The sequence below is a fragment of the Scophthalmus maximus genome, chromosome 11 (genome assembly GCF_022379125.1).
Source record: "Scophthalmus maximus strain ysfricsl-2021 chromosome 11, ASM2237912v1, whole genome shotgun sequence".
Lineage (NCBI taxonomy): Eukaryota > Metazoa > Chordata > Actinopteri > Pleuronectiformes > Scophthalmidae > Scophthalmus > Scophthalmus maximus.
This window is the reverse complement of record NC_061525.1, coordinates 903,334-1,047,512: the sequence shown is the minus strand read 5'-3', so window position 1 is coordinate 1,047,512 and position 144,179 is coordinate 903,334. Positions and strand designations below refer to the sequence as shown.

General features: G+C 40.6%; 5 protein-coding genes across 12 annotated transcripts; 3 read left to right on the top strand and 2 right to left on the bottom strand.

The window, feature by feature from the left end:
* Window positions 1-9,432: 9,432 nt before the first annotated feature.
* kcnj13 (potassium inwardly rectifying channel subfamily J member 13) lies at window positions 9,433-23,427 on the top strand. Its single transcript, XM_035622841.2, has 3 exons — window positions 9,433-9,713; window positions 14,756-15,292; window positions 19,485-23,427. Exons 2-3 carry the CDS (start codon window positions 14,776-14,778, stop codon window positions 20,057-20,059), a joined length of 1,092 nt encoding a protein of 363 aa, XP_035478734.1. The 5' UTR covers window positions 9,433-9,713; window positions 14,756-14,775; the 3' UTR covers window positions 20,060-23,427.
* Window positions 23,428-25,419: 1,992 nt separating this feature from the next.
* nlrx1 (NLR family member X1) lies at window positions 25,420-63,596 on the top strand. Of its 3 annotated transcripts, XM_035622818.2 has the most exons (12): window positions 25,421-25,552; window positions 26,283-26,330; window positions 30,154-30,266; window positions 41,277-41,667; window positions 43,671-43,902; window positions 45,150-46,317; window positions 46,801-46,984; window positions 53,074-53,169; window positions 54,462-54,548; window positions 57,158-57,409; window positions 57,852-58,062; window positions 61,612-63,596. In XM_035622818.2, exons 2-12 carry the CDS (start codon window positions 26,314-26,316, stop codon window positions 61,759-61,761), a joined length of 2,901 nt encoding a protein of 966 aa, XP_035478711.1. In that variant the 5' UTR covers window positions 25,421-25,552; window positions 26,283-26,313; the 3' UTR covers window positions 61,762-63,596. The 3 variants fall into 3 exon arrangements, with proteins under 3 accessions (XP_035478713.1, XP_035478711.1, XP_035478712.1); XM_035622820.2 differs by lacking the exon at window positions 61,612-63,596 and having other exon boundaries at window positions 25,420-25,552; window positions 57,158-57,438; window positions 57,852-57,995; XM_035622819.2 differs by lacking the exon at window positions 54,462-54,548.
* Window positions 63,597-66,354: 2,758 nt separating this feature from the next.
* LOC118299258 (Na(+)/H(+) exchange regulatory cofactor NHE-RF3) lies at window positions 66,355-85,703 on the top strand. Of its 6 annotated transcripts, none has more exons than XM_035622829.2 (12): window positions 66,395-66,445; window positions 66,527-66,604; window positions 69,317-69,344; window positions 70,740-70,801; window positions 70,917-71,128; window positions 72,913-72,984; window positions 78,365-78,497; window positions 79,304-79,443; window positions 79,528-79,669; window positions 81,473-81,669; window positions 81,745-81,882; window positions 85,288-85,703. In XM_035622829.2, exons 1-12 carry the CDS (start codon window positions 66,430-66,432, stop codon window positions 85,309-85,311), a joined length of 1,242 nt encoding a protein of 413 aa, XP_035478722.1. In that variant the 5' UTR covers window positions 66,395-66,429; the 3' UTR covers window positions 85,312-85,703. The 6 variants fall into 6 exon arrangements, with proteins under 6 accessions (XP_035478726.1, XP_035478723.1, XP_035478722.1 ...); XM_035622828.2 differs by having other exon boundaries at window positions 79,528-79,735; XM_035622831.2 differs by lacking the exon at window positions 66,395-66,445 and adding an exon at window positions 66,814-66,897 and having other exon boundaries at window positions 66,452-66,604; window positions 79,528-79,735.
* A 2,964-nt stretch (window positions 85,704-88,667) lies between these two features.
* On the bottom strand, window positions 88,668-140,663 carry nlk2 (nemo-like kinase, type 2). Its single transcript, XM_035622824.2, has 11 exons — window positions 139,480-140,663; window positions 120,351-120,480; window positions 119,876-119,931; window positions 118,754-118,860; window positions 115,229-115,314; window positions 106,928-107,137; window positions 102,691-102,792; window positions 100,008-100,094; window positions 97,777-97,975; window positions 94,691-94,784; window positions 88,668-94,205 (listed from the first exon to the last, which is right to left on the bottom strand). Exons 1-11 carry the CDS (start codon window positions 139,917-139,919, stop codon window positions 94,151-94,153), a joined length of 1,566 nt encoding a protein of 521 aa, XP_035478717.1. The 5' UTR covers window positions 139,920-140,663; the 3' UTR covers window positions 88,668-94,150.
* LOC118299263 lies at window positions 127,582-133,608 on the bottom strand. The gene is made up of 8 exons (XM_035622842.2): window positions 130,617-133,608; window positions 130,279-130,507; window positions 129,900-130,167; window positions 129,566-129,743; window positions 129,120-129,196; window positions 128,817-128,996; window positions 127,950-128,454; window positions 127,582-127,867 (listed from the first exon to the last, which is right to left on the bottom strand). Exons 2-6 carry the CDS (start codon window positions 130,434-130,436, stop codon window positions 128,865-128,867), a joined length of 813 nt encoding a protein of 270 aa, XP_035478735.2. The 5' UTR covers window positions 130,437-130,507; window positions 130,617-133,608; the 3' UTR covers window positions 127,582-127,867; window positions 127,950-128,454; window positions 128,817-128,864.
* Window positions 140,664-144,179: the final 3,516 nt, after the last annotated feature.

Below are 144,179 nucleotides of genomic sequence, written 5' to 3'. Positions count from 1 at the left end.
TGAAACCAAATTTTATAAATGTGCGTGTAGAGAAACGTGACATTAATACAGTTCTGCAAACCATTCTAACCCTAGGTTAATTTATACTTCCTCACCAAATTAAGTTTCTTAACTTGTTTAATCTAGCATTCACTACCCTTAAACATCACACATAATTGGTGACAGAAAACGATTCATACTTTCTTGTTTATGATCCAATTAAAAAATAAATGACATCTACTGCTCTGAGATGAAACTTGCCTTCACCTGAAATGCTATCACATACTGTCCAGCATGAATCAGGATTGGCCTCAATCAGTTCAATAAGTATGTCCTCCTTCCACTGCCATGTGAATTTCATCAAAAAAGGTCAAGCTCAGCTGCACCAGGAAGCCCAAACTTGTTTTGGACTCAAGCAAACCAGACAAGATACATGAAGCAGGTTTAATGTTAAAATAAAAAAATAGGCCTCCAGCAAGAAGCATATTGCCCTCTAGTGACTAAAGCTGGTAACGCCAATATCAAGGCAGCTATACATTTTGTTACACAAGAAGGATACTGAACTTCATTGATGAATTTCAAATAGGTAAACGCTGATTGTAATCTCATGTACAAAGTCCTTGGTACTGTGGTATTTCACCTTCAGCAACACAGCGATATCTTGCAGAAATTGTACACTGTACAGTCGAGAAAACTCTGTTTAGCTTTAACTTAAGTACAACGAATTATTAACTGAGTAAATTTTCGGCCAAGTGGCCAAAACATTACAGTAAATTTACCATTTGAATCCTGCAAACTATCTTAATATTAATACTGAAATCAATGCTAGACACTAAGATTTCAGATCAATATCCGAGCCTGCATGTACCGCTGAAAGTATGTCTATTCAGAAGGTTAATGATTTAGCACATAGCAAAAACGAACATAACAATGCAGTTAGATGCAAATAAATTTCTCCATGTCCTCTCCGGGGTTCCATACATAGCTGATTAGATACACCCTAGTGACTGAATTTAATTCCATCAAGAGACAAGTATCATGTTCCATTTTTTGCATTTATAAGAAAGCCAATTTCAAGAAAATCAGTTCAAAAATCAAGAGAGTTACAGTTGATTTTGTGGTGAAGTCTGAGAGCTTAACCGCGCCAATATGGCAGCCGCGCAGACGCATTGCACCGGCACACAGCTGCAGTCAATTTAGAATCTACATTTCTATAACGATGAAAAAAACGTTTTTCTACCAACTATGGTTTAAACCGGAGTGTCAAACTGATCCGTGAGGGCCAGAAGAGTGCACATCTGCTACAACACATCAACTGATAGAAGGCCGATGTGCTTGTTGGCTAGCTTGCATTAAGCTACATCATGTGATTCACGTCAAAGCCCACTTGTTAACACATCTTTTTATATAGTGGCTAATGTCCTCTAGGCTTATAAGAAGATATATTTGGTTCTTACCTTTTGAAATTGTATATCCCACACACTAGGTTTTCTCTGCTCTTGTCTCTCCGTCGTCTCCCTGGGCTCAAGAAAAAAGCTCTCACCGGATGTGTAATTAACTCAGCGAGGAGTGCAGACAAAAAATGCAAAAAACAACCAAATCAACACCCATCAACTCCAAATATTTTTCACTGTAAAATTAACTGCAGGAGATTATCTCAGTATAGTGGAAGCCTGTGTGGTGCACCTGTTGTTCCTGAGTAGTTACCTACTGCGAGCATATACATTTCCATTGTATTCTAAGATGGTGCCATGGTGATTAATTTGAACGTTTTATGAACTTCAGTGTGTGTATTATTTTTTTATGAAGACCTGTAAGTGAGCTGCATGCTGCTGGTGCCATAATCTCACGTGAGCCTGATATGTGCAATTACAAAGCCAATTAGATCCCATTTCTGGCAAGTGTGCAAAGTTTGGGGGGCATACGTGTACGTTTAGGCAGTGAAAAATGAGGGCAGAGACAAATAATAATAATAATCCTTACAAATACAAGAGGGCCTTCACCAGCATCCTGCTGGTCAGCGCTCGGGCCCTAATAACGCCCCATTCTGAAATGGCAAACCTCAAATTGGTGCATTACCACCACCAACTGGTATGGAGGGTGGCTCAGCATCGCTAATGTTTACTATATACAATATGACTAACCAAACAGAACAAACAAAAATGTATAAGAAACAAACAAAACAAACAAAATCATAAAGTTGAATGACCAATAAACTCCCTATTCCTTTCTAATAGTGTTAGATCTGCTGCGGCTTGTTGAAGTATCCACGGTGGTATTGCTGGCGAAGGTACAGTTTGTCAAAAGTTGAATTTAGCTACTTCAAGTTCTGTTGCTTTCTGTGTCACTGTCCATCCAAAGCTTTTGGTTTCCCTCCTCCCCTTATCCCAACACGCTTTCAGAATATCTTGTGCTGGGTGATCCTGATTATGGCCCTTTAAATTAACCCAGTAATTCAGTGAAAGCTGTAGTCTGCACATATCTAGTTGCATTTCTCCCATTTCTACTTGTAATCCTGCTGTTGGTGTTGTTTTAAATTAACCTGTGCACAATCTCAAAGCCTGATACTGAATAGTATCTAACTTTTTGAGAGATGTGTTTGCTGCTGATCCATACACCACACAACCATAATCCAGTATTGGTCTAACTAACCCAATGTATATTGCTTTCAAAGCTGTTCTGTCTGCCCCCCCATTCGTGACCAACTAAACACCTCATTACATTTATTACTTTCTTGCATTTCTCCACTATTTTCTGAATATGAACAGCCCATTCAATTTTTTCATCCAACCACAACCCCAGAAACTTAGTGCTTTACTCTCCCCAATTCTTGATTTAATAATTTGCTCTTCCTTGTAGAAAGTCTTTAATCCACCTATATATTCGACCTTTAATACCTAATTTACACAGTCTGATTAATAACCCTTCTCCCCACATCATATCGTATGCCTTTCCTGGATTTGTGCAATCTTTCCCTGGTTTGCATATTGGAACTACAACAGCCTCGTGGTAATTTTCCACTTCCCAAAACCTTTTTATATAGATCCAATAAAATATCCTTGGATGATTCACTGAGATGGTTTATCATAATGTAACACATCTGATCTTTTCCTGGTGCGGACATCTTGGTTTTCTTAAGAGAGCGGATTAGTTCAGTCTTTGTATATGGTTTGTTAAGTAGGTCATTTGTATCTTCTTCATGCTGTAATAGTTCTTCATTCTCTGCTACTGTAGTTTCCCTTCCTCTTTTCCCTATTCAGTAATATTGTCTGAACTGTGAATTTTAACAAAATTCTTTGCCAGCATCTCTGCTTTCTGCTCATCTTTCACTACTGCTATTTCACCATCACTTAATACTGGGTACCCATACTCTCTAAATCGCATTCATTCTTTTTATCATTCTCCAAATTAGTCCAATTTCTGTCTCCCTTCCCACAATTACAAAATTTCCTCCAAAAGTCCTTCTTTGCTATTTTTATGGTTTTCCTTACATTAGCTTGCAACTTCTTGTATTTAATAAGTTTCTGAAAACTGTGATTCCTTTTTAACAATTTAAAAGGCTTATTTTTGAGATTTAATTGCTTTAGTCCATTCCTTTGTCCACCATGGTACAATCTTCCTTTTGTGCTTACCTTCCTTCTTTGGCACAGACGTCTTTGCTGCCTCCAGTATCGCCTTGCAAATAGAAACATTTAAATTATCAACGTCTTCATTAATATACATTTTTTTAAATTTCTTTATCACTTATTTACTCAAATTTCTCCCATTCAGCACTACTGAATTACCATTTCTGTAACCCCCCAGTGTGATATTCTTCTATATTCAGGCCCACCTCAATTAATATAGGATAGTGGTCACTTCCTATCGTTGTTCCTCTAACTACTTCCCATGAACAAACCCTGCCAGTGAATCTGAGACTAGTATAAGATCTATCGCCGATTAACTCTTGTACCACTTCCATCATTTAGGCACACTAGATTTGTCATTTCCATTAACTCTTCAATCACCATTCCATTATCATCATTATAATTTCCCCACAATGTGCTATGGCCATTTAAATCTCCATAACAAATCACTTTCCCTCCTAAATGCAAAGCTAGTCCCTCCATTATCTCTATTGTAAGCCACTTACATGGATTGTAAAAGTTAACAATTTTGATATTTCAAAATTTAAATTATTAAATACTCCAACTCTGTTCCGTTCTCCAACAATCTAAATTGTATCCCTTGATTTAAAATGATTTTAATTTTCTCAGTTATGTGTTTGACTTGATTGGTGCAATTGATTACATAAGCAATGAATAAGATCAGCTTATCCACTGCCAGTGCCGTACTTTCCTCTGCTTGTCTGGCCTCTTGTCTTGAAGGTTGGTTAACTTTATCAGTTTCATCCATTCCCCTTTGTCCTTGTACCTTCTTTACTGCCTCTGCATAGCTGACGTTGTCAGCTAAGTGTTTTGGTTGTGGGGTATTTTTGCTTTATTTGCTTTTGATTGTGTTCTGTGGTTGTCCTTGTGTCTAGGTTTTAGTTAAGTTACCTTACCTGTTTTTTTTTTGAAGCCGTGTTACTTGTGTCTCTGCACTTCCTGTTCCCCTGTGTGTTTGCTGTCTTTACTTTTGCACCTGTTCCTAATGTGTCTCACCTGTGTATTCAGTCTTTGTGCTCTCAGTCCTCTGTGTCAGTTCGTCTGTTGATTTCCCCCCTCAACCTGTGCAATGGCTCCTGTGTTTGCTACCTGGGGCCTATTCCAGGGGCCTGTTCCAGGAAGAAGGTTTTGCTAAAACTCTGAGTATTTTAACCCTGAAAGGAGGGAAACTTTGTAGGTCAGTTACCATGGTAACTAACGCTGTGAACCTAACCTGCTGGCAGGTTTTCTTGAAAAAAACGCAGAGTTTCTCCTTAACTCTTCCCTTTTCCTGAACCTGATCTAGCTGCCAAAACATTACGTGTCCTTTCCTCGTCAACACGATCGATATGGAAGCAGAATTAATTCAGGAGCCTCAGAGAGGATGTTCAGACCCAATGCTTTCATTCCCCGATGACTACTTAGTAGAACTTTACCGTTTCTCTCACAATCTATCACATATATGAACAATATTCTCCGACCTTATTTCAGCATTATAATATCGCAAACATGCTCCTACCAGATCAAAGTCTTTGCCTTTAGATTTTTTTCGAATGGTAGTTTTCTGTACAACAAGCTAAAATAGCCACTCATCTTTTCTTTGTGTAACATGTGGAATCTGATTAAAAACATATGCCCTTCCTATCTGCACTATATTCTTATAATTAATTTTCAGCTGCAGCCATGTTATTTTTGTACCCATGGGATTGAAACTAAATTAAAAATAATAAAATAACATTGCACACTTTTAAGACGTGAGCAACAAGATTCGAACCACGGCCCCCTGTGAAGCGGACAGCGTCACTTACTATTATACCAGCATCTTAGACAAGACATTTGTGGAGAAAATATGAGATCATTTTAAATCATTTGATTACTTTATTTAGTCTTTCATGTCGACCCGGGCAGTAACTGTATCACACACTAACTGTCTCTCCTCATCAGCTGCAGCTGTGATGCTCTGCTGTTTCAGAATATGTTTATTTTCTCCATAAGTAAAAAGTCGTATCTCCAACTCTAACGGCGTGACATTCGTAGTATCGGAGCTCCATTGATGATGGCTTTTTATATTCGGCGGGCACACACTCAATAATGACATTAGATCAAGTCAGAATTCAGGTTTAAGGTCAAAGTTTTTTGAAACCTGCTTCCTGGAATAGGCCCCTGTTCTCTTATGCCTGAGATTACCTGTTTCTGTTGCTACACCGTGGACACCCTTTGTTGGATGTTGGTTTTGCTTTGGAAATTTGTAAGTTTGTTCTCTTTTCTATTTATTAAATGATTACTTTAAATGCACCTCTGCATTTGGGTCCAGTTCCTGAATCCACCTTAACTATAATCAGAATGGGAAAATTCTCTGGGTGCAGATACAGTTTATAGAACTTGAGGAGAGGGAGGTTGTAACTGTAGTTCTGAGCTCATCATTGTTTTGCTTCTTAATGATTTCATATTGTATGTTGTCAGACATAATGAATGTTAACACCGATATTAAACAGCTTAACAAGCATATTCAGTTCCTCTTGTTTGCTTTTATGTCCTGAAATCTCTTCCCAGAGGCCTAAAGGAGTTTTGGAAACTCACCAACATATTCAGATGTAATAGCAGGCGTTTGTTATTACAAAGTTAGAAAATGCACAATTATACTTTATTTAAAGGTCCCATATTTTACACACATCTGAAATTTTATTTGACATTTTGATATCCTTGAGAAGATATATTTGTGGTTTTAAGTACCAAAAAACCTTCTCAATATAGTTTTATAGCTCCTCTTTCAGGAGCTCTGCTAAGAACAGGGTGATTTTTGCCTGTCTAATTAATATTCATGAGCATCTCTTCTGATTGGCTGCCTGTTTTCTGTGAGTGACGCACAACCAGACCAACCACAGGTAACATGTTGTTGACGACAGGAGACAACCAACCACCTCCTCAAACACGTGTTGCATGAGCGGCGTAACTCCTGTTTTGAGTCTGTGTGTAGTGGTGTGTGTCTGCGTAGTATGAGCAAGAGAGAGAGAGAAAGAAGATAATCAAAAGTGTCTGTAAACTAACAGAATTATTTTACCTTTGAAAAAATTCCTGTATAACTGGTGTCAGATCGAACTGCTGAGCGACTGGATGCCCGACAAAGCTAACGAGACGGGGATCCTCCTGCCCCGCGGACCTGCTGCCGGGACAGAGACGCCGGCTGTTCTGGACGGTGAAGGAGCTGGCGGACCGGAGCAGCGCCCAGCTGTGACTGCGGCAGCCTGTCTCCCTCTCGGCCACTTCTTGGGCATTAGTCACAGTTTCTTACATTAACCTTCTTAGGAAGCTTGTGCAATGACCAAATAATAATATATAATAATGAGGCCTATGCAATGATGTAGCTTCCTGACATCCAAGACTGAACAGCTTTTTCTGAACATTTTCTGTTGTTGATAGCTCAGCATCGGAATGACGGGTGGGCCGTGCTGGGGGAACGGCTGAAGGTGGTGACCAGAGCCCTTGAGAGAGACAGTAGCGACATCTCCGTTCACTCCAATGGACTAGTTTTTTTCCCAGCGATGGCAGATCATGGAGCCTCTCAATAGTTCCTGAAGTGAGCAGCAGCGCATTGGAGTAGCAGCAGAATGGATCAATGGACCGTCTGTGTTGCACTTATGAGGGGTGGGACGTTTAAATAACCAGATTGTATATTATCAGCGCATCTGAATCAAATCAACATGCACATTAAAGCATGTAAGTGGCATATGATTTGTGTATATGAGTATTTATGATTTATTTATGATTTAAGAAAAAGTATTGACCAACTACATAGGCATGCAGGCTGTGTTTTTACAAAGCCCCTAGACCTTATTTATCATGAAAAAAAGCTGGAAATCTCTATTTTGACAATATGGGACCTTTAAGATTATAGTAGTTCTGTAGCAGCAGCCAGGCTCCTTTACGAATTCTCCTTATGAATGAGGTTTCAGCTTCTTAGCTATTTATTCACTCACAAAAAAGAAAACGGACATGGTCAGGATTGGCCTTTCTCAACACTACAAGCATGTTTCTGCAAACTTGGCCCACTTGTTTGTCTTTTACTTTAGCAAGAAAGACATATTTGTAAGCCTTATATTATATTTATTTACTTTTATTGTAGAAAATATATTGGTAAATTACCTATATATAAAGTTCTTTTCTCATCCTATCAACCACCCAAAGCACTTTACAGTACAAGTTAAATTGTCCCATTCACACACACACAGACACACACACACAGTCAGACATATTTCTTGACTTATTAGCAGGATTAATAAGAAGATGTCTCCAGCAGTGGAGAGTAGCCTCTCTGCTGCCCTGATATATAAAATATAGGTAATGGAATCAGACATTACTTTAATAAAAACCGTTCAGAGTGAAATGTTATTTTATGAATTTCATCACTTGATACAACCTGTCACCTTGGTTTCAATTTCCGATACTCGTATTAGCCTAATTTAATTCATTTTAAAGAGAGAAAACATTTTGACTAAAAGTTGACTATATTGTAATGACTTGTCGTCGACATTTTCAGTTGTCGTCGACTAAAACTATGAAGGATAAACATGACTAAAATGTGACTTAAACAAATAAGCATTTTTGTCTGACGACTAAGACTAAGACTAAATCTAAAATAGTTGCTAAAATGAATACGATGAACTGGAGGACCCGTGGTTCGGACAATCGATGTCCGGGTTACTGGACGACCCTGTCTAACTACTGAGCCACAGCCGATCACATTCTTTGTTTATTAATTGGCTTGAGGATCTCCACCCTTCATTTTTAGCTAAACCATTTTATTTGGAGGTCAAACTAAAAGAGAGCACACCAGCAATAATCTAAAGAATTCCTTATTTTGCAGACAAGCCAGCTGTTTTAAACAAAGAGAGCAGGAGTGTCTGTCCTAACTCTAACCCTTTAAAGGGATGTTTCAGTGATTTTGAAGTGGGTCATCATCTCCATAAGGTAACATATAAACTATGCATAAGTAACTCATACAACCCCTCTTCGAAATCACTGAACTATCCCTTTAACACATGTTGCACTGTTTGCTGGAAGAAGAGGTTTGTGTGTTTTCAGTCACATAACAAACTCTGTACAAAACAAACCAACACAAATCTATACATTGAATGAATTAAAAAAGAATGGAAAAAGCATGACGATGGAATGATGACCAAAACCACAAAATAAACTGAATTATGGGAATGCTGGTGTTCAGTTGACAGAAGGCCCAGCATTACTGTCCTGCTGTTCCAGGGTCAAAAAGCAGTGTTGGCTTTTAACCTCCTGTCATTAGGCTCCACTGTTCTCTTGTCACCAGCAAAGCGGCTCTCTGTGGCTTCTTGGTAAATAAGGACACTATTCACTGATGGAGTAACAGTGACTGTTGTTCATGTAGCAAAGCACTGTTTCAAGTTTTGAATTTTCTTTAGGAGAAAAACTTTATGGAAATGTGAAAACAAAGTACCTCAATATTCCTATGAAATGTTTTATATCTGTTCATATGAGTTTCAGATGTTCTGTTTTTTAATGACTACTGCAGAAAACTCAGTTTAAGTTAAGTCATAGTAAAGATGGGGACAAAAGGTGGATGCATGCTTGCTTGTACACACACAGACACACACACACACACACATGCACACACAGATGTACCACCTTATCAGCATACCCAATATCTCACAGCAGCAGCAGCTGTGGGACACCAACCAGCAACAAGCAGCTCTTTGAAAGAACTGTGACAAGGTGTTGTTCGTTTCCCCCTCCCTCTTTTCTCTGTCTTCCGGGAACACTAATAGGCTCCACGCAGAGTAATGTGACCAAGTGAATCATCCTCGCCCCGGAGCTGGAAGCTGCAGATCAGAGGAGCAGAGGAGCAGCGAGCACTGCATTCATTCTGGATCCGACACTGAGGAAACCTTTCTGGGGCAACACTTTATCACTTTCTGAGATTCGCTGTCACCCTCTGGGATCTTACACCCTGTCCTCCCAGGAACTAGTGGCACTCTTTCCTTCTGCCTCAGCGCCTTCGCCTGCTTGGCAGACCTCAGACCAGCTCCTAGGTGAAAAGGTCAGACGGCCCCTGTGCAGACCTGACTGCAGCTCAAGGTGAGTACAAACTCCAGTGTGTGATGCTGGGCAGAGCTATGGCATTGATACCAGGACAATGAGTGAGTGATAAGTTGTGATGTGATCAGTGCCGGGATTCTCTGAAGGAGTCTTAGGTTCATGTTACTTGTTGACTCCATAATACAAAACAGAATGTGTCAGACGACATTAATCATGTGCACTTTATAGACTTTGTTAGATGCCATGAGTACAGTTAATGGAACTCTTTCTGTTTTTAGTTTTTTTATCAGCTAAAATTCTTCCCAAGCCAGAGGTGGTTAACTGACTGTGGACACAAGTGAATCTGAAATGCAGGACTACTTACATGATCATTTTTTTATTAAAACAGAACAGTTGATGGTGATGTGGTATCTTTTAAGTAGCATTTGAAGGAGATAAAAGAGGTGAACAGCTACAGTATGGGCTGAATGTTACATAAACCTCTCTGCAGCCCTTTGAGTTTGCCATAAAGGCACATTTGCTCTAAATTGCTCTGTAACTTGTACTGTACATAGCACAGATAGCTTAACGGGAAAATGGCTGACAAGGCTTTGTCACATGTATCCGTCAGTAATAGATGATTCCAGAAGTCTGAATATTCCACCAGCCCTCAAGGCTCCATGCTCCTCAGAGGAGTTACACAAAGTGTTGTTTGTTTGCATCGTCATATATCTGAACACTTCACAGGGAGGATAATTCATGTTTTACTACGGAAGTGTTCTCAAAAATATAGAAAATATACAGATGTTAAAATAAGCCAAGACACAGTAAAGGAATATTTCTCTCAAGAATTTCATGATCAACGCTTGGATTTAAGATGATGAAACCTACTTTTCTCTGAATGTACCCATTCATAAATATAGTTCAAAGTATGCGATAAAAAATACTAGCCTGATTCTGTCCAAACTAAAAAAAAAAAAACATCTGTCAACACTTGTAAAGTTAAGTCAATACTGTGTTGTATATCATTTGTATAATTCTAAGTGATTCTTGTTGAATAGCAGCTGGTTGTAGGGCCACAATATGATAAGAGATCTCAAAGGGATTGATGTAGAGTACATTTGTATTTCCATTTCCTCTGACCTTGGCAGATATTTAAATGTGGCGAAAAAGCAAAAGAAGGGTGTTGCCTAAGTTGACGTCATAAAGATGAAGTGATTCTTTGTTTGAAACCAATATATTATTCATTCCGATTTTGTCATAAAAAGTTGTTGTTTGATGTTCACTGTAAGTGTAAAATCAAAGATTTTACGTCATTGTCTGCAATCTTTAGAATTCCAGGAGACGTGACATTAAGCATGCGCAAGCGGTGAACCACTGAACGAGCTCATTCTTATTGTGTTGTCAGTACCGTGTTGTCGGCCTCAGACATACCTCGTCTTGATTCCTGAAGTCTTGTTGCCACAGCGAAGTTGACATGTCTGGCACAATCATGACTGTACCAGAAATCTAATCAAAACTATGTTTTTGTCTGTATGGACGGGGCCAGGTTGGTTGTTCTATCCTGTTTTCAGCCCTGGTTAGCTAAATGAACCATGTCCTGACACCAGACCTGACATTAATACTGTTTTATGTGGTGACTGCCTGATCCAGAGAAAAATACAGCCCCAGCCAGCAAAGGGCTCTCATGTGACAACCTTGTTGATTTCCCCAGCCTGAGCGCTAAGACAAATTTCTTACCTAAATACATAATTATTGATAATTATAATAATTATTCAATAGAACATTCACCCTGCACTTACTACACACTACAGACACACACGTACACACAAACACACACACACACACACACACACACAATAATACTGACAATATGATGTCATTAAACTTCATTCTAAAAACTCGAACATAAGACTGAATTTATGTTTCTTTAATTTCATATATCTTCCTTCTTTTTGTATGTGCAACTATGCTAACTTAAAAAAAATACTGTGATGCTGCATGTGCATAATGAATTCATGCATAAACTGCTAGTAAATGTATATTGTCACCAGTTTGTGACATTAAATCAACTTGCAGCCATAATGGTCTCATGCAGTGAACCCCCCCACACACACACACGCACACACACACACAGATGAAAGACACATTCCTGCTCTGCATGTCGCTGTGTTCCTCAGACAGATTCCCAGCTGGGATCTGCTCTAATCTCCTGGCAACAATATTGACATAGAAATAAAAACTCTGGAAAGGACAGCACTCTAGCTGTCGGACTGCATGCACATACATCTGGTGCTCAGAGTGCCTCTACATACATGTGTCCTGTTTAATTTAGATACACCTTGAGGTTTAAAGAGGAAAACAGGAAATGTAATTGTTAACAATTTGACTCAGAGTTCAATGGAAAGATGGATATCAATATTGTGTATGTGTCCAGGATCTGCTAAACTTGTCTAACAATCTTGAAGTGAGGCTAAAAGGGTAAAGTATGTCCTCCTGGTGATCGACCCTACAGCAGCAGCCACTTTGTTATTGTTTGGGATTATAAATGCAGATGTTATTTGACGAAAATAAAAAGGTTTAACTTAACACCAGTTTACACCAATGAATTTAGTCAGACATGTAATGACTATATGTCCTACTCCAATAATAAACACGTGCAGTAGATCAGCTCTTCGTAGTCCTGTCATCAGAGCTAGACTTTGATGTCAGCATCCAATCATACAGGGCAAGCAGGATGAGAAGCACAGACAGATGATACCACGGATTATCTAACACAAATGTGCAGACTGTTGTCGACAATCAGAACAAATGTAACTCACCCACTGCAATGACATTGATGAACTTTGTTAACTCTTTGTAGACATTTTGTGTCTTATGATTTCTGTGATTGCCCTTCCTTATGTGTCTCTGTTTATATAAAGTTACTTTCTTGTGATCGCTTGTCTTTTGTTCATCTTGGGTTTGGTATTTCCTGTTTTATTTTGCTTTCATTTCCTGTTGTCCTGTGTCTTATGCGGTCACTTTATGTTTTTTAGTGTTTCCCTGTGATTGTGTGCACCTGTTCCTAAAGTGTCTCACCTGTGTTCCTGTACCTCTGCCCTCTGTATATAGTCTTTGTGCCTCCCTTGGTTCTGGTTGGTTCGTCTGTTTAGTTAGGTGTCAGCTCTGCTATGTGTTGCTCTGTTCCCTGGTGTTCCCTGTTTATGTTCCTGAGTTTTCGCCTATGTTCTGTGGCCTGAAGCTGAGATAGGATTTGAGTTTTGGACAGTTGGATTTTGTTTATTTTTCCTTTAAAGACCGGAAGTCTGTTTTTTGTTTCTTTTTATTAAATTCTCCTTTTATTCCCTTACCTGCATTTGGGTTCTGCTTCAACAAATTGTAACATCAACCAGTCACAGTAAGGCAAAAAAGACAACACAAGATAATTATGAAATCATTGTTTTATTAATTATAAAGATGAAAATCGTGAACATTATCTATTAAAATGGAGGGAAAGTCTCTGCGCTTGGGGCAACCTTCTAGTGTCTATTGGGAATGAGAGGGAAACAGTCACTGTCCTACTCTGAATGGAGAAGAGGGAGGCCAGGGCCAGAGGTCACACCGCAGGTGGTTGCTCCTCAGTCCTGCGGTAACTGAAGCCACACTCCACTCAAAGACATTTCTCATTTCTAAACCACGTTGAGGACAAGGCTGGCAACACCATCAGCCTTAGTGGAGCCCAACTTTGTCTTTAGACAGCGATGTGTGGACCCTGGCCTGCACACCGTGGCCACAGTGTTGGCAGCAGTGTCATATATCAACTACAGACTTTGACACACCGGCATGCAGTCTACCACGAAATCGTAGCCATAGGCTCACAGCAATAGTGAAAACACACACACACACACACACAACTAAGAGGCCACCATGTAGTGTGGGGGTATCTCTACAAACTCTATTGTGTCTGTGTATTTACTGTACTACTCTAGTATTATTTAAAATGCAACTCGCCTGTTCAGACCTTACCCCCTGAATTTGTTATTTTTAAAAAATTTATAAAAAGAGCACTTAAAGCTGTTTTTGCCTATTTGATAAATGTTCATATACTCTATTGATTTTTGCACTTTTGGGTGAAATCTTCATGGTTGATGGTCATTTTTGGACAAAAGCATCCGCTAAATAAATGTAATGTGATGTAATGTAACTCACATTGTGGAGGACTTAAAGCTTGACCTCCTAGCAAAAACTTGACACTGACTGATTTGCATCACCTATAAAAGAGGGTGCTCAGCACATTTCATGCCAATCCTGAAGGCAAACAGATGATGGGGTTTTTACAGTGTGTAAGGTTACACACTTTTCTTCAGAGAGTGGTGGCAGATGAAAGCTAACAGTGTCAAAAATGACAATGGTTAATCATTGTCACCATCAGCATGCAGCATTCTTAGCTAGCATGCTAACATTTCCAAAAATGTTTGCATGCTAAATGTTTGCATGTTAACTAGCTAAGAATGCTGCATGCTGATGGTGCCGATTAGCCATTGTCATTTTTTTCAGAAAACACTAACACATTTCACTGAAAACCAAAAAGGCAAACAAAAAGTAGATCAATGTCGTCCAATCATGGTGAAGGAGGAAAAAGAGAAGAGAAAGCAAAAACTGACAGATTAATTTGTGCATCAGTCAATTGGTCAAAACATTCACAAAGCAACATTTATATATGATAATATACTGTTATTATTACTAATTGTAGTAATACTGTGTTGTAATACTGATATTACAACACATTTGGCAATGATAGTAATGCTGTGGGACTTTAAAAGCAGTGAATGTGGTATGGCAGCAGTGTATTTTGAGTTCTGGTATTGAGCTGGTTTTGATTGACCATTGGACTGGTTTTGTCACGTAGACCTGGCAACCCTGAACAGTTCTCACATAATCAAAAAGACTGGTTTGAGCTCGAGGCACCTTGGATCTGAACTAACAAGCTGTCAACATCTACAACAACTTTGGTGCCAATTGAAGTTTAATATGTTGATGATAACTTAAATGAACTGATAATTGTATGCCTCAAAATGCTCATGAAATATTCCTGAGTTTCTTTCATCATTTCATTTCAGGATCATCCTCACTTGTAACCATGACAACCAAATCCACCAGCAGTGTTCTGGGTGGGAAGGCTTCCTCCTCTCCTCTCTTGTCCTTTCCACCGCGCCAGCGCCTGGTCACCAAAGATGGACACTGTGCCCTTAGTCCCCCCCTGTGTCCCTCAGGCTCATGGTGCAGGGCCTCGGGCAGAGCCTGGCTGCTGGCCCTGCAGGACCTGTGGGGACTGTTGGTGGGTCTGCGCTGGAGATGGGTCCTGCTGGCCTTCTGCGCCTCCTTCCTCGCCCACTGGCTGCTGTTTGCCTGTCTGTGGTACTTGCTGGCCCACCTGAATGGAGACCTGGCTGTAAAGGACCATGATGCCCCCCCACAGGGGCATGTGGTTTGTGTGAAACACATTACCAGCTTCACTGCTGCCTTTTCCTTCTCCCTGGAGACACAGCTGACCATTGGCTATGGCACTATGTTTCCCAGTGGGGACTGTCCCAGTGCCATAGCACTGTTGGCTGTTCAGATGCTGCTGGGGCTCATGCTGGAAGCATTCATCACAGGTACACCTAACGCCTTTACACAAATCATTAACTTTGTATTGGACTTCAACCAAACCTTCACTTACCCAAATCCCAACTAGCAACAGTTGAAGAGTTACTCAGATCTGTTCCTAAAGTAAATTATCACACTGTAAATGTACTGTACTGGAAATACTACTTAAGTAAATGTATATAGGTATTAGCAACAAAATGTACTAAAGCCATTTCAGCATGTTTGATCCTAATTGAATTTTTTTTTATTGATATATTATTATAGATGCACGTAAGATGTTAATGCTGTTGCTGGTTGAGGTGGAACTGAAATATATAGTTTTTTGTATGTAGTTTGGGAGTTTATCTGTGAAGTAACTAGTATCCATAGGTGTACACTATATATTAAATATAGTGTAGCAATATTTATCGCTTAAGTAAATCTCAGGTAAATCTACTACCCCAAAACAAACAGGAAAGATCGATTGTCTGAAGAGGAACCAGAAACCAAAGTGAGCCAATTACATTACGGGTGTTGCCTTATAGTTTGTTTGTAGCCCTAAAAGTATTCAATAGTGATGGGAGAAATTGCTTTATGGAACAAATATGCTGACGCATGCAGACAAAATGTCACATTTGCTGGGTGACTTATGGTACAGTATATTTATATTGTCCCCCTATCTGCTTGTAGACAGTGTATCAGGTATGTATCAGATTGCTAGGCCTGCATGGAAGTCAGGAACTCAGGGAAGCAGAAAGAGATTTGTTGACTCCCCGATTGGAGAAATGGAAAGAGACTAGTCTCCCTGTGAGGAAAGTCAGAAAGAGAAAGTGGAGAAAGGTGATCTGGGGTTTATTAGCCTGGTGGACCTCATGGGTTCTGGTATGCCTGTCAGTCCTAGTGTGTGTGGAGCATTTATAGAGCTGTAGTTCAAATAACTGTTACAGACAGAAACATAAATAATTCTTAGAAAACCCGCGGGAAATACTGTCCATAGTGTAGTAAATTTCTACCAGTATCAGAAGTATGAATATTTGTGTATCGATCCGCACACCACTAGCAGGTAAATTGTAAAAGGTGACCTTTGTCTGTCTTTCTGTCTGTCTGTCACAGGAATTACTTAGTAATAATCCACCTTGGATTAGGGCCCAGTGTTTATTGCATGAACCCCGTTTATTGCTACAGACGGCTATAATAACACATGTTCTTCTAAAGCATTATACACCACATATGTCGACAAAATAAATATTATATGCTCATCAGGTCTCAACTCTCATAACTTAAGCTGCCTTTGTACAATTATGATTAAACCTCATGGCTACATCTTGTGATATCTGATGAAGGGCAGACAAATAATGAAACGTTGAGTGCATAATGAATTAAATGCTACAGACATTGTCATAAAGAGATAAATGTGTGATTGGTCAGAATTCAACTACCTGAAGTGTTCAGCTTCCTCAAGCCAGAAATCTGCTCATTGTTACTTGATAGCTGTTTCTTTCTGTTCAGCACAAAGAGGTTAAACCTGTTTATATGTAAATACACATATTTTACAGCATTCATAATAATAGCTACACCCCACGTGCCCACAAAATAAATATATTATGTCATTTTATAGTGACTTTATTTTTATCTTTTATGAAATTTTGCACAATAACCAGAATTGTAATTTGAGTTAAGTTTGAAAATCCTGAATAGTTAACTCACAAAAAATTAGCTAAACAACATGAGAAAGCGTGGATGATCAGGAAGGTTAAATATCAACACCAATACAACTGTATCCTCAATAAACTTTCACTTTCAATCAAAAATGGCAAATTCTAATTTGTAATAAATTACATTAAGAGATAATTGCTAGACAAAAATGTTCCAAGGCTACTGCTGTCTATCATGTACTGTAATTCAAGGCATGTTCCTCATTGTAACATACAAAAGCACATTTTTTAATCAATTAAATAAAATAAAAATTTTCTTTGTAAAGGGCTAAATCACAACATACATTATCTAGGGTAGACACCTGACAATATTATAGAGAACCAACAGTTCACACAATGAGCAAGCACTTGGCGACTATTTTCGCTAACTAAATTTATTGCACACTGGTATATCTTGAGTATAGCCTCCATGCAACATTTACTATTTATGATTGACTTAACACTGTCTAGAGTAATTTCATTGCCCGTTCATGTATTGCAGCTAGAGACTCAGACGGACAATGTAGAATAGTTAGCAGTGTTTTTATTACTGATTCTTCTTATTACTCCACATGTTTTAAGTTTAGTCAAAAACTACAACAACAAAAGTGGAAAAAGTTGTTACTACTTTGTTAAGTTGATACTACTAGCGCTTTAAAAGTTCTGCTTAAAGGCACAGCCTGGTAAAGAAAACTGCCTAGCACATCCACAGCATCAATTCTGCATCATATCCTATACTATTCACATTGGACAATAGCAGAACATGTTATCGATTATAGACATTACCTGCATTAGTATGCGTTTGTATAAAATTGTAAAATAACCTGTTATAATTAGTTAAATAGAATTACACTAAAACAAGTAGAATAAAGATTGGTGGGCATAAAAATGGTGGCCATATTGTTTCTGTATGGATTTTTGTCCTTTTTCCGCCACGTGTGGCCATTTTTGAGGCTGGTCCCATAGGCGAAAAACGCATGAAATGTGGTATACAAATATTTTAAATGCTACTCGGGGACAGAGGCTTGGCTCTGGGTGTGGGCCAGGGGCTCCATAGCAGCCCCTTATATCTTGAGTGCTGTACCTGGCTGCTTGACGGTTGATCAGATCCACTTCAACCTTGGGTAACGTATAGAAAAGGCCTAACCGATTAAATGACACACAAGGGGTTTAGTTTAATTCGATTAAATTCAATTTTATTTATATAGCACCAAATCACAACATACATCATCTCAAGGCACTTTACAAAGTGAGGTCGATTATTACAAAGACAACCCAACAGTTCACACAATGAGCAACACTTGGCGACTGTGGAGAGAAAAAACTCCCTTTCTCTAACAGAACCAGACTCTGTTGTTGGAGAAACATCTGCTGTGACCGGTTGGTGAGAGGAGAGAAGAGAGAGAACAGTCATATAACCTTTGTTTTAATCTCAACCAGACTGATAATTCTGATTACAAAAATAAAACTGACACTGTTAGATGCAATTATATTGCGTTATTATTGTTATTATTATTAATAATAATAATAATAATAATAATGACGAATTTGGATCCTGCAGCCTTGGAGTCAGAGATACACTAGGAGAAAGAGAAAACACAGAGTTAGTGACATGTAATGTAAATACATGGGGGGAGAGAGGAGTTGTATGGTAGAGATTGCTTTCATCTCTACCAGACTGATACTTAAAATTACAAAAATAATACTGGTTGGGGTGAGAGAGAGAAAAGAGGTAGGCAGAAAGAGGAGTAGCGAAGAGAGGGGGGGGGAGAAGAAAGATAGGAAGAGAGAAAAGAGGAGAGGGGAGTGGGATACACACCCTGATTCGGGTAGGGATTGGGATTTCCTGTTAGGTACGAAAAAAATCTGTCAGAGCAATGAGGACAAGTGCGTGTATGTGCGAGGCCCCGATCATCGCTGCTTGCAGCTTTAATTAGTTATTGTTCTTACTTGTGTGTAAATGACCTGTCAAAAAGTCAAACTAACATTTTTGTTTTTTATGATAAGAAAAAAATCATGATTCAGAGGATACATCATAGACATCACTTCTGACTACAATATTTATTGAATTATTCTGGGACAGATTTTATTGTATATCTTCATGTCAAAGCAATGAGTTTTTTGCATGATTGTTTCTATGATCATCTTGACAATTACACACTGTTAAAAAGTACTTGTGCATTGTCCGTTCTTAACCTGAATTTGCATTTCCTTCTGAAAAGGCAGTGTGAATGCTCATTGGCTGAAAAGCAGAGCAACTCGAAGTACAATGTGTGACGTCATTGCATTTCAACCAATCAGAAATGGCCATATTCCTTTGGCTGAAGAGCTAGAGAGGGTCATCCACTAACCAGAGGGTTAATGGTTGGAAACCCTTCCTATCGTCCACGTGCCCCAGTGTCCTGGGGAAAGACATTTAATTACCCCTGACAGCTGGGCTGGCAGTGTGTGGATGATGTGTGATAGAAAAAGCCTTGTATACAGATGTGCTGGATGATGAAATTGATGTGTCACTGTCTTTCATCAGGTGCATTTGTAGCCAAGATTGCACGTCCCCAGAAGCGAGCAGGAGCCATCCAGTTCAGCCCCCAGGCATTGGTGGGCCAACACCAGGGCCAAATTTGCCTCATGCTACGAGCCACCAACCTACTGCAGCGACCTCTGGTGGACGTAAAGGTGAGTGCTGTGCTCTACGAGGAGCATGAAGGTCAGACCCTACACCAGACTTCTATGGACTTCCTCTTGGATCATCTAGGGCAACAACCCTGTCCCTTCTTCATCTTCCCACTCACCTTTTACCACCCTCTAAATCGCCAGAGCCCTCTCTACCCTGCCCTATGTGAGGGTACGTCCAACCACTTTGAGTTGGTGGTCTTTCTGTCAGCCATGCAAGAGGGAACTGGAGACTCCTGTCAGAAGAGGACCTCCTACTTGCGCCAAGAAATCCAGTTTGACCGACGCTTTGTGCCAGCATTGGGACTGGATGCTCAGGGGAGGTACATGGTGAGCACCCAGCACTTTGACACGGCCCACTCAAAAGAGCCTTTGAACAAGGATTGTGTGGTGCAAATCAATGGAGATGGCAGCGACAGGATGGAGTAAGGATGCCTCATCTGGAGAGATACGGAGTTTGAGTGGGATTACTTTTTATGAAGGGTAATCGTGGGGCAAATATTTTTCTCACTACGTCATTGAAATTGATGGATCTGAATTTATGTTGAAACATTTTAAATTAAAATGTTTACCAGACATGGGTGACTCCCTCACTGGGAGTTCCTAATGCAACATCCAGTGTAATGATCACCCACTGGCGTCCCTCTAATCAGTACTTCCGGTTGTGTTGGATGGAATGCCTGAATACTGTTACAAAATGTGTTCTATTTTGTCATTCATTCAGTTTTATATATTAGAATAAAATTATGATGATATACTTACCACGTGAATAGCTAAGACCTCAAAACATAGCTACACTGCTTAACCTTAATCTTGAGGGACAAGCAACATGAATGGTCAGACCATCAGACTGGTTGATAACAAACTTCATTGCAAGACAAACTCATTTCAACAGTCGTAAATCCCATGAAAGTTTAAAGACCCACTTCATGTTTCAACTTTGACTTGCTGCACTACTGTAGTTGTTTGTTGTGCATAATATCACAATATCCCTGCATTCTGAGATTTCAGCAATCACTATGCTTCATAAAGTCTTATCATACCTGATGGAACCAATGTTCATAAAACACAGATTTGATTTAAATGTTATCAAAACAAATTTGACCTTCATTATTCTTAATTTTTGTGTGAGATGTGACTGGATCGTAAGGTCAGAGTAAGAACTGTATTTAAGAAATGTTTAGTTCAGTCGGGATGGCACAATCAATTTCTAATTAAGCTCCTGTTATCAACATTTTATCATAAATAATGAAACAAATGACTATATCTAACATGAGAGTAGGCATTCATAGTATTGAACTAACAGATGGCTATCACAAATTTGTTTTTTGGGGTCTAGTAGCTCATAGTTTTAGCTTGACAGCATATTTTGTGTTTGATTCAGTCTCTCTGCTATCATCAATCTTGTTTCCAGTCACAGCTGCTGATCTTATTTATTATTATTATTATTGATAATAATAATAATAATAATAATATGATCATAATAATAATAATAATAAAAGACATTAAAGACAGTGTCCAATACTTGCTTTGCAGCAAACAATCAAACAAACATTGTTACAGAGCAGCTGGTGAATAAAGTAAAGCAATTTACAGCTAAAGAGCCAATTATTTCCCCCAGGTGGTAATGGAGACCAAGACAAAGCTAAAAGTGAGTTAATACTGGACTGGATTCATTAGGTGGACAGCACTCCAGGTGTTCATCAGGTTACTTGAGTGGCATTTTAAAAAGAGAGGAAGACCTGCCATGGCAAATGGCAAATGGCAACCAGGTGGAATTGAACCAGTGGTCGCTTCAGGGGGACCCCCTTTGAATCAATCAAAGTGTTCAAATAAATTGATAAATGTAGCTTTAAGAAAACTACAAATTTCATTTTAACATCCGTGTGGGTATTTGAAAATGTCTGACATTTTTGACAATCATCTACATGTTATGCTCACTACTGTATCTATGCTTGAATGAAGACATATTTGATTGCATTTTTATTGGTTTGAAGTTTGAAGAATGAATCTGAAATGTATTCTGCCATCAGTGTGAACTGTAATTTTATCAAAAGTTTTATCAGTTCAGTTTTATGCGCAATTCATTTTCCTAATTCCACATAGAAAGTAAAGAATATGGATTTTGAAAAAAATTTATCAGGATTGTGTCGAGACCCAGGCTCCAAGACAACACTGTGCTACTCACTAAACGTTGAAGTGAACATGCTAACAAGCTCACAGTTATAATGGCTAAAGCCAATTGTTCTCTGGACTTCTACCATGTGTAGTCTTCCAGTCATCACGTCAGGCTAGGGCAGAAGATGATAAAGATTGGAAGGAAAATTAAAAGAATATTACCAATGCTAACTTAAAGATGAAAGGAGATATATTTTGCTTTTCATAGGGGGTTTTTGTGTATGTAAAAGGTATGCAAAGTTAAAAAAAAAAGCCAAAAATCCACAGTATAGCTTCTCTCCCCGACAGAAAACACTGTTCCTGACACCTCTTGTAGTCTGGTTGTAAATTCCATAATATGGTAACATCACCATATTACAGACATTCATAGCAGCTAGTCAGGCATATACCCCCAACAAAGCTGGGTAAAGCAAGAGTGAGAGAACTTCCTACACACGCTGGAAGAGGTTGGCCAATCACAACAGAGTGGGCCAGCTGGCCAATCAGAGCAGTCTGGGCTTCTTCTGGAGGGAGGCTTAAGGAGCTAAAACTGGAGCCGCAGGAAACTGATGTTTTCTGAACATAAGACATGTAAACCTTTTAGAGTAATAACCCCAATCAAAATTATGAACCTGAATATGAGCATAACATGTCTCCTTTAAGTTTATCATGGTTATCATATTAGTTTAGCATGTTAGCCTTCTAACATTTGCTTAATAGCACGAACCAGAGTGTACAGCTGAGGTTGAAGGTAGTTTCATGAGTTTAGCATGTGGTCATGAACCAAAGTGTTGTTCTTGTTATGTAGCAAGGGAACCAATTCTTGGACCGACCAAGAAATATACTGATTCAAAGATTATAGTTTTTTGTGAATGGTGTGGTTCTTAAATTAAATACATTTGACATATTTTCCATTTGATAAGATTATTTTTTTTTTAGCTCCATTAAAGCTTAAAAAACTCAATCCCAGCCTGAACATGAAAGTGAACATGAAATGGGAAGTTGTGGGAGCATAAAGAACCAGTAAGGGACAGAGTGCAGTGACTCTTAAAGGATATTCATGTTTCTGATCAAGGATATGTCCAACTGATGTTTATGGATCAGCAACAGAACTGACGGATTACGCCATAGACCAACAACATGAGCTGACAATGTCAACACAGCATCTGATGGTTCCAACTACATTGAAAACTGTATGGAATCAATACATCTATGCCTTAAAGTGGGCCACTGACCTAGCTTTGGGCTGACCTGCATAAAATGATATAGGGCTCCGTAGTGACTGATAGATTGACTGTTGATTGTTTAAGGCTTTTATTGAAAAAAAAGAAAATCCTAAATCATTACACAAAGCAAAAATGTATGTATTATGTTTAATTTGTGAAATAACAATGCCTCTAGATTTAGCAAAGATAGTTAGGATGAAGTGCAGCAGTAAATGTGTATTTGGATCTTGGGGTATTTTCACTTTTGAAAGCGAGTTACAATATTGTTTAAATACAAATCATGAAGCAACTTATGACCTAAGACAGAAACGTTCCACTAAATGTGACTGTAAAGGATGAGATCTCAGTGTATCTCACATGCTTCAGTTCCTTTGTACAGTGTACATTACATGAAATAAATATTTTCTAAACAAGCTCAGAATTGAGGACGACCTTTATTTCATAGATACCATGACGACTGCATGAAGGATATGTCCAGTTGCATCAGCAGTGCTGCCCCCTGTTGTAGGAAGGCTATGCTACACAGCTGCACTTTTATTTAAATCATGAAATGTGTCAGTAATGCCCATTTCATTAGTTTCTCAATGTGACCTGACTGGTTTAATGATTTACCTTAATAATTCGGACAAATTTGAGTAACATTCTATCTCACATTTGCAGGAAGCGCTTTGGTTTACACTTCTGTCTATCATCCGTCAACTTCCATAAACACAAAAAAATAGAAATCTTTATTGTTCACTTGGGTGGAAAATTGGCACATGGTGTGATCAAATGAGTAATAATGACCAAGGGTACATAACAAAGCAATAAAATAAAAATGCGATAAATACAATAAACAAGTGGGCTTGTCGTCAAAACATTTGAGGTAAAAGTGCTGGAATAGTAACAGTACATGCAAACAAAATTCTGTTTTGTAGGAAGGAAAACAAAGATGGAATTAGAGATGGTTTAAAATGTTTATCAAAGTTTATTCAAATTCAATAAATTAAAGCTCTTATGTTACTTGCAGATTTGTGCAGCTCAACCAACTGACTCTGGGGGTTTCTTATAATCTAGCTGCTGTGTTAAATTTCTTTGAGCTTACTCTTGCCACTAACCCCTTGGATCCTACTATTGACTGACAGGCTGCCAAATGCACACACTAATTCTAACATTTATGATTTTCTATACTTGTATACTGTAATGTTTTTATCAGCTATTTTATTCAATGAAATGTTTAGATGGGTATTTTAAAATGTATATTTAAAGAAATTTATAATTTACAACTGACTAAATGAACATGACTAATTTATCTATGTACATAAAATTACAAATGGGTTTATAAAAACCACAATACATAAATGCACAGTAATATATTATTGGTCATAAATTATTAACAAATGAGAAATGTATAATTTAAAGATAGATAAACAAATAAATAAATGAATCTGGTAAAAAAAAATGAGCCCGGAGCCCAGCCTAAAATCCCGGAAGAGCTGTGGAGCAGACGCCAGGTGCGGGAGAAAAACTGAAAGCAAAGAGGAAACATAAACCGGCCGTCCCAGCCATCATAATGGGGAATGTACGGTCTCACTCAAACTATCAGACAAAGAGTAAGTTAATTACGAAATCAAAATACCCTGGAGAAAACTATTGTTGTTGTAGTTATAAAAAACAATCGCCTGCGGTGTCACGTCGGCAAATCCAGTCATTACGTGCTTAACATGAAAAACGATCAACATCAAAAGCAAACAAGTGACCAATAATTAATGCCATGCAAAAACACAACATGTAAATATATTGATGTGTTAAAGGGAAGACTTTCTTTGTGTCATTCATTCAGTTTTCTTTTCTTTTTAGTTTTTGTACATCACACTATGTTCACTGTAACCAAGAAAGAACTCTTTGAGACTCAACCTGACCGAGCGTACCCTTCATAATGAAAAACAAAAACGCATTGCATTTCAACGAAATTCAAATAACCACTTGTCTTGTTTTTTAATACCCGCTTGTAAAAAGAAAATCCAATGACCAAAACATACACGGACCCATCCAGATGCAAAACTGCCCCCCCCCCCAAAAAAAAATCACATTTCCGTTTAGACTACACAGCCTTAAAAATAAAAGCTTATATCACACCCAACTACTACGATTTAAAATGGAATTTTATGAGATTATACAAACAACAAAACATATTTGTAATACGTACACATATGTATACTTGTATAGTATATGATCTAAACATTTCATAGTGAAAAGCATGTGGTAAAATGGGCAAACATATAAAACATAACAACATCCTTCAACATTAACATAAAAAAACACATTTCTGAAAACAGGGGTTTTCACAAAAGTCTTTGGCCCAACACAACTCAATATCTGAAACCCAAAGAGTTTCTGTCAGATGTAAAGGGAAACGTAGTCACGCAGAGGTTCCTCTCTTAATCTGAAACCGTCGCCCCGTCGTTTCCGGCTTCCGCAGCGGAACACGGGGTCCCAGGAAACCACAACACGATGACCTACAGCTGCAGCAGCGGACTCGAGACCGGCACACAGCACGGTGAGACCCGTGACCCGGCCGACACCGACACCGACACCGACACTCGCTCCATGAGCGGCCGGCAGCATCGCTGTGGCAGCGCGCGTGTGTGTGTGGGGGGGGCACAGCAGCACAGCGTGTCCTCTGACAGTTTAACCTGTTTCCTTCTCATATACCCTCAGTTCACACGAACGTATTTATGAATCGGCGCACAGTTCGCCGCTACTGTGGGGAACACCGCAGCAGGCCGCCAGGAGTGAGAGCGGAGTGAGAGATACAAGAGGAAATGACGACAGGAAATGATAACTTGAGCGACAAAGTTAGCGCAGAAGACTTCCCTTGAACTTGAACTAAATATTTTGAACATTAATGAAAATTCTTTGTAAACATTTTGTCCAAATCCAATATGAAACATAGCTTCTGAAGCTGAGAATTAACAATTCCAACATGTAGCATCCTACACTGAGAAATATAAAAGCTAAATCGCAAGTCAAGTAAACAAGTCAAACATTCAGAATAAACAGGCATCTAAATTCTAAGTGAGCATGATGGCAGGGCTCAAGATAAAAATCAAAGTTTTTAATTGAAATTATTAGAATCACCCTGTGGAATTTTCTCTAGGAATCAAGCTTCTCACCAGAACACAGTGTGTGTATCCTTGATGATCCTGTTAAAAACTCCACAGGGCACCTTGAGATCCCTTTGTACTTGTACTGTAGTTGTCTGACACTGTATTTACTGTACTTCACAGAACTCTCCCTGACAAGGAGCAGAACAGAAGGATGAGCTCACTGCGGAGGTTGGTGACAAACTCTAATTGATACTGAGGTTCAAATGCCAGTGACTGAATTTTGAAATTTCCTACTTTTATATGTAACTCTGAAGTTACTACTATTAATACAGATCTGAATGAATCATGATCCTATATTTACAATCAGCAGGTTTCCCAGTTGTTCTTAATAAACAGTCACATGTAGGGGTGCACCGATCGGTGGCGCTGATTGGCCTATATTGCCATGATCGGTGCTTGGCAAAGACTTCTCTACCAACACCGGTAATCAAAATTGAACTTGCCGAACGTCAGTTGACTTTTATTTTCAAGGATCGTAGCACATTCCAGCCCCTAAGCGTCAGTCACGTTCAGTGAGTCACATTGCCAGTGCTGCTAAGGTACTAAAGAAATTCATTAATTCATCTATGATGAATCTTCGCTATTCCAATCCTGAGTCTCTGTGACTGCGTCGCAGCCTGCACTGTGCAGGGGGCGTGGTCAGATCTCACTGCGCCGAAAGAGACACTCACCTGCTCCGTGTGAAGACAGGATGGAAGAGTGTGAAAGACTTATTGTACTTGAAAAAAATATAGGAAACCACACTCCTTGCCACAATGGAAACAAATGTTTTGCAAAAGTGGGTAACATGAGCGATCAGTGAAATATTTAGTGAGAGTGAAAGTAAACTATATATAGAGTTGTGTTACTTTTTTCCTTTGACAGGCTATATGTTATAGTCTCATCACTCAACACACAACATCATGTACTTATTAACATTAATGATTTTTTCAATATAGTGCCGTTCAGTGTTCAACAATTTACTGAGTCCAGTGCTAGAAACAAAACATTTGTCTAGTAGTAAAGTACCAGATATGCAGTATCCATAAGTAGTATCGATAAGAGTACCACCTCATAATTCCCCCCCCCCTGCATGCACCTCCACTGCTACAACTCCATCCTAGGGGAAAAACTGTAATCTGTTATTTGTTATAGACTACCTCACCTGTTACATTTCAAAAAGTAATTTTTACAAATATTTATACTAATTTGTTTTATACATGTTATGCTTTATAGTTTGGTTCAATAAAAGAGAGAAATGTTCAAGGAATGTTTTTTTATGCTGTGAACAAAGTAAGGCAACGGTGCAAAAGATGTGAGTTCACTCATCTAATGGGCATTGAAGTTGAAGTAACAACACATTTTAAGTTAAAGGTAAAGTTCTGTATGTTTTCAATCCAAATGAACACAAAGTTACCGGTTTATGAAATGTATTCATTTAAGTATTATTAACTTGGATATATCAGTAGATCTGAATGTTAATAATTAGTTTGACCAACTTAAGATGGCACTTAGAGCAAACTTCTTAATTTAATTTGACACAGCATTAGACCTTAAGTTGAGTAAACTCAAAAAGCTTTGCAGCTGGTTGCTTTACTTTTTTAAGTTGGCTCAATTCCAATCGGAATGTTGCCCACTGACCATCCAATCAGACAAAGCCAAACTGTCCAATTGGGGAAAAATGTTCCTGAACATTCTGGTTTCTCATCCTGTAGTCAACTAACATTAAAGAGCCTGAACAGACTTGTCTGAGACAACAGTGGGTTCCGACCACGTCCTTGTATTTTTTAATAATACTTTGCACCGTAGCCACTGGAATTTGAAAACATTTAGATATTGCCTTATAGCCCTTTCCTGACTTGTGAGCAGCCACAATGTGCAGCCGCATGTCCTCAGTGAGCTCCTTTGTCTTAGCCATAACTGTCCACAAACCAACTGCAGAGTGCTGCTGTTTTTCACCTGTTGAGTTGATTCAAACAGCTGTTCCCAATGAATCAGTGTAAATAAGATGCTTTAGACCAGCTTGGACTATTTGGAATGGTATAGAACTTTGGATTTTCCCATAGACTGTGATAGTTTGCAAAGGGTATGAATAATTTTGGACATGCCACTTTTGTTAAATTTTTTTTTTCCACAATGCTGCCTCTTATATCGTCTTATTATCTTCTCGGAGATGCCTGTGTCATTTCCAATCAAGAAAAAACTTGCTGGTTGAATGAAAGTAAATTTAAGTTAAAATTTGCCAGGGGTATGAATAATTTCGGGCTTGACTGTATATATATATATATATATATATATATATATATATATATATATATATATAGATAAAGGCATGGTGAAAGTAAAGCAAAGCCAAAAAACTGAACGATGAGCCATTCTTTTGAAAGGTTTATGTATGTTTTTGAACATTTTCATCATGTTTTAAAAATACCGCAATAATAATGACAACCGTGATAATTTTGGTCACTATAACCGCGAGGTTAAATTTTCATACCATTACATCTCTACCAACAAGCCTCCCTGGCTTAGTTGGCAGAAATGGTGTTACTTTTGGCCGTCGCGTGTCTATGAACTTTTCATATGTGCACTCTTCCTCCATGAAATACGGTGCTTGGGACATTTTGAAGCGACTCTGCTTGTGCAGCCGTACAAGGCCTTTTTAAGCACGCCCTCATACTCCTTTAGTTAACACGGCTGCAACAGACCAACATCTGTTCCGTTTAATTCCAAGTCAGACAACCAGGGTTTGTCAACTTCAACTTCCTTTGTTAACCCCAAGTTAAATCGGAGTAGGTTGAGCAGTAGTCATAGTACAGGCCTGTGGCGTGTGCAAGCTCTGTTCTTTCATTTATTTGTACACAAGTTGTCACCTTACTAACCATGGTCGTCAGCGCTTCTGCCTTGTAACTGATTAAAGTCATATTGAGTAACATGTAATGAGCAACTAATGATTTATACTCATGTCATTTCTTTGCATATCTCGACTGTTTGCTGTTATGGCTAATGGTGCGTTCACACCGAACGTGGCACGAGTAGATTACATACAAAGTCAATGCAAAGAAGTGACTGAACGTGAATTTTGCACCACTGACGTCGGGCTACGCCAATGGCGCGTCAGTTGCTCGAGTAGAAATATTTGAACTTGAGCAAAATATTTGCGGGACATGTTGATGAGATTTCTAATTAGTGTTGAGATCTTACCTCAATCACTCTCGTCAGACGTCCTGTCAATGTATCAGAAATTGAGGCTTGCTGTGTGTGGGCAGCCCAAACTTTTTGACACAAGTTGCTATTTGTGTCATGACTGGGTGAAGGCTTGGCAGAAAGTGAGTGAAGAAGATGGATGCTAGCTCTATCCCCAAGTTGGCATAAGCGCTTTACGGTCGACCAAAGATCTGTGGACTGTGACAAAAAAAATTTCCCTGATTGCGCCTAACATTTACCTGCCCTGTCTGTGTGTAGCGTTAAGTTTTTTTTCCCTACCAGCATACAGGGAAGAAGAATACCACTGTCTGAGCCAATCAGAGGCAGAGAAGGGGTGGGCCTTCGTCTCCAATTAGCTTTGACTCTGGCATTCTTCTTCACTGAATGTTTGGTGGGAAAAAAAAATCAGGCATAGGAATGGGAACAGAAACCTGCTATTAAACGGCTGCTATTTAAATATGAAAGCTCGTAGTAGTAGTATTGATAAGCTCCAAGGTTATAAAAAATGAAAAGATAATCCTAATCGTCCCACAATGGGGAAATTTGGGTGAAAAAGCAGCAAAGTGGATAGCAAAATATAAAAAACGCAATAGGTATGTACAAAATCTAAAATATTAATACTATATACAGAGCAGTAACAGTAATTGCACATGGAAATATATATATATATATTGCACGTTTGGTAATTGCATTCCTTTGAAATGAAATGAGTATGTTATCCTTTCCAGCTTGTTTCAGTGAATTTTTGTCATATGAAGTCTAAACAATTTTAACTGAAGCGGTCTGTGTGATGTGTTGTGTCTTCCAGACCGCTGAGTGAGCTGCTCACAGTATGGCGCTTGAGGAGGAGGGTTGATGTTTCGATCTACCCAGCTACTGGCTGTCACTTCAGGACTTTCTGCTCCACCACTTCAGAACCAGGTGCACAGCGTTTGAACCCCTTTAGCGTTTTAGTTGTTTAACAGTCACAACAACATTCTGCATTATTAAATACAAATGCAACAGTCAGAAGTTTTCTGCTATGTTTCATCCAGTGGTGTATTGATCTGCCGGGATCTGGAGCTCTTATGGGCTTGCAGAACTCTTTGAAAGAATGTTTTTTTTGTTGGGGACTTTAGCGTGTATGTTTGAAATACAAGTAGTAGCATTTATAGCAGTGGTGGAAATGTTAGTTGTTCTTAATGGTGCAATCCAGCAATTGTGTATTCCAATCCCATAAAGTCTTGGATTAAAAGAAATGGTACAGTGCAGTCAAAAAATATTTGCCCACTGCTGATTTCTTCTATTTTTGTATATTTGTCACACCAAAATATATCAGATCATCCAACTAATTTTGAAGGTGACATATTATACTCATATTCAGGTTCATACTTTTAATTTGGGTACTAATGTTCAGAAAAGGCATCAGTGATCTCATACTGCCTATTCCTGCAGCTCCTCTTTTCACCCTCTGTCTAAAACACCTGGATTTCTTTTAGCCCCTCCTCCCGATAAACCCCAGTTTGCTCTGATTGGCCAGCTGGCCCAGTCTGTTGTGATTGGTCAACCGAAGAAGGGGAGATTCTCAGATTGCAGGCGGGGTTATCCCAAAAGAGTCCAACCCTGACATCACAGTGGGAGAGAAATCTGAACCAGTTGTTCAGAGCCAGGCTGTATGGTTTTGTCAGCTAAAAAAAAACAACAGGCTGGTCATTTTTCACAGTTTGTGGGCCGGCAGGAAACAGAAACACATTTATCTGTTCAAACACTGAAAAATGGATTTTTACATAAAGTAAAAGATAATCAATCAGGAACAAAATTCTGTGTTTAAATGATGATTTCATTGATTGAAGGAAAAAGATATCCAAACCAACCTGACCCAATGTGAAAAAGTAATTGCCCTTCAGTTTTGAAATCAAACAATTAACCAAAAGTTATTGATATTAGCATTCAATGTCACTAGCCACACCCAGGCATGATTAATGCCAGATTTGTTTAGTCTTAACATCACTTAAAATTAATAATAATTATTATAATAACTTAAATTTATATAGCGCCTTTCAATGGACCCAAGGACACTTTACATTTCACACAAACATACACACATAAATAGTACCTGTCTGGCAATGTGAAGTCGGGTAAATGGTCTCAAAAAACAACACATGATGGCATGAACTAAAGAAATTCAAGAACATCTGTGAAACAAAATCATTGACATCTCTCAGTCTGGAAGTTGCGATTTGGCGCAATACAAATAAAATTGAATTTAATTGAATTGGAAAAGGTTAATAAGCCATTGCTAATTCTCTGGGACTCCAGAGAACAATGGACTAGAGCAATTATTCACAAATGGAGAAAACTTGGAACAGTAGTGAACCTTCCCAGGAGTGACCTACCAAAATTCCTGCAAGAGTGCTTCTACGCCTAATCAAGGAGGTCACAAAAGAACCCAGACCAACATCCCAAAAAACTGAAGGCCTCACTTGCCTCAGCGTCAGTGTTCATGATTTCATAGTAAAACATAAAGTGGCAGGTTTCAGTTACATCAATATAAAAGGTTAATTATAATGTACATACTGTAACTCCTGGTCATTAGGGCTGTCATGGTTATTGCATCACCGTGGTTACACCATCACGTCACGCCAACTGTCAAGTCAAATTGACTACTACACCAAAAAAACCAACTTTTTAACAGCACTTAAACAATCTATGCTTTTTATTTTACAATATTAAATACAGTTTGGTCTTTGACAGTGACTATTGAAAATAAAGAATTTATGAATATACGTAAAATCAAAAAGCTGAGGAGGATCAAAGTGGTGAGGCTCTGAAAAATCTTATCAGTGTATCACTGGTTCAAATCAACATATTGCAACCTATATGCTGCGCTATAAATGAATATATATAAAGTATAAATAAGTACATGGTGAATGAAGTCCTTACAGGTCATGTGACTGTAGGAGGAGATGGTGTCTCTCTCAAACATCCTCCATGGAGTAAGATCTTATGATACATCATGAACTCAGCTCAGCCCTGACTGCAGAAGACTGCTGTGGAGAAACATGAAACATATCAGCATTAACAATACACTGAAGCCATACAAATATACTGTTCAATATAAACAGGTAAAGCACTTATTCATAAAGCCCTAGTAATAACTTTTCCAGCACGTTGTAGTTATATGTCATGCACGCACGCACGCGTGCACACACACACACACACACACATACACACAGCATCAGTGTCTTTACAAAAATGACAGAGACAGAATGAACACCTCTTACCAGGTTGTGGTTTATTGTGGAGAATCAAATGACTCGTTTTCACTGATAAATATTTAACACGAATTAACAATGAAATCAACCATTTTAGCGATGTTATATAAACTTACTTTTCACATGAACTTCATTGTCGGTCGCTGTTGCCATCTGCATACATCCGTGGTTTCACTTTCGAATCGAGTCCCGTAGAACAGTGTTTTTCAGCCAGTCTGCCGTGGCACATTAGTGTGCCGTGAGAGATCGTCAGGTGTGCCGTGGGAAATTATCCAATTTCACCTAATTGGTCTAAAAACATTTTTTGAAAACAAATAATTAATTATCTGCAAATAATATGCCATTTTCGAGTGTCTGCGCTGTAGTAGTGACTGGCAGCGTAATCATGTAATACTCTTCCATATCACTAGATGGCAGAAGGTAGCGAATTGCATTGTACGTTGAGACAAGAGAATTAGTGATGCATGAATGTGACAGGTGGCAGTGACAGCACTTTGGCTAGTGAGACTGCGGTGACAGTGATGGATAAGTTTTTGAAGAGGAAAAATGCTAACTCCAAACTGGGCCCTGGACAAAATTCGGACCAAGATGAAAGCCCTAGTATGAGTGTAGGTCAAAAGAAAGCAAAGACGGTGAGCTCGAGGCAATACAGCGAGAGTTACCTTTCATTTGGATTTACTTTCACCGGGGATGCAACGACACCGATTCCGTTGTGCTTGGTGTGTGGTGAAAAGCTATCCAACAGTGCTATGGTACCAAGCAAGCTTAAACGCCATCTCCAAACGAAACACCCTTCGCTTCAAAACAAGAATGTGGACTATTTTGTTCGCCTGCGTGAACACACGGAGAAGCAGGCAACATTTATGAGAAAAACCACAAAGGTAAATGAGAGAGCCCTTAAAGCTAGCTACCATGTAGCTGAACTTGTAGCTAAATCAAAAAGGTCCCACACTGTGGCAGGGACGTTAATAATACCCGCCTGCAAAGCCATTGTAAATGAGATGCTCGGACCTGAAGCAGTTAATGAAATAGCCAAAGTCCCTCTCTCAGATAACACCATTTCTAGACGTATTGCTGACATGTATGCAGACATCGAAAGTGTGGTTTTGGAAAAGATCCATATCAGTGAGAAATTTGCTCTGCAACTTGATAAGTATACGGATATTAGTGGACATGCTCAAGTCTTGGCCAATGTGCGTTTTGTGGATGGAGACGCAATCAGAGAAAACTTCCTATTTTGCAAGACATTGCCAGAAAGAACGACAGGAGAGGAAATTTTTCGGGTCACATCACAATATCTTGAACAAGGAGGACTTAAGTGAGAAAACTGCATGAGTGTCTGCACTGATGGAGCCGCAGCCATGGTCGGGCGCACCAAAGGTTTCGTCAGCAGAGTGAAGGAAATAAACCCAGATGTGATTGTTACGCACTGTTTCTTACATCGTGAGGCCCTTGTGGCCAAGACTTTACCAGCAGACCTAACCCCTGTGTTGAATGATGTTGTGCACATGGTAAACTTTGTAAAGACACGTCCTGTGAAAAGCCGCATATTTGCGTCTTTGTGTGAGGAAATGGGAGCGGATCATAAGGCCCTGCTGTTCCATACGGAAGTCCGATGGTTGTCGCGCGGCATGGTGCTGGCCCGTGTGTATGAGCTGCGGGAGGAACTTAAAGTGTTTCTGACAAATGAGGGATCCGATTACGCAAAGCTGCTTGCAAGTGATGAGTGGTGTGCAAGGCTGGCATATCTGGTGGATATTTTTCATCATCTGAATGAACTGAACAGACGGATGCAAGGCCAAAACGGAAACTTACTCACAAATAAATGGCTTCCGTTCAAAGGTGCACCTCCGGCAACAACATGTGGAAAGTGGCAACCTTGAAATGTTCCCACTCACCAAGTAATGGCTACATGTTAACACTGCTGCACTGTGTGAGATAAAAGGTAAACATCTGAAAACTCTGGAGGAAAAGATGTCATTCTATTACTCTTCAGCCTCCACGGACAGTCTTGACTGGGTTAGGGACCCATACAGCTCAGCAGTTGTTGGAAAGGACATGACTTCACAGGAGCAGGAGGAACTAACTGAACTGAGACAAAATCGTGGTTTCAAGCTAAGCTTTGCTGATCTACCTTTGGACAGTTTTTGGTTGACTGCTTCCAAGGAGTTCCCCTTTCTGGCAAACAAAGCTATTTTGACATTGCTCCCATTTTCCACGACATATCTGTGTGAGGTGAGCTTCTCAAGCCTGACTGCCATAAAAACTAAAAACAGAGAGAGACTGAGAGCCATTGAGTTAGAACTTCGTGTGTGTCTTTCTTCAATTCCTGCCAGGATATCAGCTCTGTGTTCATCCAAAAAGGCACAGGTTTCACACTAAGTGAGTAAAATACACTGATTGACATTTTGTACATGCAGCTCTTCATATTTCTCAGTGTGGGACAGTAAAATCTTACCCAAATATTATTGCATCTGTCAGAATAAGCACTATGTTCCTGCTAATTGAATGCCTTTAGACAGAATTAGAATTTGCAAAACACTTTGAAGTTTTCTACTACCTTTAACACCACATTGTTGTAGCATTTATGTTCAAGCTGTATTTTTAAAGTGGTCATGTTAAGTGCACTTTTTGTTTGAAAGAAGATATATAAAAGATGATGAATTATTTTTTTCTTTGTGTTTATTTGATTCATATTCAAGACACTTTGATAAGAATGACTAAATTGTTAATATAGGCTACAGAGTATCATTTTTTAACATTTTTGTTTGGTGGTGTGCCTCGTGATTTTTTCAATGAAAAAGATGTACCTTGGCTCAAAAAAGGTTGAAAAACACTGCCGTAGAAGTCTGGATAAACATCCGTGAAGTCCGCTAGCATCAGATGTAGCGTAGCATTGCGTAGCATTCATGAACGCGTAGAGCGAGATCCAGAACGCGGTTTGCTCGTCCTCATAACCCAGAGGCACGACGGGAGACATGTTATGGCGCAGAATCTATCGGCCGCATATCCCGGAAGTAAAACTTTTTCGGCACATGCGCTGAGCAACTCCCGTTGAAATGAATGGTGCCGCCATCTTGTCTGGGTGACGTACCCTATCTAGGTATTATTAGTAAATCTATAGAGTCTACCAACAAACATGTGTGCACATGTAGCAAGAGTCAGGTTGGATTAGCTGTCCCCACGCCACCTGCCTGTGCTACCTAGTGCACACCCACACCCAGACACACACACGTCAATTAATGCTTGTGTACAGTTTATGTTTGTAGTTGTAGCTTTTCTTCTTTGTTTATCAGCTTAGAACTGAGATTAATGTTTGTTTGATTTAAGTACAATTGATTGTGAATTAATAATGCTAAAATTGAATAAACTTCTATATTTAAAGAGAGGTTTTCTGTGCTATATTGTGCACATTGTGTTGTTATAACAGCTGATTGTGAGGGTCAGGGCTCAGATTCCCACCCCTTCACTGTCCAACTTATGATTTCAATATCATAAATATCATATCATAATTCCACAGGTTTGGTTAATTACCCCCTGTTTACAGAATGATGTCCCAAATTATTAGGTCCTAGTAATATTTTTATGATAATTATTAATTGTCCTTGATGATTATTAATAACACACTAATTTCCAAATCTGCTCCTATCACTGCACACTTGAGATGTAACGGTATGAAAATTTAACGTCATGGTTAAAGTGACCAACATTTTCACAGTTATCAGTATTTTCACGGTATTTTTAAAATGTGATGAAAATGTTCAAAAAGTACTGATACATAAACCTTTCAAAAGACTGGCTCATTGTTCTTATTTTTCTTGAAAAAGATCCATCTTGAAACAAGATCCATTTGTTTCTACTTTACAACACAACCACAAGTTTTATTTCTCTGATTCAATTATCTGTCCTCACTAATGCCGCTCCTCTCTGCATTCACTGTACTCGCTAGACCACCGTCTCTCTCTCTCTTTCTTGACTTGCAGGAGGGGAAACTTATGAGAATTGGGCAGCGCATGATAGACAAATTAAAAAAAATTGCTCTTAAGCGCGGCTCGGAATCCTTCGTTCATCCTGAAGAGCTGTTCAATAGCGTTTTTTTTCTGCATGTTCTTCAGACAGGATTGCCATCTTCTATCAACTGTCCCTCAGCACTTTTGTAAATCCCAAAATATGCCCAATACTTCTGGTGCACTGTCCTGCTTAACGCCATCCTTAACAAACCCACATCACATCCGGTGCCTGCGCCAGGGAGAGCTGTACAGTATTTACTGTACTGTAATATACCGTTGTAATCAACTGCGGTTTTAATGATAATTAAAATTTGAAACAGTACATCTAACCGATGGGTAGTAGTTTACCGTGAAACCGGTAACGGTTTCATCCCTACTGCACACCAAATGGTGCCCTGTGTCAAGCTCTCCAAATACCAGCTGTAGGGAAATATTTGTGTCCAATAATCCATAACTATACATACAATAATCCATTACTTCCCAGGTGTAACATAATTTTAACAGCTGATGTTACACCTGGGAAGTAAACACCAGTCAGTTCTCTCCTTAGTTAATGGAGCAAGGGCCCGATGGCGAGGGAGTATAGCATCCCATTCAGGGAATATCCCTGCCGTACCCCCCTCTCCACAACAAAGGGTGCAGCTAGACCACCATTCATTTTTAGTATGCATCATCACGGTACAGGACCTGGGGTCTCATTTATGAAACTGTGCGTAGGATCCTTACTAAAAGTGTATGTGCGCCCAATAGCCCAAAATGGTGTATGGCAAAAAGTATTCAAGCTTTTAAAACCGTGCGTAGGCACCTGTAAGCAATTCTCCCTTAATAAATCACAGATCACCTAGAAGTGTGCGTACATGAATCAGCCTCATATCCCGCCCTGTACACGCCCATTTTTAACCATAAACATTCAATGCAAATCACCTCATGAATGCTGATCCATTTATTAATGAGCCTGGAGTGCAATTATTCTTTCGTTACGGTGAATCAAGGCGACAGGTGAGAAAAGAACAAAGAAAAGGTAATTTCTCAGACATTGAGATAGACACACCTGTAGGGGAGGTGGATGCCCGGAAAAAAACGTTATTTGGTGCCACAGCAGCGGGATCGCTTATAAAAAGAAGCAGTGAGAGTGGCGACGTGTTGCTGATGCTGTCAACCGTCAGTGGGACAGAGCGGACAGTGGTCGATCTGAAGGTGCACTACATCTTTCTACTCCTTTACCAACATCTATTTGATTTGTGTTGCTGGAGTATTTGAGGAAGTTTGACTTTGACACAAACAAACACACATGACCTGCCAAAATCTGTTCCAGCACCCCTAAAAAATAAGTTTTTTGTTTTTTTAACGCAAGTCTGTGTTTGAAAAGCTTAAAAATGGTCAAAACCATAGAGAGTATATGGTTTAAAGTTAATACTTTAACAACGAAAATACAACCGCCGCAGCGTTACTTCAGCAGAGCAGATCTCAGTCTGTCACTCAGCCTAGCCCTGCTCCTCATTTTCACAAGCGCAAATAAAAGACTGAGGGAGGCAGAGAGCTCCACTGTGTTTTTATTAACGTTACTAGTGTAGTGGCCGTTCTCGACATGTACGTTTGGCCCGCGGTTTTCTGTTTGAAACGTTAAAACATGACCTGCAGTAATTGAGCTGCGGTGACTGCTGCAGCTGACGCCACTCAAAGGCCTGACGTCCACCCCCCATAGTCTCTAAAAATCCTATGGGAAAAACTGGAATGTGTTAAAGGGCCCATATTATGCCCCCTTTTAAGTTATATTGGTTTTCAGGTGTGTGCACTACGTCTTTGCCATTCCATGTCAAAACACCTCAAGGATCAAGCCACACAGCACCCTCCTCTTTCTGTATAAACAGCCCTGTGAGACTATGGTCGATTCCAGCGCTTTCCTGCTCACTCCTCGCCCCCCTCCCTTCGTGTTCCGCAAAGCTCCGCCTCACTCCTCCCCGGGTCTGCTGCGCAACTACGGCGTTGCGCTGCCATGACAACAGTCGCATGTGACAAGGCACAAACACGACGTAGAGACCCGGGAGGCACAGCAAACACGTTCTCCATGATTACACACAGAGCACAGCTTGTGGCAGTCTGTAACAGAACTCCTGTAGGAGCCTCTGCACCTCTTTATATTTACTTGTATATAGCGATGAATAAAAACTCACAGCTCGCCTTTGTATCTGGCATGGTTGCATGAGCTCCTGCCCCGTGTCAGAGAGCAGTGCGTGGATCACTTTCCTCTGCCTGTTCTTTTTCACCAAGCTGAAGAAAAAGCTAGAGGGAGCATCCATTTCCCTGATGTTCTGGAACAGGGACCTGACTAGTGCACCCTGTACTTTATCGTCCAGCAGGTCGGCTGAAGCCATTTTTTTGACTTTGAGACTTTCAAAAGAGCCTCTATGTTCTGTGGACTCACTTAAATGTTCTAGTTCCACTATATCGGTCTCTAGATCCTTCATAGATCTGGTGATGTCTCGTGTGACATTGAGGGTGTGCTGCTGACACAACCTCTTTATCTGAGTCTTACCATGGTCCCACCACTACCTAAGACTGCTAAAATCACCCTTCCTCTGTCTAAAAACATTGGGCCATGGGAGTGGACAAGTTTCTTTAAGGCGGGCTGAGAGGCTGGATGAGGCTCTGCGTGATTGTGATCTAAAGACGCATTTTCAGTGCAGTTAAAATCCCTCCCAAGAATTTAAATGTAAATAAATATTTCACTGCTATTGTATGTACATTGTTATTTTTATCTTTTGGTTTTTTTCACACTTGCTTTGACAACATAATCTTCGTAAGTTTCCCATGCCAATAAAGCTGCTAGTATTGAACAATTTAATTGATAAAGAGAGAGAGATACAGAGAGAGTGACAGAGAAAGTGGAAGAGAAGGTAGAAGGTTGATTTATTAATACACAGCCTATGTTGAACTCAATGTTTGTGAAAGTTATTAAATGACTCTGAGCGCTGCTTTGACACGTTTTGACTCGCTCTGCCCAAACCTGTAATATCTTATAATGAGCTGACTAATAGCTACTACATTAGCAAAACACTTTGTGTAAAAATCTGTGAATATTTCCTCAAGGCCCGTTAGCTGTCCGTTCTGTGTGCCAAAAAATAAATCTAGGTATTCGGCTCAGCCCTGGCTCTGTAAATCTAAAACAAAAAAATGTTGCAGACCTCACCACACAACCCTGCTAGTGCAGTTGGTAAACATCAACCTGAGTATGCAGGTTCGTGGCCCGGCCAGAGCAGTAAAATCACAACAACAACAACAAGCTTTCTCCAAAATTGCTTACTGCCTGTTTAAATTTGTAGCAGGCAACTGCTATTACGTCCGTGGGAAATGTATTACATTTGTAGGATCATTACATTAAAAGCTGCATAACTTGTATAACTATTTGTGGTTTATCACATTGGTGGGCTGTTATGACACTGGCGGGTGTTACAAGGGTTCCCGTTTAGTTTTTATCATACATGCACAGTTTTATACATGTGATCTGCAGTGGCAGCTAAAGTTTTGTCAGAGGGTTTTTATCATGGGAGCTGGCTACAACAAGAGCAAAAAAGAGAAGTGGCAGCTTCTTAATTTTCTTTTAGGTGAAGCTAAGATGGCCATTTATGTGTCCAGGAAGAACCGGGTAGAGAACAGGGAAGGGCAGGAGGCCAGAACAGTGTGGTTTGTGAACCTCAGGGCCAGACTCTGGTTTGAGTTCAGATTTTATAAAAACATTGGGGATATAGGAACTTTAAAAAAAATTTGGTCTTACAAAAAAATTCTTTGTTATGCTGATGACGACGATTTGCAGTTTGCACAATTTTTAACTGACTGATTTGTTTTTTTTAAAAGGGAAGTATGCACTGTACTTGAACTTGTTTTATTGTGAAAACATGTAAATAAAGTGTTTTTGTAAAAATCTAAAAAAAAATCTCATTCTCTCTCTCTCTCTCTCTCTCTCTCTCTCTCTCTCTCTCTCTCTCTCTCTCTCTCTCTCTCATTCATTCTAGTTATGGCTGAATGTTTTAATCACGATCACAAGAAACAAAGAACCAGACTCAGGCACTGATATCTTCTGTGTCTGCCCTGCTCCATTTCTGTATCACCTGGGCACCGACACAGTTGTGTGTGTGCCAGTGTGGTGTCACAATGTTGGTTATAGTGTATGTGGGAGATGCAGAATGAAATTAATTAAATTCATTTTAATATAAATTTAATATTACTACTACAAATAATAACGATCATTTAATGCATTCATTGGAAAATTGGTGATCACTCTGACTATCTTCAATCACTGTGATCACTGCACAACCCTGGTTAGTATTTTGAGTGTAATTAATTTGCAAAAAATGAGATCAAAGACAAAATAAACAAAGTTAAAGATGATATTGGTAATACAAATGAATCGGCTTTTTGAACCTAAATGTGCACACGCATCAGATGGGTGAGAATATTTTAGTGGTCTAGGGCATGGCTGTGCCAAAATGACTCAATGGCGCCCCCTGCCACATTTCATTATTATTTATTATTATGATTATGCTAATTTCAGGCGATGAGCAATATTGTGAATTATTTTGGCAACTGCTGTATAATGGTCGTGTTGAACATGTGATATTCTGACAGCCCAAGTGTAAATACACCCCTTTTCTTCTCTCTCACTGTAGACCCCATCCAGATCCACAAGAGGAAGCTCTTCCTGTGGTTCAGTCACCTTCCCCAGGAGGAAAAACAGTTTGGAGGTTACATCAGCCCGGAGTCCATTCATGTGGATCCACTTATTCTGGAAAGAAAGGCTGAGGAGAGGGCAGGACCACTCAGCTCCCTTCCCCAAAGCCAGACCCCCTCCAGCCACTCTGTGACTGTGGAACAGCTGTTTGAGCCCACTGATGCCTGGAGTGATGGTCGGGGGGTCAATGTGCTGTTGTACGGGGCTGTGGGAACAGGTAAAAGTACAGTGATCCGAAAGCTGGTTCTGGACTGGTGCACTGGGACTACCCTGACCAACTTCAAGCTCCTGGTGCCTTTCTCTTGTGAGGACCTCAGCCACCTGTCAAGGCAAGATGTCTCCCTCTTTCTCTTCCTCATTTCGAATCATGTCTCACCAGTGCATCAGAGCCAATGAACACATTCTATTTTTGCTACGTGGTATGAACAAGTTTAAACCTGTCAGATTGCAATGCAGATTCTGCTCTCATTTAAGTGTGGTCGCAAGCAAACTCGATACTTTATATTTTATTTATTTAATACTAGCAGAAGCTAAATGCAATATTAACAGTAAAAAATATTTTAAATTATAAATTGAAAATGAAATTATTACAATAATTGAATGATTCCGTCCCTTTTCGCATTAGTTCTACTTACAACTTGCCTGGATTACGAGTGATTAGGTTGAAGGCGTGTACATCTATGACATTAGTTATTTTAGGTGTTATAGAAATCCAAAGAGAACAGATAACTGCTGCCCCAGTTTCACAATTACTTTTTGTGGAGTCTTGGATAAAGTGACAGGTATAGTAAGTTGCTCTGGTAACTTATTCTCTCATGCTTGTTGAGATTCTTGATCAAAGGGATGCTGTCTTGCCAGGCAGTTGAAGCGTGTGTGTCTAACTCTTTAATACTCTTTTTTTTTGCTGTCTCTGCTTGGATATCCTGTATCACACATCTACTTTAAATCACCAAGTAGAGCGGATGGGGCAAATGATGGCATGATCAAGCTTTTGTCTTTTGCAAATGGCCACAAGATTCAAACAAAGTCACTACTCCATCAGTCTATTTTCATGTGGATCCTTCCCTTTTGCTCATCTAGCAGTATCTGCTCAGTCTCTCTGGTCTTTCCATCGTGCTTTCACTTCACATTTGACCATTACACAGCTATAATGCATTAGACACAGTTGACATTTCAACAGATATATAACTAAGAATTTACATAATAATTTGTCTCATTATTATGACATGTATGATTATCCTGATGACTGTTTAACAATTTTGATTGCAGGGATGTTTTACAAATATGTCATGATATCAATTTCACATCGCTGCAAAATCTCCCATAGGTGTTAAACCACCTAGACTAGCGCATGGTCAGGAAATATTCACTTAATTTGACAAAAAGTGAACCGGATTAAAATTGTTTACTGCCCCTTTAACTCCTCCTGACGCTGCAAAAATATAGACTTCCATTTCTAGATGACTGAAAAAAGAACTTCAATCTCCGATCTCGTAAACTTCTTCCTTTTACTCTTTAATACTGTTTACTCATCCTGACATTGGGGCAGGAAGCAAAACCTTAATTGGTATTTTGGGTGTGTTAATTATGCTAATTTGCGATCCTCGTGCACGCTTGCATAAATACGCACAAAAGGTATTCATCATGTTTATGCACGTAATTCACACGCATTTTTTGCTAAAGATATAAGCATTTAATGAATCCGACGTAGCCTACGAATAAATTAAGGAGAAATTTAGGATTAAAATACGAAAATGTTCTCGCATGAGGCCCATTGATTCTTGTTTCTGGTGATGGCATCTTATTTGACAATATCTCTCTGTCTTGTTCATTTGCTTTGAATTTTGACCCAACGTTTAAGACTAAGAAACTGTATCAGCAGGGTACTTACAGTATGCTACACACCATGTTACAGTTGTGTGTGTGTGTGTGTGTGTGTGTGTGTGTGTGTGTGTGTGTGTGTGTGTGTGTGTGTGTGTGTGTGTGTGTGTGTGTGTGTGTGTGTGTGTGTGTGTGTGTGTGTGTGTGTGTGAGAGAGAAAGCTTGAACATGATCAGTCTGGCTGTGATATTGCTCACCTAAAGTACAGTGACAACTATTTAATTAATCGTGTCGAACACAATTTGTACTTGATTTGAGATGTAGATGTGAAACTATACAGTAAATAGATAAAATTGAGATAAAACACAATTATAATTGTCCAACTTTCTATAGACATAATAATGTTCTCGTGATTGGAAAAAAATGTGGCCACTATAATCTTTTGTGAAAATGTGATATCATGACAGCCTTCTGTACAGCTAATATATAAGTCATATTTCTCTGACTACAGGGTTGCTTCCTTAAGGGATCTGGTGAGCAGGAAGTACCTCCACCTAAGAAAACACCCCTTGCTGAGTGGAGAGGGAAACCAGGCCAAGGATGTGCTCTTCGTCTTCAATGGGATAGAGAAGATGAAACTGGACTTCCGAATTGGATCAACAGAGCTCTGCAGTGATCCTAATGAGGCTTTGCGTCCAGATGTAGTGGTGGTGAACCTGCTGAGGAAGTACCTCCTGCCTGAGGTCAGGGAAAGTTTTGACCCCTTTCTCTCCTGTGTCATTTGTTGTTTTGTACTGGTCATGCCGAAGTGCAAAATCTAGTCTTGAATACTACTGGTAATGTGGATTATTACTAGAAGGGCAGATTTAGATTCAGAGTGGCAATGTCATTAAACAAAAAGAAATGTTGAAGGTGAAATTGCATAACTGAAGGTTAGCAAGTAGGTTTGCCACCGCATTCTGTGCTATCTGTTTTAAACCGTGTTAAGGTACACATCTATTACATTACTTGTCCACTGGCCTCAGCATCTCTTTCACAAAGACACAAAACCTATTTGGTAAAAAGTTCTGTATCGGCAGTACAACCCCAGAGCATGCAATAAAAAACAGGAAATGGAGTCTCTACTATTGTAAAAAACACATTTCAGATTATTATGGATCTGTGTTGGAACAAGTTAGACAATGGGGGATCCCCACAGTCTAAGTATTAAATACTGCACAGTTTCAAGGGCACCGCTACAGTTAAGTTAAAGGGCTCTACAGATATTTAACCAACACATAGTTTCTTCCAAAGTATCTGGAGTAATCGGTAACACCATGAAATCACTAATATCAAGTGCTTTCTAACTGGGAATTTGGAGCCTGTCCTAAATAACATGAATCCATTCATAGTGGATAAAGCCTGGAAAGGATAAAAAAGGAAAGATTACACATCTGACCAGGTATTTGATTGCAACTTTCAACACATAGCCATTTTTATGCATGTCACATTTTGTTTGGAACTAAATTATAATGCAAATGATCAACACGCATTCCTAATTAAAATCCCAACTGTAGATTGAAAGGAATAATTGTACTACATGCTTAAGAGTGTGCAAAGATAAAGCTACTATAATACTGTGTTTTTATGCGCCTTTTAATATGTTTTTCAGAGACACGCTTGGTAAAGTAAGTTTAACCAGCCCAAGAGTTTGCAAAAGTGTCTGAAGCAGAAACAGAATAATGCCAACATGATGAGGTGTAATCTATATATTTATCTATAACTGTGATTAAATATACGATCCATTCGAGAAAAACATGATTTGGTTAACATCAAACTAATTCATGTGACTTCTACAACAGGTCTGAAGCACTCGAAATCACTTGTACGCTCGATTTAACATCTGTTTGTACGAATGGGTCTTGCACAAGGCCCAATTTTTTTTCTTTCTAAAGTGTGTTATATTTCATATTTGTGATTGCTGGTGAGGGACTTGCTGTGTGTTTTCCAGGCCAGCATCTTGGTGTCCACCAGACTGTCTGCCCTGGACAGTATCCCTCAGAAGTATGTGAGTCGCTATGCGCAGATTTGTGGCTTCAGTGACCCAGACCGTCAGCGGACGTACTTCACCAGCCGCCTACTTCAGCGGAGTAGGGAGACAACACGTGACAGTGAGGCCCAGGCTCTTGTAGAGCTGCTTTACTTCAACCTCCAGAGAGAAAGCCAGCTGGCTGCAGCCTGCTACTTGCCCTCTTACTGCTGGCTTACATGTGCTACCTTACACTTCCTCCATTTTACTGATGCCAAGGCACCCATCCGAACACTGACTGGCATATACACTAGTTTCCTAAGGCTCAACTTTGGGGGTGAGGTGCTGGGCACAAGCACAAGGACAGATGTGCCCATTCAGGACCACCACATTTCTTTGATGTTGTACGTAGTCCGTACAGTTGGTAAACTGGCATTTGATGGCGTGACATACAAACGAACGTCATTCTCAGAGAATGAACTGGAGCAGTGGATAGGAGGGAAGACCAAGACGGATGAGGAGCTACGTCAGTTGGCCATGTTCCAGACTGATGTGCTAGACTTCTTCCTGGCTCCTTGTGTAGAAAGTGGTAAGAATTTACCAGAACCTCTCAATGAGAATGGTCAAAGGCGGTATGTATTCGCTGTCCCAGCCATGCAGGAGTACCTGGCAGCTCTCTATGTGGTTTTAGGTGAGAACAAATCAGCTCTGGAGAAGCTGACCAGGCAGGTGTCTGTGGCCATTGGTCAGGCAAATGAGGATGTTAGTGCCCTCTTCAACATCCTTTCTAAATTTGTCCCCCTTCGAATATTTGCTGTGTTCAACCTCCTCAAACTTTTTCCAAAGTTCTACGAGAAAATCAGCAGCCATAACAAAGGCAGCATAGCCAGAACCATGGCAGCTGAGATGTTCCGCACTGAGGATAGCTACAACGAGGATGTCCTGGATCAGGTGGAGCACAGGCTCCTGGGAGTCCATGGCCCTCAGCCACAGCAGTACAGTGAAGGCCAGTCTTTTGAGCTTTACCCCATCTTCATGGGTGGACTTTTGCATTATGGTAACCGTGTCCTTCTCCAGCAACTTGGCTGCAACATCCAGAGCAACACTGTGGTCCAGATCACAAATGCCCTAAGGAAGCACCTTGTCAGAGGTAACATATTTGTTATTTTCACTCATTCTTATACAGTATACTTTGTCCTTATGTTTGAGAATAGATTAAATAGTTCTTTGATTGTATTTATTGTACTGTTAAGTCAAGTGCACTTTAAGCTTGAAATGACTTTAAATACCCTTGATCAAAGCTGAAAACTTAACAGGTCCATTCATACTCTGCATGTGAAATTGATTTAGTAGTTACCACTGATTGTACTGATACTGGACACATCCAGACACTGTTTCATGTGTTCCCACAGCCAAGTACAATCTGAGCTTTTCTACCCCTGCTGCAAAAATGAGTCAACAAAACATGTCCAATAAAAGTTGTTACTAGTTGTTACCCCATGACTGGATAAGAAAGCCCTCATTTGCTTGGAACCAAATCTAAAAAATAATGCGTGTCTATGTCAGGTGCACTTTTTTACATTATTTTACACAAAAGGCTAAATGGATATTTTTTTTTCCTATTTAATGGCAGAGCTCAGCAAGCCACAGCCACCAGAGGAGTTGATGGATTTGCTAGTCCTTCTGTATGAATTTCAGAACCCCAGACTGACTGCAGAAGTTCTGGCCTCAATCAGAACCATCCGCCTAGCAAACATTCGTATGACGTCACTCAAATGCTTCATACTGAGCTCTGTACTCTCATGTACCCCTGCCAGGTAATGTATTTGAAAAACTAGGTTGTAAACTGAGTCAGCTAAGTTTGGATCAGGCTGCAACCGCCACAGCAGCGTGGTGACATTCACTGTTCTGAAATTAGTGGAGTGGCAGTTTGCCAGTTGTCTAAGACATTTATGGTCTCCAGAGGATGAATCATGCTGACTTTTCATCAAACATCATTATCACCATTGATTTATGACCAAATTCTATGGTCTCAAATTAGGGTCAAACTGATTTTGGACCTGTAAATTGATGTTCACAAATAATTGTAAAGTTTGTAGTTGTAAATCAACCTTTATGAACCTTTCATTATTCAGTCAGTTCCATACGTATTTTGACAGTGACTTAAGCTTAAGCTTTAATTCAGTGGATTTAACTGAGATATTGTATCATCCATTTAGAATTTACAGCCATTTTCATGCATGGTCCCTCCATTTTCAGAGGCTCAAAAGTAATTGGACAAAATAAAATGATGTTGATTATAAGGATTGTTTTTAATTCTTGGAAGAAGGTCCTTTGCAGTCAATGACTGCCTGAAGTATAGAACCCATGGATGTAATCTAGTGCTGAGTTTCCTTCCTTGAGATGCGTTGCCAGGCCTTTTAGTGCACAAGGTGAATGAATTCAATTAGCAGTCACATCATCAAAAAACATTAGTGACCGAGTTAGACTTGCAGCATACCTGTAAATGCCCATGCCATAACACTGCCTCCACCATGTTTGACCGATGATGTGGAATGCATGGAATTATGAGTTGTTCCTTTCCTTCTCCATACTTTTCTCTTCCCATCATTCTGCTACAAGTTAACGCTTGGCTTCATCTGTACACCATCTGTGGCGGCTGTGGCTCATGAGTTAGAGCGAGTTGCCCACTAACCCACGGGTTCAATCGCCGACTCCTCCAGTCCACGTGCCTACTCTTAGTGTCCTAAGACATGAGACTGAACCCTAACTTTCCCCTGACGGCTGTGTAGACAGTGTATGAATGGTCTTTGATAGAAAAAGTTCTGTACATAGAAACATCATGTGAATTGGTGGTAGGTCCAACTCGCCGCGGTAGCTGTGAGTCAAAAAGCAGATTTGCGGATTGATACTCTGCTGGCTCGAGTTGGCGCAGTACTACATGGCTGAAGTACGCTTGAAAAAAAAAGTGCAAACTTAAATGGCTGTCTGGCAGAAAACTGATGCAGTGAAAAAAATACATCCCTTATCATGCAATTGAACGGATATATATATTTTTTGGTAACGTTTTAAAATGTGGCGAATAGATGTTTTTCAATGGTCCCCTCTGCAAAAGTGGGACTGTGACTTGCGCTACTTCCTCCATGAGGTAACATATTAACTATGCATAAGTAACTCATACAACCCCCACTTCAAAATCACTGAACTATCCCTTTAAGAATCAGAGAGTGACAGTATTTCACCTCTATTTGTTGATGGATGTAGGTTGTCCTGTGGGTTGATTTTTTTGTTTGCAGTGGCTGACATGAAACCAAAGGCTTTCCCAGCGACTTTTGACGGTGCTCAGTGTGGTGAGGAGGACCTAGAAAGGGCCACGGAACCTGCCTTGTTTCCAACTTGTGCATCAATTGTGTTTGATGAGGAGCCAGTCACCGGGAAGGAGACTGTGTAGAGGGACCTCTGCGCCCTCGGTTGGGTTGGGAGGAGCACTTTTCCTGTAATTGCAAGGCTGATAAGGCTGTAGACAAATTTGCTTAATATCTCAGCATTGTCTGTCTCAGTCCTCACAGGTGGTTGTGTTGGGGAGTGACTGTCTGACTGGCCCTATCCTGTCTGGGGCGTCGTCAAATAGGTTTTCAAAAGGAATGAGACCATGTTTACTCCTGATGCGCATCTGCATATGAAAAAGCACAAGAGGAAGAGCTTTAACCCAGGAGAGAACAGTTTTTTCACAACTATGACTAGTTTTGATTCGATGGTGCTTTTCTCACTCAACAGCCGACACTGTGGATGGTAAAAACAATGGTGACTTATGTAAAAATTAAGATAGACTCTTATTTTAAGGGCTTGATTCACAAAAGCAGGACCATTATCACTGCTGATGAGAGTTGGGATTCCCAACCTGGGAATAATTTCAGTTAGCAGTGCCTTGGCCACAGCACTTGCATTTGTTTTGCTGAGGGAAACACTTCAACCCATTTACTGAACATGTTAACAATCACAAGGCAGTATCTCTTCCCCTGGCATTACATTGCTTTAATAAAATCCATCATTAGATGGTCAAAAGTCTTATCAGGAAGTGAATTGCCTCACGACCGCACGAGTTTACCATGATGAGTGCACATTCCCCCTTTGCTAATGTGATCTCTTCCTTGCAGTGCCGGTTCTGACCTCCTTTGGGCCCTAAGCAAAATTCTGCTATGGGCCCTCCTACTTGACTCGAGAGCAATGTAAACCATTTGCCATTGCCATACAATCACACCTGACACCCCAGTGCTCCACTACAATCCCTCTTCCTTTAAACAGTTTGCTCCATCTGTCTAAGAATAAATAGATCTACAGAATAGAATAAGGTAGAAACAAACTATATTCATTGAACAGAATATTTTTCTATAGAATCCTAACAAGATTAACTTTGTAATGAACTTAGTGATGACTTTTGGTTCCCTGTACAGCCTGGGCATTGTCAACACTTTTTCTGGAATGTCTGGAAGAAATTAAGAAAGTATGTCAGTTAGTTAAGCAATCATTTGCACTTCTGCCATACAATCTTAAATGTTATTAAGTGTGTAAATATTTGAACATTTGAATTAACTCTTACCATCAAAATATTCCCTTTCTGCACTTTCTTCAGGCAAAGTCATCAATTATGTCAGCAAATTATATGTTTCCCCACGTCATGATTCATTCTCTCACGATGACCAGACCACTCGAACGTTCTTGTGACATGGAAAATCGTATATAGCTTTTGATGAGCTTTAATTTTGAAACGCTCCTCTCTGCTGATGCTACTGTTACTGGTAGGGTGACTGCGATTCTTAGAGCGATCCAAAGAGTTTTCTTACAGAGAAAGGAAAGCAGCTCAAAAGCAGTCATCTTATTTGATGGCAGATCAGGTAAATTCAGATTTGTAGTAGTATGTGTGTTTTTTAATACTGATGCCCAGCTATCTTCGTCTATCTCACATTCTATATCAATCTGCCACTGTTTTCGGATGTGATCTGTAGAATAGTTACAATTTAAAAGTTAATCGTTTCTGTATGGGCTGTCTGAGAATTTCTTCCAAGAAACATACATTTGGAGCATGTAAGGTTTTTGGTATAAATCTTACTTGTAAATAGTGGGAAAGAATGAGGCTGTTAAAGAGTATTTTTCTTTTCAAGCCCTCAAATGACTCCTTAATGTGCGTTATTATTGGTTCGAGGTTTAGATAGTGAGGGGCCGATTTGTCCCTCAGTGAGACGGTGAACATCTCTCCCTCCAGACTGATTCAGTAATTCATGCCCCATATTGCACTTTAATTAGTTTTTTTGCAGATTTTATTGAAACACCAGACTTAAAGTTTGTTTTCCTTTAAGAACATGGAAAAAAGTTCTCTGCTTTATGTGTTCTGAAAGCAATGTTATATTTGTCTTTTTTTCATTTTTTTTATCCGAAAAATGAGCTGATCAGTGACTAAAAATCCGCAGATCGATCTGAACCTTGACTTTCGTGATCCGTCGAACCCCTATTGTTGATAATAGTGCTGTGATATGTTGTAGCTTGTGTTGTGTGTAGAGTTCAGTGGTAGCAGTAACTCACTAGTGGACATGGCTAGGCCCTAACCCTTAACATTTCCATTGTAACGGGGAGCTCCACCAAGGCCTAGGCAACCTGCATCCGTGAGCTATCTCAACAAAACAATGGAAGAGATTGTGTGGCAAACATGGTTTGTTATCAGGACCTAACTACACTCTATTTGCAAATGTGTATTTTCTTTGGGTGTTGACAATGTGTGAAATGTTGACACATCAGCAAATGGTTCGACAGGTGAATCAGTTGTGAAGGTAAAGGTGTGAAAGACAGTTAGAAGTCAAGCTGCAGCAGCATCGGCTACAGTATATTCTGCTAAAAAAATGAGTCAGAGACATTAGTGTTGCTAATGTCTCGGACTCATTGCTCTACATTTAACAGAAACATGTGACGGTCTGATATTGATGTAAGGCATGTCAATTGCTGCGCAGAGAGATGCAAAGTTTCCGGTGTGTGCCTGTTAGGAATCCACATATGGAACCATTTGAGTTTAGTCAGTGTACCGTCTTTCTGGTCCAAACATTGAGTGAAAGGTAAGTCAGGTTTCGAAAGCCCTAGAGTTGGAGACATCTTTAAGGTTTGCCAGTTAGCAAACCTTGTCATCTTCATCAGTCAAAGTCAGGTTGTCAAGCGCACAGAGCTGTTATATAAATATATATATATATATATTCTATATATATATATATATATATTCTAAATATATATATATATTTATATATATATATACACACATTGCTCTATTCTTATAAACCACCCAAAGCGCTTCACATTCATCCATTCATACACATATTCATACACTGCCGGTACAGCCAGAAGAGGCAATTTAGGGTTAAGTTAATTTGCCCAACAACACTTTGGCATGCGGACTGGAGGAAGCGGACATCAAACGACCAACCCTGTGGTTAGTGAGTGACTCTCCCTTCCACCTGAGCCACAGCCGCCCTGAAGAGGAGAGTTTTTGTACGGCACGATAACTTGAGCTTTTAAAAGAAAATCAAGCACCCCCGGTTAGCGCTTTGTTGTAAGGATGTTGTTTCATGCATGATCTGTACTCTGACTAAGGGTGAACTATGAGAGGTGTGGCTCCTGTCATGAGCCTGATGTCATATTTGTGAACCACCTATAAAGTTAGTGGCACCTCAGATAGTTCAGCCATGTCAACGTGTGTGCTGTGATGTGTGGCATCAAGAGTGAGCTCAACTCTTTCTTCTACAAGTGATATGCGTGTAATTGGCTTTCTGCATACATCACCTGTTTTCACCCTAGGATCCTTTTAACCTGGTAAAGCAGCATTTTAAGCTATTGGCCTCAGAGCAGATTCTACGTGTGCATCTTAAAGGCATCACCATGGTGGGGAATAATTGAAATGCATATGATCAAAGGATCACTGTAGGTAAAAGGACCAAATTGATTAAGTCCTGGACTCAACTGAACTGAACAAATGGGCCACCGTTAAGTGCTTCCAAGAAACAGCCATCGAATGCGTATACCTGAATTGAATAAGTAAGTAAGACAAAGGGGTGGCCAGAAAATGGAAAGAAAGTCAAGATTGAGTATAGTTAGACAACAGGGTAGCTAATCAATGGAAAGCAAATCAACAAGAGTAGGATTATCAGAGGAGATGAAAGGCGGGAGAAAACTCAGAAAATTAAATGGATCATATGATAAATTGCTATTACATTCAACACTTGGAATAAATTCCAGACCTTTCATCTGCTTAATTGTAATGGAATAGCAAGGAAATAGGCCACATCTGGCCATAAAACTCCTTGTCAGTCAATTGGCCGAGTAATTCTAAGCCTCTGAAAATGGAGAGACTGTGTAAAAACGGCTGTAGTTCCTGAAAGGTTAAGATAATATAAAATGAGATTTACATTTCTTGACCTCCGTTAGGGAAATTCAAATTTGACACAGCAGCATTGAAGTGTAGCAGCACAAGGGGCAATGGAAAAAGGAAATAAAATAGGAAGATAAAACTCAATCTTTGATGTAATACTGTTGCTAAACCCCTTGAAATTTCACACATCTTCACTGCGTCATTTCAGATCCATTGGGCCGGTGTATGGAGGAAAAATTACCCAAAAATCCAAATACTTATGGACCTGACTGTATCTGTTGAAAAGATTTGTTTTAGCATTATACCTGCTAAACATGAACTTGTTAGAAGTTGCTATGTGAGTAGGTAAGAAATAGTATTGACAATGTGACACACTGACAGAATGTCAAAATATGACGTTAACATGAGATCGTATGGTTCATTTTTACCTTTTTATAACAAGATTTGAGTTTTCCAGTGTCTGTGGAGAAAAACAATTACCTTGTTTTCTTCTTGCAGTTATCACCTTGAAGAGCTGGACCTGTCCTCATGTCTCCTGACTCATGACATGCTTCAGATGCTGAGGCCTGCCTTCAGACACATACATAACCTCAAGTAAGACCAAAACTCTTTTTCTTAGAATGATGGAGTTTTGTGCATGTTGCTGAACACTGCACATGAACTACTACTAATGCTGCAAGTGTAAGAAGTTAAATGTTTCCATGTCCCATCACATACAATTTGTTGCACCAAAACTAAGTTGATACATAAAGGTCACAGAGATCTGAATCCAGACTGTAAATCCATTGCGACACATAGTTGCAAACTATTGGAATTCATTCACTTCATTTAAGTGGTAAACAGCTCCTGTTAGGTCTTGACATGACCAATCGTGTAACTTCCAACAGACTGTTAACACAACATTCTGTTGAGGTTAACAAGGTATGATGCTTCATCCACCTAATTTTTGAAAACTTTGAAGTATTTGCCCTGAGATCATGGAATGTGTCTAAGAATGATTTATTAGTTCCAGTGGTTAATGAATGTAAGCTGTCCCATACTGGATTTTTGAGGCATATTTAAAGGTATACTATGCAGGATTTTTTTTGTTGACTCAAACAAAAGTAATCCCTCTCAATCATCACTAGTCACATACTAGAAGCGTGCAACACTATATTTATCTGCAAAGACCCAGACCTCTGCCTATATTTTCTGATTTCTGTCTTATTTTGTTGTGTTTGGGATGTTTCTGGGTTGCGACCTTTGGGCAGTGGGCGTAAAGCCCTCGGCCAATGACAGCGTGTGAAAGCAGGATTTTATAAAACAATGTGACCAGGTCAAATGTTGCCGTCTCCGTCTCCCTCCTCTGCTCTCTGTCTGTGTCATGGATGTAAAAGTTACAGCTTGGGCATGTGGGTGCTGTGTACACCAGTGGTCAGGGTTACTATCAAAAGGTCAAAAAACAAACACAGAATCTGACAATGCGGCACAAATCCAGTTCCCACAGGGTTCTGTGAGGTGAGGCTGTGATGTGTTGCTTTGTTCTGCTAACACTGCTCACTCTCTTAGCTCACTCTGGAGCTCAGTAGTTCACAGTTGCTTTCTCTCTGTCTCTCTCTTATTGAGTTGGGGAGGAGGGGCAACTTTGAAGTGGGTGTTTACAAACAGAATCCCACAAAAATTCTGCATAGTATCTCTTTAGATTAGATAAGATGAACCTTTATTGATCCAGAATCTGATGTAAATAACATAAAATAGAAATACTATGCCATAACAATAACAAAGTCAGCACTTACAAAAACAAAGTTTTGAATTGCATTCTGATTAACTGGATGACCCCGTGCTCGTCCAGCATGTCTCTGCTGTGTGTTGTGAGTGCCGTGTCTGCCTGTCTCTGTTGTCCTCAGTTTGCAGTTTAACAGCCTTGGTCCAGACTCCTGCATCCTCCTGAAAGAACTGCTACAAGATCCCAAGAACTCTATTAGATCTCTACAGTAAGATTACACTTTCATGTCTTTATTGTTTTAGAATTCTCTCTACATATTCACACTTCAATTATAATTATACGAGGCAGCAGCTCTGTTCTCTGAGATCGACAGTGACATTTTTCAGCAACGAGAAGACTGATGTGGATCCCGTGCAGCAGGGCCTGAGCAACCCACCAGGGGGGCTTAGGCAAAAATGAGCTGTGGGTCCCACTTAACTCTGGTTCTTCCCATTTTCTGTGCGTCAAGTATGTACCCTGATGGCTTCAAGTACAGTGCATACAGCATTATATTTTGCCTGTGACTGAATAGATAACATGCTGGGATACTGCCGAGCACCAGGTTTGTTCTTTGGCGGTTATTTTGTGGTTGTGGTATATTGTCAATGGACTTTTCTAGTCTTACTGACCACTCAGCGCTTTACAGTCTACTATTTACAGTTGACATTCACCCATTCACACACACCCATTTATACAGCGCTTCTATATCCAGCGCTTTGTCTATTAGTCATGCGTCTCATTCTGTCGCTCGACACTTGTCACGTGGAATGGATGAGCGGGGAATCAGACAACCAACGCTCCAATTAGCGGACGACCCACTCCAAGTACTTTAAAAGTTAGTTTGTCCAATTAATTTTGAGCGTCTGAAAATTGAGGAACCATGCGTAAAAATCACAATTTCTGAATGGTTAATGCAATATTTCTGTCAAACCTCTTGAATTAAAGCTACAATTTCAATCACATCTTGATTGTTTAATTTCAAATTCATTGTGGTTCTTTATAGAAATCAATCTATCACAGGAACTCATCCCTCCATACTTTTGATGGGAACATCATTCTGGTACAAGTTAATCTTGGTTTCATCTGTCCAAAGAATCTTGTTCCAGAAATGAGTTGCACCTTGCTGTAAATCTTGTGTATTTGCATTCATGAAATTGTCCCTGATGCCATACTATGAGACAATTAAAAACAAGGGTTAAATGTCCTGGGTTCCAAAAAGTACTCCAGGCACTCCAGGGTTGCTGATTGACACCAAAAGAAAGAGGAACTCGTCCCAAGGGTACAGACAAAACAGGACAAACAAAAAAAGAAAGAGTTTACAGAGCATATCGATAGATACAACATAGCAGCAATATACGTGTTACCTTTTCGGGTAAAACTTTACATTAAGGGTAGATTAATTAACATTAGTTAATGCAGTAATAAGCATCAACTAACATTTAATTAACAGTTTACTAATTTGTCTATAAATCATTGATAAATGGTGTACATGTTTACTAAGGTATTTTTTATTTGTTATTTAATAGTTCATAAATATGCTATTAACGTAAGTTGATGCAGTCATAAGCAGTTACTAACAGTTAATACAATAATAAGCATTAAGTAACTGTTAACAAATGTATCTTGTTAAACATTTATTAAGGTTTTTTTACATTTTAACTAACATTAGTAAATGGTTAAAAAAGATATTAATTAACATGAATCTCATTAAGAGAAAACTAAGTTTTTATCAATGTTTATTTAAGGGTAATGATTGTCCACCTACTTATCCGTCCTCCAAGTTATGAATTATTTTTGTTGAAGGTTGAGATCAGTCGACACAGTCCATAGACATTCCTTAACTTACTGTAACGCCACCTCCTGACGTAGAGAAGCTGTGACAGAGCGGGAGCTCAAATGTTGAGAATTGGCCTGTGAGAGAAGTAAATCATAGTAAGTGTGGCTCGTTGGTGTAATTGTACATTCTGGGATGCAGTACTGACTTAAGTGTCTAACTTGGGTAGCAGCAAAAGTCTGATTTAATTTTTTTAATTTTTTGTATTTTACCAGGAATATTCCCATTGAGACTTGAAATCTCTTTTGCAAGGGAATCCCGGCCATGATAGCAGCTTAAACATTGATCAATGAATAAAAATAAAACATAAACTGTACATAAAAGAACCAAGCGATACACGATAAGCAAACTACAAAAATTAATTAACCAGTCCTCAAAATAGGACATGTGCATCCAGTGGTCAGATGGATGCAGCTGCTGATGCGTGAGGAGGCAGTAGAGAGCACAAGTAAGGAGGAAGTTCATGTAATATGGCCTTATACAGAAAAGAGGACAGAAGGAGTCCAAGATTGATGGTTGAGGGGAACCACCAATGAGTGGACTGGATGAGGGTGAGATGTTTGCTCTGATGTTAGCAACCTTTTCTGTAAAATAATTAAAAATCTTATTACAGTCCCTGGTTGAGAAGATTGGTAAATCAGGAATGCTGGGATGCAATTTATCTTGTCAATTAGAACTTTTGGATTTCTCTTACTGGCAGGTAAGATTGTCGAAATATGAGGATCTCTCAGCCGACCCCATGGCATTGGGGGTACAATAAGTGTCTGCAATTGCAGACGCTTTCATTTATCCATGGGGATTTATTGTTAGGGGTGAGTTTTTGAGGGTTTTTTTGTGTACCTCCATCTACAATATTGATTTTACTATTCCTACGGTTTTCTGACTTTGTTAGATGTCAACCGCAGTCACAGTCTTTGTGCCATCAGGCCTCAGGTTGGTGTCACCACTTGCATGTACACTGTGTTCTGAGTAGAAGAAATGTCTCATTATACTATTTTCTCCAGACTGTGTGACAACCCTCTGCTTGACTCTGGATCCTGCACCCTGCTGGAGGCCCTTCCAGAGAACCAGTCCTTGACACACCTGTCCCTGATGCACACTGGGCTGGGGGACCAGGGGGCCCTGGAGCTGGCTGAGAGACTGCAGGATCACACGGTGCTCCAGGAGCTGAATGTGGCCTATAACAACATCGGAGACGATGCTGCTCTGGCTCTGGTGGACGCCTGCAGGGAACACCCCAGCATTCACACCGTGCAGTGCGCAGCTCTTTACTCCATCCACAGCTGTACAGATTTATGTTCTATCACTCTGACTCACACTTAAGGTTGACGTTAACATTTTGAAGGTTGTTAAACAAGAGTTTCTTGCATTCTTATAACAATTACAGCCTAGATTTTTAAGAGAAAAAGAGAGGAAGTTAGCACACATTATGAATCCTAATTAAAACAATAAAATCCCCAAGCCTTTTTCATTCACATAATACATAACAATGCTGCAAAAGTGTTTTATTAAGCCATAAGTCTAATAATTGGGAAAATCAGGAGAGTGTTGTGAGAGCTGTTTGTGATTCGGAACAGGGGGGGTGGTTGATAGGACGATAAAAGACACACAAACTGACAGTGAAGATGACTTAACACATGTGAGCTTTCACACATGCAATGCTTGTCTTAGTAAGTTTCTCTCTGTGTTTTTGTGTAGTTTGTATCTGAACTCCCTCACTGACATGGGGAAGCAGTCCCTTTATGTGCGAGGTATCCCAAGAAGCCATGGCAGCAGCGGCCGGAGAGTCAAGGTCCTGGCGTCAGTCACTGAAGGCTCAGACATTTCCGAGGACTGGCATCCCATCCTCAGCGTGATACGAGAGAACGCCTCATCCTGGGACCGCCAACGTGTCGAGCAGCAGCTTAAGGTACTCATTCACAGGAACAAACAGAACCAATCAAACCTTATCATGTTCTTTTTTTTTTACAGTTTTGCAAAAATATAAAACCTTATACCGACAATATTACAATCGAGTTGAAGGCCCGTATGAAAGAGCTTCAAATGAAGCCAGCATGTAGTAGAGTAATTGTAGTTATTTCTTATACATATGGTTATTTATAACAAAAAATAAAATTAACAGTATAATAAAATTAAAAAATGACAATAAAGACATCAACAAAGTGACATGTAAGCTTTCTCCCTTATTTGTAATGCGACATCGAGACCTGATTTGTGGTGTCGTTCAGTTTTCCTTTATATTCATCTCACTTTTCCCATTTTGAGTCAAACTTCACTTCCTGGAGCCTCAGTATGTGTGTTAATCTTTCCTTATCAAATACTTCTTCTGCTACACCCATCCATGAGTGATCCCGTAAGTCCTCAGCTTATAGTCTAATACTTGAGCACTTCTTTGCTTTAGAAAAGAAAAATAAAATAAAATAATCGCAAATCACCTAAATCACATTCGCCAAGATAAACATCTCCCTGATCTTCATAACTGAGGTTACTTAGTATAAAAGTCGTTACTCACCCACTGCAGTGTTTCAAACGAACCTTCAGGGAACAAAAAATAATAAGTTATATATTCAAAAGCAGTTAGGTTGTGTGTCTTTGCTCTTCACCTCCTCTTATCTTTCCGTCCATCTATTCTCACCCGTGTCTGGCTGTCATCCCCTCACTCCAATCTCCCGTCTCCGACCCTGGTCCACTTGCGCGCTGCCTCCAGCCTCCTCACCTATGTGTCTCTCTCTTCTCCCTGGTCTGGCACCTGCCATCCTCTGCGCCGTTGTATACTTCGATTCCTTCGGTCTACTGGACCCTCAGTGTGTTCATTGGTGATTGAAACCGGATCCCCTTCAATTCTCTTTGAGAATTTTCTGTAGCCCAGCGTATTTCTGACGTTAAGGGACCACTTCTGCCGAGTAGTCATGGTCAAAAGTCACTCTCCATCCCTCCACTTCCACTGACATTAGCCTGGCCGTCTTGAGGACGTTTTCCTTGACCTCAGACCTTAAAAAGTTGACAATAATGTCTCTTGGGGGCTTGTTTGGTTGTGGTTTCAGTGCTACTGCTCTGTGCGCCCTTTTGGATCTCCAGTTTAATATCATCCGACATTCCCAACTTTGTGAAGTAGTCTGTCCATGTATTTGGAAACTTAGTCTCCCTCTATTCCCTCCTTCAGCCCCTACATTCGGATATTATTTCATCTTGACCTCCCTTTTAAAGCAGAAAACTTCTCTTGGAGCTTACTTTGTTGTTCCAGCGTAGCTGTAAAACATCCTGAACCTCGGAACTCCACTCCTCCACCTCGACCGTGCGCTCTTCTAGCATCTCAACTTCTTTCTTTTGAGCCTGCATATCCACTTCCACGGTCTCGAATTTTCTTTTAGTTTCCTCTCTGAATCTGTCCAGCCCTTGCTTCATCTCCTCTCCGAGTTTGTCCATATATTCTCTCAGTTGTCCCACATGTTCACGTACTCCTTTCAGATTATTCATTATATTTTTTTGTAGATTTTATTTAATTTAGTGCCATGCTGTGCTGGCCGTTCTCAGTTTTAGCCCCCATGCTATCTATGCCAGCCTGCATGTTAGCTTACAACACATTCATCCAGCTAGGTTGCTCGGCGCTGCTAGCTTACGTTACGTTAGCCGAAAGCACCTGTTCATGTTCCCCATTGACTTGCATCTTTCCCGACTGTTTTTTCAGGTTTTGTCTTCTTCACTTTTCCTTTCATAGTTTGCTTTCTATTAATGACTTATATTTTTCCTAGTTCGAATTTTTGTTATAGATGGTTTCTTCCTTTTTTAAAACTTATTTGGCCGGGAGCTCCTCTTTTTGCTGCCTATCGTCTCATCAACAAACCGGAAGTCCCCCTCTTCATGTTCTTTAAATGTTATATGTGTATATATACAGGCTGCGATTTGTCGGGGGAATGCTTGGGATTTCCCCCTTTCTGGTCTATGTATCCCCACCTCTGCTGAATTATTTTTACTCCCTCCCCTCAAAGTGACCAATGCTACTTCACCAATAGACTATATGAAGTATCTTTAATAGAAATGTTTAAGGGGGGATCCACAACACCCAGAGGGTGGATTGGGATTGTCCTTCCTATCGTCTTTTCCTATCTGCTATTCCTTGACCTCAGTGGAAAACATCATGAAGTCAAGGAAAGGAGGATTCGTGGGGCTTACGAAAATCCGACAGAGGTGCTAAGAGAATCCGACTCCGCTGACACTAAACTACGTCATTATGCAACGCCGGATGTTATTGACATGACTGCCTATGAAACTACAGATATCCGAAGATGGACTACAAAATGCGCATCTTGGCCCCCCGCGTGTTCTTTAAGTGGATTACTTCATGCTAAACATGGACTACATGGTGAAAAATATTAATTCATTACCAAGGTTGGAATTTAAATGAAAAAAATAATGTAGGCTACGAAGCTGAAAGGAAAAGGTTGTCACATTGGGAATGTTTGCTCTCGCTCCTGTCCACTCAGTTTATTCACAATGACACTGTATGGCATCAGATGTAAATGATTCATATGCAACGGTAATTTACATGATGACTTGCGTCCCTTCATGGTCATATTCATATTCTTCTTCTTCTGATTTAATCGTTTATGTTCCTGAATGGTACGCCACTTTAAATATTGCTGCCACTATGAATTTTCCTTTCACATAGGAAAAATTCCAGTGTACCCTACGCTAAAGGAGATAGGAAAGGAAGCATTGAAGCTTCTTTCCTATGCATTTAGAAAAAACAGACAGCTCTTATCATGGCTGCCGATCAAATATTCCCGGGTCATTTCAGGATAACAGCGCTGTATGTGTGGGAATAGGTGATTGTGACTTGTCCTGTAAAGCACTTTGAGTGGTCGATAAGACGAGAAAAGCGCTTCATAAATATGGTCTATTAGTCATCGATGGAAGGTTCTGATTTGATCCATTTTCTCATTATTTCTGTCACATTACAGCTCCACTCTGATGGCACATGAATGTATCATACTATAACTCCAGGAATTATACAGAGAGAGTGACACCACACACTGTACTTTGATCTGCTCTGCTTTTAAGCCAACCAGCATTCAGTGGTTTCCCCAAAGTACAGTGACTGACATATATGCTTTTCAGCCAATCCACATTTTGTGATTGTCCTCGAGGCACAATGGATGATATCACTGTTTTTCACCAAATCAGCATTCTCATATTTTATATAACATATATTCATGTCACACACTACTCTTTCACAAGTATGTCCTGCTGATTTCTGATTTCCCTGTGAGAGTGCCAAACTTTCTAGAAAGAGAAGCAAATCCCATATTTTGGGATTATAGGAACGGGTGACCTTCATCAGTTCAATTTTACGTTTGCCGATTCTGACATGGAACACTTGAACGCACAAAACTGACTATGAATAAATATGTATGAAAACTGTTGTTATATGAGGTCCTCTATTTGTCTCTCTGTTCAGGTCTTCCTCAGGGATCTGGAGTGGGGGCGTAAGCAGCAGCACAGTATCTGGAGGAGGCTGCACTTCCGCAGGGTGGAGAAGGGGGTCCGACAGACGTTGCAGATGCTGGAGAAGAGTACTCTTCCTCCATTTACAGGACACAACAAATAATATAAAGCTAGAGGGAAAGGGCTTTTAATGTCTTCAGCAGCATTTCACGTTTGACATGTTCACACAGGAACTCTTTGCAACCAAGAGATACAGCTTCAGTATTAATATTAAAGTATTGTCAAACGTATTTAGAAACCATCTAAAGGATAGTCTCTCTGACTTTGCTTCAACACTTTGTTACATCGGCTAAGAGAACACAGAGCTGGGCCTTCCCCCACAAATCAAGTCAATTTTATTTATATGGTGCCAAATAAGTTATCTTAGGTCTCTTTTCATATAGAGCAGATCTAGACCATTCCCCCATGGTAAAGGGTAGTTAGGAGACACTACTCAAGTACAACTCCTTGGGCCTGTACTACGTAGCAAGTTAAACATACCCAGGATATGTTTTCATTATCTGGCTAAACTAAACCTAACATAGACTGTTCTGATAACCTGTACTACGAAGTTGGATATCAATTGTGTCAGTTAACCCTGGGTATTAATTAGAGCCCGACCGACCCCATACTGAAAATTTAGGACCGATGCCGATATTATGGAGTACAATTTCCCATATTAATGTACTTATCAAACACTTTTGACAAAGATATTTAATGGAGGCAGGAAATTTTACAGTTTAACAATGAACTTTATCATACAAAATGAGTCATTATCATGCACTGAACAGTAGATGTATTCACTTATTTTAAATAACTGTAAATAAAATACAGAAATGGAACATTAAATCTGCAAGCAGCGATGATCGGGTCGACACATGCGCGTACGTCGGGGTGTGTCGCGGATTCCACTTCCTTTGTCCAGAATGTTGCTCTCGATCATTGTTTCTCAACTGGTCTAGCCTCAAGACCAACCTTTTGCCTTAGACATGAAGTCACGACCCAAATTTCTGAAAATTGTTACTCACCACAAAATCGGTATTTAATGTCTTCGGTGTCATATTTGCATTTACCCGGTTTAGCCATGTTTACAAATGCTCGAGAGCGCGTGTTACCCTGACGCATGTGCACTTGTTCGGAAACGTATGTCCTTCAAAATAAAAGCGCTGCACCAAATTGTTTTTCTTCAATGTTATTCCATAGATTTGTTGTGTTTTGGGTTTCATATCATTTATGATGAATTTTTTGTTGTTTTGTTAAATAAAATAAAAAAGATATATATGCATAAATCGTCGACCCGCTCAAAATGGCTCTGCAACCCACTTTTGGGTAGTGACCCACCAGTTGAGAATCACTGCTCTCAATATTGACATGTAGATGTGTTGAGGTTGGGACTGTTATCATGTATGAGAAATTTGGTGAACATATGAGCATGTGGAGTGGAGTTACGGCAGCCTGATGTGATGGTGGCACATTGAAATTTGCCGCCAAGCCACTGGGAGGGCATTAGATGAAAATGGACCGATTTTTACAAAATATCACATCATTAAAGTGTTTTTACTTTTTTGAGCTAGTTTGAATTGGATGATATAAACCTGCAATGCAGAGGAACGTCCCCATCATGGAATAACAGCAAACTTTCCTACAAGGCCACGCCCATGGCGTTCCATGGAATACAAATCTTTTGATAACTTTAAATCACAATCCTAAATGGCTTACTTCCTGTGGGTTTAGGTCATGGTTCCAAGAGACTTTTTTTTTTAAGTCTTGGGATGTATCGTACATGTAGATGAAACGGTAACTGTTACACTACTATTATCATTTGTCAATTCACTGTAAACTCCTTTGTCCCTGTCAGAATCCTGTAGAATGATTTGTAATACTGACCTCAGTGCTTTAAAACAATGTATGTTGTGATTTGGTCCTATACAAATAAAATTGAATTGAATTTAATGATGACTGGTTTTCCAGTGATCTTATTGGTCAGTAGTTGGGCCAGTAACAGGTTACAATGGTGATTTACCACAGTGAGAAAAGAACCAGCTCCATCAGACAGAAAACCCAGAGTTAAAGCTGAAGTTACCTCGATAACCGCAAATCCTGCTTCGTAGCTCAGGCCTCTGAAGATACCATGACCTGGATGATTGAGAATCATCTCAGATATGGGAGAACTTATGGAATTTTACAAGGCCAAAACAAGAACCACATATAATGCTACTGTAACCCCCCTCAGCTCTGGTTTACTTTAGCAGACACTGAGTGCTACAGATTGTGTGTGTGTGTGTGTGTGTGTGTGTGTATATATATATATATATATATATAACCACATGGACCAGTATATCTGAGATTTTAGGTTCGCCCACTGGAGAAATCAGTATGAACATTTAGCTTGGAGTAGAAAGAGTAAAGGAGACACCACAGGTGAGTTTAGAAAACGTTTGTATTCAGAATAAGAATAAATAAATCTAACAATAAACGGTATGTAACTCTGTTACCTCACAAAATAGTTTTTGACACTTTTTGTGCATTCAAAACTCACTTTTCAACCTGGAATCAGGAGTACAAAAACCCACAATATTGTCAAATCCCAAATTTCAATGGTGAACACGGATTTATAGAATAAACAAAAATAAAGAGAAATGACTGTCTCAGATGTCTGTGCAGTCTATGAATAGTCTATGGAATGTGTCCTTCAGTGTGCTTGAACAGAACAGTTCAGATCTTTCAGGATCAACTCTTCACTGAGGCTTGGCTGGCCAAAACTGTTACTTTGTTCCAGCGCAGCTGTAGGGCAGAGAAAACAGCAGAAGAGATCCACTCCATAAGGTCTCGATTCCAACTCCAACCAAAACCAGCAGGACAGAAACAAAATGGAACTTTGCAGAGACAGATCACATGGGAATAGAGTAATAAAAGTTCTTAACGTCTAACTTCACCACCATATTTTGTTAGAATATATGCAGCAATGGACTTCTGCTAGCAAATATGACGGCTAACTGAATGTCAAGCTGACTTCCGTTTGACACTTTGGAATCCAATGCGCATCTCGTAACTGGCGCAGCACGTAGAGGATCTTAGATCGATGTCTCTCACAAAAAATGTCTCCACTGATGGAACTCTTTTCTCTGAACAAAGGGCTCAAACTCAAATTGCAGAGAAATCAACTGTGCGTCAAACTGCAATCTCGTCCGTAGCAAACAAGACAGAAAAAAATGTGAATATTGAGTAGATCAACTCCTGTAATAAGTTGACTTCTGATATGTTAGAAAGTCACCTGATTCAGTATCGCGAGCACATCACATAAAATCCCTTTATAAAAGACCTACCCTATCCCAATGTCACCTGAAACTTCCCAGAAGATATTACTTTCTACTGAATGGCGATATCTGTACCATGACCTTGACCTGTACACTTGAATTTTCTTCCCTAGAAGTGAAGGCATCCCGATATGCATGACGCATGTGCACCTAACATGTCCACATTTGGAGCATGCTATACTATATTATTTATTTTTTCAGTCTTCTATCTTACAGTTATGGCCTATTTAACATGGGTTACATTACTTTAAGGATGATGAAACTATGATAGTGCTGCAGTTTGTCTGTATGAATATTTAGCTGATTGTGTAAATGTATCTGATGTGGATGAACACCTTTGATAAATAAATGTCTTCCCCTCACACAAAGTAGACCAACATGATAAAGTGTAGGAAAGTAAGGAAGTATGTCCACATTCGTCATTTCATATATGAAAAGAGGAGAAACTGAGAAACACAGCAGAGCCTCTAATTTCTTACTGGAGTAGAATACCACACTCACATGACATAATAATAATAATAATAAATTTCATTTATTGAGCACTTTTCATTGCTAAAAGCAGGTCAAAGTACAGTGTGTGGTGTCACTGCAGTTCAGCCAATCAGAAAAGGCTACATACAGACGTTTGTATCTCTGTATAATTCCTGGAGTTATAGTATGAATAGTTGAAAGAAGAGCTCCAAATAAAAATGTTGTGAATATTCGGACGTTCTCTATCGGAGACGGATGTCAGTGACTTTGGGAGAATCTTATCTGATTTGCTTTCCTGACATCGTTTCACACTATTATTCTGAGAGTTATGTAAATGAAGCAAATTTGTAATCTCAAAAAGTTATTATAATGCTTTTCATTATATGTAAGATAAACTTAATTTTTTTCTTTCCCCTTCAAGACTGTACCCTTTTCCCATTAATTAATTTTAATAGGCTTAAACTGATTTTACACGTGCTACATTTTTTCTTTAAAAAAACCCATCTGAATATATACATTGACAGTGTGTCAGTCTGCCCTGAAATGTAAATGAATCATCTACATTTAAATATGTGTCTGTGATCTTGTATCATAAGATGCTTCTTGGTGCATTTTGAGTTGTTGCATAAAATGCCACCTATTGTAGGCTGCACTAGCAGTCTGAGACATGGTGGGACACATGATGACAAATGTTGGTCTGACTTTAAATATGATGTCAGCTGGCCAGGGGACTGAGGTCTGTGGACTGAGGTCTTCTCTCATAATGTGTTTCACTCAGCACACAGCCTCTCTCCAGCAGAGAGTAAATGTTTAACCCAAATGTCTGTAGAGAAAGGAGTCACCTTCTCACCTCCTGACAATCTCTTGTGTGTGTGTGTGTGTGTGTGTATGTGTGTGTGTGCGTGTGCGTGTGTGTGTGTGTGTGTGTGTGTGTGCGTGTGTGTGCTGTGAACCTTGTCCATCCAGCGTCTCAGTCTTAACAGGAAGAACAGACTCAGGACTCCATGAGCTCATCCACAGGTAGGAGCGTCCAGTTCCTGCTTCACAAACACGTCTTTCCAATGATTTGACTATTCAAAGTTAAACTCCCATGCTGCTCAGTGTTGACAGAAGTCACCTGTGGAGAATTCTTCTTGACTGGGGCGGTTAGTCACAGTTGTCTTTGTGCTGTGCTTGAAGGTAAAGACTGTTGTATTGTTGTATTGTATACAGATACCAATTTACATGATAGATTTGGGTTTAAAAAACACTTGTTTTCCTTGTGGTTAAGCAAAGTTCTTGTGTGGAAATGTCCTGTTCTTAGCGCGATGGCAGAGCTCTGTCCTCTCACACAGACCAAACAGCCTTGAGCTTCATTATCTCTTTATTCACTTTCTTCCATTGCTGAGTTTGAAGATTCTTCCAGGATCTGGAAGCCCATTGCCTCCATGTAATTCAAGAATAAAGGAACAAGGGAAGGCTGAGGTGCAAAGGTTAGCGCAGCTAAGTTTGAAACCTGAACCATCTTGGTGAAGGCCACTGCTTGGACTCTGTTTTGAAAATGGTCTGTATGGACTGCACTTTTCTAGTTTTATCAACCACTCAGAGCGCTTTACAGCACATTTTTCATTCAGCCATTCACACACAGTTTTAATGATTTTCTATATATAGCGCTTTCACCACATTGTTCATTCTCTGCCAGCACAGCCGTCAGGGGCAATTTAGTGTTAAGTGTCAGGGAAACTTCGACACACAAACTAGAGTAACTGGGGATTAAGCCATCGCATCGAACCCCTGGTTAGTGGACGTCCCACTGTAACTCCTGAGTCACAGGCGCCCATGGACAGTGTCTTGGTTTCTTCTTAGCCTGGCTCTACAAGAGAAGGTGATTGGTTCCCATGAATGCAGTCATTTACCCTGACATGAATCACTTACTGGGGCTGCCAGTGGTGTACATATACGCAGGGTCTAACTTAAATGTTTTGGTGGTGTTCTACATGTTCGCTGGCTGTCCCCTGTTTACAAGTATTGTGATATATCTTGAGCTATGAGCTATATAGTTCCATTGTTATCTAAAAACATCAGTGACCCACACTGTTGCTCCTGGTGACATATTCCTTTACCACACACTGTAGATTATTTTGACTTTGACTACAGCACCAAATCGTAATATTGAAATAACTACCAACCTTACATGTAGTGGGTAACCCACTTTACCCTTTGAGCTATAGTTGCCACAAATGTGGGATAATTTGCTGCTGAAAATAGTCCCCAACACATGCACCAGCAGCTGTTCAATACTTTTAATTAAAAAATACAATTATGTTGTTGTTGTTATTAGTGATGATATTAATATTAATATTAATAATAACAATAATAATGACGGGTTTGGGTCCTGCAGCTCTGGGGTCAGAGATACACTAGGAGAGATAGAAAACACAAACAGGGTTAGTGACATGTACTGTAAACATATCGGCGGATAGGGGGGTAGTATAACAGTTGCTTTAATTTCTACCAGTCTGATACTTATAATTAGTGAAAACTGACACTTATAAATACAATGATGTTATTAATAATAATAATAATAATAATTATTATTATTATTATTATGGGTTTGTTGAGACAGCAAATCTAACAGCTAACAGGAATAAACCTATTTATCAATGGATTAAACTGGCAGTGTATTGCTGCCACTGCAGAAAAATAAAAACGGATCAGTATCACGTTCAAACGTAAAAAAAAATTGATTGTTAGGACAAGATGTTTTTCACGTTGTTACATGAAACGTTAGTGTTATAACGTTTACACGTATTATTAAACATCATGTTTGAAACTGAGTGAGGACTGAATGTTTACACTGCTGTAAAGTTGGAAAGATATTCACAGCTTCTGACTTTCCAGATCATTTTCTAACAGACTAAATGTTGTTATCGCTCAGAGTAAGATACACAGTGAGCTACAGCATATTTTCATCCAATGATCTGAATTCCGGGCCACAGGAATAACAAGCTTCTCTATGAGCAGCACCACTTCCCGGCAGTCAGCCTTTCTTTCGTAACTACAGTGTGCTTTGTGCAGAGGGAACTCAAAGAGGTAACGACATGCGTTACAGTATAATATAAAAAAAAATGATCCTCCCATCATGGGCCCCTGTAAGCCTCTTGGCCCTGGTTGCACCGTCGATACTTACACCATTGGCAAGGAACGTCGTCGAAAAGACATATTGCCAAAAAATTGAATAGGTTCACCACTGTAATGTTACCAAAATCACCTCACACATAAGCGGTCTTCTCTTGGTCATGTTAACAATAAGTTTTCACACTTTATGTTCTAGCTGTGGTGTAATTTTCGTCTATCCTCCATGAGAAACTCTTAATATGAGTCTTCTCAGACACCAAACAAGGCCATCCTATCTATGGCCATCCAAAACAATCTTAGAGCAGCTGAAGTCTCTCCCTCGAGGTGTCATAGTCGCGGGGAGATGACGACATTACTCAAAGCTAAATACACTACAGAGACTGGGGATAGGCAGACTATCTTGGGACGGCAAACACTGTGAACCTGTTGATCTGTGTAGCGAATTGGAAGTCTCCTCAATATTGAGCTCTTAATAATGAATATGTTTGCTGAAGACATCCAGGGTTTTCGTCTTCCTGAATCAGCATCCACTCCATCAATTATTCCATTTCACTAACAATCCATTTTCACGTTATAAATGAAAATATCTTGTTATAACAATACATGTGTGTTACGCTTATAACGTGATACTGATCCATTTTTCTTTTTCTGCAGCAATACGCTTCCGTAGATTAATAGAATCTTGTTTTTTTTATTTAGTCTATTTATTTTGCTGTAAAATGAGCCGCTGCAGGAAGGTACGAGTATCTCACTGTGTCACTCTGGTTCCTACAGGCTCCCAGGATGCCATGGCATTTCCACGGTGAGTTCAGCTTTATTCATCCTGTCTTACCACTAATAGCCCCTAATAAACACAATCTACTGCTTTTTAAAGGATCATAGCTGTATTGTCGACCATTCGTTATCAATTCGAAGAACGAGTTTATTGAATTTCTTTTAAACAATATCACTTTGATAACAAAATACTATATACATAATTGTTCTTTGTCTAATCTCCCACATTGTGTCCTGCACATAGACTGTATATAAATATGGACCTAGTCCCCGGGTCCGGAAAATGAAGCCAGAATTCTCTTGAATCACCAGAAGAGGGTGACTCCACTGGTTGCAAAAATGATTCTACTTTTTATTCTACGTTTATTTATAACGTCAGTAAACATTTTCCTGAGGAGTTTGTGGATCAATCACGAGTTTCAAGTCTTGTTCATTACAACATGCTTTTCATTTCATAAATGATGGTCTCATTTAGAGTATAATAGACGATAAAGCAAGGGCATTGGGGTTTGTGGTTGACAGCTGGTCCTTCCAATTGGTGCATGGCTGCAAGTGGAGGTGGCCATGCAGTCAGACCCACCTCCAATTCTACGTCTGGTTTCAAGAAAGTCAACATGGTGTTGGTCAAAAGGTGAAACTCGAGGCTTCAAAATGACAGTTCACAAACCCACTGGTGCCGCACTGAAAAATGACTTTTCGCTACTTAACAAAAAAGTAATGGAATTTGTGTGTAAATATAATTTACTCTGGCTCTATGTCTCATCTCCTTATTTGCATTTAGTTATTATTTTAATGCTTCAGCTTGTCCTTATTATATGTTCCTTCTAATCTTATGATTTTATTTCAACATTTAATTATGTTTGTTTGGTTTTTACTAGATAGTTAAATAATCCCTCTGTACAACTGATAACATCCTTTCTTAGGATGTGTGTTTGGTTTTGGACAGGAAACCTTACTTGAACTGCAGCACTGAGTTTGTCACTGTACTTATCACCCATGTGTTACAATGAAGTTGGTTTAAAAAAAGTCTAACATAAGTGCATTCCACGTTCATTCTGAATTTATTCTCCACCAAAGACAGTGTGTTGTGTTCACATGCAGTGATTACATGACTTTAATAACAGGTAGCAGATAAGTCCTCAGATATTCAGGACTTATCTGTGATTATAACCTTTGATACTTTCAGCAGCCTTGACAACCAAGAAAATTTCATTTCTTTTCAAGGAGGTGTTCATCTTTCCAATCAGACCAGCAGACAAGAAAAATTATATCACACAAATCATGCAAAGTTCCAGATCATGTTAAATCACATTGTTTTTTAGTTATAGAGAGACAGTTAGTGGTCTAGATGTTGGATGATAATGAAATCTGGGGGTGCCACACTGTAACCCTAACCCTAATTTCTCATTTCTCCTTACTTCAGTTTTACTTTCAATCCAAAGGAAGGGATTGATAATCCAGCTCTGGTCATAACTGATGATCCTGGTAACATTTAATACTCAAGCCTTTACATGTACAACTTATTGAACCTACACTTAATCTCTTAAAAATCAGTAAACAGTGTCCCTCCCAGTGATGATGATCTGTTCTGTGTGTGCAGAGCCCAGTCAGAGTTTGGTGCCCACACTGTGCCAGCTGAAGCGTCTGGAGGGACAGAGGTTTGGCTTCTACCTGCGGATGGACCAGAGCCGTGGGCGCTTTGAGGTCAGAGATGTGGAGCCGTGGAGTCCTGCAGAGCGCAGCGGTCTCAGAGACGGAGACCGAGTGCTGGAGGTCAACGAGGAATATGTGGGCAACATGGACATGTTCAGGGTCAGTGTCCAAAATTTTGAAGACAATCTGTTGTCTGCAGTGACATAGTGTAAAATATGTCTTGGATCCATTTCGATGATTTGTCACAAGAATGTTTGAATGGACATTACATGACGTGGGGAGAATGTAAATGGTAAATGTATTGTATTTATAGAGCACTTTTCTAACCTTATGGACCACCCAAAGCACTGTATATACATCAATTTACACACACATTCATACTATCACACATCACACATTCATACTCTGCTCACACAACCGTCAGGGGCAATTTAGGATTAAGTGTCTTGCCCAAGGACACTACCTCCCAAGTCGCAGCAACACAAACTGTGTACAAACTGCACACAGAAAGTCCCACGGCCAACCATCAGGTTCAAACTCACACACTTGAAAATCAAAAAAAATAAAAGAAAGACTCAATAAATAAATATGAATAGGAGCAAATGCCATTAAATGCACACACATAATTTAAAGGAATATATGTAGTCACATAATATATGTAATGTCCATAACCTTTGATACTTTCAGCAGCCTTGACAACCAAGAAAAGTCCACTTCTTTTCATTTTTCCAATCATACCAGCAGACAAGAAAAATGATACCACACAAATCATGTAAACTTCCAGATCATGTTAAATCACATTGTTTTTTGATGTCCTATCTTAAAATGATGTGAATAGTTGTACAGTTCACTGAAGCCAATAGTATCAATGGGAGTCACTATGTCACAATATTCATTTATTAATGTATTGTGTCAAAAATGCTGAATACATTATGCCTCACACATATTTCATTCTAACAGGTGAGATGTGAGGATTCAGTGTGAAACCTTGACAGTCTAAATATTTTGATTTGTATCTGCTATTCTCTCACTGTGTGTTCTGACTCAGTTTGTAGTCGTAGCCATGTTCAGGCGCCAATGTAAACAAACTGATATGATGATATAATCTTGTAATATGTGATGATGATATCCAGAACAACTATCACTGAAGACTAAGTAGAAGATGAATAGATTAGGCTGATAATGTTTAATGCAATTAGATCTGATATGATGTAAATATACAGATTGTTGGAAACTACTGTGCTGCAGCTTTTCGTCTCCTTCTCATGCTGCAGCCTCCCGCTCTGTCCAGAAAAGGAAACACGGTCAGGTTGAGCAAGTGTGTTAGCAAATGTGAGAGTTCAAACAGCATACTGCGAGAAAAAGAGAAACATTGAGAGCACAGAGCTTGGTGACAGAGGTCACAGAAGTGAAACTGAATGATGGATGATATAAAACATGCAGATCACAGCAGAACAGAATATATTTTTTTCCTCAAATGAAATTCTTAAATAGAATATTGTCTCCACAAAATGCCTCATCACAGAGTCTTTTGTTATTCAGACCTCCACAGCTCTAAGTGTTCAACACTGCACATTACTGATGTAATATCATTTTATTATGTGTGGGTTTTTCATTACATTTCACACTATATATTCATTTCATTTTTGCGATGTAACCCACTAAGCTATACCATCTGCACTTTGCTTCACTTTACTGGAGGTCAAAAGGTCAATGTACTTTGTTTGTGCGTTTTTATTATTTACTTCTACTCACAAGTTTGCCTATAGTTTAATTCCATGTTCAGAATTGGCTCATCTAAAGGTTTTACCCGAAGCTTAACCCAATGAAAGAAAAATCTTGATGTTGTCATTATGGATGGACCTGATATGAAAGGAACGATGTCTGGTGATGAAAGAGCGTCTATTCACTGAAACATTTGTGTTTCTCTGTTTACCTGCCAGGTGGTGAGGAAAATCCAGTCGTGTAGCTTACACCTGTTTCTCCTGGTGTTGAGGAGAACAGAGTACGAACAGGTATGTATGAGGATGAACATGACATTACAGTCACTACCGTCACTACCTTCCATCCCCCATGGTGAGGGCAACAGGCTGCTTTCACTGCAGACATGAGGTCCCCTCACATCCACATTAATTAAGTCAGCACGCACATTTAAAGGGCTGATTGTGTATTGTATCAGTCTACTACAGCCATCAATAAGGTTATTACATTAACAACAGCAAAAGTGAGAGCATCACTCTTGTATCAGGCTCTTAGCTCAACTGTGAATGATGGGTACCTCACTGAACTGCTCTGGCTCTCAAGCATGTTTGACCACACTACCTTGGATAATGACCATCAATATCAACATTCATCCATCACTGACTCAGCGGAGTTGATCGAATTATTTTTTCATCCGGCCCCTGTTAACCTAAATACATGACGTCTGTGGACATTCTCATTCATCCAGATCATAGTTATTCAGAAGGTTGTTGAATCAGGAGCAACATGACTTGGTTGTAGATTCTTGAAGACGTTTTACCTTCAAACAAGAGGGTTTTTCAGTTCTAACTAAGTTAGTAAATCCAGGTATTTAACCTCTGTGGAATGTGGGCAGTGCTCATTGGTGCTCCAGACTGTTTCGATGACAGACGTTCAAACTGTTGTAGAATTGGTTGTTAGAGTTGTTGGAGTCACCTGTGTCCACACCGTTGTTTTTGGGGGTCACGTGAAGCTAAGTTTGAAAGGTTGTTGAACCCGATATATGCAGTCTAATGCAGCAAGTTAACAAACAGCAAACCAAAAGGACCCTTCTTCTCCTTTTTCTATGGACTTGGTAATGTTACTGAGCATAGCATAACATTGCTCAACACAACTAATCATAGAATCCACAATTTAATTCTTTCTTGGGCCATCCTCCATTACAAAATAAAAGAATAAAAGAAGTGGATAAAATAGGAAGTGCATGACGTGTAGACATGATGAATAAATATTTGAAGTACTATAAATAAATATAAAAAGACAAAGAAAAGCGCTGTTAAAATATTCCAAGCAATAAAGAATTGGAACAGCAGAAAACGGTATCCTTTGTTTATATATGCATCACATTAGATGTAGATTTTATTTATATTGCGCCAAATCACAACATACATTGTGTCAAGGAACTTGACATAGTGACGTCAATATTACAATAATACAGGGAAAACCCAACAAATCCCACAATGAGTAACACTTGGCAGCTGTGGATGAGAAAAAACTCCCTTTTTAACAGGAAGAAATCTCTGGCAGAACCGGACTCAGTTGTGGGCGAAACATCTGTCTCGACCGATTGGGATGAGGACAAAAAAATTGGGAGAGAGGAGAGGTGGGCAGAAAGAGGGTGAAAGGAGAGACAGTAGGAGAGAAGAGAGAGAGAGGACAGTTGTACAACCGGCGCTTTTATCTCTGCCAGACTGATACTTATAATTATTGAAATAATTCTGACACTTATAAATGCAATTATGTTATTAATAATAACAGTAATAGTAATAATAATGATGGTTTTGGATCCTGCAACTCTGGAGTAAGAGATACAATAGGAGAGAGAGAAAACAGAGTTAGTGATATGTAATGTACATACATCGGGGCAGAGAGAGAGAGCGAGAGAGAGAGAGAAATATGCTCATGATATAAGTCCCCCCAGCAGTCGCCTATAGTAGCCTGGCGTAGTCAGACTAATCTACTACTAGCTACTAGTCTGGGACCGTTAGGTTTATTTTCGATTTCCAAGAGGCGTTATCAACCGACGCGAAAATGTCAACAGACTAGAGCAGAGAGGAGATGTCTGTGATGATGAATCCACAATGTCTGTGAACGTGTGTTCCCATTTTTGTGGGAGAAATTTGAAAGATATTGTGTACTTTTAGTCAAATGCTCATTCATTAGCAGCAGCCTTGGTTGTTTACAAAAGTCGCTTCAGTCTCCATCGTGGTATAAACCCTGGCCATTATCAGATAATCGGTTGTGATTGGACCAGAAAGTTTTCTGCTGGAGGGAAATCACTTCCCAATGGAGGAGATCCATAACAAAGAAATGGTTTAGTAAACACCTGAGCAGCTCTAACTATAATCTTTATCAAAGAGGAAGATTTGAAGTCTATCTTTAAATGTAGAGAGGGTGTCTGCCTCCTGGTTCCAGAGGAGAGGAGCCTGGTCGCTGAAGGCTCTGCCTCCCATTCTACTTTTAAAGACTCTGGGAACCACAAGGAGTCCTGGAACTAGAGCAAAGTGAGTATGAATATATATATGAATATGGATATGAAACTATGAGCTCTGTAAGATATGATGGGGCCTAATTATTGAGGGATTTGTAGGTGAGGAGCAGGATTTTTAATTCTATTCTGAATTTTACAGGAAGCCAATGCAGAGATGCTAACACTGGAGAAATATGTTCTCTTTTTTTAGTTCCTGTCAGAGCTTTTGTTGCAGCATTTTGGATTAACTGGAGGCTTTTCACAGCTGGGGGCATCCTAGCAGTAATGAATTACAGTAGTCCAATCTAGAAGTAACAAATGCATGGACTAGTTTTTCAGCATCCTTTTGAGATAGGGTGTTTCTAATGTTCTTGATATTGCGCAGGTGAGGGAGGCTGTCCTAGAGACTTGTTTTATGTGTGAGTCAAAGGACATGTCCTGGTCAAAGGTAACTCCAAGGTTCCTCACAGTAGAGCTGGAGGCCAAGGTTATACCATCCAAAGTAACTATATGATCAGATAATGTTTCTCTGAGGTGTTTAAGGACGAGTAAAATGACCTCATTTTTTTCTGAATTTAGAGTCTTCCAGGCCTTTATTTCTTTAAGACAGTCCTGAAGTTTGTCTACCTGATTAGTTTCATCTGGCTTTATAGATAAATACAGCTGGGTATCATCAGCGTAGCAAGGAAATTGATGTGGTGTTTTCTAATAATATTGCTTAAAGGAAGCATATACTGTATAAAGTGAAAAGTATCGGTTCCAGCACAGAACCTTGTGGAACTCTCTTTTGTATGAATCTGTAATCTATCAGATTAGTAGGATTTAATCCATTCTAGTGCTCTTCCTTTAATCCCAATGTGTTGTAGTCTCTGTAACAGAATTTTGTGATCGATGGTATCAAATGCAGCACTAAGATCTAATAGTACGAGAATAGAAACATGTCCACTGTCTGAGGCCATGAGAAGGCCGTTGGTAACCTTCTGCAGTGCTGTGTCTGTGCTATGATGTTTTCAAAACCCTGACTGAAAGTCTTCAAGCAAACTCTTCCTGTGTAAATAGTCACATAATTGATTAGCAGCAGTTTTTCAAGGATTTTAGAGATAAAGGGGAGGTTTGATATGGGTCTATAGTTAGTGTTGTATACTAAGTAGCGATGATGTGAAGATGTATTGAAGAGAAGTCCGCCGACACCGTCTTGTATATAAAGGTTTATTACAAGAAGACCAGCATCAATTCAAGCACTAGAGAGCTTGGAGAGCATCCAGCCAAAGGAAAACTCTGTTCATACTGCGTAAAACGTAGATTTATATAGGACCATTGTGTACTTCAGAAGGAACCTCTGGTTTCACATTTGTTTATACAATGCAAGAAGTAGACCAAATAGGGCTTGCAAGGAAAGCTCAGGGGGTCGTCAGGAGGCCCCTAACATAACATTACAGAGCAAGAAACACGTGGACCACACGTGCTACTCACATTACATATATGACAAAAAGACACTACATTAGCTAAGATATCTGGATCTAGAGTCGTTTTTTTGAGCAGAGGTTTAACTACTGCCATCTTAAAGGCCTTTGGTACGTAGCCTGTTAATAGAGATTAATTTATCTGATCTAATATGGAACTATTGATTAAAGGTAATACATCCTTAAATAGCCTTGATGGAAAAGGGTCTAAAAGACAGGTTGATGGTTTGGAGTGACCAGTGAAGTCAGGTCAGCCAGATCTATAGGGGAGAAGCATTCTAAATATAAATTAGGCGATACTGTTGGTTCAGAGGCTACTGTACTGGACAGTGTGTCTGTGTTATTAGTGGGAAGAAGCTGATCATTTTTTTCTCTGATGGTAATAATCATATTAGTAAAGGAACTCATGAAATCATTGCTACATAGAGTTGCAGGAATAGACTGTTCAGTAGAGCTTTTACTTTCTGTCAGCCTGGCTACAGTGCTGAAGAGGAACCTGGGGTTGTTTTTATTTTCCTCTATTAGTGAAGAACAATATTTGGTTCTGGCATTTTGGAGGGCTTTCTTATATGTAATTAAACTATTTTTCAAGTCGAGGTGAGAATCATCTAGATTGGAACGCCACTTCCTTTCTAACCTACGTGACGTCTGTTTTAAAACACTAGTCGATGCATTAAACCATGGAGCTATCCTCCTCTGTTTGACTGTCTGCTTTTTCAGAGGGGTGACAGTATCGAGTGTGGTACGCAGTGAGGCTGCTGCACTATCAACAACATCATCAATTGGTGTGGGAGTAAAGTTTTGATAAATATCCTGCACTGTATCGACACATGGCAGTGGAGTAAATAACGATGGAACTTTTTCCTTGAATTTACTTACAGAGTTTTCTGATAGACACCTGCTGTAATAGAACTTTTCTCCAAATTCAGTAAAGTTAATAAACGAGAATTCAAATGTAACTAAGTAGTGTTCTGAGGAAATACTAGTACATTTTCAATTTCTATGCCATATGTCAGAACGAGGTCGAGGGTGAATTTAAAACAGTGAGTGGGTTTGTTTACATGTTAAGTAAAACCAATTGAGTCTATGAGCGAATTAAAGGCAAAACTAAGACTGTCGTTGGCAACATCAACATGAATGTTGAAATCACCCACTATAATGGCTTCTGGATCCTGTGTTTAAATGTGCACCACGTTAGATGTTCTCTGAACCACCACCAACACCAGCAATATAGTTTTTTCAAAAACCTGTATACATTTACATTTGTTAGATTAGATATTGTTGCTTTCAACTTGTTACCTTTTCAATAAATGCTTCTAAATGTACAGTGTGGTCTATTCAAACAATAGTGATTTGGTGTATGCACACATTTAATGTGGAGTGTGCTGAATAGCTCTTCCTTTGTAGAGGTCGTGGTAGTTCTACATAATTACAAAATTGTCAGACTGAGATGCTGACTGGCACCCTGGCTCAACAAGCATTGACTGCTATACAGTATAGTTACACTGACATAGAGCACAAGAAAAATAAACAATTTTTATAAAATTACATTTTGTTCAGTAGGCTACACTTGTTATGCTAAGTGTATATGGCTAACTGTGGCTATAACTGTCCTCAGTAGCTTAGCTACCAGAAGTTTAGGGTTGTACACTTGAATAATGCATGTTATTGTTACTGTATGATGCTGCTACTCAGTCTTCCTGATATGTGTCTCTTCTCCAGGCAGTGTCTATGGATGTGGACCTGAAGAAGCTGGCCAAGGTCTCCAAAGGAGGCCATTGGTCCAGACCCAGACTGTGTCACATCAGCAGACACCCTGTGTGTGGCCTGGGGATGACCATCATCTCAGTGGAGGGTACAGACACACTGAAGTAACTTTTTGATGCAGTGTTAACTACTCATTTACACCTTATACGGGGCCTGAGTTATTTCACAAGAAAGAAAACCAGTTGTGACGATAGTAGATGTGATTCACCTATGTCCATGTCTCTGCTCTATAGAAACACTTAGCAAAATCTGAGCCAGAAGATGTAATTCCTCACTCTGTACTCTTTTGCTATTTTCTTTTCAAACAACAGTCTGCCCAATATGCAGCTGTAGGTCAGGTAGCCTGTTTTTGATCTCTGTATCAAACCTGACAACCTCAGTTTAATGGCACTGTGAAGCATACCACTATTTCTTATTGTCCAAAAAATTGTTCCAGCATGAAACTGTCATTTTTACATCTTTCTTTGCCCACAGATTAAACAAAAGAGGTACTACATGATAATGAGTCCGATTTACAGTTACTGATTTTTTTTTTACTTCAGTTACAGTCAGGCTAGCACTTTCCCCCTGCTTCTACTCTTTATGCTAAGCTAGGTGAATCAGGTCCTGACTCCAGTTTATTACCCAACTAACAGCCCTGAGATTGACACCCATCCTCTTATCTCGCTTTCAGGAAGAAAACAGGAGATGTTCCCAAATGTCAAACTGCTCCTTTAGAACATTGTGTTGTTCAGTAGAATAACTGGATGCATTGTTCCCCACATTACAATGTAGTCTCATCATTGATTCACAGCTAAGAGCCACCTCTGTGTAACCTCTGATTAATCCTGCTACAAAGAACAAGAGTTCAATGCCACCCTCTACTGTTGATGATGATGATGGACATGTCACCAGGTCAGAAAGGCCAGTACATGGTGAGCAGCACAGTGCCTGATGGTCCAGCAGAGAGAGCTGGAGTTTGCACTGGAGACAGACTGATCTGGATCAACGGATTTCTTGTGTCAACGCTCACACACTCAACTTTAAGCAAAACTGTATGAGTCCAGTCTTCACAGTCTCATCTAACCTATCTACTTTGTTAGTCGCCATGTGTGTGACTTCTTCTGTTTGGTTCTAAGGTGAAGAAAAGGGGGGACTCTGTGACGGTGCTGGTCACTGACAGTGAGAGTGAGGCTTGCTATGTCAGGAGGAAGATGCCCATCCTGCCTGTGGTGGCAGAATGCTACTACCTCCCCCACAATGCCAAGACCATGTACTTAGGTAAAGGACACAACGGATATGGCTTCCTGCTTAGACAAGAAAAGCTAGCAGGCAAATATCAGACAGGTGAGACTGATGGACACTGAAGGTGGCATACACAGACACACAGTCACCTGGTAGAGATTATAAAGACTGTTTTTAACAAACTTCAAATCAAATTGATTGTAGTTGTGATTTTCCTGCTTTGGCCAGGGAGCGAAACCACGACGTCGGGTGTGGGAACTGTCGCACTAACCACTAGGCCAAAACCGCAGAGCTGTAGCTCTCATGCATTAGCACGTCTCTTCACTTGGTGATGAGTTATGTTTACAAACTGCACTCGTAGTGTTGTTTTCAATTTACAGAGCCAGGGCTGTGTCGAAAACACAAGTTTTTTTTCGGCACACACAGAACCGACAGTATGGTCACTGTCACTATCGAAGCTTGGCATTTAAGTGAATTTTCATAATTTTCACCTGTTGCTTTTAGAGGCATCATTTTTTTTTTTAAGCATTGGATTACAAGAACTTACAAGAGTTACCTGATGTTTTAGCAACGCTTGCTAGCTACATTAATGTTAACATCTCACAGTCACTGAGAGAAGCTAGTTGTTGTACCAGTGGTATGTGTTGATATAAAAGCCAAGGTGCTACTCGCTGACACACTGTGTGTGTGTGTGTGTGTGTGTGTGTGTGTAGCTAGCAAGCAAGCCAACTATCATGGCAGAAACAAGAAAGTCAGACATCAGGGCATTTTTTATGCACCCCTAACGCGAAGTAAGAACCCTATAGCCTATTATCTCAAAGAATCAAAGATAATAAAAAATGTCGTTGGCAGTAAAGACACCCGATTACGCCAATCGGAGGTCACAAAAATGATTTTCAATTCGGTGTGTACTTGCAAAATGTCGGACTGTTGAGTTTTCTCTGGATCCCTGCCTAAATTGAACAGTGATGACATGTATAGCCGCACGTCATCCTTAAACCACTGGTTTTGTCCAGATAACAGTTTGATAAAAACTTGGTCTGATGCGGAGAGACAGCATTCATCCTACTTTGGATGGTGCAGCTCTCCTTTTTAGAAACCTGACTCAGTTACCTAGACAGTTAAAAGAGTGACAGTCCAGAGTTGGGACCAGGAAGCAGAGTTGCAGTCTCACATGCTTCTCTGCACTTCTATTATAGCAGTTGCCCCCACAAAACCCCATAGAAACTTTTTCTACCCCACGACCACTTCAACTATCTAATCCAAAAGTAAATAAAAGAGGTGTAATTCACACAAATCTCATAAAGATCAACACAAAGCCTATAAATGAACCTAAGAATACAACAATAAAATGTGGATTATTTAATATTAGGTCACTCCCATCTAAATCTTTGTTAGTGAATGATCTGATAACTGATCACCACATTGATTTATTATGTATGACTGAAACCTGGCTACAGCCAGAAGAATATGTTAGTTTAAATGAATCAACACCTCCCTCTTATAATAATACTCATATTCCTCGGACCACAGGCCGAGGAGGAGGAGTAACAGCAATCTACAAATCAGACATATTGCTCAACCCTCGACCTAAACATAGTTTTAACTTATTTGAAAGCCTAACTCTTAGCCTCTTTCACCCAAGCTGGAAATGCCAAAAAACAGTTATTCTAGTCGTTGTATATCGACCACCAGGCCCTTACTCTGATTTTTTATCAGAATCCTCAGACTTTTTATCTGAGTTAGTGCGTTGCACAGATAAAGTCATTATAGTTGGTGATTTCAATATTCATGTGGACGTTGCCAACAACAGTCTTGGTGTCTAAACCTGCTTTGCAGTTCATGTGCTGAGGGAGGTGGATGTGGGAAGTCCAGCTGAGGTGGCAGGGATGGAGGATGGAGACCTGCTGCTAGCTGTCAATGGGGAACCTGTTGAGTCTATGGATCATGAGGACATCGTCCAAAAGATTAGACAGAGTGGTGATGAAGTAATCCTCACCTCTATATCCATACCAGGAAGAGACTTTTACAGAGAGGTAAGTATATAGGGACTCGGCATTACAAAGTGTTTCAGGGCTCATCTTTGACTGCTTTCTTCTGATCTCCTGCAGTTAAGCATTTCTCCACTGCTGTTCCATGAACATGGACATCTGACATGTCCCACAGTGTTTGCTCAGGCCAGAGAGGAGAGAGGCTCAGCTTTTCACTCAGACTGTGTGCCGGATTACTCAGGACCTTTAACCAGTCAGGTATGTTCCTACTGTTAATAACAACCTCATTACATACATACTCATGTATAACCAGGTTCATATAACTGATTTGTGACTAAAACTCAGCTGATACTTCTTCCAAGGCAATAGCACCATGTAAAATTATCGACTGGAGGTCGCCATTTCGCTTTTCTAGATGAGGTTTGTACAAAATCCTCCACTGTGGGCAAAGTCCATTTTATCCAAATCTCTGTGACAACACAGTAGAGGGTCTGTTGCTCAGTCCGGACCTGTGGATGCTCTTCACACAGTTAAAGTAGAGTGCCTTTTTGTCATCTCTGTGGAGAGTCAGTTTTCTATTCATTTGTAGTTTTCAGAAAGGGGCCGGTCAGTTCTCCCAGGTCTGGGCTCAGGAATATCTGTGGGAAAGGGTCTGTAGGATCGGGTTCAGTTTTTTCCTGGGGGTTCAGTTTTTTCCGTCAGGCCGGGTGTTGTGATGCTGCTGACATCCAGTCTGGCTCCATGGATCAGTGGTTCAACAACCATTGCAGAGAGTCAGCTTCTGGAAACCTTTTATGATTTTTAAGCCCATGATTTAAAAACACCTTGATAAAACGGAGGTAACCCTGTTGGGTTTAGAAATTCAGAACAGTTAAAAACAGCGAATTATCCAACATCAGGTTATTGCCATGCCTAAGGATGCAACTGGCCACATCTCTCCACACCAGGTCTGCCTAACCTGTCAGATACTTCTGTAAGAATAGAAGCCTAAAGGTGGCAGACCGGCAGGCCAGGTGTACGAGGCCCTTTCCTCCCTCCTTTTTGGCTTAAGACAGCACCCCTTGTGGCACCCAGTGTAGAACATCTCCCAAAAAATCAACTCTTTGCATCCCAGCTAGTAAGCCTGGGGGGGGGGTCTACACAGGTTAAGCGGTGCCACAACTGGGATGCTATTTAAAACCAACACTCTACCTGTTAATGACATTTGAGGGAGCAATTTGCAAATTTTTGCAACTTTAGTTTCCCAGTTTTCTGAGCTATTTTCTCCTTTCCTAAAAACACTACCAAGTACCTATTGCCGTCTTTTTTCAAGGCTATCTTTTTTTGGAAGACTGGGAGACCGCCATGCCATTCACTGATAGCGAGGGCTTCACTTTTGTTCCAGTTCAACCTTGCTGCTGATTCTATTTTAAAATCAATTACAATACGCCATGGAACAAATAATTTCAATCCAACCGATCAGTCATTTCATCCAATGCTTTGGTGACTCCAGTCTCCCCCCGTGCATGACCGTGTCTATGACTGTGCCATAGACATATAACAACTTAAAAAATCTCTTAAGATGTGTTCAATGCACTGCTCCTCACTTTGAACATGCACTCACGTACACATCCGTGCAGACTGAGGGAGAGGCGGCGAGCCTTGCTGTGTTCTCATTAGCGTTAGTGGCCGTTCACAACATTATGTTTGGCTGTTTGCGGTGTTGCTGGTTCACTTTTCTTTTTTGACTGCAAAAAGTGACCTGCAGTCATTAAACCGTGGTGACATCACAGTTTGTTGCAGAACTCTGAACACACCGTTGTTGAATTGACAATGTATCTTATGTTGACAAGTCCCAGCTCCAAATCGGTGATCAGCTGTTTAATCAAATGTATCAATACTGAACAATACGTGTGTCCAAATTTAACACAGCACTTTCTTGAGCCCTAAACAACACAAGAGTCTGAATGAGTCCAGCCCCACGGCTCTACTCTGCAGCTCTCTACTCTTTTCTTGAGTTAGTTCGAGGCACACATGTTAACACTTCCTGCAGAAATAGTGACCAGCAGCAACACAGCGTCTGCTGTGTCTAAGACTGTAGAAATACGATGAAGAACCACGTCACAGGACAGATTAAATGCATTAACAATGCTGTTGATTGAAAAGCGACTGACACATGACATTCCTGATTTCAATAAAGCTGTGATCCAAACATTTGCGCATCTGAAAGATCAAGTTGCCAAGTTCCAGGTGAGGTGACAGGGTGAGACTCTGACATGACAGACAGTAGTGCCTATTGTATTTACTTCTGTATATGCTCATGCACTTGATATGTTTCAGCGTCCCAAAACATATTATTCATTTTATTTTCTGTGTTGTCCAATTCAATTCCAAAACGTAACTGTCTATCACATAGTGATAGAAAATTCACTGACTGCCGTGTTTATAGTGGGTGATTTTTTTGTCATGCACACTGGATATAATCTTTTATCTTAACATTGTATTGACTACGGCTGCATAATATTTGCTATTGGCTGGTATGATTATGTATTGTCTATTAATAAGTATGTGCAATATACTTATTATTAAAATAACAATATGAAAAGTGGGCGTGGCTAGCGATTGAGTGCCTGGAGCCAGTGTCTGCCCCACTATAATTTATGACCATGGGCTGCTACTGTGTATTCATGTGGGGAAATAGTTCATAAGGAGGAACTATTTATTTGGGGGGATGATTTTTTTTTGGTGGGGAAGAGGAACCTGGGGTTGTTTTTATTTTCCTCTATTATTGAAGAATAATAAGTGGTTATGGCATTTCAAAGGGCATGTCATATTTTTCCACTCTAGGTAAAAATCATCTAGATTAGTGGACGCCACTTCCTTTCTTACCTAAGTGACGTCTGTTGCATGTGTTTGTGCATCAAACAATGGAGCTTTCCTCCTCTGTTTAGCTATCTTCCTTAAGTGTTGAGTGTGGTACTCAATGATGCTGCTGTACTATCAACAAGGTGGTCAATTTGTGTGGAAGTTAAGTATTGATAACATTCCTGCACTGTACTGACACATGACAGTTGAGAAAATAGCAATGGATTTTTTTCCTTGACACCTGGGAAGAGACAAAAGTATGTATGTGTATGTGTATAAGTTGTGTGTAGCACATATGTGGAATAGAAATTGAGAGTATATACACGAGTCAGAACACAATGAATGTAAAAGTAACAACAGATAGAAAGGTCAGTTTACTACTTCTTTTTTGAATCGATGGCATAGGTACAGCATGGCAGATAAGGCATTGCCGTGACATAGACCGCAACAACTGTCATTGGTCGCCTTGGCTCATTAGATGGAGAAACACAGAAAAACTCATCAATCCCCAGCCTCAGTAATTTCAATAGTACATCATCAGTCCTTCGATGTCATCTCTCTTTTCTTTGTTGCAGTAACTTCAGTAAAAGTAACTGTTACTTCAAAACGATCCACTCAGTTTCAGTCACCATTATTTGAAGTATGCACACAGTGGCTTTGAAAACTCCACTGCCAGCAAGCAGTTTTGCACTGTAATTGCAAAGCAACACAGAGACACTAGTGCAAGTGTAAATGCTCATAATGGTGTTTGCAGAAGTATAATCACAAAATGACTGATGGTTTTATGGCTATTGTGACTATTTATTTTGTGTTTTTCAGCCCTCAAGTGATGCTTTCTTGTAAAGGGAACGAACAAAAGGCAAATGACCAAAACCATCACCTGACAGTGGAAGAGCAACTCATTTTACATCAAACTGAGATGAGACACTTGCAGATGAAGTTGTGGTTGGTCACAGATATCACCTTTGTGTTACCTGGCATGTTTAGGCACTTCAATCTGAGGGTGAGATTTTATTTTCTGTCAATTATAATCAAACATTATTTTGTGTGAAAATCCTTGTAACATAGTATATGCTAAAAGCAGTGCAATATATGTGAAATATTTGGCTCCATATTTAACATAATGACACATTGTTTCTAATGGCCTCTGTAATCTGATCAGCTGTAACTTGCACTGTGCCTGGATATATTCATTCATATTCATTTTTAATAGTAAAATTATGATATTTTAGTTATCTGTTGGTGTCTTTTCAATCATTTACTAATGTCAGTGATTACTTGTGTGTGTGTGTGTGTGTATACCGAAACCCAGTATTAAACTGGTCCCGAGGCTAAAATATGAAAGACAGAAAGACCGGGGCTATGAAAGACCATAGTATCAATCAGATCCAATGTAATCGGTGCTGCTAACGGTATTGAAGAAAGGAATTCTTCATCTATGATGAATCTTCGCTATCCCCAATCCTGAGGAGAGATCCGTGTGACTGTCAGTCTGTCCTGTGTTGTGAAGAGGGCGGGGCCAGCTCTCACTGCCGACACACGCAGCACAGACATGATGAAACAGCAACATTCTCTTATTTTATAAGAGTGCGGCCAACGCAGCAAAAGCACAATGTCTCTAAGAAACACAACCTGTGCCGTGACAGGTACGTGGTCGGCAGAGCAAAAGGAGCCCTAATATATATACAGTATATATATATAATATATTAGGTGTGTAATGCTCCACATAATTCACGGTTCGGTTTGATAGGCGTCATGGTTTGGTATGTTTTCGATACATCAGAAAAAAAAATGCCAGAGAAATTTCCATATTTTATTTTATTAAAACTAACATAATGAAGTATGATTTTTTTTTCTCACTTTAAACAATGATGGAGCTATACTTGACCCATCTACGGGGGTGTCTTCTTAGCAGCATCCAAAACAAAAGCAGCTCCTTATAAAAAAAGAATGTGTAGTATTGTAGTAGTTATGAACAAATATAAACCAAGAGTACAAAAGAAACATCTGTTTATAAATGGAACTCACCATGGTTTTTACTCAATTCTTTCAGAAGAAAGAGAAGAGACATGAGAATGTCCACATTTTTTGTAAAGAGCACAGATCTGCTTGATATGACAAAGTCCCCTGCAGTGGAAGGGACAGACGTTCCCAGACAATTACCAGCGTTACTGTCAGGTAGCTTTGTGTAGCCCTTCACGTGCTGCTTGACAGGGGCTTCAGAAAGTTTGCTCTGTTGTTCGGGTTTTTGTTTTGTTACAGGAATCTGCGGCTATAAATGTGCCAATTGACACCTTTATATATTTTTCCCTGATTGAATCGGGTGAACGGCTCCTAAACGCTGCGCGGGTAGTTTGTAGCGTGTGTGTTGCTCCTTGTTTCCATCTAGTTCCACCTATTGACATGCTGGGGGATGTCGACGTAAATGAGTCTGAAGAAATCTGTCTGAAGTAGTCCCAGTGAGACGGATGCAACGGATGCGACATACCATTGTTTTAAAAACATTACTAGCCATATTGCAACAGGCTAGCTTAGCTTAGTGTGCCTGGAGCCGGAGTCAGGGGCACTGGAGAGCGATGTTTTGCTCTGGGGAGGGGAGGAGCCGACAGCACGCTGCCTGTGACGTAGTGTAGACTGCCTCTTCCTTGTTGAGGAACATTATATGTCACACATTTGAAGGTGCATTTAGGATTACAACGAATCGTTTGGTTTTGTCACAGTCTGCATTCTCCTCACCTCCGTCATCTCTTCCACCTCACCTCCCTGTACTTTTCCACCGGCCCCTCCTCCTTCTCACCTGCCGGCCACGCCCACCTCATCAGCCCAACTCTCCTCACCTGTTGCACTCAGCTGCCTCTGATCACCAAGCCAGCTGGTTGTAGACTCTCCTCACCGTTCACTCTCTGACAGATTGTTCATTGTACTCTGCGTTCCTGTTTTCGACCCTGCCTGCCTCCGACTACCCCGTCTTGTCGCCTTCACGGATATCACCATGGCCTTCTGTCCCCGACCACGGCTCCTCGACTCCCCGCATGGCCTTGACTCTCCCTCCCGCCTGTCCCTCTCTGGTTCGTCTGCTCTGCTGATCGCCTCCTCTGGTTCCGAACCCCCCGGCTCTCCTGACTAAGTCTCCTGCTTTCTAACGGAAGCTTCACTCTACCCTGAGCTGCTGAGTGAGTACGCCGATTCCTCGCCTGAACTATGGAACTAAAGGTCATTACCAACTATACCTGGATTATCATTACTGCATTTGGGTCCTAAATACACACCCATTACAGGTTTGCAACGTGTGCCAAACCGAAAGCCCCGTACTGAACAGTTCAACACATGTATTGTTACATCCCTAATATATAAAGGGCTGATTTTGAAATATTTTAAGAGTTTAAAAAATGTAACTCAATTGAAGCAGCTGGGTTTTGTTTACTTCCTGTGGCGACTGACCTGTTTGACGACATGACCTGTTTGACTACACAACATGCTGTCTAGTAGTCACAGGCTTTCAGTCATTGTGATGTTCACACTACGTGACTCATTTGTGATGGGGTTCACACCCTACAGATCCTTCACCAGGAGAAATGTCTCCAAAGTACGTTTTGTCCCGAAAACACGCGAGAAGTGACACAGGAAAATATGCGGTACATGCGCAAAACAGGAATTGTTTGTCACTTTCATGATGGACGTCAAAAAGAAAAGTGATCAATATATCGCAAGATTGATTGTTTGAGTGGACGCTCGCTGTCTTGTGCGGACGGAGAGAAATAACTTGAATCATTAATGTGGTTCCGTATTAAATCTGTTCGAGCTTGCGCTCATCATATGTTGCAGTGAACACACACATGACAGGAACAAACCCTGTATGAAGTCTGCGTGGTGATTTTTTTCAGAAACCCGGAAAAGGCAGAAAATATGTATGAAGAGTATTGTTGTGGTTTCCAGGTCGACACACTCACTGCCTATCACAGCTCACACTACACGAGAGGGCTCCCTGACGTGTCCACATATTTACCTGATAGATACACTTATATATTTATGTCTGTATATATAAATTTCAAAATTGTTTAATTAGCTGAGCTGTATGGATATATACATACAGGATATCGTTCAGGCCTCATCTTATTATTAAACATGTGGTTTGAAGTGTGGCTGTTGTGTTCTGGTATTTAGATTTGGCAATTTGAGAGACAAGTATTACAACAAAGTTTGGCATTATTTAAATGTTCATTTAATGTTTTCATCAAGAGCATTTTGAGCAGAACACACTCTCTCTAAAATCACAACTGTCGGCTGCAAAATTCTGAATCTAGTTATTAGCCAACTGCCTGAATGAGTTAATTAGATACATTAGTGTACTTTATATACTGCAATGTCTATTCAAATAACAGTGCATTGTAAAACAGTGAGTCAAACATTAAATATACAAACATGGTTTAACAAAGCCAATTATATGAATCCAAATAGTCCTGTACTTGAGTTGTACTTAGTCACTCACACAAAGTTTGTGAGTTGTTACTCTACAAGGGTCCAAAATGATCATTTCATTCAAGTACTTCATTCACAAAATTAAATACAGGAAACAACTATATCAACACGAGTTAATACAGGTGATCTGGAGGGAGAGTGACCATGTATACCACTGGTAGCTGTGTTCATTCCTGAGAAAATCCAATTCTTTCTCCTGAAGAGCTTGTTAAGAGATGTTCCACAAACAAGACTAATATAAGACAGAACCTATCATAGTTTTAGGGTAAAACAATGGAAGTGATGCTTTCGTACATTTGGCTCATTTGAGCTCAGTGCACTGCCTGTTAACCCTAATATATAGGAAAACAATGTTGACATCAGACAACGTACCATAAACTTAGAACTTAAGGGGACTTAAGTTAATAAAGTAACACATTGATAGTTTGACACACAAGATAGGTGACTGCAAAAACAAGAACACTATAACTGCACACATGACAGATGTCTGGAAAGAGTGATAGAATCACTGCAGACACTTGTACTGTGCTTTAGTAACAAAGCTGCTGTTTGACTGCGAGGTGAAGATTTCACCCGGTAAACATTTTCAATTTGGTCTTGATCAAGATTTGTTGTTGGAGCGTGGGAGTCGCTCTTTAATATCTCTTCCATCTTTAAACACAGCAGCAGCCTTCAGACATTAGCTGCGTTCACAAAGTTCAACCACACCACATATACAATAACACAATAAGGAAAGCTATTTTTTTGCAACGTTTGATTATGGCGTTATGTATATTTCTCCAGTAATATCAGATGATGAACATTCCAAATTAAATAACTAATGTTCAGACATTATCAATCTCTGATTTTTTTTGTTGCTGTTTAGTGTTGCTTGCCAGTTTCTAAATGCTGATATGTTTAGGGAATTTACTATTTCAGTTTTCTATGGCTGCAGTGTATTGACCTCTCCTAGAAACTGTACAATAAGGTCTTCAGATGGAACATTTGTGTTGTTGGAAGAAATATGACTCAACATACTTAGAGAAGAAGCCACAGCTGTAAAAATGAATACAAATAAATGGATATACTGGTAAGGCTGGTTTCTGATACAGTTCAATCTCAGATCCGGTTCGGAGTTGGGAAGGATCAGGAATCTCTTACTGAACTTTTACACTGACTGATTGTTTTAGTTACAATTTAGACATGTTGAAAGCCAAACCCCAACACCATTCACAAGAGGATTGAAAATTGAATCTGAATCCTTTTGAAATTCAATACTGGATTCTGATTTCATTAAAAGCTACTGAACTTTTTACCAAATTACAGGTTTGATGACATTTTTTTTTTAATAAATTCTGAGAAGTAGACAAGTGTTTTATTAATTCTTTACAGGTTTTACAATATATACAACCTGCAAAGAATTAATAAAACACTTGTCTACTTCTCAGATTGTTAACAAGAAGTCCAAAGAAGAAGATTATGTGAATATTATGAAAGTGAACTCAAGTTTTTGACTGTGCTTTGAACACAGCCACTGTGGTAGAAGTCTTGACTCGCCCACCCCATCAGGTCCTACGCTATCAAACAGTCAGAAAACTCTTGGCTATTGGCCGGGCTTTGTAATATTGATGACATTTTGTATCATTGATCTGATGATTCAAAATGTCAAGTGAATGCTTTGCACTTGGTCGTTGCTGGGAAATATATACATATTTATTCATGAATGTTATCTTTTATTTCAGTATAAAAGCTTGAATGGACATTCAAGTGTTTTCAATTAATCACCACATGAAATCAGAAGTGTGGAGGTAAACAAAGCCAAGTTATTGAGGCCAAGAGGTAGACACCAACATGGTAAATACTTTATATACATATTCACACAAAAATAGCAAAAGACAGTTTCTCCTTCAGTACATCTACAACTCTGTTCATAAAAGATCCAGTTAACATGACTGTGTATTCTCTGAATCATTATGCTCTACACATCCTAGTTGCAGACTAAAAATCAATATATACACTTGTATGCAAGTTAAAAAAAATAACTTCACAGCCTTTGAAATGTGCAGGCTAATACAATTTCTATACAGTGGCATTGTTAATATGGTTGGTGTAGGGCTGCTTCTCTATTTTCACATATGTACACTAACATACTTTGAGGTGTGAGAAGAATGCATGCGCATGATAAGTAATAGAAAACAATTCTATAAATATATTAAATTATTTTCTTCAAAGCTCTTTTTCTGGAAACAGTTTCCATGTATAAGGAGGGACATACCAGTTAGAAAAATTACAAAATGAGATTAGACCAAAAGTTAATTTTACATAATTCATGTGCTACTTATTTCTGTTTTATGATGAGATGCTTGAATGCAATCCATGAATAAGAGTTTGTCGTATATGTGGTCATATATTCAAGAAGACAGAACAAAGAACGAACACTCTTCAAAAATTGATATTGCTGGTACATTTTGTTTTCATGTTAATATTTTGTTCATAGCATAATGGCTGTTCTCCTCTGTCCTTCTAGTCCACAGAAGAAAGAGCAAAGCAGACCTGTTAAAGGCTTCAAGTGGAAGACTGGATGTTTCCTGCTGTGAGCTACCACGGTCTTCCTTTCCAGACTCTTTGCTTAGTTTGGCTGAGTAAGTGAGTGACCTCACTGTCCCAGCCATGACATTAGTAGGCAAACGTTCTTCATTCACTACTCCGTTAAACTGGGCATACACTGTGCAACTTCAACCGATTTTTTCCTGACGTTAGAGTCGCATGAATTTCAGCTTCTTTGTGCAGTAAACATTGAGGAGCGATCAGATGAACCTCAGATGTGTTGGGCCTCACCCACACAAAACGGAAGATTTTACCCAGCGCTCCTTTTTTCAAAAGAAAAACGAAAGCAATGGAACTCAGTCTCCCATTGTCCTTCACCTTTTCCCACCTAGGTGTGAAATCTGTGTTCCAGAACCCAGGGGCTCACCAGGCCAATAAGACCCCATCTCCCCTTCACGTATGTCTTTCCTCCCTCTCCCTGCAGGGAGACAACAGTCTCCTTGTGCTTCTTCCCTTTGGGAGAACACTTCCTGACTTCATGCAGGCCTGCCTGAAGCCAATGGCTACAGCTTCCAAAAGGCAGTGATGCGAGAGCCTACCTGAGGACCAACCAAGGCTGAAAAGTCTGGTTTTATATCAGTGGCTATGACAGTGTTGCCAGCTGATTAAGCGAAATTTGCCACCAAGCACAGTTATTGTCGAGTAACCCAGGGGACACACACTTGGCATTCGTACCGTGCCCAAGCAGGATTCATGGCTAAAGTCTAGTTTGTTTGACCAGTGTGAGTGCAACTGTACCGTGCTTCGGCACTGCGGTTAATTGCACATGCACGAGCATTGACGGCGGCCCTCCATCAATTATATGCCACTGTTCCACACGACAAACATTGTGGGTTTTTTGGACTCATTTTGGTGCGGCACGGCCCAGTTTCAAAGTCAATAACGTTACCATGTTTTCTGTGCCGCTCTCTATAATGTGGCTAAAACCAATAGTATAGGAATGTTTAACTTTGTTAATGTATTGTATTGATTTGAGTCAATATAATTAAGCATTATTGTTGTTTGTTCATAGGTTAATTTGCTTTTAGGCACCTCTGTCCTACACCAAGTGGCCTTAACAAATATACACAGCAGCCACGGCCTCAAGATGGCAGATTGCAGTGAGCAGTCAGGTCCTGGCTAGGTGACTATACAGTGAGCACAGACATTGTGAGCTTTGACTTTCTATCTCAGACAAATGTTGTGTGATATGGAATTTAAGAACAATATTTCAAAAGTCACAGTGTAAGCCCAGCTTAAGGCTGATGAACTACTTAGCCATACGCCACTGAGTCGGTGACTGCAGGCCTTGTGAAGTCTGGTGAGATGTGTCATCTTGTTAGGAAGCGAGGTGTAGTACAAGAAAACCTCTTGGTCTGATCCCTTTTTCAGCTCATTTCATGTCATTCATGTAGAACACAGATGAACATTTAGACCTTTACCTTCATGTTCTCAACAACTAAACACTATTTTCTCTGAGCAACCATCAAAAAGATTCCAAATTATTCCCAAAAGACACAAAGGTTGTTGGTGTGGTCACTGGGTACAATGACTGACCTATACACATGTACATATCGAGTCAGGTTTAGTTTCATCATAAATATTATGGGGCCTCATGTATAAATGCGTACACAAGACATTTAATGTACATTAAACATGGAGCTACATTTCTCAATATTCTCCCCAAAAGTGCATTGGAAAATCTTTTCTAAAGTTCATTAAGTGAATTCACGTTTTTGATCATGTGATCATAGGTACCTGCATCTCCAGTGTTAAAATGAGTAACCCCTTGTGACTATTTTCTGTATCTCAGAAACTACAATGAGTTAAATCAAATGTTTGGTGCCATTGAATTTGAAAATGCCTTACATTTTACTAATATGATGCAGATACATCTGGTATTTGTGGTGTCAATTTCTCATAATCATAATGAAAACAGTTGTTTAATTTGCCTCCATTACGTTTTGCCTTGCAAGTGGTGCCTTGTTGCGGGTGTACTGTATGAGTGAATGACTGTGCATCATTTATACATGAGGCTCCTCCTCTTTGGCAAATTAACTGTTTCATGAGTAAACCCATAGCCAAATGTGAAGGGGGACAATTCATTTAATGAAATTGTTTTTAGAAAATATGGGGAGCTTACAGTTATAAAATGCTGTCTCTTAACCCAATTACAATCAATTGTCTAAATGAGAAGTAGCCTACAACTGGGCAGAATTAACCAATACACAGGTGAAGGTGGGAATAAGGAACCCAATATTATTGGAAATTTTGTGATGATACATTTTAAAATATATGGTCTATATTTGATATTTATATATATGTATATTCATATATCTAATATTTGGTCTATATATATAATCAAATGTACTACATTATATATTAATGATTAATAAACATGTTTTTTTAAACATTCAGATTTGGCCTTCAGAGCATTTGTTTTATTAATTTGCATACCAAACCCTCTAATACAACCATGAAGCAGTTTCCAGTGGATTGATTTTCTTTTCTTTCATATGTGGGCATACACACAGCAGACCAGTGACATGCTACACAGATAAGTGAAGATGCTGAGATGCCATCTTGTTCCCAGTTTAGTAGCTTGTCAGTAGGGAAAGATGAAGTCACACAGCAGCAGCTACTCCCACACCAATGGAGATGGAGGCATTTCAGAGGGCTGAGCAACTGTGGAGCTGTTCAACAGGAGGCCAAGTGGATAAACATTATATTAGCCTTTCATGGATCTGCATTTGTTCCCTGATTCAACATGTTTTGGTTAAACAAATGTTGAAAAGATGGCTTTTACAAATATATGCAATTATCCCAACTGAATGGCCTAAATGTTTAAACCATCCCTGAGTCTTGCTGTTATGAGATGTGTAATTTCAGTTGGGACATTTAAACTTAATACATTGATTGGTGTTAGTGTGTGTTAGTTAGTGATGACATACTGCAAGAGAGCAGTAAAAACTAGCAGCAAAAGGAATAAACTTTACACTGTGCAACAGAGATACATTGTCTCCTTCAGATAACACTGATATTAATAAAGTGAGTCTGCAGCTGAGCACAAAGAATCAAAAAGTTAATACAATACAACTTTCTTAAAATCTGAAGCTGGCTGATTAACATGTATGTTATACACAATTTTTAAGGACATTTCATACAAAGAGCGTTCTACCTGATGAAGCTTCTGAAAGCTGCTGACTGAGGATTGATGCAGAGTGGCACCCGACTCCCCTTCTGCTGTTCCAGAATGAATTGATGGATAATCTCTGAGGGGAAAACACACCAGAAGCACAGACATATTAAGAAACTAATTCCTCCTTTGATTTCAAACTAACATCAAAACAGATCTTTTAAATACTTTAGACAACATTTCTCCCATTTGCAGGAGTAAAATCTTTCTTTATGATGGCCATTACCAAAAATAATTTCATGTCAACATGCTTTTTTAATCCAACTGTAGCACTTTGTCAGATAGGCAGGAAGCAGTGTTCATAATCTTGAATTGAGTTGACTAGAGTTGGGCCTAATTGTAATCTGAATTAAAATGATCCGGATTTGGCAATCCTATATTTTGCTATTCAGGATCACGTTATCCAGTTTACTCAAAGCAACATTGGATTGGATCACCCTTACCCACATACAAACTTTTCAAGATTACCAAATCCGGATTACCAGTGGTTTCAATGGACCTGCATATCACACTGAATGCTACTATGGTATGTGAACAACAACAGGTAGAAAAATGAGTCACTAAAAGTGTATTTATATGAATAAACAGAAAACAATACAAACACCCCTTTCCGTTTGGATCTTTTAAACTGCCAGACCCTCATTTGAGCCACAACAAATACATAAAAAAAGATTTAAAAAATAATACATTTGAAACTGTGCTTTTATTAGGTGGATCTGAATTCTGGCTTTAGTTTGCTGTAGTTGGGTGAGTGATTTGTTCCTCTGCCAGATGAATCTGTGTTCCTGCTCATTTTAGAAGTTCAGCATATGGGGCTGACTTGACATGCAATAAGGGATGAAATTGTTAGTAAACTATGTTTTAACTGTGTAATTGTAATTAATATAAAGTGATAAATGAAAGTTAAAATTGAATACATTTTGTTTGATATTTACAGCTATCTAGAGGATCATTTCAGGGGGACAAAGTCCTTTTGTTTTGATCCATAGCACAACAGAGCAAGGTTACAGGCTTAACATGGTCAGCTGTTCCATTTGTGGTTTCCTCACTTTAAAACTCATTTAATTTCACTTGTATGTCTCTTTAAGTATTTATTCCATCTAAATACAACTGTTTTAGCAAAGACAGGTGTTTATCTTTCTCTACAAACACTCTTTGTAGTGGTCCGTAATGACGTCATAGCAGCCTGTGATGGTCATATCAGAGTGACAGGTTGTCTTTGTGCTAACAGGAGCAAATTTATTGATGAAAACACAACTTATTGTGACAAAATATTAAGGGAAGACATAGTTTATGTTTGTCGCTGTTTGACGCAATTTTTTGTGTCGCCTAACTCGCGTGAGCATCTGAGTTCGAGTCTTTTCCTCCAGGGGAGATGTGCTTTTACTTTCTCCGAGGCTGAAGTGTTGTCTGCTCCAACTGGGAATCAATCCGTTTACTTCCTCAACAGCAATAAATAACAGAGAAGCTTCTAATTTGTCTTTAGACGCTGTGGCGTTCATGAACAGACAGACTGTAACCTGCACCGGACATTCACTGCTGCAACCAACTCCGTTTCACCGGACCTCGCCATGCTCACATTGCCTCTGCAGGCTGTAGATAAGGTGGACCGGTCGAATGTCTGCAAAAATTGTTTTTTTCTTGAAGAAATGAATACTCGTTCTGACTTGCATAGCCATGTTTTCTTGGCACATGCACAGTCTCATCCCCCAGGTAGTGAATCAGTTAGAGATGTGTTGCCAAATTAGCATCATGATTTTGCTGCACTAGAGTACACACTCTTTCTTAATCATACATCCAGCTGATCCTTTGTCGTACTGTTGTGTCCAAATGTGATAGTATCACTTTTCCACCATATTTTTTTATGTTGTGGTGAGATTGATCTGTTTCCATAACATTTGGTCAAAACGAGAGTCCATGCTATATTAGCCTCTATATAAGTACACATCACCCCCCCTTTCGATCCAGGGGCGATTCATAACTTGCATTAACCTATTAGCTACCACTCAAAATGCTTTACAGTCACACTAACCTTTTCACACACACATCATTCACATACTGCCAACAGCCGTCAGGGGTAATTTGGAGTTCAGTGTCATGCCCAACGACATATGGACTGGAGGAGCCGGAGATCAACCGCTGACCATTCTGGTTAATGAATGATCAGCTCTATCACCTGAACCATAGCTGGTGCTAAGACTAACTGCAACAGTGCTTTCCAAATTGTGATAATTTAGGGAATGTTTACTTAAACCAATTCAATTGTGTAATTCCAAATATCACACACATACATATAGAACACTATAATGTATATATATGTAATATAGAGACATGGAGGTGTAGGTGCTGTTGATATACGTGTCACATTTACTTTTAAAACAGAACTGTTGACTGATGGTCAAAACATCTGTCCAATATTTGTTCATGCTACATTATTGAAAAATAAAAAAAGAATTGCTTCATTATTCTATTATTCACTTTCTATTTCTACATATGCCTTTATTTGTGGCTTCTGTAAAACTGCACATGTAGACAATTTTCAAAAAACCTTGCAGTTCCAAATATGGTGCCCTCTTCTTATCATATCTTACTGCAAACACAAAAAACACTCTGTCCCTAAATGTGAGCTCAACAAGAACAGTACATATGGCACCTTTATCAACATTAAGGTGGAGTTCTCCAGCCATATAGCACCAGACAGACTCAATAGATGAAAATATGGGTATTATGAAATAAGATCCATGAGTACTGTATGTCACATCCAACACTCCAACATTGTTGCTCCTGAAATGTTTTCATTTTCCTCTCCAAATCAGCTATGCCACAAACATCATTATCCACTTTCTGTAACTGCTAGTATCTGCCAGCACAGCTACTCTTTCCTTTCTGTATGCAGCACATTCTGTTTTCTCTTCATTTCACACAACACTGACAATGAATGATATTGTGTTTAGTAGAACATTCTACAGGCATTTTGATGCGAATCAAACTGACTCCCACTTTATTTATGACTCTTTTTGAAATCCTGTTGTCAATGTTCAAATGTCTTTTAATACAGATAAACTTACCTTTGACCTGTCTCACAGAGCTCAGGTTCTTCTCAAAGCCATCATCAAACTTGAGACTAGTGACAGGCTCAAAGTCACTGGTGTAAACGCGACCAGAGGATCTGGTGTAGCAGCATTTGCACATGCATGTGTGATATCGCAGTCGACCCTCGTCCAGGTAAGGGTGTGCCAGGGCATCCTTTGCTGAAATCCTCTTTGACTGGAGACACACACACAAGTAAGACAAGTTGGACTCAGAATACATGTCAAAATAAATGAAAGAAGGGTTTGTAAAAAATTAATAAGGTATTATCGCTGGGCTGTCCCATTGACTTCATTTAAAATGCAAACATTCCAATACAACCAGAGTGAAATAAGCATGAACCATTGAAGATGAGGTACGGACTGTTCCAGTCCCACTTTTTGAATAGATAGCTGCTAATAAAAGATTTAGAAGTATTGCTGATCTTGAGTTGTGTAAGGAAACGATTATTTGTTTGTTTGTGTGTGTGTGTGTGTGTGTGTGTGTGTGTGTATGCATGCATGCAAGTGTCTTACTGCTTATATTAAGCCCTGGTTTCACACAATTAATTTCATTCTTCATACAAGGTGATGTAAAAGTTGCGGTTATGGTGGGTTCACACCGGACGGGCTTTGCTCGCACGTGTTTGGTCACTGAAACATTTGTGCTTATTTGCTTCATTCGCACAATTAACGGAAATATTTGCCCATTCTTCCTTTCACTTTCTCTCACAAACCACACACACACGTACACATACCCACATAATCATTAGCTGTTGAATGAACAAAGGCAGACAGGAATGTCGATGGGAAAGCCACACACAGCTCCTTCTTCACCTGGTCACAACACAGATAGCAGCTCAGTCGGACTGCACACACACAGTGACAGCAGTGATGCTACATTCCTGATACAGTGACAGGCCGTCTGACGACAGTAACGGAGGGAGGATCCCAACACTAATTGGCTATCGTGTCAACATGTCACACTAATAATTTTTCTCGAGTTCAAATATTTCGATTGAAGCAACAGAAGCTATAGCTGAGAATTTCTACCAAATCAATGACGCAAAGTCATTGCTACTCACTTCTTTGCATTGACTTTGTATGTTATCTAATCACGTGAATAACGGTGGTACAACAGATGAAAGTGTGTCCAGGTCACCCATGGACTGAAGAAAACATGTGCATTAATTAACATTATTGATCATATTAGGTTTGAAAAATCAAACTGTAGCCAAGTTTCATTTGGCAAGTTGTTAACGAGTTAATTTAACAAGTTGTAGCTGTTGATGAATTATTCTTAATCATTTGGATACTATCGGGCGGCTGTAGCTCAGGAGGTAGAGTACAACATCCTCTAACATGAAGGTTGGCAGTTCGATCCCAGCTTCCGCCAGTCCGCATGGGCAAGACACTTAACCCTGAATTGCCTCTGACAGCTCTTCCAACAGTGTATGAATGAGACTGAAAAAGCGCTGTACATAGCAGCACTGTGTGAATGGGTGGATGTGACTTTGATTGGTAAATGACACGACAAAAGCGATATATATATAGTCTATTTACTATATTTAATGTTCAATCTCTAAAAGCTACAAAGATCATCCATACTATCTGTCGTCAAAAGGTACATATTTGTCCCATTATGTGTAGATTGAGAAGGAAAACCTGATACTGGGGCAAGATATGTCATGGAGCAGTGTGTGTGTGTGTGTGTGTGTGGGGGAGAGAAGCAGAGTTGGCTGCACTAGTGAATGTGCGATGCCGGTTGCGCTCTGTCTTAATATAATAATCGCCGTAGCGCCTCAAGATAAAAGAGAAGTGTCGGTGTGTCGTTTGTCACGTTTTTGAGGTAGGTAAGGGGGTTGTTCTTGGAAATCGAAAATGAACCGAGAGGTCCCGGCCGGGCAAAGAGGAATATGGTTTATCAAACAAAGGACTCAGACTGATTAATCTTCAGATGTCGCAGGATGTCGAAATGTGCCTTTACCAGCAGGGTTCAAATCACAGAAATTAGATTTAGAGTAGATTTATCTCCACCTTTTAGTGTCATGGTCAGTAAAATTCTGTTCATAAATCAATTCCAATTGTAAATCTTTTGAACTGAATAAGTATACCCTTGGGTTTTTTCATTTAATTTGCTGCTCTCGCACATCGGTTAGTTTAAGTATATCTTAATGACTCACTTTTATTCATTAGAAACATGCAAAATTATATGGAGGATAATGACTGACCTGATCAAACACCAGCATCCTGCAGAGGAGGTGGACGGCTTCATGGGTTGCTTGGCTGGACAGTGTGTAAAGAACAGGAAGGGATGGCTGCAGACAAAACAAACAACACTTCAACCACGTACAGAGCTCCACATGCACATTAATGATCCGGTGCTGATAGGTTATGGGAATACTTTGGTTCAGGACTAGATGATACAATCAAGCGGTTTTCAAGTTACAAGCGTGATGGGAATTGAATGGTTGGTCATCAGGTGGGCACCCTCCTTCACTGGTGTTTTGATGATGGCCCCACAACACCTTCATAGGGCTCATTGGCGACACCTGGTGTCCCATCTGACTTGCCTACGAAGTCCCTGCAACCAACTTCAACTGGGTGAACCATAGCATCCAGCAATGTTGTTCAGCAGTGGCTGCCAGCTCCGCATACTTGAGGCTCTTGCATTCATAGGCATGGTAAGCTCTATGAAGTAAACTGTGTGGAATGAAGGAGACCAAAGCACTAGGTCTGGTCTGAGGTTGGTAATGGCAATCCCAGGTTGGAAGCAGAGCCTCTGTTCCAGGTCTGCCACTAGCCTCCAGTCCCGGACCCCACCCAGCTGCCCAGTCTCTGGTCTTACCGTGCAGACCTCAGTTTGCTACACACCTTCACGGACAAACTCCCTTATTGATGCAGATTGGGATGATGGAGGAGGCAGGGTATTGATGGATGTTCCTCTGGTCTCCTGAGTAGCTGCTAGGCAGCTTGTCTTTCAGCCGGCAATGATGTGCTTCAGGTTTGCTGTAGCTGGACAGAGGGGGCCAGTAGGATCTTACCATTGACTGAGGTTCCTGTGTGTTGGCAGGATGTCATAAGTGGCTTTTATAAAGAAGTGGTTTGAAATTCTTCAATGTCCCACAGATCCTTTCAGGACAACTTCCTCAACTCCCTCCCATCTCATCCACTGACCTTGCTGTACCTCACATGGCCTCGTGGATATATCTGTATTCTCGTCCTGTTAGATCTTAGTGCTGCATTTGACACCATTGACCACAATATTCTATTACAGAGACTAGAGCATATTATTGGGATTTAAAGAACAGCACTAAACTTGTTTAAGTCTTACTTTCTTAGTTTGTTAATGTTAACAACAACTCTTCCATTCATACAAAAGTTAGTCATGGAGGTTCTGTGCTGGGCCGATACTTTTCACCCTATATATTCTCCTCTTATGCAATATCAGAAAGCACCACCTAATTTTTCATTGTTATGCAGATGTTACCTAGCTGTATTTATCTTTAAAGCCAGATGGTACTAATCAGGTAGATAAACTTCAGGATTGTCTTAAAGACATAAAGGCCTGGATGACGTGTCATTTTTTATTTCCAAATTCAGACAAAACTGAGGTAATTTTACTCGGCCCTAAACACCTCAGAGAAACATTATCTGATCATATAGTTACCATGGATGGCATAACTCTGGCCTCCAGCTCCACTGTGAGGAACCTTGGAGTTACCTTTGACCGGGACATGTCCTTTGGCTCACAAATAAAAGAAGTCTCTAGGACAGCCTTCTTTCACCTATGCAATATCAAGAACATTAGAAACATCCTATCTCAAAAGGATGCTGAAAAACTAGTCCATGCATTTGTTACTTCTAGACTGGACTACTGTAATTCATTACTGTTAGGATGCCCCAATAAGTCTGTGAAAAGCCTCCAGTTAATCCAAAATGCTGCAGCATGAGTTTTTACAGGAACTAGAAAATATTGTGTTTCTCCAGTGTTAGCACTCTGCATTGGCTTATAATTCAGAATACAGTAGATTCTGCAAACATACAAAACCCTTAATGATCTGGCACCATCATATATTGAAGTGCTCATTGTAATTTATAATCCCAGTAGATCAATTCACTCTCCGAATAAAGGACTACTTGTGGTTCCCAGAGTCTCTAAGACTAGAATGGGAGGCAGGGCCTTCAGCCACCAGGCTCCTCTCCTCTGGAACCAGCTCCCATGTTGGGTTTAGGAGGCCGACACCCTCTCCACATTTGAGTTTAGGCTTAAAACTTTCCTCTTCGATAAAGCTTATAGGGCCGGGACTGGTGAGCCCTGAACAATCCCTTAGTTATTCTGCTCTAGGCCTAGACTGCAGGGGAATGCATGCACTTATCATTTCTCTCTCTCTCTCTCTCTGACTCCAGAGCTGCAGGGTCCAGATCTGACACATACGACTCAATTATTATTATTATGATTATTATTACTACGCTTTTATTTATTATCAGCATTATAAATATAATGACTACTGTTATTAATGGTTGCTGTAGTTATTGCTGCTGTTATTATAAAATCATTACAACTATATCACTAAATGTTTTCATTATGACAAACAGTGACAGTGCTTTAATACAACAGTTATGTCTCTCTCCTTACCCCTAACCGCTTGAGAAAATTGGGTCTTATTGTTTGCTCATTGTGGGAAATGTTTGGGGTTTTCTGTAATATTAGTATTATATGTAGTGCCTTGAGATTATGTATGTTGTGATTTGGAGATTTAGTAATTGAATTGAAAGCTAATATAGATGTGATGAATGGTTTATAAAATATTGATAATCAGTTTTGCAAATTGCAAATGATGGGGGGGCTGAGTTTTAATTTTTGTCATACAAAGGTACAGTATGGCTGCAAGACAAAGAAAGACCGGTTACCTGTTTGTGAGGACCTCTGAGAATGTGTGCACGGGCACCTTCACACGCCGTCCTCATTGCCTCCATAGAGGGAGTCCCCAACAGGTCCGTGATCAAATCCAGCTACAAGCCACAACAGTGCCGAAAACACAAGAACACACACACACACACGCATTTTTAACATAGTAAAACATTTGCTCTTTCTTTACAGTATATTTATGAACTGCCTGCAATTTAGATATTCGTCACAAGCACCATGTAACTTTACCAATATTTTATACCTTCATTTGTCCCATTAATATATACTATTAATTTATTTGGCTGTAAATTCCAAAATAAAAGCAAATGATTTACAATAATGTTAAAGTAGTGGCAGAAACAAATAAAGGTAATTAATTGTTAAAGGCTGGGTAAAAACTGAAGAAACTGGATGTCAATTACACAGCATCTAGGTGTTAGCGTTATCTGTCCTTACATCTGATCTCAGAACAGTGCTCTGTCCTCTAGAGGATCTGAGTCTAACATTGACCATCCTGGATAACCTGGTCGATGAAGCTGGTTATCAACTGTCTCAGTTAACCTTGGGTTTTCCAATCTGGCTACGAGTGCGTTCATCTGGAAGAGGCACAGTCGCTAATTAGAAGCAACATCATCAGAACCATGAATAAAGAATTAATATGATATGAGAAGAAATGCTGATACCTGAAAGTACAGTTAGTTTTTACAACATCCAAAATTGACATTGCACAAAGTGGAATGTAAACAGGGCTGTGGCTCAAGAGATAGAAGTCGTCCACAAACCAGAAGGTCGGTGGTTCCATCCCAGCTTCCCCCAGTCAGCATGCCAAGGTGTTCTTGCGCAAGATACTTAATCCTAAAATTGCCTCTGACCAGGGACGGACTGGGACTAAAAAACGGAAATGGACATTCCCACCAAATAGGCCCGACCACCACTAACTATGCAGATTGACACGTAGCACCATAAGAATTGGCAAATTCCGCTGTTTGTTATGCGGTATGATATGAGTTTGTGACCAGTTCTTTAGCAATTGAAACAACTAGGTGTGAATTTCAATGTTGGCTGGGTAAAATGACACAATAATTAATTTGTCTGAATTCATTTACTATAGTGTTGTTCAGGGTGCGATTTGTGAAAATAAACTAACAGAAGGGAAGTTGACCATAATGTATCCCGGCTTGGCTTTGAACTCAAAACCTTCTGTATATAAGACAGATGCGCTAGCAATAACGTTAAACACAAGAGCTCTTGATCTGGTTGCTAGTACATATTTTGATGTGTCGGCGAGTGAGGTTTACACACTGCGCAGCACAGCACTCCGCCCCTGCCTCTGATGGCTCCTCCTGACTAAAATAGCAGAATGTGTGTGTGAATGGGTGAATGTGACTTGTCCTGTAAAGCGCTTTGAGTGGTTGACAAGGCTAGGAAAGCGCTATACAGTCCATTTGCCATTTGAACGATATGATCACAAAAACAAAAAAGTAACACTGAGGATATACTAGCACAGAAACATCAATAAGTCTATTACCGAGTATTTTTGTCTGATGATGAACTCTCATGGCCTTTTTTTTTCCTCTTTGAGTTTCTCCTCCCTATTGAGTGGGTTTGTGATTTATCCCCACGAGTTGCCAACTTGAACATGACCGCCCCCTCAAGTTGTAATTACGAGTGGGACACTCAGAGATAATTTTTGACACCAGAGTTCCCAAGTTAGGGTGACCAGGGGTCTCATTTATAAATGTGGTATGCGCCAATTCCCATGCAAAGGTTGTGATCTATAAAAACAAACTTGACGGGAGCATGTGTGCACCTGTAAGCAAACTCTGACACTCTGACGCACATTCTGGAGACAAGGGGAATAGGCGACACAAATGGTGAGGTAGTGAACTGAAGTCAGATTGTAGAAAGTAAATGTGAGAAGAACGATTATAAGTATTAATGCTGCACACTCAGCGCTCGCGATTTTTTTTGAGTTGCGGACATGTTCCTCTTTGCCTGCACCTTGAATGAATGAGATTCTTTATGATGTACATTTAAAATAATACACAAGCAACACAAATTAAATACATGTTGGGGAAGGAGTAGAAAGATGTAGTATCGGCCCTCTTTTTCTTAAGTTATCCCACTGTCCGCTCTGTCCCACTGACATTTGACAGCAGCAGCAACACGTCGCAATTTGCACTGCTACTTGTTATTAGTGATCCCGCTGCTGTGGCACCAAATAACGTTGTTTTCCCAGCATCCACCTCCCCTACAGGCGTGTCTATCTCAGTGTCTGAGAAGTGACGTTTCTTTGTTCTTTTCTCACCTGTCGCCTTGATTCACCTGGCGAAAGAACAATTGGATGCCAGGCTCATTAATATACCGATTAGCATTCATGAGGTGATTTGCATTGACTATTTATGGTTAAAATGGGCGTGTACAGGGCGGGATATGAGGCTAATTCACATACGCACACTTGTAGATGATATGTGATTTATAAAGGGAGAATTGTGCACAGGTGTGCGTACGCAGGGTTTTACAAGTCTGAATATTTTTTGGCATATGCCATTTTAAACACACTCAATATAAAACAAAACAAGGGATAACAAAGGTAACTTAACTAAAACAGAGGCACAAGGTATTGGTAAATCAAAGCATAACTAAATAACAAGTCTTTTAACGAGCTCAGGATCCTCTAGGATCATGACACAGATTTAGAGCTATGGATTATGTCCAGTCCAGAACTTTAGAGGAAATGTTATAGTCACTGGGTAGAATTGAAAAAGGCCTATACAAGCTGCAAAGTTTCTTGCCTGGTTTGGGTAAACAATAATCAGTGCTTGCTCCATTGATTCTGGGAGTCTATCTGTTTCTATGGCATAATCAAAAATTGTGGGGATAGGCTTTATCAGTTTGGGACTAAATGCCATGTAGAATTCCATTGGAAATCATTTATACAACTGTGCGTAGGCTCTTGACTAAAAGTGTACATGCGCCCAAAAGCCGAAAATGGCGTACGGCGAAAAATATTCTGACTTATTAAACCGCGCATACACACACCTGTGCGCAATTCTCCCTTTATAAATCACAGATCACCTACATGTGTGCGTACGTGAATCAGCCTCATATCCCGCCCTGTACACGCCCATTTTAACCATCAATGCAAATCACCTCATGAATGCTAATCGGTATATTAATGACCCTGGCATCAAATTGTACTTTCGTTCCGACAGGTGAGAGAAGAAAAAAAAACCTCACTTCTCAGACATTGACATAGACTCGCCTGTAGGGAGGGGGACGCCCGGCAAACACGTTATTTGGTGCCACAGCAGCAGATCACTAATAAAAAGAAGCAGTGCGAGAGGCGACGTGTTGCTGCGGCTGTCAACTGTCAGCTGGACAGAGCGGACAGTGGGAGGAATTAGAAAAAGTGGTCAGATCTGAAGTTTCACTACATCTTTCTGCTCCGTTACCAACAAGTACTTAATTTGTGTTGCTTGAGTATTATTTTAAATGTGCGACGTGAAGAATCTCATTCATTCAAGGTGGAGGCAAAGAGAACCCCCCCCCCCCCCCCGCACTCTCTCCCTAGTGAATTTGCAGTCTTTCTAAATGCTGCAGTGTCTCAGGGCGAAGGGGAAGTGTCTCTGTGTTGTGCCGCTGTTGAAGAAGTAAAAGGAATTTTTATAGATCACAACATTTGCGTGGGAAGTGGCGTACGCACATTTCCAGCCCCGTTTTGTGCGTATGCCACGTTTATAAATGGGACCCCTGGTGATTTTCCTGACGCAAGTGAGGCTTTCATCACCTCCTGTTTTGTGATACCGTGTCTCCTTATTATAATCTGACAGTGCAGAGAAATCATCTTGTCCAAAAAGTGCCTTATGCTCACAGGGTTACATCCTTGCGACGGGTTTTCTACCACACTCCATTTGCACAGCCGTCAGGTTAGTGGACGACCCACTGTACTGAGCCTCAGGCGACAATAAACAAATGTAAACCTGCAACACCAGAATTCCACCAAAGCTCCCGGAGGTGTGGGAGGAGGCAGAGTGAACAACTGTGAAATACTGCGCCACTGACTTCAGACCAGGTTTTAGTTAATCAACATGTTCTTGGGAGAAAGTGTATTTTCTATTTTAATAACTTGAGCATTGAACAGAAAAAAGACAACTGCGTCAATATGAAACTAGCAAAGACATTTGTCATACTTGGTGCCACTTAATGCCGGCTGTAAGACAGGGCCCTGGGCATTACCTGCTGAATGGGACTTTGGGCTTGGAAGAGGATGCGTCTACCCAGCAGCTCAGCGAAGATGCAGCCCACGGACCAGATGTCGATTGAGTTGGAGTAGTGACGGCTCCCCATGAGGATCTCTGGAGCTCTGTAGTACTGTGTCACAACTTCCTGAGTCATGTGCCGTGACTCGTCCGACTCCTCCACCCGGGCCAGTCCAAAGTCACAGATCTGGAAGACATTCAGACATCACTACACCCACTTGGCTTCTCATTTTATCATGGCAGCTGTACAGTTTTGCTTTGATCAATTTTCTCTCCAGCTTTAATGGTAAATGGTAAATGGACTGTATTTATAAAGCGCTTTTCTAGTCATATAGACCACTCAAAGCGCTTTAAAGGAAAGTCACATTCACACACATTCATACAGCGCTGCTATTCACCGCGCTTTTTTCTATCACATTCATACGCATTCATACACTGCCGGAAGAGCCGCCAGAGGCAATTAGGGTTAAGTGTCTTGACGAACGCGCTACCGCCTGAAATAGGGGGGAAAGTAATATTGCATCCTCTTTAAACAATGTTGTGTTTATGTTCTTTCTTTATTGTCACTTCTGGCCAGTAATCTATTTGCTTTGGGTCCCCCTTCCGTCTGCTTCATAAACTTAGTTTTCCTTCTCCACTTCTGTTGATAATATCTTATCTATATTCCCTCTAATTTCGTTGACCTTCTTAAGTGTCTCCTGATCGTTTGTATTTTTATGTTGCCTTTCTAGCTTCTTAGTTGCCCAGTTAAGCTTTGATAGAGTTCCAATGTAGAGTTCCAGAATAGTTGGGTCCACTTCCCCGTGAACATTTTCCTCCCTATATCTGATTATATCTCTCTTTATTTCCCCCACTAATCCCTTATTATTCAATAGGCCTACATTCAAACTCCAGACTGTGTTCCTCTTTTAACTGGTTAGATTCACTATTAAATATATTGCTCTATAGTTAGACAAATCTGTCACCCCTATTCTACAGTCTTCTACTCTGTGTTGTCAATCCCTGTTGTCAAAGAAAATATCAATCCTTGAATAGATTGAGTGCGGATGTGAATAATGTTTGTAGTCCCTGTCTAGTCTGTGTGTCCCTCCAAATGTTCGTTATTCCTAATTCCTTCAGTTGTGGGTTCATGTATCGTAGTTTAGTACCACATTAAAGTCCCCCCCGCAGATCCGAGTTCCCTGCATTTCCACAGTTATGATATCAAACAGTCTCTAAAAAAATGTCTTCTCGCTGTCCGGTGGTGCGTACACATTAATTAGTGTTACCATTTGTCCTTCCAAATATCAAGAATCAAAACTTGGTCTTCTAAGGCATTTGGGTTTTTCGCCTGTATCCCCCTCTCCCCTGCTGACGGGTTGGGGGATGGGGCCCCTCCTAGTGAGAGGGCCCCCTATAGTGGCGGGGATCTCCCCTACAGGGGATCTCCCAAGCTCACTATAATTGTCCAACATTAAAACTAAACTCCAGAGCTTTGGGTACATTTTCCATTCAGTCTTTAAACCCTCTGCCTTTAAATCAATGCCACAAGTGATCATATGAGTTCTTCAGCTTATAGTCTAACACATAAAAATAAAAAATAATAAAAAATCAACAAAACTTGTGTGCTGCCTTCAGTGTGTCTCGCGCTTGGGTCTAAACTGGTTCGTTACAGTACAATCTAGCCAGACATGGACCCAGCGGACGCACCGACACCTGCCAATCGTTTGGCAGGTTTCGACACGAGGAGGCAGCCTGCCACCAGGCACAGGCTCTGGACAGGTTAGCTACGCAGATGCAGCAGGTAGCAGCGGTGCTAACGCAGCTGACTTTGCCGACACCAGCGGCGGCTCCAGCTCCGGTTCCAGTTCCGGTTCCAGCTCCGGCCAGAGAGGTTTCGGAGGTTCGTGTCGGCACCCCGGAGCGCTACGACGGCGATCCCAACACCTGCGGAGCTATTCTAACGAACTGTACGCTCCTGTTCCACCTACAACCCCACACCTTCGCTTCAGAGGATGCTAAGGTGGCGTTCGCAATTACCCACCTGACGGGAAGAGCTCGGCTCTGGCGGACCGCCGAGTGGGACCGCCAGACCCCCGCATGCTCCTCGTTCCGGGCATTCTCCGAGGAGCTCCGTAAGGTGTTCGGCGTGGGAGATGCCAGCTCGGAGGCGGCACAGGGTTTGATGAGCCTGCGTCAAGGAGTCTGTGGCGGACTTCTCCATTGATTTTCGCACCATGGCCCGCCAGAGCGACTGGAACTCACCGGCCCTCCGCGACGGGAATCCACCCGGTTGGGTGGATTCTCGGGTGCAGGCAAGACGACGGGAGAGGAAGCTGAGCATGGCAACGCGTCCTCCTCCGAGTCGGGCTTCTACTCCGGCCAGCGGCTCTTCTTCACCGGCAGGAACGCGGGGCGAGGAGGCGGAGCCGATGCAGCTTGGCCGATCCAGTCTCACCCCGCAGGAACGGGAGCATCGCATGCAGTCCAAGTTGTGCATGTACTGTGGTCGGCCCGGACATTTCGTGTCCCGTTGTCCGGTAAAAGCCAGGGGCTCATCAGTAGGCAGGAAGTTGCTGGTGAGCCATGCCTCCATTAAAACCTTCCAGGAGAAGAGACCCCTGTTTCACATCAAGCTGTTCCTCCCAGAGGGCTCTGACGCACTGTCAACCTTCATTGACTCTGGGGCTGACGCCAGCATTATGGACGAGGGGCTCGTACAGCAATTGGGGATCAATCGGGTCCCGCTTCCTCGACCAGTGGCAGTACACACGCTGGATGGTCACCTGCTGGGGACTGACCAGACTGCTCCTATCCATATGCTCCTGTCCGGCAATCACCACGAAACGGTGCAGTTTCATATTTTGTCGTCTACACGCATCCTGGTGATTTTGGGGTATCCATGGTTACGCCGACACAACCCGCATCTGGACTGGGCCACGGGTGCCATTTTGGGACAGGTGTGTCTCCAGGGAGCGGACGTTTCTCGGCGCACCACTGCTACCAAATCGACTCCAGAGGTGGTGGGGGTCCCGTCAATGTATCACGACTTCCGGGAGGTGTTCAGCAAGGCGAGGGCTCTCGCCTTACCTCCCAATCGGCCGTATGACTGCGCCATCAACCTGCTACCCGGAACGTCTCCACCCAGGGGACGCCTGTTTTCCTTGTCGGCTCCAGAGAGGGGGGCCATGGACACATACATAAATGACTCTCTGGCTGCAGGCATCATCCGTCCCTCCTCTTCACCAGCAGGGGCAGGATTTTTCTTTGTGGGGAAGAAGGACAAGACACTGCGGCCATGCATTGATTACCGGGGACTCAACGATATAACCATAAAGAACCGCTATCCCCTTCCCCTCAGTTGCTGCAAGGAGCCACCATCTTCACCAAACTCGACCTCCGAGACGCCTATCACCTGGTACGGATCAGGGAAGGGGATGAGTGGAAGACGGCCTTCAACACCCCGTCAGGACGCTACGAATATCTCGTTATGCCTTTCGGACTTACTAACGCCCCAGGAGTTTTCCAGGCCCTGGTGAATGACGTTCTCCGGGACATGCTCAACCGCTATGTTTTTGTTTATCTAGACGATATCCTAATTTTCTCTGAATCACAAGAAGAGCATGTCCACCATGTCCAAGCAGTTCTCAAGAGACTCCTGGAGAATTCACTGTTTGTAAAGGCGGAGAAATGCGTGTTCCACGCCCCAACCGTCTCCTTCCTAGGATACATCGTGGCTCAGGGGACGGTAGAGATGGACCCAGAAAAGGTCTCCTCCTGGGCGGTTCCGGACTCAAGGAAGCAGCTACAGAGGTTCCTGGGATTCGCGAACTTTTACCGCCGCTTCATCCGGAATTACAGCACCATCGCCGCTCCCCTCACAGCCCTTACCTCCTCCAAGGTGTCATTTACCTGGACCCCAGCTGCCTGGGAGGCCTTCCAAACTCTCAAGAAACGATTCACCTCTGCTCCTATCCTCCAAGTTCCGGATCCGGACCTCCAGTTTGTGGTGGAGGTGGATGCCTCGGACGTGGGAGTAGGGGGATTCTCTCTCAGAGGTCGCCGAACGACCAGAAGCTGCATCCGTGCGCCTTCTTCTCCAGACGTCTATCCCCGGCAGAGAGGAATTATGATATCGGCAACCGGGAGCTGCTTGCCGTCAAACTGGCGCTGGAGGAGTGGCATCACTGGCTGGAGGGAACGAGGGATCCTTTCCTGGTATGGACTGACCATAAGAACCTGGAATACATCCGAACCGCCAAGAGACTCAATTCACGCCAGGCCAGGTGGTCCCTGTTCTTTACGCGATTCAACTTCACCCTCTCCTACCGGAATACGAAGCCTGATGCCTTATCCCGGCAGTTCCAAGAGGAGGAGAGTACACCCACCGAGCCTGAATCCATCCTTCCGATCCCCTGCCGGTTGGCGGTCCTTACATGGGGGATAGAGGAGCGGTTGCGATTGGCCACCTTGGGCCAGCCCGGGCCCAGTGCTTGTCCCCCTAACCGGCTATATGTTCCTCCTAGCCTAAGGTCCGACGTCATCCAGTGGGCCCATGCGTCCAAACTCACCTGCCACCCAGGTATCCAAAGGACTCGTGATGTCATCCTCCAGCGGTTTTGGTGGTCAACTCTGCAGGAGGACACCAAGGAGTTTGTTAATGCCTGTCCAATATGCAACCAACACAAACATTCTCATCAGGAGCCAGCGGGGCTCCTCCGAACTCTGCCGGTTCCACATCGTCCCTGGTCCCACATCTCCCTGGACTTCGTCACCGGTCTACCCCCATCGGAAGGCTACACGGCCATCCTCACCGTGGTGGATCGATTCAGCAAGATGGCTCATTTCGTTCCCATGGTCAAGCTTCCTTCGGCCAAAGAGACCGCTCAGCTGATCATCCACCACGTCTTCCGGCTCCATGGTCTTCCGGTCGACGTGGTGTCTGACAGAGGACCCCAGTTTACATCTGTATTTTGGAGGGAATTCTGTGAGCAGCTTGGGGCCTCGGTCAGCCTCTCCTCCGGGTTCCACCCTCAGTCCAACGGCCAGACGGAGAGGAAGAATCAGGAGATGGAGACGACTCTCCGGTGCATGACATCCAGAAACCCCTCATCCTGGTCCCAGTTGCTACCGTGGGTTGAGTATGCGCACAACACACTAACCAGCTCTGCCACGGGGCTTTCCCCCTTTCAGAGTGCATACGGCTACCAACCTCCTCTCTTCCCAGCCCTAGAGAAGGAGGTTTCCTGCCCGTCCGTGGAGGCGTTCATCCGCCGCTGCCACCGCACCTGGTCTCAAGCCCGAACGTCGCTCCTCCGTTCCGCCGAACGGTACGCCACGGCTGCTAACTGTCGTCGCTCCCAGGCACCCACTTACCAGGTTGGACAGAAAGTGTTGTTGTCCACTAGAGATCTTCCTCTATGAGTGGAGTCTCAGAAATTGGCACCCCAATTCATCGGGCCATTCCCCATAAGGAGTATCATCAACCCGGCAGCAGTAAGACTACAGCTTCCTCAGTCTATGCGATGTCACCCCACCTTTTACGTGTCCAAAATCAAACCAGTACAAGAAAGTCCTCTGGTCCCGGCTGCCCCTCCTCCTCTTCTCCCTCGACTCATCGGTGGAGGCCTCACGTATTCGGTCCATCGCCTCATCAGGTCCCGAAAGCGAGGGAGGGGAATTCAGTACCTGGTTGACTGGGAGGGGTATGGTCCGGAGGAAAGATCCTGGGTTCCTGCTTGTCACATCCTAGACCGTCAGCTTATCCTGGAGTTCCATCAGCGGCATCCCCAGCAACCATCTCGGTCCTCAGGGGATCAGAGAGATCCTGGGGACAAGTTGTCCTCGGCTCCTCCCCTTGATCTTCCTGACGAGGGGGAATCATCGTCAGACGGGGAGGAGACAGCTAGGGAGGACCAAGGAGGATCCATGTCCTCGAATTTTCTATTAGTTTCCTCTCTGAATCTGTCCAGCCCTTGCTTCATCTCCTCTCCGAGTTTGTCCATATATTCTCTCAGTTGTCCCACATCTTCACGTACTCCCTTAAGATTACCCTCCATTTGCTTGTCAATTTTATGTAATTTAGTGCCATACTGTGCTGGCCGTCCTCAATTTTAGCCTGCATGCTATCTATGCCAGCCTGAAGGTTAGCTTACAACACATTCATCCAGCTAGTACTTTGTGTTTTTTTCATGACCTATATTCCTACTTGGGATTGTAGTTATAGGGGGTCTCTTCCTTTTTTAACTTATTTGGCCCGGGAGCTCCTCTTTTTCCGCCTATCATCTGATCAACAAACCAAAAGTCCAGCTTACCTTTTTCTTAATGTCCATGTGCTGGTATGTTTCCATAATGAGTCCCTTCCACTTTTTCTTAGCTTCCTGTCAATTTTTTTGGTGGGATTGTGGGTGAATTTACATTTCGGTTTCCTTCTCAGAAGCATTAATATTAGGCAAGGCAAGGCAAGTTTATTTCTGTAGCACGTTTCAACAACAAGGCAAATTAAAGTGTTCTACATAATACAATTCTCTTGAGTGGGGCCAAAGCGAGCCGGCCAATCCTCAAAGCTGGCTGCGCTTTGTCAGACGGCCTGTCATTGTATCAGTAATGGAGAATCACTACTGTCGCTGTGTGTGTGCAGCCTGACCGGGTTGCTTGTTGTATCGTGACCGGGTGAAGAAGGAGAGGGGTCGGCAGAAAGTGAACGAGGAAGTTGGACACTAAAGCTTTAGCCCCAGTTAGCGTCACCACTTTGTGTAGCTTTGCCATCGTCATTCCTGTCTGCCTTTTTCCTTCAACAGTTCATGTTTACGTGTGTGTGCGCGTGGCTTCCATTCATTCTGGTCTGCCTTTTTTTAATTCAACAGTTCATGTGAGACGACACCAGGAAACCCACGCAAGCGATAGGCAATGCTTTTTTTATAGAATTGGCTTATTTTAATTTCAATGAAAAAAAGAATGTTTAAATTGAACGAATATTAACTGTATCAGATTGAATCGTATGTCATCGAATCTTATCTCTTTGCATCGCATCGATTCAATATTAAACCGTATATCACACTGAATCATTCCAAATTAAAATGTATCGTCCCTGAATCATATCATAACCCATGTATCTATATACGTATTGAATTGTCTTAGTTCGTTACTAGTTGTTACCTATAGACACAAAGTCTTTCAAATAGGATTCAAATGAGTTTAATACTGTGCCAGATAGTCCAACCCACTTTTCCAGCCGGTCCAGTAATATGTTGTGATCGACTGTGTTGAATGAAGCACTGAGATCCAGTAAAACTAAGGCTGAAATTTTGCCACTGTCTGTGTTTAAGTGGATGTCATTGAAGACCTTAACAAGAGCTATCTCAGTGCTGTAGTGTGGTCTAAATCCAGACTGGAAGACATCAAACAATTCGTTCAGCTGGTTAAAAACATCTTTTCCAATGATTTTGCTTAGAAATGGGAGGTTTGGTCTATAATTGTTCATTAGTGAAGTCTCCAAATTGTTTTTTAAGATTGGCTTGATAACAGCAGTTTTCAGGGCCTGCGGAAAGACACCTGAGAAAAGAGATGTGTTTACAATCTGTAGAATATCTGAGGCCATGCAGTTTGAAACATTTTTGAAAAGGTCTGTTAGCAGAATATCAAGGCAACAGGAGGAGGATTTTAGATGTTGTAAAATGTCCTCCAAGTCTTAATGGTTAATTGATTTTAAAGGGACACACAGATAACACATGTCTTGCACCTGATGTGGAGGCACTGACTGCTTGCCTAATTTTCTGGATTTTGTCAGTGAAGAAGGAGGCAAATTCATTGAAGGCCCTGGTGGAAAGAATTTCAGGGGCTACTGACACAGGAGTGTTTGTTAGCCTGTCGTCAGTAGTGAACAAGGCATGTCCCTTGTTATTGTTTTTGGCAATGATGTCAGAGAAGAAAGATTGCCTTGCATTTCTGTGTTAATTGTTTGTATGTATCTGTGGAATTAAACATTGTAGCTCCTAACTTGTCAGTGATTATAGAGTCTGCCCTGCCATGAGTTCACTAGTCCATTCCTTCATCTTTCATTCACTATTTGTGGTTACTCATTGATAAAGAAAGGAGTCAGTCTTTTTTATCATGATGAAATGAACATTGATTATAAGTCTACAGTTTTTAGTGATGTTGAATTGTGTAGACAAAATAACAAAAATAAACCTAACAATAAAATGTAAACACCATTATCCAAAACCTGTTAAAGTATTTCTGAAATTGAGTAAACAAGAACTACATGAAACAGGCTAGCCACATAGGCTGTTCTATGCACCTTGAGCACACAGTTGCTGTTGACCAGGAGGTTGCCAGGTTTGATGTCTCGATGTAGAATGCCAGCAGAATGAAGATATTTCAGTCCTGGTCGAAATGATGGGGGAAAAGGAAGACGCATAAGAGAAAATTATATCAGATGTCTCTAGTGTTGGCAATTACAGAAACTAAACAGGAGTTAAACTGGTGAATTCTCATATATTTGTAAAAAAAAGTAAAAATGTTAATAAATGTGTGTCATATATTGTTAATATACAGAATATAATCACATTTTATTTATTGAGCGTGTAATGTCTATCAACACTATAGAACTTCTTGACTGAAGACAGGGCCAGCTCTGCCACAAGGCCCAAGAGACAAGAAAATTTGTGCCGTCAGGACTGGGATGGGATTGAAAACAAAGTAAACAGGTTAGCAGGAGTCTGGGGAATTTTTATTTATCAGATAAAGAGAAACCTTGCAATTTTGAGTTTTGAATACATGACTTAATTTTTCGACTACTTTATGTTGTCACCCTATTGTAATCACTGAGATTTTTCTTTATAGGGGGGCAGAAGGGGTGGAACCCTTCTGTTTGTTCCAGCTTATCATTAATATTATTTGTCTTCTGCCACAGCTCACATTGACATAAGTAAGAATGAGCTAGAAACGTAGACTTGGTCCTATAACTGGAAATGGTGCGCAAATGATTCACTTGAAATAAGAGCCCAAACAGCCAGAAAGTAGTTAAGGTTCATGCCCTTCACACAATAGTCCCATTGACTTGAAAGCAGGAAATTGTCATAACTCTAGCTGTGGCTCAGGAGGAAGAGCATGTCATCCACCAATTTAAAGGTTGATGATTTGATTTCTGGCTCCTCCACTGAACCCCAATTAGCTACTAAGTGTTGTACTGTCATTGTGTGAATGAAGTATGAGTAAGAGAGAAGCATGATATATTGAAGTATAGAAGTGCTGTATTAAAGTGTGAGTGGAAAGGTTAATATCAGCACTTTGTAAAGCACTTTGAGTCATTGTTAAATCTATAAAAGCTCTTTATAAATACAGTTGATTTAATTCAAGTAAATCAGTCCTTAAATCAAGTAATATTGCAAAGGGCAGGGCCTGGCATAACTCTTTAACAATTAGTTCAGTCATCATAAATTTTGGTAGATATCTTCAGTCCATCTTTGGGATGAGGCCTAACTAAGCATTTTGACCAGGATCAATAGGGGTTGCCACAAAGGGGGTCAAGTATTAACCAAAGTCTTACGTGCCATATTGAGCAACTGCATAAGATAGTAGATTTTGATAATTTAACAACATATAAACATGACAACTTACAGTAACTGGATATTGTCATATAATTTTCTCCTCTCCTGTGTGAGAGACTGTGCAAGGTCCTCTTATCTTTGACAGGTCAGCTCACTGTCTCTGGACTATAGTCTAATCATCCTGATTCTAAGGAGCCATTCTATCTGTTTAATGACGACATGATTCTGAGAGTTAAAAACAAAATGCTGACCGAGATAGGGAGACTTTTTTGATCTTTGTACGGACCAAAAATCCCCTCAATATTGAGTTCCTGTAATAAATAAATACTGTCTTCCTGATTCAACTGCATACATTTTTCCATTACAGATATGATGTGCAAAAGGTTCTGTTGTACAGGTTGCCATTGGTAATGATTCATTTCTTCAACCATCATTAATCTAGGTAGACTCAGTCCATCTTTGGGATGAAGGCAACTAAATATTTCAGCCAAACCCATAGGGGTTGCCTCAAACACCAAAAACAGGTACTTTGGAACTTGAAATGTATTACCTTTAATTAACAGTTCCATTTTAGATCAGATCAATTTATCTCTAATAACAGGCATCGACCAAAGGCCTTTAGGATTGCGGGAATCTTCTTAAAAAGCCGACTCTAGACCCAGATATCTTAGCTAATTATAGACCCACATCAAACCTCTGCTTTGTTTCTAAAATCCTTGAAAAATCTGTTGCTAACCAGCTATGTGATTATTTGCATAGGAATAGTTAGCTTGTAGTCTTTCAGCACAGAAACAGCACTGCTGAAGGTTACCAATGACCTTCTCATGGACATGTTTCTATTCTCGTCCTATTAGATCTTAGTGCCGCATTTGATAACACTGATCACAATATTCTATTCTGAACACATTATTGGGATTAAAGGAAAAGCACTAGAATGGTTTAGGTCTTACTTATCTGATAGATTTTAGTTTGTTAACGTTAACAACAAATCTTCCATTCATACAAAAGTTGGTCATGGAGTTCCACAAGGTTCTCTGCTGGGACCGATACTTTTCACTTTATATATACTTCCTTTAGGCAATATTATAAGAAAACACCACATATTATCAATAAGCTCCACCTCTCCTTCTCCCCAAATTTTCTCCTCTCACCAACCAGTAACAGCAGATGTTTCGCCCACAACTTAGTCTGGTTCTGTTAGAGATTTCTTCCTGTTAAAAGGGAGTTTTTTTCTGTTGGGTTTTGGGTTTTCTCAGTAATATTGTGAGGTCTTGACCTTACTTTGTAAAGTGCCTCATGGAGACTTGCAGTAGAGAATCCTAATTGGAATCATGGCAATGATAGCTTTTATCTTCATCATAAATGGTAAATGGACTGTATTTATATGTAGCTTTTCTCGTGTCATTGACCACTCAAAGCACTTTACAGTACAAGTCACATTCACTCAATCACACACATTCATACAGAGCTGCTGTTGACCACACCTTTTCTGTCACATTCATACACATTCATACACTGCTGGAAGAGTCGTCAGAGGCAATTTGGGGTTAAGTGTCTTGCCCTAGGACACATTGGCATGTGGACTGGGGGAAGCTGTGATCGGACCGCCAATTCAGGTTAGTGTATGACCACAGCCACAGCCGCATCTATAGATGACACACGTCCGTTCTGCAGCCAGAGAGACAGTGTTTCATTGCTTTGCAGAGTGTTTGTGTCATTCAGCTCTCTTTGTGTTGCTGGAAACCATCTTTGACAGATGTTGATGTGATTCCTGTGTTTGTAAAAATGGTGAAATCCAGGCTGGTGATAGACTTTTTTTTACAGAGCAGTTCATGACTCTCAGTTTCAGGCTTCCTGTTAAAATTGAGTTGTTGTTTTTCCAGTTGCAAAGTGCTGCTCGTTGTGTGAAATGTTGGGTTTCTCTATAATATTGGAAGGAGTCGATCTTACTATTTAAAAGGGCCTTGAGATATTGTATGTTGTAATTTGGTGCAATACAAATAAGATTTAATTGAATTGAGTTCTCCTACTGAACTCTTTAATTGTTACACCTTTCGTTATCTGACTTGTTTTAGTGAGAGATCAAATAGGTTCAAAAACAAAACTTACTACTGGGAGCACTGAAAAACTCAATGCTGACTTGAATTTAATTTGTAAACACAATGTGTAAAAATCCGAAGTGAGAACATTGGATGGGCTGAATTACATAACTAAATTAATGTAACAACAACAACATGACGTGATAGAGCAAGCAAAAGAAAAAAGGAACGTACCTCGTAAAATCTGATAAAGAAAAACTTTGGCATGATCTGAGCTCAGAGGCTGTGGTGAGACAATGATCTTATGGAGGTCACTTTGCATCAGTTCAGTCACCACGTAGCTGTCCAATTGGAAATTAAGGAAAAACACATCACAAAGCACAACAGCACAATGGCAAAAAACCATAGGAAGATTATACTCTGGGTGGTTGTGGCTCAGGAAGTAAAGCTGGTGATGCACTAATCAGAGGGTGAGCATGTTGAAGTGTCCTGATGCCTTGACTCTCTGATGTAACAAGTAAATTTCCCCAGAGTGGGATGAATAAACTTATTTTATCTTATTTTATCTCTTCTGTTTGTTTTGCCCAAGGTTTGCAGATACTTTATCTATCTCCAGGGTTTATGCCCCCACCCCAGTACAATGGAGGTGATGGGAATTCACTTTGTGGGGCTTACGGTACTGAAAAGAATCTTGATATGAAACTTTTTTTGGAAGATGTTCCCGATGAGTTTTCAAATGCAATTTCCCAATCTGTAAGCAATACAAATAAAATTTTGCCCACACATATTGTATTTTTCTTTTGTACTGTGCTGGTAGCAGAGTTTAAAAGACATATCCAAATATGATTTAATCAAACCAAAACTATCCACAATAAGAGGGAAGTCAATTGTTCATGTCCATATTTTATAAATCTAGTTTCACACTAAGACTGCCTGTGTGTGTGTGTGTGTGTGTGTGTGTGTGTTTGCGTGCATGCAACCCCAAAAGCTCAAACCCTAAAAGGAGGATGTCATCGTGCCGAGGTGATATGACATATTTCATAAGTTCTGTTCTTTTTTACACTGATTCATTGGTGTGATTCATAAGGTGAATGAGATGTTCTATATTTGTTCTGTATCTGCCCTCTGAATAATGTGCTTCATTGTGTAGTGCTGAAGGTAAGGTTGCTTTAGCACCTGGGGCAGCTCATGCATATTTATCCTACTTTAGGCACTTTAGGTTGAAGAGGCACACAGAACCGTTCCAATCCCTGAATAACCCATAATGTCTGTCTAAAGTTTACAATTACTATAATACAATATATCAGTACAGGAATCCTTCAATTCATATTTTAATCAAACAATGGCAAAGGATACATTTCCTCAAAGTAATCGATGTGTGGGGGTTGTAATATGTCCAGAGCAGAGAGCACCTGGGGAGAACGTTAAAGCCATGGTCAGTGTTTTTCTTTCCTTTTTTACATTTTCAAGTTCATTCCAAGTGTCTACATCTGGTTATGTTATCAGAAGATTGTATATTTACATTTGCATTTACAGCTGTAAGTGGTCTCCATATGATGTGACGGGACGTGATTTGCTAACTAGGTTAACTAGCATTGTAGAAATATTCAGTGTCAATTGTAAAACTTGGCATTCTTGAATGCTTTTTGGGTGAATGATTCCAAACTTTACATCAATCCTACACAACTACCTAAGTATGCAGACCTCTGAATTCCAGTTGGGAAGAGGGTTAACAAATATGTTTGCAGCATTTGTTATCATTGCTACATTATGACCTTTATGATAATGAACATAACATTATTATGCTACATTATACATACATTGTACTTACATTTTCATGTTTGAAGAAACACAGCATCTTCAGCTCCCGAAATACCCTCTTACAAGAGACAAGGTTTTGGAAGACATTGGGCATCTTTTTGAGGGCAACTTGCTTTCCATCTCTGGGGTCTGTCACTGACCTGGATGCAGAGGACAAACACTTCATATAACTAATATTCAGTGCCTCTAATGATGAATAACAGTTTTCACATTGTTTATACTGTTGTGCTTTGTTATCAATACGAGCACAATTAACTATTGATGGATATATTTTTTCTATCAAAATTTATTAAAAAAATTAAAAATTTACTATTTAAGTTACCTCTGGGCAACAACCTTCAAAGAAAGGGAAATTAAAGCCAATCGACTGATTCAGTCTCATTTACAATCTACTATCAATCGGGAATTCTGATTCATAATTAAATTAATAATTACCACCAAAATCAACATATTGGTAGTTAGCAGAGGTTGAAGGATTTGGAGTTCTACCGGTCAGAGGTTGGCAATACTCACTCTTGCGCAAATTAAATAGACCAGACCGTATATTTAGAAACATATATTTAAAAGATAACAACAATATTTACTCTAACAATGAGTGTGTGTTCACAGACTAGATGGGCAATTTCTAATGGTGAGGTCAAATTTCAGAGAAGTACAACAAACAAGATGGCGGTAAACAAAGAAACTACTACAAGATAGCGGAATAAAAGTTATCGCTCGACCACATGCTGTACTTTTTTAATAAGGCCATTTGTTGCAGGGCAAAGAGTGTCAGGTAAACAGAGGGTTAGTTACAGGATACTATCATAAAAATAACCTATAAATAACAATAACACCAAGTGAACACATTGAATCTTATCAATACAGTACACTACACCTGTCCTGTCATACCCAACATACTGTAATTAGCATGTTTTTTATTTGAATATTCTGGGTATGTCACATTGTTTGTGTTTTCTCTCTCTCCTGACCCCAGAGCTGCAGGACCCAAACCCGTCGTTATTATTGATAGTAGTATTATTATTATCAGTCTGGTAGAGACTAAAGCGGCGGTTGTACAACTGTCCTCTATCTCTCTTCTCTCCTACTGTCTCTCCTCTCCCCCTCTTTCTGCCCACTTCTCCTCTCTTCCCCATTTCTCTGATGACTGCCACAACTGAGTCCAGTTCTGTCAGAGATTTCTTCCTGTTAAAAGGGAGTTTTTTCTCTCCACCGCCGCCAAGTGCTTTGCTCATTGTGGGATTTGTTGGGTTTTCCCTGTAACATTGTAATATTGACCTCACTATGTAAAGTGCCTTGAGACAATGTATTTTGTGATATGGTGCTATACAAATAAAATTGAATTGAATTGAAATTGAACAGTAACTGCAATAGCGTCTTTACAATGATATCCCCGTCATTCCAGGCCTGTTGACACCAGTATAAAAACGTTGCCTCTCCCTACGTGATGATGTATTCCGTTCGAAGGGGGGTCCCATGTCATAGGGGTAGATTTTCAACCCCTTCCCCTTGTAATTCTGTTTCAAAGGGGAAAAATGAGAAATGGTACTGGACCTTAGTGTCTTAGCCACTGAGTTAAAACCAGACTTTACAGCCTTGGTTGGTCTTCAGGCAGACTCTCGTGTCACTACCTTTAGGAAAGTGCAGCAGTCTGCAGTTGTCAGGCCTGCATGGAGTTGAAGATCTTCAGAGAGCAGTGGTTTTGATAAGGTGAAGGACCATGGAAATCTGATCCCAAATATTGTAGTGGCGAAATAGGTAATAATTTGCCTAGACACTAATTCCCCAGAGATTACAAAGAATTTCTCAGACCTTTGTCGTCACGTTAAGGCAAATTCCACCCTGCAAACACTGGTTTACTACATGTTAGGTTGTAACTGACTGAAAGTTTGTCCACCAGTTTTTTGTTGACATACGTGATGCCGTAAAGGGCCCATATTATGCCCTCTTTTACACAAGTTACATTGGTTTTCAGGTGTGTGCACTACATGTCTTTGCCATTCCATGACAAAACATCTCAAGGATCAAGCCACACAGCACCCTCCTCTTTCTGTATAAACAGCCCTGTGAGACTATGGTCGACTCCAGCGCTTTCCTGCTCACATCTCGCCCCCCTCCCTTCGTGTACCGCAAAGCCCCGCCTCGCTCCTCCCCGGGTCTGCTGCGCAACTACGGTGTGCGCTGCCATGACAACAACCACACGTGACAAGGCACATACACGACGTAGAGACCCGGGGACGTAGACACCCGGCCGGCCGCGAGCTACCTACGCCGACCGGCCGCGAGTCTACCTACGCCGGTCGCGAACTACCTACGCCGACCGGCCGCGAGCCTACCTACGCCGGCCGGCCGCGAGTCTAGCTACGCCGGCCGGAACACTTATATCGTGATACAGTTCACAGTCCCAGCCCTAGAGCACATACGATCTTGAAAACGTACATTTGCCTCATCCGGGGCTTCGCCTCGGACATTTGGAAAGGGTCCGTCTGTCAAAAAGAGATGGGTTGCCAGTCCGGCGTTATGTTGGTCTGTACATCCAACAACAGAGCAAACATTATTATATCTTTTGGCCATGCCCGCGGTCGTCGTCCGCTTGCGGGGAGAAAATTATGGCGTAGACGCGATCTGTTTTTCCGCACCCCAAAGGGGGAGGTGCTGCTCAGGTTGGGGGCGTGGTTGCCCCAGTAGCAGGAGTCAACTTACGTCACTTGACGCCCGGGCTTTGAATGGCTCGTTTACAGACCGTCTGCACGGCCAACCCAAACCATGAATCAACGACTCATTGTTTTCTTTTCATTCTTCGTGGGCTGGCAGACACCCCAGGTAACCAAATATATGTGGAGGCAGGCTGAAAAGGTGCCTGGAGCATAATATGGGCCCTTTAATATATCTTGTGTGCAAGCTTGATCAACAAGTTCTCCAACTCATATAATGAACTATGTCGTACGTGGTAAAGACAACCATATCGACTGTTTCCTAAATTTGTGTCGGTGAAAGAACATAGGCCACAAATACTTTTTTCCGCCTCAGAGCACCGTGGGGCTTTATTTGATTTACCGACGCATGGTTAATGAGCTTGTAAAGGTAAGGTTGATGGTTACGGTGAAATGGCAGAAAATAGGAACAATTACTTTACAGAATATAAGCAAATCCATTTAAATACACAAACTTGACAGACTTACCTATCGCCACCAGGTACATAAGGTCTAAAAGTCTTTTTAGAACGACCACATATGTCATAATATGCTGCTTAAAAAGACCTATCTGGTCATTTTTTTGGTTGAGGACAGTCTCAACTTGTTAGTTGAGCAAGAATTTGAATTGCATGAAGAAAGAGGATATTAAGGCAATGTTGTACCCGGAGTAAAGTGGGTCGATGAACTGGGGCCTAGATGTAATCTCATTAGCCTGAGTGAACTAAGGTCTACTTCTCTTACTAACACACATTTGCTGGTGGGGAGTTAACTTCCCTCCCAAATCTCACCTTTTTAAGAGGCGCATGTTTAAAGGCAGCCACCATTTAACTTGAAGTCTCATGCCCAGTGCCATAATGTTGGCGCCCAAGGTAAGATTTTTGATCTGTGTCCCACTACCACCAGGATGTTTACAGTACATGACAAACCCTACGCACCCCATTATTTGTTCAACACTAATCACCACTTGCAATGCAATAAATTAAACTCTGTAAAACTTTTAAGATGTATAATATACAATAATATAAAATTATAAAAATATGAATGATATATTAATTACGCACATAAATAACTCAAGAAACTTGAGAAATGTTAAGAATAATTTCATACTTTTTCGACTCATTTTGCAGCTGCAACTCAAAGCAGACCTAGACAGTCTTGGATGGTGCATAATAACGTGCATGTGCTGATTACATGCATCACGTCATGATGGCAGACAGTGTTCATCATGACGTCAACTTGTGACTGACAGTTCAGGGGCGCAGTATGCCTATTTTTGTAAACCCTCTCTTTCAAAGGAGAGAGAGTGATGATAGAGGGTGGCGACGTTGAGCAGTTAGATATTGAAGCAGGAGAAAGGCAGCGTGAGTTTGGCAATGATTTCGTGAGTTCCAGGCTTGGGCTGAGTTCCAGGACTGCCTGCTTACACCTGGCACTACTATAACGAGCTTGATCAGGAACAGGTGTGCAGCCCAGCGGGGAACTCAGGAAGACCACGCCCACTTTGTTTGCGGCGCCCCCAATGGATGATGCTACCCTTAGAATTCGCCTATACAGCCTGTGCCAAGGGCCGGTTCTGCTCATGCCCCCCAAATTGATCTCCCCTTTACACACAAACACACGGTTTGTGGTTTAGTGTATGATAGATATTTATTTACAGAAGTGGTGTTAATTGTACATTGATATTGAGAAAGTTAATAGATCCTGTTGTATTTTATAGAGAAGTGTTATTTGTATGCATACTGTGATAAAGGCTCATTGACAGAGTCAGTGCTCGTATTCATACCTCAAGGTAATTCCATAACTGCCAACATCTACCAGATATGTACATTTTGGGTGAGCTCCCTTATTTTTGAGAGTAAATCCACTATTTGGTTATTGGTCCCGGTTCCTGGGTGGTGCCCCGTTGTTATTTGCATTGCTTTATTCATTTTTAATGGCTCATTATTAACAATTAATAACCCTAACCCTTGCTAATAACTACATTTATTCCCATCTCTGCAAAACAGCAATGATTACATTATCCTTTACTGTGTTTTGGTTAAACACCTTTCTTAGCGATTTGTCAGGAATGCAAAGATGAGAGCCTCATGAGTAACACAGCAGATGTACGTAACTAAACACATTATACCCTCTCAGTGCAACCTTCAGTGAACCTTTTCAAATAGGATCAGTCTAGGCACACAGATGGCAGTGGACTAAGATCCCAGGTTTCACCAACACTGTGCTCCAAATACCATCAATAGGCTCACAGTTTCAAACCACAGCAACTTGAAATGAGGACCCAGTAGTCACAGTGCTATAGAATGATACTTAGGATAAATTGAGGGTTTCATGCAGCTTGAAATTACCATAAATTCTTATGTTCTTTTCTCCTAATTTTTTAAAGGAAAAAACTGCTTCTTCTCCCAAGTTGTTGGACTCATTAACACGGCCTGAGTCCCCCCCCCCCCTCAACATCACACACACACACACACACACACACACACACACACAAACACATACACCAACTGGACTATTTCCATCGTGCAATGACATAACATAGAATAGTTTTATTCTTCCCATTGCCTTCTGTTACTATAAAGTATTGCTGCTACTCGCTGTTTGCACATCCTATTGCACTTTATTGTTCTAGTTCTTAGTGATTTTATGTCTTTAATTTCTGTAATTGTCTTTTAACTGTCTAATGTTTGTTTGTTTTTATGCCTCAGGGACCTGCCAGGCAAATTTAGTTATATTGTTGTCTGACCCCTCAATATAATGACAATGAAGCTACTTTGAGGATAATTTTCACTGTTTGACTCTATCACAATAAGTTTGTAAATGCAAACCCAGCATTCCCTCACATGTTTACCTAACTAGTGGGATTTACTTTTTTAAAGCCATAATCCCTTTGGCACAACTAGAGTCATGTCACATTGACAACTCTGTTGCTGCAAGTGTCTCTTTTTACACAAACACAGTTTTGATGTATTTATGTGATTGCTGTTAAGCTACTGTTAATACTCTGCACTACTGAGTTTTAAACACATTACAATAGAAAAGCACAGCAGAAGTGACTGTCAGAAAAATATGTATTATAACTAGCTAAAAAGAACATGCTGATCTTAGAGAGAACAGTCTGTACTCGTATCTTGTATACAGACGTGATCTTTGTATGTCCTGTTGTCTACTATGGAAGCGGAAGCCCCTCAGGGTATGCATGGCCCTGCAATGTGACTCAGGAAACTCATGACCCTGCCATATGACTGTCTGTGTAGACAACTGTTGTTTGTATGACTTTATCTGTAAACAAGTACCACCCAGATATACGTTGTAAAGGGGAACCGCCCATCATGCTTAAATATCCTTGCATCTCCTGTATTCGGCAGACAACCTTGGTACTCAGACACAAGGCTGCTGTATTGACTTGTCCCCTTGCAGCAAGTATATAGTAAATGTTACTACTTGCCTAAAAACCGAATTCAACTTTCTGTGTTCATTTTTTCAGCAGATTATCCTAGCAGTGACTCAAAGGCATCAACAAAATGAGCAAAGCAAAGACGAAAGAAAGGGACAAGATCATTCATCCAAACTTTCAGTCATTGAACGGCCTATCCAGGAACTGGTGCTAGTTCTCCAGAATAATTAGAATGAACATGTTATTCATACAATAGCGCATGTACATTTCACATCAATTATTCATCCAAAGGGGTATCCCATATAATTCATTGCGTAGGACTCATTATAGCAGGATTTGGGGGGGAGTGTAACTGTCGCCAGTCATACGTGTGTCGCCCCTGTTGGGTTCAGGTTGGCCTTGGCGGCATTCAGTAATTTTATTTTCTGATGGTTCCTCTCTTATGATGACTTGTACCCTGGTAATTGCCTGTACCGCTCACCAGGGGGGCATACATTCCGCTCTGGGTCAGCAATCCCCCGTTGCCATGACGACAAGGATATCTGGTCTATATAGCGAGCTCTCCACCTGGCGCCAGAGAAAGGAATCAGCGCAGGGTAAAAAAAAGAGAGCGAAAAGCCATAACAGTTAGAGGATGAGGAAACTTAAACTGTCTATATATATATTTGTTATATAAACAAATAACATTTTGATGTAAAAATAAACTTTGACTAAATATGTCCAGTTTTTCAGCCGTTATAGAGGCTATATAGGCTTTTTGGGCCGGACAATCCATGTGGTACTGCCTGACTGTGTGGAGCTTCACATACGCACAAAGTTCCCGGACGCAGAGGGAAGATACGTGGGGTTCAGACCTGTGCTTGGTTAAACCTCGACACAAATGAGGCTACCACGTCCTGCTTCTCTGGTCTGTCAAACTGGGTTGACAGAGCCGGTGGGATTGGGATTCTCAGCACCTCATCCACAAATGGGGCAGGATCTTTGAAGACATCAAAGATGAGGTCCATCAACTCATCCACATAACCTGTTGTACATAAGAGTGGTATATATATATATATAGATATAGATATATAGTTTGTGATAGAGTTCAATAACACACTGACCCTGCTGCATTGTTGCACATTTCTTTTTCTTTTCAATCAGGTTTATTCATTATAAAGATGTTTTTAAAGAGAACAGCTACTTTTTTATTATTATTATTTCTTTTTCACTCAATGTTTAATGGCTGTTTGCACATTGTATATTTAATTTATCAAATTATTCAATAAAGGTTTTTAAAATTTACGGAAGGTTGCTGCAGTTTTCACTGGTTTTGCTGTGACTTCTCCCTTCTTGGCCTTTGGGAAGTATATCCTGTATTGCGGTTCACCAGCTGATGTTCTTGCTTGGGGACGCCCAGCATTCTCGTTGAAGTGCAGGGCTGCCAAGTAGAGACTTGGGAGGAGAAATAACACTTTAGAAATATGATGGACAGTGCATTTGTATAAATGTGTTGAGACAATGGCGCCTTATTTACCTGCATTACATTCCAAAAAGGGGAAGACCGCATGCTTAGGTGTAAAGCGCAGAATAACACTGTGAAATGACTCCAAAGATAAGGTCTGATAGTGTGGACTCAGCTTTTCTACATCTTTCAGAATCCTCTTATTTGTGATCGCCTTTTCCAGTTTGCAGAAGGCAGGGGTTACTGGAAAAAAAACAAATAATGAATAAGTCTTTACAAAAAAGTAATAAAGAAACTACATGCCTTAGAATTTATGGGGAAAGTTGTTAATGCACTTGCTGTCAACCATTTGCTCCTGTCCCTTGAAGTGTGTTGTGGATGTAAACACTGGGGGAATACAGGGTCTCCATGTTTGTTGATGTCCTGCACATGATTGAGGAGGGAGGTCAACTTTCTCTGGCCCTGATGAAGATGAGGCTGCTGTCCAGTAGAGGTGATTTTTTTATACTGCGAAGCCACTTCTTCAGTTTCTCACAGTCCTTGTTCTGGGAGATCTCAATAAGTTTCTTTGGTAGTACTAACAAAATGAAAATCATTAAAATTCATACAGTACATATGTAATTCAAATTTACCCGCTGGTCGATTTAGCTTTAACTCATACAGTCATAACCACATGCTTTCACTGTACTGCCAAATCTATATTTTCAGTTTAAATTTGGTCAAAAATGTCAGGAAAACAATAGTCTGTGTTAAACTTGTGGAACACGTCATTGATTATGATAATGGGAGAAAATATTGTTTGGACAAAAACTTCTAAAAAATATTGTCTCTAAACTGGTGTCATCAATCGATATAGACTGTTCACATCTACAGATACAACAGATGCAAAATGTTCCTGATGCATTTTCCCTCTGACACACAGAAGACAGTAAAAAATACCTTTCTCCATGTGCCACACATCATAGTAGTGGGTGATGTTGGACTCCTTCAGGAATTTCTGGATCGAGGGTGACGGTATGTGACAATGCTGTCCATAGTCACACCACGCGCCTCCAAGAGAGCAAGGTTTCTCTTCAGACCCTCCTTCTCCATATGATAACTTTCACCAACTTCATTGATCTGATTATAAAAGTAAATGAAGCACATGTAACCTACAATATTTAGTAACATTAATGTAATTTCTGTTTTACAATTTCTTAAAACATAGTGTAGTTCAATTAAATATATATCTTTATCACTCACTTGAACCAGCTGCAGATCAATGATGGTGTTGCTCTTCAGGTCCATCATGGAGTACGTCCCAAACTTGGCAGAATGACCTTCACAAATAAATGTGGAATTATACATAATTTTATATATATATATATATATATATTTATTTATATATATTTATTTAGATGTGTATAATATATTTATTTATATAGTGCCTATTCATAAAAGAAGTTGTCTCAAGACACCTTACAGAGAGCAGGTCTAGACCAAAATATTTCTAATAACAATAATATAATAACAGTAGTTGCAGTGGGGGTCCCGCAGAAACATACACAGACTTTGCAGCTCTGCTCCAGAAGCACCAGTAGGAGCGAGATAGCAAAGAAGTTGAATTTTTAACATGCATTGTCATGATCTGTTGTCTTATGGACCACTTCCCTAAACAAAAACATCATTAAATAGTTTGAATTACGTACCTGGTGAGTCAGCCCTGAGGTCACCACCGAGGATGACATTCTGCTGCTCACTAAGCTGCTCCAATATTCCATCCTGTGCTTTCTTCCATTTGTGCACGATCGCAGGTTCTATGTAATTCCGGGCATGTCTTCTGAAGGTGTCATATTGAAACATCTTTAGACGCATTGCCCGGAAGATCTGAGGTCAGAACAAGATCCGGTATAAGAAATTTGCTATTCTTTTTTTCTCTAATCCCTGGGGGTATAAAATTTCCTCTCAACATTTGAAATAACATTAAGCAACATGATATGCTGTGGTCTATTACTTTACATATGATTGAGTCTTATCCCCTACCTTTTCAAGTTTAAAGAAGGATGCCCCAGTGGCATACACGGCAGCAGAAAGTTGGAGGTTGCCAGCAGGACTGTTTCCAAGAAGAGGCTGGCTATTCCACTTCTTTCGGTACATACATTCCAGACACTTCTGTTCTATGGTGACGAATTTGCCCACTCTACTCGTACGTACTTCTGAAACCCACCGATATATCCGAAACAACTCGAGTAGGCAGCTTTCATAGACATTGTAAGTTGACGTCTTATGAACTGGGTCGGTAGATTCAATTCTATTCAAACAATAAAAATTGGAAACAAACAAATATATAATTCATTACAGCTTATGCTAAAATAATTGGAGGAATCTTAAAAATGTTTGAGCTAAATATTGATTAACTCACGTTACATCTGCTGATACAGTCAAAGCTGTGAAAGAGTTTTCAGGGTCATACGTAGAGTCCTGTGAATCAGGAATCTTCATGGATGAGCTGCCCTCTAAAGGATTGTCCTCTTCCTCCTCCAATTCCAAGCGTGGCCTCTTCACCGGTGTTGATGTCATAAATGGTTTTGACGTGGAGAAGGCAACAGTTGAGGTGCCGACACTGGCACAGGATATTGTCTTCTGCGTTCCTTTGGTTAAAAAATGACAATTTATTTGCCACGCAAAATTGAAAAATGAATAAAATTGCAACATACAGACACACAAATAATGAAAATAATAAAACTCAGGTCAACAAACCTTTACTTCTGAAGTGGGGTTGGAGAGTTGTGATGGAGAGCTGTGTACCAACTGTGTTGGTCTAGGGGGGGGTTCTGTCTGGCAGGCCACATGATGTCTGTCCAGATTTCCTTGTCTAAACACCAAAAACGATAATAATTATGCATTTGTTAGTTTCAAATATCTCAGAAAGAAATAAAACACTGTATACATCTGACAGACAATAATCGTTGCCAACAACATGAGTAAAATAAAGCAAATGTCATGACAAAAATAAATGCTTAGACTGATGTAACACAAATGATGATATTCATGTAAGCGCATCAGTAAGAAAGTTGTTGAATGAAAGAAAGGCAGACTGGAGTGCCGATGGCAAAGCTACAAAAAGTGATTGTGCTAACTGGGGCTAAAGCTAGTATCCAACCTCATCGTTCACGTTCCGCCAAGCCCTCGCCTTCTTCACCCGGTCACGATACAAATAACAACCCGACCGGGCTGCACACACACAGCGACAGTAGTGATCATACATGTTCATGTCTGACGAAGCGCAGCCCGCTGGAGGAGAGTATGGAGCCAGAATTGGGTCATATATACAGCACACAAAGAAATGACTCACGAGCGATGTATGTGATTTCACACGCGCATATATTAACCATCGGGCGCTGCTCGAGGGTTATTTCTGCGCTCATGGTGCACATCTTACACTCGCGCGAGAGGCAGCTCCGCTGCTCGTGGAGCGGTTTGTATGCTCGCGGAGAAAGTTTTTGACACTTTGGGGGCGGAGCCTCTGGACTTTGACTGACAGCTCACATAGGTAGCTAACTACATTAGCTGTGGTGCTATTGGCAGGCTATCCAGAAAATAAGTTCCTGAAGAGTGCTGATAAAATAAATGCTTTGTCTAAGGTTAATCTTACAGCCATTTAACCAACACTCATAGTGTCAACGTTACTGTGGCTTCTCTGGCGACGGCAAGTAACTAAAGCCTGTAACTTCAATGACACACGTAGTGTTTACATCAGAGGACAGGGCTAACTTATGCTACCGCGACTAAACGAACAAGTCACAGACACAGGGAGCAAAGCGAACATGCGGACTTTACATCTTACTTTTCAAAAACTCAACGCATACAAGGACGTGAAGCAAATCCTGGTGGCCAAAGCCAGCGTCGCCCCCGCTAAAGCCCAATAAAGCCGGCCATATTAACAACACATGTATAGTTTACCTGAGTGTTAGCGACTACCGCGACTAAACGAACACACACGAACACACACACACACACACACATAGAGGGCACGCATGGTCTTAAAAAAGTATTTACTCACCTATGTAGCTTCGCCACGGATGGTAGGAGTGGCACCATCTTTCAAAAGAAGTCTTTCGGCCAGTCCAGCGTTGTACTGACCCAGGTTGGAAAAACAGTCCCACGAAAAGTGTTTGGCACAATATATGAAGTAAGTCCACTTAGCTCTTGTGTCCCTTGAGGCTGGGAGTTGATGTACAGACCTATGTTGGTCAGTACATCCTAGAACACCGCAAACGTTACTAACTCTTTTCTGCATTTTGCTAGCGCTCCGTCCGTCGCTTGCAGAGAGGAAACAATGGCGTCTCTGTGCTCCGGTGTCTCCGAGTCCAGGGGTGGAGACTGTCAGGTTGGGGGCGTGGTTACCCCAGGAGCAGCTTCATGTTTCGTAACAGGACGCCCAGGTTGTCACTGGCTCATTCAGAGCCCGTCTGAAGAGTTAAGCCAATCCACTAAAGAACGACTTTGTGTTTCTTTTTCACATTTTGTGGGCAGGCACCCCACATACCCAAAATATGCGCAAAAAGGCTCAAAAAGTGGTTTTAGCATAATATGTCCCCTTTATTTCAAGACCACCACACCCCCTAGTCAAAATACACTCCCGCTGCCCGGGCTGGGAGTGACAACTTGCATGCCTCCATGTTTTCCAGGTATGGAAACATCCATACCTGCAGCGACACATTTAGCAGGCCGATGCCGTTTTAACATTTGCTAGCCAAGTTTGACTTAATTTAAAAAATGTAAATTAACATACAACAACAACAGATATCAACAACGTCATTTCGACTAGTGGTACTTTTATTGTGAGCAATAAGAAGTTTTTTTTGACAAGTTAAAACTCCAATCTTACATTGAGCCAAATTAATTTTTTTCAGGAGCCAAAATATATTGATGTCAGAACAATGTCTAATGTCTCCCTTACCTTTTCTTTCCCCTCTGTATTGTCTGCCTTTGTCTGCCCTCATCCCATAGCGTGCACAATCTATTTTTTGCTCAGTATGTGCCATGTCCAATATGCTTCAATCTTGTCACCATAAATACATAAATGTCCCTAAAAATAAATAACATAAACTATAATGGGCACTTGAAGCTGTTTTTGCATATTGGACAAATGTTTATGTACTTTTAATTCTTGCACATCTTCATGGTTGAATGCTCTTATTTAAAGTCGCATTGGACAAAAGCATCTTCTAATTAAATGTAATGTAATATTTTTCGTTTATGCATTTCTTTTTCTGGCCAACGTTATCCAACTATGGTGAGCAACACTGAACTTATAATTGATACGCCGTCGAACAAAATTACAACCAAATAGCCAAAATAAAACACATATACCACTTCAATGTGATTTTAAACCACCACACATTGACCATAGACTGTATATAAACATGGACTTAGCGTCCGTGACATCACCCATTGGTTTCTGCTGGCCGGTTTTGATGCCCAAAGTGGGTGGTTCCGCAGCGACTCAGCCATCGCCATCTTGCCAGGGCTAGACTCCTCCTTTACCCGGCTAATCCAAATATGGACATAGAGGTGGGCCGAATGCAGACCGGTCACTGAAACGTGCCCACCTATGTCGAAGCTTCCCAGCTAGCTGACGCTAAGGAGCTAAGCTAATAAGCTAGGCTAAATGCTGCATCGGGTCGGTACTGACTGCGGTAACGTGAGCTCTGGTACCAGTCGTCCCAGCCAACGTTACATGTGGTAACACTGGAACTATAAAACAACATTTGAAATAAATACTTGTTACTGAAATTATGTCTTAAAAATTACTTTTTTTATTATTTGTATCATTGGTAGTTTGCACCACTATATTTTGATTCTAATAAATTAAAACAATTAAACATTAACTAAACAGAAGTTAAGTTTGATGGTTAGTGTTCTTGGCATACAGTAAATGTTTAATTAACACTGGCTTGTAGTCTTAGTTATTATTGTCGTTTACTTATTTATTTTGGTCTTAAGGGACATAAACATACACCAAACAAGAAAACAGAAAAACTATAATTCCCCACACCACTGTCGTAAACAGTGCACAGATCAAGTTTTCACACTGACAGAAGTCTGTGGTAGTCCTCCTTACCTGTACTGCTATAGACATTACTGTACCAGATTATCACTTTGAATATGACTGTAAGAAAGGCACTTTATATTTGTTACAAGATGTTTATTACTTTCAGCACATTGGTTGTTCAGTTCACCTGTGATGCTTCCACTAGCTGCACAAAACAAACCAGTACCAGTCGGGGGTGCTTGACTTTACAGTTATATAGTCGGTCTAAAAATAAAGTATTAGAGACTGTCATCTATATTCTGAGATGTAGCTCTTTAGTCCCATTTTATCCTACAGATGTGACATAACAGTGTTGTCAACATAAAACTGTGAGCTACACTCTAAAGTGGACTTCACATTTATTAATTTTCATCCTACAGTCACAATGTGGACGTGGTGATGAGTTTATCCGTCGAGGTGTCCAGAGAGCTGCAAACATTGGCGTGCTGTGTTTGACTGGTGGACTGTGGTAAAAAAAAGCCTTCTTCCACTCTGCACTCCGTGAGGAAGAGCAGCAGCTGATTTCCTCATCATCCACTGTGGTGACGACAACCTGAGGGAGATCAGTAGCATCAGGCTGGTCAACATGAAGACGACCTGCAGCAGACTCACCTCCAGCACCTTGTGAAGGGGACCTGTAACTGCTACAGTTGGCAGTGTCACTGCCATTGAATTTGGCCTTCAGGACACACTTTGTTAAGCCTAAACAGATCCCTGACTTTCATGGACAATGTTGAGTTTATCTTTATGTTCGCCATGGTTGATAAAAAAATACCAACTATAGCTACAACACTTAATACCTCTGCTCTTCCCCTCCCCTACAGTCCCACACTGTATCCCCTTCTCCCACCTCCCTGCAGCTCTGGGCTCATTCTGAGCTCAGCTGTTACCGCTTGCACAGGCCCAGTCTGTATATTAATATGTTCTATAATTTTATTATTTTCCACCTTTTTGTGTTTTGTACTTTCAATAAAAAATATATCTGAGACTTAATCTATAACTTCTGGTTCTGGCTCATAAATTATGTTTATATTTTAACTCTTTTTGTCTTGACTGACTGAATATGTGAAATTTTACATTCAAATCTGACTATTAATTGACAAATAACTCCTACACTACAGATAAAACCGTAAGCAATAAAGAAGAACCGAGTGATTCATTTTTCTTCTTTGCTGTTGGAGACAGAACATGGTCAGCACAGTGGAGTCCTTCAGGCAGGTCCCTCCCTAACAACAATGACAAGACACAAATAAAAAATAGTAAGACACGTTTGTAAATAAAGAGGTTTGTGTGCTTGTGTTCTGTAGATATTCAACCGTATTTGAATGTAGTTTTAGATTTAACAGTGTTCTACCAACACAGTGAATGTACAGTACAGTCTGTATAGAATATTTAATTGTTATCAAAGCGTACGGGCACCGTAGGATCATGTTCTTCTCTCATGTTTCACTTGGGGAAATTGTGACCATTAAGTTATTCACAAACCGTATGTGGACCTGGGGTCAGTGCTGAAGTGATGAGTCAGTTCAGTTCTGCCTCATGTTGAGCTTCCACTGGTCCAGTCTGTCTGGACCATCTGGAGGAAAAACTACACAGACAAACCACGTCACATGCGATCACAAGTCTGTTTCTGCATCCTAATTATCTATTGTGTCGGTTTTAGTAAAAAATATGAATCAAACTTCTTGTGTTCTTATGTTTCATTTTAAGTTACCGTACATGCGCAATAAAAAAACTCCATCACAACCAAAAACACTCTGCATCCTCTACGTTCACGGTATCTTCTGAAACAATGCTGATATGTGACATGAACACTTCTGTTACAAACACCTTAATAAACCTTGACAGTTGCATTAATGTTCCGTTAACATTGCATTGCTCGTAAGGCACATTTAACGTGGTGGACCCTATTTTCCAACCACACGCAGACGCCTGTTAACCGGCTCATGTCGGTGTCGTGTCGTGTTGATCCCGCTCGCCTCGTCAGCAGAGCTGGAGTCTCGCTCGAGGCTAACCCCAGGCTAGCTGGCTGATGAGCGCTTGAGCGAGCTAAGCTAACGAGCCAGCTACCGAGCGCAGACACCGACACCCGCTAATTACTGCAAACACAGAACAACACTATCATTTAACTTACCGAAACAACAGGAGCGCAAGCTTCCTGGACTTCTCTGTTGGGACGATTGACCGCAGAGCAGGCAAATTATTCATCTGGTAGTAGCTTGAAATTTTCTCAGCAAGGCTCCGACACCACGGTGGAGAAGTCTGGTTCACTGACCGGGATTAGCTGCCAGCTGCTAGCTGCCACTGAGCAACGAGCAAACAGCGGCGTCACCTGTCAGTCAAGGTTCCATGCCCCTAATTATGCAGAATTTCAAACCTTAATATAATGTAAATGGGTGAGTTATAAAAAATATTCACCTCCCCACAGCTGTCGCGAAGGGGGGCTTTAGCCATTGGGACCAAAACCGTTTTTTGTTCCAGGCTGTAAACATGTTATATACTGCTGTAAAGTTGGGCATTTTAACATGGGGCTCTATGGGGATTTGCTCCTTTCTGGAGCCAGCCTCAAAATCTGTAGCACATCTCTTAAAGCAGGGGTCGGCAACCTCCAGCTCTTCAGTCCCTCTGTAGGGGATCCCTGTAGCTTTTCTCGCCCTACGCATGTACACACACACTACGTACATACTCCACGCACTGCCCATTCACAACAGGAGTTCCTCCACTTATACATGACTACAGTCCGTCGCCTCTATACCTTCCGCCTGCAGGTAGCTAATCTTGAGTTTCCGACCCCCGGTAAGCTATTGATAAATCCAAAAAAAGAAAAGTATCGGAGGAACATAGAGAGTTTAAATCTGCGTGGACGGATACATTTGCTTTCAATGCCAACGATGCTGGCTTACCTGTGTGCTTGATTTGTGTAGAGAAATTAGCAAATAACAAAAAATGTAGTGTCGAAAGACATTTCCAGAACAAGCACACAGCATTTGCTTAAAAGTACCAAGCTGGAGATGAACTTAAAAGAGCAAATTCAGAACTGCTGCAGAAAGCTGAGCAGCGCAAACATTCTTTCAAGAAGTGGATCAAGTCTCGGAACTCAACTACTTGAGATATGCCTCTCTCTGCAAAGACCGTCAAAGACCATTAAAATGGCAGCAAACATCACCACTTAGCAAATTGAGCACATTAATTCAGCTCCAGCATACTCAATCGCCTGTGAGGAGTCAAGTGATGTAAACCAAATTGAGCAGACAGCCCTGTTATGCAGGAATGTGAACTCTGATGGGCCTCAGGAAGAAATAATTGAGTTGATACCGCCAAAAGGCCAAACACGGGGGGAGGACATTTGTGAGGCTGTGGTGAATTGTTTAAAAGCCAAAGAAATAAACACCAGCCACATGGTGTCAGTGTTTACTGATGGGGCACCTATAATGAGAGGAGCACAGAAGAGGTTTGTGACTTTACTTCAGAAGTTGCTGGATCGAAAGCTGCTGACGTTTCACTGCATCAACAAAATAATGGCAAAGGGGTTAAATCACCGAAAATTCTGTTCATTGTCAGATGAAGGCGACAGCGCATATTCTGATCTCCTGCTGCATAAAGTCCGGTGGCTGTCCAGGCGAGAGGTGCTGAAACGTTTTGCTGCGTGTCTGGAACACGTGAAAAACGGCCTCATCTATCCCGAACTGGAATATCCAGATTGGCTGGAAAAGCTGCACTTCATGGTGGATATGACAGGTCACTTTAACACGATGATTAAAGTCTCCAGGGGGGTACGCTCTCTCACTTCCCCTCCCTGAGGGAGTTCAAAGAAGCGCACAATCAAATAAATTGAGTATTTACAGTGTGCGATCATCGCAATACAAACTGTATTTGGGGAAAGATTCAGTGAGTTCAGAAAGGAAAAAAACACATTATGCTTCCCTGTCACACCACTGGACATCGACCCCCTGCTGAACATGTCCGCATTCGAGGATCTCGAAATGGAACTTGCCGATATAGCTGATGAACACTTATGGGTGTCCAAGTTTATAAGCCTGACAGCTGATCTTGAAGATGTCGGCCGTCATAAGGCCGTTCTCGCTCTGGAGCACAAATGGAGCAACATTGAAAACCTCCCCAAACCAGACAAACTTGTATATGAAACATGGAATGCCATTCCCGACACAAAAGGTATGCATTTGGAGTCCTGTCCATCTTTGGATCCACATCCAAAAAGGAAAGGTTTTCTCAACTATGAACTTCATTAAATCCAAATATCGCTCACGCCTCACAGATGACAGCCTGCAGTCCTGCGTGAAGATTAAAGCCACGTCTTACAGCCCTGATATAGAGAAGCTCTGCAGTGATGTTCAGAAACAGAAATTACATTAAACAGGTGAGAACACTATCATTTAATAGGTTATTATTATTTTTGCAAAAACATATATATTTTAGACCCTGAGATGATGTAGTTGTGTTTTATTTTCAAGCTGGACAGTTGATTGCTGTACATGGTTGAAAAAAAAAACAGAAGAAGATTATTATTCTGTTCTTGTTCATTAAAAATAACAGAACAAAACTTTTTATTTTATTAATTTTCCACAAATAAGACTCAAATAGGCCCGCATAGTTCTGTTTTATTTCAAAGTAGGCCTACACATGCCAGTGGGTTTTTATCTCCTCTTCTTAAGAGTTTGTTGTTTTCCTTTATTGAAATATAACAGTTCAAAACAGCAATAAAATGTCAACAGTTTTCATTTTGTTGTTCTATAATTTCATAAAAGCAACAATTATAGTTGATTTATATATGGTATAACCATATATAAAACTTTATACGCTGTGTAATCTTCATTTTAAGGACGAAATAGGTTTTACGGCTCCAGATGAATTGTATTTGGTAATCCCAGTTACAGATATCTATAATTCATTTGTGACTGGTCGAAATTCATGTAACTGTTATCTACAACGCCACTCTGACTAGTTCAAACTTAATTAAAGATATCTTGAATTGAGGCAAATTAAACTTGAACAATGGCTGGTAAGAATCGAATTGCAGATATTTGAAACACAAATTATGGTCATAATTAAGTTGCAGATATCTGTAATGCATATAGCACTGGATATATGATAATATATATAATGAGAAACCACCCCCAATAAAGCTGTCTAGAACCGGGTCTGTCTCAAACCACACATTATGTTTACATTACAGTGCACCATTATAATCAACAGGCAGCAGGGTTATTGTGTATGAACAGATTAGTAGTTTTCTTTAATGAAAAAGTTAAAGGTGCAGAGATCTGAAAGTTACTTTAATTTGGTCATCACAGTACACATCTCCAGTGTGTTCATTTTTCACTGATGTCAATCATGCTCAATTACTTTATAACAAAGTAACGCAGCAGTTCTAAGTCTATATTCTGGGTCACTAGGCAAACATTATTTTTACTGTCAAAAGCTACACGAAAACTATATAGCCTATGAATTCATGGATGAAACCTGTACAACACTGATCTGGTCTGCTGGGGTTAGTAGTGCACTCACCAGACCACCCCAAACGCCCCATAGCCGATGGGTCTGTCAGGCTCCATGTCCAGCTGCTGTTGCAGGTGATGTGCATGTTGCTGCTGCTGCTGGTGATGATGATGATGGGCTTTGACCACAGCGGTGGCTTGGACCTGGGCAGGAGCCGCCGGTCCAGGCGCTTGTCCGGGTGCAGGAGAGGGGAAGTAGGGCTGCTGCTGACTGGAGTTGAGCATCACAGCCGCAGCGACAGCAGCCGTGGACGTGTGCTGCTGGACCGTGTGCACGGCGGCAGCGGATCCCGGGTGCTGCAGGTGATGATGGTGGTGCATGTGGGGGGGCGGAAGGTGCTGGAGCTGCTGGTGGTGGTGCGGGTGATGGGCAGCCACGGCTGAAGAGCCACCATTGTAAGCGGCCATCATTTTTATAACATTTATAGTCGCAGTGGCGCAAAGAGCCATTCACTGATGCTGAAGTACCTCCTGAAAGGGACGTTGAGGGACACCAGGAAACTTCTCGACCACATGTAGAAACAGATCCTGAGTTCTGAACAATTCAGTGCCCGCTGCTACTTATTTGAAAGAAGATGAACCACAAGTGTGTGGCTCTTTATCATAATCACAATATTCATAATTCCCATCTGCCCAACATGAATGTTCTGCCTGGAACACCTTCAGCCCCTGAATCCATGAACATGAAACACCTGTGTTGTCAAATTGACCCCTCCTCTCCTGACAGCACTCTGTGATCGAAACCCCGTCACATGGGAGGCAGCAGTGCTCCGGTCCAAGTGACAGCTCCTCCGGACAGAGGGGTCCAGGCCACAGACAGCAGGCAGACCCAGGCCTCGGCCGTCCGCTCCACTCACATGTTATCACACCGATCCACCGAGCCGAGAACCAGGAAATGCACCGAGCCGGAGACACACACCAGGCCTCGGAGCATCAGCTGATCCGAGCAGGAGGAGGAGGAACGACGCGCGAACAAAGTTCAATCCTTTCGACGCGGGTGCCAGGACGTGAAGAAGACAGTGGTGATGGACCTGAAAGCTCCGCGCCGGTGAACTCTGCTGTCAGCGACGGAACAGGAACCCGCCCAGTTCGACCACCACGCACCCGCGCCGCTTCGCCTGCCCTGACATGACCGGAGTGTCGCACATCCAGCAGCTGACACGAGCCGAAGAGCCAACATGGTGAAGGAACTGGGAGATTGTACACTACCAACAGCCAATCACCTGCTGCACCGCCCTGACGTCACAGAAATCTCCCTGAGTGTCAGCGCGCGCAGCCAGTGGCTGGAGCCTGCTGCTCCTCCAGCCAATGACATGAGTGATGCGCACATCCAGTCATAGATCTCAAATATGTTCAGGGATAAACACAGCAGGATGTCACTTCCTCAGCCAAATGAAGTGTTTCATTAGACACATTCATGACAACAAACAAATAAATAACTGTTAACTCATGTTTCCAACACTTTGATTTTAAATCTTGGCAGGCGCCGAATCATTTGCAGTGCAACACTCTCCCAAGGATAATCTACCCATTGTCATTACAGTGCTTGAAGTGGAAAAAGATAAGTGCGGACACAGAAAATGATCAAGTATTACATTGTAAATTTCTACTGTGAATAAAAGAAAATATTAGTGATGTCCACAACATACATTTATCTAAATGTATTTCTTGACTGACTTGTGTATTTACATTATTACCAAATGTTTCCAACAACGTTGAAACTCAGAGAAATCTGTCATTTTGTTCAAGCTAACAGTCCATCATTGTTTCCCACAGGATTGTGAGAGACTATGGTGGGTGGACGTCAGACCCTGTACGGGGGTCAGGGGTCAGGGGTCTGGCTCCCCCAGAAGAAAATGTTGTACATTTTAAAGTTAAATCAATCAATCTGGTGTTGTGCATCAATAGGGACTAATTTGGTTATCACAATGTTTATGCAAATAACACAAAACAACTTATCTTCAAAATATGAAAGCATTTATTAACTTTAGCAATATCAATGTACAATCAATACTACATTTATCAACAAATGTCTATCATATGCTAAGCTACCAATCATATCATATTAAAAGACAACAAGCATTCATATGAAAAGACAACTAGCAAGAGTCTGTGTGTGTGTGTGCGTGTGTGTGTGTGTGTGTGTTTGTGTGTGTGTGTGTGTGTGTGTGTGTGTGTGAACATTTTGAGTGAACACCCTTAATTTTGAGAATTAATGGACTATTTGGTTATAGGTCCTGGTTTCCAGGTGGTGTCCTGTTGCTATTAACATTAATTAATAAGCCTTATTGATTTTAATAATTAATAATTCTTTGACAATTAGGAATTATTGCTGATAACCAAATTAGCCCAAACCCATGCACAACAAATGGAGCCCCTGTGTTAAGCTTTGAAAAAATCATTGCCATATGTACATGCAAAATTACCCAATATTAATAATCTTTTCTTTTTTTATGCTTGTCTTGCGACTTGCCAAGCAGACACATAGTGTAATTTGAGGTTCACTTTCCATGTATAATATGTGGTTAGTATGGCTGTCCTTTATTCTGTCTCTCTTTAACAATGAACAATACCTGTAAGGCCCACTGTTGTAATTTTGCAACATCACTTTTAGCTCTCCTAAAAATATATCTGTTAGTGGTTTTTTTTCCAAAGGACTACATTAACATAGTCAATGATTCCTTTTTGTTTAACCTCAAAATGTTATTGTGCTATTGGGTGGCAAATGTGCATACAGATCCGGCCACATGGCCATGAACTCACACAACATGCCGACTTTCCCTGAAGCACATTTCCTTGTTTTATTGGATTTTATACATCAAGACTAAAGTAAGTAAAATGCCTGAAATATTTTTTGTGTGTTTATTACAATGTGTAGAACAGGTAGATACCAAGTTAATTTGGAATACATTCATCAAATTAGATTTTGAGCTTGTTATGTCCATGTTGCAATTGTACAACACTGGTTAAGAGTGGTTGTCAAAATAGCCTGTGCACCTAACACATTACCTGGGGACATTGCACTTCTCACATGTTCACAAATGGAAAAAATGCTAATATAAATATAATCCTTTTGATTATTCCTATATTGTAAATGTATGTTCTTACAATTACAAGTTCCAATTTTGAGTTTAGACCAGAATTGAATACAGGAATACATTATTTCTGGTTGAAACTTGTTTTTTTTCTGGGCTTTGTTTGTTTGCCCAAATAGTTGCTTTTTGCATTAGGGAGAAACAGGTTTTAAAATGCTCTGGAATGTGGGGATGTAAGTGCTTTGGGGGATGGTTTTTGCTTTGTTCAGGGACAGGTGCAAATGGGCTGCAAGTGGTACCCGAATAGCACAACTCTGTGATACCTTTCAAGGGGAAATTTAGCTAAACAATACATGCAAGGCCAGCCACACCCATGGGGGTTCTAATTGTGGTCAAAACTAAAATCTCTGACATGATCTGTCACTTTGAACTGTCAACGGAGTACGAGCCAAATCTGAACTTGGATTGTCAGCTGATGTTCATTCAGCGATGGGACAAAGCCACCAAAACCTACATAAATGTTGAGAGGCCTTACATTGTGGGTGCCTAAAATAAATACAAGGGAGATGTCGATTTTTTTGGGACTTATTTGCAGTCACATACAAGTTCCCCATGACATTGCAGGGCTGGTACATTTACATCTTCTGAGGCACCATCATCCTCTCCGTGGTTTACATCTGGCTCCTCTACAAGTGGGACTGCAAAGCTCCTAACATTCCTAGGAAAGAGATACTGAATAGGAGACTGTTCCAGGCACAACTAACATCCTCTGTCATCCTGGTGAACACAACTGTCAACACACCAAAGAGGATGACCTTCTGCAGGCAATGGGAGTCCAGTAACACAGACAGTGCCATCAAGGAGCCCTTTGACTGCTCAGAAGAGACCTTGCTCAGGTGATCAGTGTCCACCAAATAAAGGGTCCCAGCCAAGAGGACTTCTTTGCACCACCTTGGTGGATATACACAAGGACATGATCGCACATTTCCCTGTGAAGACGAAGAGAGGACACTGCAGACACTGGGATGAAGGATTCACCAATACTCTGCAGCAGGTGCAATGTCCGTGAATAAAGGAGAACTGTCTTTGGGACTGTCACTGCAAATTAACATGGTGGAACATTTGGTCTATGTCAAGGCTTTCATTCAGTTCATTAAGTTTATCTGTTTATTTTCAACCAGGTATGGTGGTTACATATGTTATGGATTACTGTTATTACTATCTGTGAGTAGCTTTCCACTTCTAGTAAGTTCAGATTGTTTGGTGCTACTGTCCATTGAGTTGCATCTTCACAAGGTCAGCACATGAAGTGTAGGTCAAACTCCACCACACCATTGATTTAATTTGCCCAATAACATGCAAAGATCTATTACTCCTCTCTGACATTAATATAAATTAAAGGGGTCATATTATGCTCCAGGCACCTTTTCAGCCTGCCTCCACGTATATTTGGTTATCTGGGGTGTCTGCCAGCCCACGAAGAATGAAAAGAAAACAATGAGTCGTTGATTCGTGGTTTGGGTTGATCGTGCAGACGGTCTGTAAACGAGCCATTCACAGGCGTCAAGTGACGTAAGTTGACTCCTGCTCCTGGGGCGACCACGCCCCCAACCTGAGCAGCACCTCCCCCCTTGAAGTGCGGAAAAACAGATCGCGGCTCCCGGCTTGCGGCTCC

What these genes read in the sequence shown, in the direction of transcription:
- kcnj13 (XM_035622841.2), top strand. Translation starts at nt 14,776, where the DNA reads ATGACAACCAAATCCACCAGCAGTGTTCTGGGTGGGAAGGCTTCCTCC. An exon ending in GCTGGAAGCATTCATCACAG is followed by an intron (nt 15,293 to 19,484) that starts GTACACCTAACG and finishes GTCTTTCATCAG; the next exon opens with GTGCATTTGTAGCCAAGATT.
- nlrx1 (XM_035622818.2), top strand. An exon ending in GACCTCAGCCACCTGTCAAG is followed by an intron (nt 41,668 to 43,670) that starts GCAAGATGTCTC and finishes CTCTGACTACAG; the next exon opens with GGTTGCTTCCTTAAGGGATC. An exon ending in CCCAGCATTCACACCGTGCA is followed by an intron (nt 57,410 to 57,851) that starts GTGCGCAGCTCT and finishes GTTTTTGTGTAG; the next exon opens with TTTGTATCTGAACTCCCTCA.
- LOC118299258 (XM_035622828.2), top strand. An exon ending in GGAGAACAGAGTACGAACAG is followed by an intron (nt 72,985 to 78,364) that starts GTATGTATGAGG and finishes TCTCTTCTCCAG; the next exon opens with GCAGTGTCTATGGATGTGGA. An exon ending in GACCATCATCTCAGTGGAGG is followed by an intron (nt 78,498 to 79,303) that starts GTACAGACACAC and finishes ACATGTCACCAG; the next exon opens with GTCAGAAAGGCCAGTACATG.
- LOC118299263 (XM_035622842.2), bottom strand. Translation starts at nt 130,436, where the DNA reads ATGACATCAACACCGGTGAAGAGGCCACGCTTGGAATTGGAGGAGGAA. An exon ending in ACTGTATCAGCAGATGTAAC is followed by an intron (nt 130,168 to 130,278) that starts GTGAGTTAATCA and finishes TTGTTTGAATAG; the next exon opens with AATTGAATCTACCGACCCAG. An exon ending in CCTCAGGGCTGACTCACCAG is followed by an intron (nt 129,197 to 129,565) that starts GTACGTAATTCA and finishes TTATTTGTGAAG; the next exon opens with GTCATTCTGCCAAGTTTGGG.
- nlk2 (XM_035622824.2), bottom strand. Translation starts at nt 139,919, where the DNA reads ATGGCTCTTTGCGCCACTGCGACTATAAATGTTATAAAAATGATGGCC. An exon ending in GGGGCGTTTGGGGTGGTCTG is followed by an intron (nt 120,481 to 139,479) that starts GTGAGTGCACTA and finishes CTCTGCATCCAG; the next exon opens with GTCAGTGACAGACCCCAGAG. An exon ending in GCTTTCAGAAGCTTCATCAG is followed by an intron (nt 94,206 to 94,690) that starts GTAGAACGCTCT and finishes CCTGTTGAACAG; the next exon opens with CTCCACAGTTGCTCAGCCCT.